The 134,040-nt window shown below is 39.3% G+C and overlaps 1 protein-coding gene and 1 long non-coding RNA gene across 2 annotated transcripts; both read left to right on the top strand.

Annotated features, from left to right (window-relative positions):
- The first annotated feature begins 31,848 nt into the window (after positions 1 to 31,848).
- On the top strand, positions 31,849 to 88,825 carry SNX4 (sorting nexin 4). Its single transcript, XM_077767637.1, has 13 exons — positions 31,849 to 31,970; positions 37,966 to 38,101; positions 38,179 to 38,328; positions 38,800 to 38,847; positions 44,003 to 44,058; positions 47,811 to 47,883; positions 56,467 to 56,528; positions 72,363 to 72,428; positions 76,325 to 76,414; positions 78,419 to 78,518; positions 80,913 to 81,058; positions 82,770 to 82,884; positions 87,645 to 88,825. Exons 1-13 carry the CDS (start codon positions 31,849 to 31,851, stop codon positions 87,690 to 87,692), a joined length of 1,212 nt encoding a protein of 403 aa, XP_077623763.1. The 3' UTR covers positions 87,693 to 88,825.
- A 21,476-nt stretch (positions 88,826 to 110,301) lies between these two features.
- On the top strand, positions 110,302 to 114,660 carry LOC144234408 (uncharacterized). Its single transcript, XR_013335937.1, has 2 exons — positions 110,302 to 110,381; positions 114,574 to 114,660. It is a non-coding gene; the product is annotated as an uncharacterized LOC144234408 (long non-coding RNA).
- Positions 114,661 to 134,040: the final 19,380 nt, after the last annotated feature.

The raw sequence follows: 134,040 nt of genomic DNA, 5'->3' as shown, positions 1-134,040 counted from the left end.
TGGGGGGGAGTGGGGGGAGGGGCTCAAATCCATGAATCATGAGATCATGACCTGAGCCAAAACCGAGACCCAGATGCCTAAATGACTGAGCCACCCAGGTGCCCTTAAATTTTCAAAATTTGTAAATAAAATTAAGAAATGGAGGTGAATTGAAGTGCACAAATGAGTATGAGTTCTGAGGCCTACAGGAGAGACTTGTCCTACATAAATCAGTTAAAATTATTTGGGAAACACTTGATAACCAGCAAGCATGGACCATGCCTGATGGCTGAGCTTAAATGATCATTTTCTGCCATCTCTTTTCCTCCCCTACCCACCTCATCATCACTTCCCAGTATTACTCACCCCTGTGCTCCAGGACATGATAATGTCATATGTGCCCAAAATACATCTGCTTCATGCCTTAGTGCCTCTCTTGCAGAGCTTCTGTGGCCCACCCACTCCACCTCTTGACCTGAGTAAATTCTTCCCTCTTCCTTCTCTCACCGCCATTCCTGTTTGGATGAGGACTCCTCCTCTGTTCCTGTGCTTATGACATAATATTACTACATAATTATTACATAATATTGCTTTTTTTCTTTTAAATAGCTTGTTTTTTAGTATAAAAGTAACAGATGCTCATTGTAACATTTCAAATAATGGAGGTGCTTGTATATAAAAAGAACTTTCCTAAAAAAAACATTAAATAAAAAAATAAATACATAAAAAGAACTTTCCTCTCGCCGACCTCCATTCCCATCTGGAAGGGTGACTTTCCATACTCAAGAAAAAATTGCTTAAGCAGAACTTGAGTTTATTTCCCTTTGCGAAAGTTTAAAATCACAGGAGTTTATAAAGCAACAAGTAAACGCTGCCCTTGGATTTCACCTTTACTTTCCCTCCCCAAACCATTGACAGTGTGCTATGTATCCCTCCATCCCCTCTTTCTACCCATTTCACAGAAATGCACATCCATTTGAGTGGCAGACACTAAAATACCAAAGCTCAAAGTGCTGTCATTCCAGATCCTCCCTTCCTCTTCCTCTGTGTCCTGCTTTAAGGGGGATTCTTTGTTTTTCAGAGCAAGGTTATAGACAGAGATGTCCACTGAAGATTAGAGAAGCAAAAGATTTCTCTGCATAAGAAAGATCTTGGAGAAGGAAAGAAAAGATCTGGAGGGTGGTGAGGAAAAAAGAAACTTGCATGAGCAGGGAGTTTTGAGGTAAGGGGGCAAGGGGAGAAATGGGGAGCAGCTGCTTTGAGGGTAGGACATTGAAGAGATATAGATATGTAAAGAGAATTTTTAGCAAGTTTTAACAATTTAATATAATTCCTCATTTACTATCTCAAGAGACTTTCAGTAAAGCTCACTGTTAATTTTTAAGGCTTTAGGGTGTCATATTTGTGATTCTTGTGGAAGTATCTATAGGTCCATATGGATCGGGGGTGGAGTGAGTCTCTCTTGAAGCACATGGGCTGCATTCAGGAAGTTTGTGGAAAATCAAGGGACAAATTCAGGACACTATAAGGAAGGGAAGGGGAAGTGGGAATGAAAGTTGGGGATGCAGCAAACAAACATTCACTATGGTGGCCTTTGGGGCTGCTCTCATGTAACACCCAATGCCCATTATACTCAGCCTAAGCAAAGTTTGCCAGTTGACGAACCTGCCCACATATACAGAGCTTTTTCAAACTCCTAAATTTAAATTATTGAAATATTAATTCATAACTAAGGATCATCAGACATCATCATAAAGCTCCAAAATGAAAGCAAGAAACTTTTAAAAACAATGACCCAGGAAGAAACAGAAATAACAGAGGAAAAAGGCAAAGAGGTAAAAGGTTCCGGCTGGTAATCTTGATGATTCCAGGGGCGCCTGGGTGGCTCAGTCAGTTAAGTGTCCGACTTCGACTCAGGTCATGATCTCACAGTTCATGAGTCTAAGCCCCTCATTGGGCTCTGTGCTGACAGTGCAGATTGCTTGGGTCTTTCTCTCCCTTTCTCTCTGCCCCTCCCCCACTCACTTGATGTCTCTTTCTCAAAAAATAAAAAAATAAACTTGAAAAAAACTTGATGTATGGTAAATTTAATAACAATAAAGAACAGAAATTTGTAAAGAGGAACCAGACAGAAGATTACCAAGGCCACAAGCTGATTCTTTATAAAAAGGGCAACAAAATTGTGAAACTCTAACTTGATGGACCAAGAAAATAAGAAGAGAATATAAGTTACAGAACACAAATATCAGAAATAAAAAGGAGTTATAGATCCTACAGACATTAAAAGGATAATAAGAGAATATAGCAAACAAATTTGTGCCAACATATTTGATAGTTTGGATGAAATGGACAAAGTAGAACTTAACAAAAATGACACAAAATGAGACAGAAAATCTGAACCTTCCTATATCTATTATTAAAGAATTTTAGGGGCACCTTAGGTGGCTTGGTCGGTAAAGCGTCTGACTGGCTCAGGTCACCATCACAGGGTTTGTGAGTCCTAGCCCCACGTCGGGCTCCGTGCTGACACCTCAGAGCCTGGAGCCTGCGTTGGATTCTGTGTCTCCCTCTCTTTCAGCCCCTCCACCCCTTGTGCTTTGTCTCTGTCTCTCAAAAACACAGTTTAAAAATAAAATAAATAATAATTAACAGTTTTTAATAATAAATAAAGAGTTATATTGATTATAAGAACTTTCCCCACAAAGAAAGCTCCGGGCACATATTGTTTCAGTGATGATCTACAAGAAATTTGAGAAGGAAGTAACACTAATCAACCATTCCACTGAGTAGACAAGGGAACACTTGGAACTTATTTTATGTAGCTGGTAGTACCTGAGTATCAAGAAAAAGGTAATTTTAGGGGCGCCTGGGTGGCTCCGTTGGTTAAGTGAGCGACTTCGGCTCAGGTCATGATCTCACGGATCGTGGGTTCAAGCCCCGCATTGGGTTTCGTACTGACAGCTCAGAGCCTGGAGCGTGCTTCGGATTCTGTGTCTCCCTCTCTCTCTCTGCCCTTCCCCCACTCAACCACTATCCCTTATGAATATAGAGGCAGAATACTTAAATAGTTAGATTCATCAAAAGATGGGCTAACAGTAGTTGAAATTTTTCTGAAAACAGTTCAATATATGGAAAGAGCCAAAACTAGGCAAAGAAGAAATGGTTGCCTCAGAAAGTGGTAAAGTGCAAGTAATAAAAACTTCAAAACTAACTGCAAAGTCCTAGACTGCTCCTGAACTTTTCAGAAGGGTTGAAACTATTCTTTCTAAACTTGCAAAAATGCTCCACTGACTCTGGGACAACAGTGTTTTGGGGTTTTTTTTGGGGGGGGTTTTGTTTTTAATTTTTTTTACATTTATTTAGTTTGGAGAGACAGAGAGAGACAGAGCACAAGTAGGGGAGGGGCAGAGAGAGAGACACACAATCCAAAGCAGGCTCCAGGCTCTGAGCTGTCAGCACAGAGACTGATGCGGGTTCAAGCCCATGAACCATGAGATCATAACCTGAGCCGGAGACAAGCACTTAACTCACTGAGCCACCTGGGCACCCAGGACAACAGTGTTTTGAATCATGGTAAACATCAGTATTTGTTTCACAGATATAGCTTTTTAAAATGATCAACTAACAGAGATTCCATTATGCAAACTATGAAGAATGAAAATGGTATGAAATATGCTTAATTTAGTAAGAAATCTATATTTTAAGAAAAATTAAAGGCTATTATAAACCCATGTACTTTTTTTAGTTGGAGGATACATAGTAGGCAAATACAACAGATATAAATACAAGTGGACCTTAGAGATACTGTAGGCTCAGTTCCAGACCAGTGCAACAAAGTATCACAATAAAAAAATAAAAACAAAAGTGGAGATTCAGTCCAGGCACCTTCTGTTCTTAGATTCAGCTCTTTATTGTAGGAGAAAGGCAAGACCAAGTGAGTGAAAATATTCACAGTATTGAGTGTAAAAAAAAAAAACAGGTTTCATACAAAACATCATATAAGACTTGATCCTATCTTTATGGATTATATTTGTGTGCATGGCCATGGTGGGGGGAGACTGTTCAAAAATATAAATAGTGATTGTTTCTGGTTCTTGGTATTATGGATGAGTTTTATTTTCTTCTTTTTGTTTGTTGCTATTTCTTTCTTTTTTAAAAAAGTTTTAATGTTTTTATTCATCTCTGAGAGAGAGAGAGAGAGACAGCGTGAGCAGGGGAGGATCAGAGAGAGAAGGAGACACAGAATCTGAAGCAGGCTCCAGGCTCTGAGCTAGCTGTCAGCACAGAGCCCAATGCGGGGTTCAAACCCATGAATGGTGAGATCATGACCTGGGCCAAAGTCGGACACTCAACTGACTGAGCCACCCAGGCGCCCACTGTTTGTTGCTATTTATTAAATTTTATCTATTTATTTATTTAGTTATTAAAGTTTAGTTATTTATTTTGAGAGAGAAAGAGAATGAGAATGTGAGTGGGAGAAGGGCAGAGAGAGAGAATCCCAAACAGGTTCTGCACTGTCAGTGCAGAGCTCGATGCAGGGCTCGATGCAGGGCTTGAACCAGGAGATCATGACCTGAGCTGAAACCAAGAGGTAGACCGACACTCAAGTGACTGAGCTACCAGGGTGCCTCTATTTCCTGAATTTTAAAAATGATGATTAGGGTGCTTTGGTGGTTCAGTCGATTAAGTGTCTGCCTCTTGATCTTACAGTTCATATGTTCAAGCCCCACATTAGGCTCTGTGCTGACAGTGGGAAGTCTGCTTGAGATCCTCTCTCTGCCCCTCCCTGACTTATGGGCACGTGTGCATGCTCTCTGTCTCAAAATAAAGAAATAAACTTTAAAAAATGATGATCTTTGTCATTTCTGTAACAAGAAAAAAAAATTAAAAATCATTAAAAGAAATAGTGTGATTCTTGTCTGTGGTATTGTTTACAAACCCTAGTCTGAATAATTCTTTGGTGGGTATGTTGGCAGCAAGTTTAAGCCTCAGGTAGCATGTTGGACTTGACTTCTTTGGAAATCCCTTTTTTTAAAAAAAAAATTCATTTATTCTTGAGAGAGAGAGGTAGAGAGCAACCAGGGGAGGGGGAGAGAGAGAGAGAGAGAGAGAGAGAGAATCCCAAGCAGGCTCCACGCTGTCAGCACAGAGCCTGATGCGGGGCTGGAACCCATGAAATGTGAGATGATGACCTGAGCCGAAACCAAGAGTCAGACAATTAACTGACTGAGCCACCCAGGTGCCCCTGGAAATCCCTTCTAATCTAATTGTGATTTAATGTTTTTGTAGACATATGTGTTATACATATATGACTCCAAGTGTTAGTCTGTGTGTCTATCAATGAATTTTATGTCTTTTTATTTTGTGTTTTTGGTGCTTTGACATCTTGGGGCCTTGCTGACCCTTGAGAGATTGCCCCTCCCAGGGCTAGCCAATTTTCAGCATACTTTTCTTGTGCAAACCAACCAATGCAGAGCCCATACTCCCAAATACCTCCTTTATGGGCTCTTACATATTTCTCCTTCCCTAACCACCCCAGGACCAGCTACCAGGCAACTAGGAACTACCTTTGCCCCAGAGCCCTCTGAAATTATTCAAACTAGCCAATCCTAAACCTATTTATCCTGCCTTGCCCCATTTCTTCCCCAGATACCACAATAAAGGCTCCTGTGGTATTTTCCCCTCTCACTCTGTTTCTCTGTGTGGTCACTATGCACGGCATTCTGTACCGTCTGTTTCTAGGGATCTGTGGGCATGAATAAACTTCTTCTTGGGGTGCTTGGATGACTCAGTCAGTTGAGTGTCCAACTCTTGATATTAGTTCAGATTGTGATCTCATGATCATAGGATTGAGCCCCATGCTGGGCTTTGTTTGTGGGGCCTGCTTGAGACTCTCTCTGTCTCTCTGCTCCTCCCTTGCTCACACTCTCTCTGTCTCAAAATAAATAAACATTAAAAAAGTAAGCCTCTTTTTTTCATGGCATTCATTTCTGTGTCTGCATGTCTCACTGTACTCAGTTAAAACAATTCCAATGCCTAGGTCGCTCAGTTGGTTAAGCATCCAACTTTGGCTCAGGTCATGAACTCATGGTTTGTGAGTTCAAGCCACACATTGGGCTCCATACTGACAACTTGGAGGCTGCTTGGGATTCTTTCTCTCCCCTCTCTCTATTCTTCCCCTACTTAACCTTGTGCACTCTCTCTCTCTCACAAAAATAAATAAGGAACAATAATAAAAAAAAAACCGATAACAAATAAAAGAGAGGATTCATATTAAAAAAAATTCTCAAGAGCTCTTACAACAACAGTAGCTCCATATACATGTACCTAGATTTCTCCTACTACTAAATTTGTTCAGAATAAGCAGAGTTAGATGAGATTTTGTTCTGGCAGCTATCTATCTTACAACCTATAAGCTGCTTTCCCCCCAATAGGATCTATTTTATTCTTCTCAGAGCAGAGTATCTACTTATTTACTCTATCTATTGCAGGGAGAGGAATAATTATGACTTCTCCAAAAAGTCTTAACAAAGTCTCCAAAACCAAAACACCCAAATGGATTTAATATAATTTTGGAGTAGAAAGTACAACAAAACCCAAAACACAAACACACACACACACACACACACACACACACACACAGTCAGGTAATATATCCTTAGAAACCTTTAAGCAGCCCTAGTTTTCAAACAAAGATCAGGTGGTCTAATAGTTTATCAATATCAAAGAAAACTCTCCATTCCTTGTCAGTTGCCAGGCTGACAGGCTCTTCTGAGCTTACGAAGTATCCTTACCCTGTAGATAGGCTGTTAGTCATCTGTACAATATTGGTTTATGGGTGCCATGAGACCCACTTATTCCAAAATGCCTTGGCCAATGACCTGCCACAGTGCTCTCCCTCCCAGCTTATCTGGCTTCAGTGTCCTAGTTGTAAACAATTATTTTCTTTAGAAGATCTTTATCAAAGTGTATTTAAATTATCTGAGAAGGGAGAAGTATTTTTTTTAAGATTTTATTTTTAAGTAATCTCTACACCCAATGTGGGACTCTGAAATAAAGAGTCACATGTTCTACTGACTGAGCCAGCCAGGTGCCCAACGGAGAAATATTTTTCTCCTATGGCAGCTTTCATGATTTTTAGCTACAGAAGATTCTAGTACCTGGCTTGCTGTAGAACTTTTGGGGAGTTTCTCAAGCCATATGGGTTTAGGGGATGGTTCTGCGAGCATATCCAGTCTTCTCTATGGGCATACAGCCATGAAGCAGTTTGTATGACCACCTTGGCAGACAACAAGATTGCTTCGGACAGGGCAGGTGTCTAATAAATATTTATTGCATGTTTAGTTGAATAGATAGGAGCTCCACTATGTCAGTAATGGCTCTGTGCCATATAGACCAGAAACCAACACTAGTCACATCAATGAAGTAGAGAAAATCCTGGAAGGATATCAGTAACTCACAGAATGAAGGCAGGTAATCTGGTGGTAGAAAGTTGCAGAATCAAGGTAGCTCTGGAGACTCAGCACAAAACCCACAGGAAATTCATGGCTTGAGAACAATTTGGCCCTTGCACCACTATGGGCCTGATGACAGCTCTAATTTCCAGCATCCCCTCTGACCCAAGATTCAAAGTTTTGGGACTTTCAGGGTCTGAATGGCTGAGTTGAAATAATTTGCCCATGGGTAGTAAAAGAAGGATCTGAACTCGTCAACTGAAATGAAAGACTGTATACCGAGACTTGGTTTCCAAATGAGGCCAGAAAGGAAGATGGTAATATTAATGGGAAGGGGCCAAATTAGATATTATGCTGTGAACAAGGACAGATGTCAGCCACACTGACACTAAACTGAGAGATGAGGTAGGGCTGGGGCTGGTTGCTGGTCAAGGCTGAAGGAGAAGAAGGGTGTAGTTCTAGAGGAAGGAGAAGAACATGACCGTTAGACACTGGGTGGCCAGGAAGATGGCAGAATGCCAGGGAGGGGATAACAGAATCTGGATGGGGAGGAGCAGAGAAAAGGTGTTTTGTGGTGTTCCTAGGCTAACATAGAACCTGAATAAATATGTGTTAAATAAACAAATGGAAATCTAAATCATGCTATTGAGATAGATATAAGTGACTGAAGTTCTCGTGGCTGGATGAGGTGGGGAGTGTGTCGCCACAGAGGCTGACTCATTCTTAGAGCCAGCCTGGCTAGTCATCCCAATCCCTTCTCCTGAGGCCTTTCCCATTCATTCTGGAGCAAGAAACTGCAAGCTGTTCCCTGGAAAGAGATGTGTGTTGGGAGAGGGGTGTAGGGGGGTGCAGAGGTGGATATCCTTTCTCTGCCTGAATCTGAAGAACAGGGAACATCTGTATCCAAAATGTCTATGGAGTCATCGCGTTGGGCTTTCCCAGACTTTAGCCAGACTAGAGTGACTTTGCCTTTATCTTCCAAGACAGTATGCTTCTTTATTCTTTTATTTTATTTTTTGATGTTTACTTATTTATTTGGGGCGGGGGTGCAGAGAGAGAAGGAGAGAGAGAATTCCAAGCAGGCTCTGTGACAGTTCAGAGCCCGATGTCACAAACCATGAGAGCATGACCTGAGCCGAAATCAAGAGTCAGATGCTTAGCTGACTGAGCCACCTAGGTGCCCCTCAGGGAAATATACTTCTATCTCTAGGTTTTCAGGTGAGGAATCAACCCTTGATTTCTGCCAGTTACTTTCCTCCTTTTCCAGAAGAGTCTCCCTTCCTCCTCTCTTCCAGCAAAGCAGCATGGCCAAAATGGATTCTGAAGTCGTATAAATTTGGGTTTGATTCTCAGGTTTTCCCCTTATTTGATGGCTGTGTGACTTTGTCAAGCTTGCTCCTTCCTCTGTGAAATGGGGAAAATAATGTCTGTCTTGCTAGGGGCATCATGAATATTATGTTAAAGTGCCACATACATTAAAAAAAAAAAACAAAAAAACCCAGGGCAGGAGTGCCTGGCTGGCTCAGGCATTACAACATGTGACTCTTGATCTGAGGGTCATGATTTCAAGCCCCACGTTGGGCATAGAGCTTACTTAAATTAAATTAAATAAAAATTAAAAATTCTTGAATTAAAAACAAAACAAAACAACAACCACAAGGCAAGTTGTCCAAAAGATGCACAAAGGGCACCTGGGTGTCTCAGTCGACTGATCGTCTGACTCTTGATTTCAGCTCAGGTTGTGATCCCGGAGTTGTGAAACTGAGCCCCACATTGGGCTCCACACTCAACAGAGAGCCTGCTTGGAATTCTCCCTCTCTCTCTCTCTCTCTCTGTCTCACTCCCTCTGCCTCTCTCCCTGCTCACATACACTCTTTCTCTAATTAAAATAAATAAGTAAATAACTGACTACTTATTAAAAAAACAAGAACAAATAAAACAAAAACAACCCCAAAAGATGGATAAGAAATTCCAGATACCACCTCTTCTCTCAGTCTAGGTTTTTTAAAGACTAGTTATTGTCTCTTTATGAAGAGTGTTAGCTTGTAGGCAGCCCCAAGGTTAAGACATATTATCTAGTGGATGTAAATAATAATTTTTGAGAAATAAAATATTTTGTAATAGAGCAGAAATAATTCCTCAGGCACTATCAAAAGTTAAATAAAATTTCTCTTAAAAATCTCCCAGTTCCTATTGAGCTTAAGGTTGGGTACACAAAGATGTTATGTAGAGGGATGGTCACTGCAGTGTTGTTTATAAAAGTAAAGCTTAAACTAAACTTAAACTTTAACTACAGAGGAACACTTGGCTGGCTCAGGCACTAGAGCATGCAACTCCTGATCTCGGGATTGTAAGTTTGAGCCCCATGTTGGGTGTAAAGATTATTTGAAAATAAAATAGTTTTAAAAATAACTATAGAGGATTATAAGACCAAATAAATTATAGTAATTTTTCTAAGTTTATTTATTTATTTATTTTTAGTAATCTCTACACCCAATGTGGGGCTGGAATTTCTAGCCCCGGAAGTTGCAATGCTCTGCTGACTGAGTCAGCCAGGTGCCCCAAATTATAGGAATTTTTTACAATAGAACTCTATGTAGCCTTTAAGAAGATATTGTAGAAACATATTTAATCACATGGGAAGGTGTTCTTGCTGTATTAAGTGAATAAATTATAAATTAGCATTATAGTATGATTCCATTTTTATTATATATATGTACAGTATTTGAAGGGATATATGTTAAATGTTAGTACTTTGGGTGTCAGAGTATGGAGCTTTTAAATTACTTTTATTCAAAACTATGTTCTAATTTCCCCATAATGAACATGTATGATAAGTATATAAAGGATGAGGAAATTATTATCTAATCCTTTTTGCCCTGAATTTAGACTTTTCGAGTACCCTTTTGTTTTTCCAAATTTGGTTTCTTCAAGGCTATCTCTTAAGAAAACATACGGACAAAGTTACATCTAGGTAACTTAAAATTGATATCAAAGACAGTCTTTGTTGGCACAAAAACAGACACATAGACCAATGGAATAGAATAGGGAACTCAGAATTGGACCCACAAATGTATGGCCAACTAATCTTTGACAAAGCGGGAAAGAGTATCCAATGGAAAAAAGACAGCCTCTTTAACAGATGGTGCAGGGAGAACTGGACAGCAACATGCAGAAGAATGAAACTAGATCACTATCTCACACCATACACAAAAATAAACTCAAGATGGATAAAGGACCTGAATGTGAGACAGGAAACCATCAAAACCCTAAAGGAGAAAGCAGGAAACAACCTCCTTGACCTCCACTGCAGCAATTTCTTACTTGACACATCCCCAAAGGCAAGGGAATCAAGAACAAAAATGAACAGTTGGGACCTCATCAAGATAAAAAGCTTCTGCATGGCAAGGGAAACAATCAATAAAGCTAATAGGCAACCAACGGAATGGGAAAAGATAGTTGCAAATGACATATCAGATAAAGGGCTAATATCCAAATCTATAAGAAACTCCCCAAACTCCACTCCTGAAAAACAAAGAATCCAGGGAAGAAATGGGCAGAAGACATGAACAGACACTTCTCCAAAGAGGACATCCAGATGGCCAACAGACACATGAAACGATGCTCAGTTTCACTCATCATCAGGGAAATATAGTAAATCAAAACCACACTGAGATACCACTTCACACCAGTCAGAGTGGTGAAAATGAACAAATCAGGAGACTATAGATGCTGGCGAGGACGTAGAGAAACGGGTACCCTCCTACACTGCTGGTGGGACTGTAAACTAGTACAACTGCTCTGGAAAACAGTGTGGAGGTTCCTCAAAAAACTGACAACAGAACTCCCCTATGACCCAGCAATAGCACTGCTAGGAATTTACCCAAGGGATACAGGAGTGCTGATGCATAGGGGCACATGTACCCCAGTGTTCATAGCAACACTCTCAACAATAGCCAAATCATGGAAAGAGCCTAAGTGTCCATCAACGGACGAATGGATCAAGAAGATGTGGTTTATCTATACAATGGAATACCACATGGCAATGAGAAAGAATGAAATCTGGCCATTTGTAGCAAGGTTGTTATGCTGAGCGAAAGAAGTCAGGCAGAGAAAGACAGATACCATGTTTTCACTTATAAGTGGATTAGGAGGAACTTAATGGAGGACCATGGGGGAGGAGAAGGGAAAAAATAGTGGGGGAGAGGGAGGGAGGCAAACCACGAGAGACTCTTGAATGCTGAGAAAAAACTGAGGGCCGATGGGAGTGGGGGAGAGGAGAAGGGGAAATGGGCATGGAGGAGGACACTTGTGGGGATGAGCACTGGGTGTTATACGGAAACCAACTTGACAGTAAACTATGAAAGAAAAAAAAAAGGACAGTCCTTTTTTTTTTTTTTTTTTTGGTGCAAAAAGTGATTTTATTAAAACACAGGGACAGGACCAGGGGGCAGAAAGAGCTGCCTCAAAGGCTGTCTTGACTTTTTTTTTTTTTTACTGAAAAAGAGAAGTAAATTGCAAGGGGTGGGGAATTTTGCCCTTATCATTCTAGATTCTTTTGGCTTGTCTATTAATTAACTTGACATAAGACAGATTAACAGTAGAAAAATAAGTTTAATTGTGTAGGTATGGGAGCCCCGTAAGAACATGAGACCCATGAACATGTCAGGAAATAATTGAGGCATAGATGCCATCCTGGGCTAAGGAATGGGATAGGGGCCTGGGATTCAAAGGAGAGGAGGGTAATTCACAGGACAATAATAAGAGCCGATGTTTGGTAATTAGAGGTTTGCCTAGCTGTACAGACAGGTCACTCAGATAAAAAGTTATCTCTGGTAATCATTGTCTTTCTGGACCAGGCCTCCATATATTCTTTTATGTATTTAAGGGAAAGATAAAAGTAAATTTCCTGACTCTTCTGGGTCTTGATTGCCTTCAGCTCAAAATAATACACATGGCAAAGTGACATATTTTGGGGCTATGTATTCTGCTCCCCCTCAGAATGAAGGGGAAACAGATATTCCTACTCTGTTTTAGGTTTTTTGTTTTTGTTTTTGTTTGTTTGTTTTTTTAAGAAATATCACGTAGCACTATGGCCTCCTGTCTGTAAAGCCCCTTTCCTTGTTCTTACTGCAGGATGAGATACTCAAATCACCAGGCCAGAGGCAATATCCTCATGGCTCTAGAAACTTGTTGAGGATCTCAAAACTGGGAGAAAGTCACAGGATAACAGTTACAAATCTGTCCCTGGGAAGATATCTATCCCTCTTGCGATAAATTAATAGTCTTCTGATTTAAAAAATATGTTTCCTGAGAATTTGCCTAGCATGAGTAATCCCTGATAAAATGCCTTTAAACTTTTGGGTAAATGTCCTATGTTGCAGGATTCTCATACAGAGGCTTTTCTTTCCAGGAAACAACTTTATTTGTGCCAGCACGACTCAGTTGGGTTCTTACCCAAAGAACTGAGCCCCAAAGCCAAAGTTTTTTTTTTTTTTTAAATATTTTCTACTTCTTTGTCTCCCATATATGGTAACACACAAACACGTAGACTGATTAAGTGGTCTCATGTTACAAGGTCCTGAGAGATGTTGTCAGGTAGGTGTATAACCAGGTTGCCTTGAGGTTCTTTCCTTCCTTCCTCCCTCCCTCCCTTCCTTTCTTCCTTCCTTCCTTTATTTCTTTCTCTTTTCTTAGGGAGGGAACCCTACCACACTACTGTTTGGTCAAAGGGGAAGAAAAGTAAGATAGGGTCCTTGCTTTTCTTTTTTTAATGTTTATTTATTTCTGAGAGAGAGAGAGAGAGAGAGAGAGAGAGACAGAGCGTGAGCAGGGGAGGGGCAGAGAGAGAGGGAGACACAGAATCTGAAGCAGGCTCCAGGCTCTGAGCTGGCAGCATAGAGCCCAGGAAGCCCGGCTGTAACTCTGGAAGGTGAGATCATGATCAGAGTCTAAGAAGGAAGTTTAACTGACTGAGCCACCCAGGTGCCCCTAACTGATTTATTAACAAAGTGATATTAGCATTTGGACATTATAACTCGATTGAGGTTTTAGGGATGAGTGGGAAATTCAGGTGGGGGAGGGGGTAGAGAAAGCAATCCAGGAATAGCACATTGTGTGTCTCAATTTGGAACACCTAGGTATTTGGGCAGAACGAGGTTTCTGTCATGGAAAAATTGATGACCAGGCTTCGCATATAAGGGACCGCACTACCACATCCGTGCACCCAGTGAGCATTTCCCATCAGGTTATCATAGTGAATGTTTATCAAGGAAGCGGGTCCCGAAAATTCATTAAGAGATGTTTACAGAAAATGACCATAAGTCTTCGGATTTCTCCGGATCGGAAATCTCTGGATCAGAAACGCAATGGATTTCAAGCACCGCTTCAGCCAAACGCTTCGCTTCTTCACTTCTCTCAAAAACTTGCATGTGCTACCTTTGCTAAATGTGTTACTGGATCTGCTAAAAGTGTTAAATTTCCGCTCTGATCTTTCCGGGTAAAAAATGGAAACTACAAGGCAGGCGAGACAGAGGCCGAGAGCGAGCTCAGAGCGCGGCCTCCGATTTCTTTCGAGTTTCAATTTTTTTCGAGGTGATCACCAATCCGAAAGGTTCCCGTGTCTACTTTGGTCTTCACTTTCCCCCACTTCTCCCTTACTCTCCCTCCACCAGTTCTCCCGGGTTTCTGTGTAACCCGGCTTAGCAGCTGTGGCCAGTTCCTAAGTAGGAGCGCCTTTGCGTCTCAGCCACAGTTAAGGGAGCTCTGTGGGTCTTAGCCGCCGCTGACCGAGGCAAGGGAAGGGGCTCGGCACAGGGCGGGGAAGCAGGGGAAGAGGCTCGCTTCTCGGCCGCCGGGGCTGGGAAAGGAAGGCGGGGCGNGGAAGGGCCCAGTCACAGGTGCAGTGAGGGGGAAGCTCAGTGGAAAAGGGGTTCTGGGGAGCGGCGAGCGTCTTGGGGCTGCGCGACTAAGGGGTGGGCCGAGAAGGCGGCGGCGGCGGTGGTGAGGGGAGCCGAGGAGATTTGTGGGTGCGGTCGGGGCATGGAGGTCGGGGCCCGGAACTCGCCAGGCGCGAGCAGGTGCGGTGTTCAGAGGTCGGGGGACCTGGACCTGAAGAGGAACGCTGTTGTTCTTGGCATTCCGGTGAGGGGTTGTGCAGAGGCTTTGGCCGGGCGGAGGCGTCGTGGAGGGTGGGCAGCGGTGTTGAAGGAAGGGGATGAGGGACTTGAGGAACAAGTTGGGGGTTATAAAGGGTGGTCGGCTTGGTGCCACCATCAGGAAATTGAAGAAAGTGTGGGGTCCGAGAAAAGGTACAGATTAAAAACAATTATACTCCTTATTTGTCTGCAATTTCTTCGTTTGGAGGTAGTGCTGTATTTTCCATATATAGTGACGTTTGTCACCTATATCCCACGTTCCTGCTTTGTGAAGCTCCTGGTAATTAGTGATTTTCATCGCGATAGGAGAGGAGAAAATGCATTATCTTGTAATTGCTTTCATTCCAAAATGTTTTTGCACCTAATGCAAGATAGGTAGACCGGGTTAAATTGAACATTTCAGAAACTAGGCGCTCCACATGAAACCATTCTACCCAAGAGTGTGCATTAATCATCAGTTTGCTTTTTTTTCTGGAACAGGTGTCAGTGCTAATATAAAACTGCCCATCCTTCTAGTATATGCATAAAGAGAAGTTAAAGTTGTTTGCTGAGTGTAACTAGAAAGTCTCTTTAAAGTTTAGAGACCCGTGGGGCGCCTGGGTGACTCAGTCGATTAAGCGTCCGACTTCGGCTCAGGTCATGATCTCACAGTTCGTGGGTTCGAGCCCCGCGTGGGGCTCTGTGCTGACAGCTTAGAGCATGGAGCCTGCTTCAGATTCTGTGTCTCCCTCTCTCTCTCTGACCCTCCCCTGCTCATGCTCTCTCTCTCTCTCTCTCTCTTTCAGAAATAAATAAAAACATTTAAAAAATTTATAAAGATTAGAGACCCGATAACCAGAACTTCACAGGAAGGTTTCTCCTTCTTAGGGAAATGTGGAGAAATATAGGGTAGCATGAGGACTTTTTTGGGTGAATTTTAAGTTTTGTATTTAATTATGGGGCGCCTGGGTGGCTCAGTTGGTTGAATGGCCGACTTCAGCTCGGGTCATGATCTCACGGTTGTGGGTTGGAGCCCTACATCGGGCTCTGTGCAGACAGCTGGGAGCTTGGAGCCTGCTTCGGATTCTGTGTCTCCTTCTGTGTTTGCTCCTTCCCCGCTCGTGCTCTGTGTCTCTCTGTCTCTCAAAAAATAAATAAATGTAAAAAAATTTTTAAATTTTGCATTGAATTTTTTCCAAAATGTAAAATTATTTGTGGAAAAGTTGGGATCTCATATTAAGTGTGGGAGAAGTGTGTGTACTCTAAGTTCAAAACTTGGTTCTTAACACTGTTTGCCTTAAAAGTGTTTTGTTTGGGCTTTTGTTTTTTTGTTTGATTTTTGTTTTGTTTTGTTTGAGAGAGGGAGAGGGAGTGTGCAGGGAACAGGCAGAGGGAGAGAGAGAGAGAATCTTGACTTGAGCTGAAATTGATTGGGGTCAACCAAATGAGCCACCCAGGAACACCGAATTTGCTCTTTATGCAGGTCTTCATTCTTGTGACTTAGTTTGTGTTCCCACTTTTATTGTCAAGTATATCATTCCTGTAGAGAGGATAGCTCACAAAATAATTATATCACAAAATAATTGAAGCCCTCATATGATCTCCTGTGTTACAGCTCACTCCCTCCACCACAGAGGTAACCTGTATTCTGCTTTTTGTATTAACAGTTCTTTTGCTTTTCTTAAAATCTCACCACATATATCCCTAAACAATATACTATTTAGTTTTACCTGACTTTGAAATTTACACAAGTAACATAATTTTACTATTATTTCCTCTCTTTGCTCAGTATGTTTTTGGGATTCATCCAAAATGTGGCTTAGTTCATTTATATTTGTGACTCTATAGTCTGCTATTTTATTTATTTAGATATATAGAGATATATAGATAGCAGAGGAGAGAGGGAGAGAGAATCTTAAGCAGGCTCCATGCTCAGTTCAGAGCCTGATGAGGGCCTCAAACCCACAACCCTGAAATCATGATCTGAGCTGAAATCAAGAGTCAGATGTTCAACTGACTGAGCCAACCAGATGCCCCATATAGAATGCCAATTCCTAGGTGTTGTACAATTTCTTCTTGTACAGACATGGAGGTTGTTACAAGATTCTTGCTATTTTAAAAAATTACTATCATTAATTTTTTTCTTACATATCTCTGTGTAAATGTCCTTTTTTTTTCTCTTTAAAGTAATCTCTATAAGTGTGCAGCTTGAACCCATAACATAAGAGTTGCATGCTTGGTGCAAATGTCTAATATAAATTTAGGTGTGGGGTTCCTAGATTGTAGGGTGTTAGCATATTCAACCCTAGTAGGTGGTGCCAAATTGCTTTCCAATGTGATTTTACCAATTTATTTTCCCATCACCCATGCCTGATGCTTTCTGTCTTTGTCAACACTTAATATTTTCAGATCTTCAAGTATTTGCCAATCTGTGGATACGTATTAAAACAATTTTTGGGGCACCTGAGTGGCTCAGTTGGTTGAGCATCCGACTTCGGCTCAGGTCATGATCTCACAGTTAGTGGGTTCGAGCCCCGTGTCGGGCTCTGTGCTGACAGCTAACTCAGAGCCTGGAGCCTGCTTCAGATTCTGCGTCTCCCTCTCTAATCCTCCCCTACTCATGCGCGCTCTCTCTCTCTCTCTCTCTCTCTCACAAATAAATAAAAACATTAAAAAATTTTTAAAAAAGCAATTTTAGATTGTTTCAAAAGGCAAGAATCTTTTCTTTTGTTGGCAACAAAACATCATGACTTTAATTTTAATTATGATGATAAAGTTTTGGTGGGGCACCTGGTTGGCACAGTTGGTAGAGCATGCAACTCTTGATCTCAGGGTTGTAAGTTTGAGTCTCACGTTGAGTGTAGAAATTACTTAAAAAGAAAAATCTTTAAAAAATGTTTTTTGGTAATCTTTTTGTGAAAGCCTTTAGATAATTAATATGAAGTCACAACTATAGTATAAAATCCATTTATCTTAATTTAGAAGTGATTATAAATACCTCATTAAAAAAAGATTATGTATATTAAGTTTGAGGTATTTGAAAACCCAAAGATGATATCGCATAGTAAAAGCTGTACTACCTGACATTTTAGGAAAATGTTTGTAAAAATACCATTCATTAGTGACTAAACTATGGGGTTTCTTGAAGTACCTCTCTAATTTAGTAATTCTAGAGACATAGGCCATTTGGACAAATATTTTCAGAATCAAATATTTCAGAATCAGGATTTTAAACATGCACATTCACATATACTCTGTATGTTGCCCCCCTCCCTTCCAGAACTCCCAAGCCCTTCCTTAGAGGGTCATCTACTCACTTTCCCTCTTTCTATCCCTTCTCCCATCCATTTCCAGTTGAGAAGTATTGCAGTAACCATAGCCATGTTGTTACTGTTATCGATAGAAATGTGGTCTGAGCAGAAAGATTTGTTGTTTGTGGGTGCTATACACAGTAAGCTCTACTTTTCATTTAATTCTGTTAAGTTATCCTCAGAAGACCTAAAGATCAGAAAGCACAGCTTCAGAGAGAAGTAATTTCACCAAGATCACAAGGTAGTCAGTGGTATGGCTGGAATCTGAGCCTAAGTCCTCCTGGTTTTGAAATCAGTGCTCTTTCCTGCAAGCCATACTACTTCATTCCAAAAAAAAAAAAAAAAAAGTTAAAAATAGACTTGTTAATTGCTCCAATACTGTACTTTAAATCTTTTAGTTGCAATTTTAAGGAGAAAAAAAGGTGCAAAAGATGTGTTGATTTATCAAGCAGTTTTTCACCGCAAGAATATCAATGCAGATGGTGTATAGAGATGCAGAAAGCTTGCCTTATCTTAGCCTTTTTTTTTAGTTTTTAATTTTTGTTAGAGAGAGAGAGGGGGAAGGGGAGAGAGATAGGGAGAAAAAGGGAGAGAGAGAGAGAATCCCAAGCCCCAGCACAGGGCTCAAACTCATGAACCATGAGATCATGACCTGAGCCAAAGTCAGACGCTTAATTGACTGAGCCACCAAGGTGCCCCATCAGCCTTATTTTTGACTGCATGTTTGGGCTGAGAGTAATTATACCAGTTGCCCTATACTTTAGGTAATAGAAACAAGCGCTGCTTAAGTCTCAAATCTCCTTTGGTTTCAGACATCACTAATCAGGATTCTTTAAATTCTACCAGCAGCTCTACTGTAGTCTCTTATTTTTCTTTCTGTGAGTCTTCAATCCTCTTCCTTTCCATTGTTTATTTAGAAGTCTTTTTTTTTCCTTTCATACTTTTTTTCCCCTGTAAGGAAGAGTGCTTTTTTATAAGTATTGTCAGTTCTATTTAAAATAATTTAGAAAATGGAAAAATGAGAGAGGAATCCAATCTCCAAGAAAGTAGCAATTAGCACTGGCAGAAGAGAGACGAAACAGCAAGGGAATGGGAAGTAGGAGAACTTCTTTTTAGGCTGGAAGATTCCGCTGAGTTGATAGTTAACAGTGTGTGTCCAGAGAAAAAAATCTTTGCTGAGGGAGTCATGGGTGATTTCTTTTTTTTTTTTTTTTAAGGAGCACGCTTTAGGCCTAGGAGTGCTGGTGAGGGCCGAGTTCTTGTGTACCTCGGGCTTAATTGCTTAGCAATCGGTGTACCCGGTGACACCTTTACTGATTGTCAGCAGAGAAGTGAGTGCAGTTGGCTGGTACTGTGAGCAAGGTCTGAGGCATGTGTGGGTGAGAATAACATGAAAAAGGAAAAGAAAATATAAAGGGATAGTTACAGAATGTGTCAGTGTAGCAGCAGATGATTAAATCATACTCCAGAATTTTTTCCTCATTTTCTACCTCAGCAGCTCTTGGTTTTTCAAGGGTGACTCACAGTACAAAATATTTTTTCTACATCCTAATCAGCATACATATCCTTTCATACATAATTGTTCAGGAAAGAATACTTAATCATTACTTATATAGTACTTTCTGATGTTCTTCTATTCTTTTTTAAATGTTTATTATTATTTTAATATTTATTTTTGAGAGAGCGGGAGCAGGGGAGGGCTTGGGGGGGGGGCTGTAACACAGGAACCAAGGCAGGCTCCAGGCTCTGAGCTGTCAGCACAGAGCCCAACAGGAGGGGGCTCGAACTCATGGACTGCAAGGTCATGTCCTGAGCCAAAGGCCAATGCTCAACCTTGCACCCCTATTTTTTTGGGGGGAGAATGGGAGAGGGGCAGAGAGAGGGGGAGGATCTGTGCTGACAGTAGAGAGCCCAGTGCAGAGCTTGAACTCACAAGCTGTGAGATCATGACCTGAGCCGAAGTCAGACCCTTAAACAACTGAGCCACCCAGGAGCCCCTATTCTTTCTTTTTGTTTTTTGTTTCTAGATTTGTGTATTTATTAATTTATTTTAATGTTTATTTATTTAATTTTGAGAGAGGGAGCGTGTACACGCAAGCATGAGCAGGAGAGGGGTCGAGAGAGGGGATCATAACCTGAGTAGAAATCAAGAGTCTGACACTCAACTGATTGAGCCACCCCTGTGCCCCAGTTCTTTATGTTTAAAAAGAAAAGTTGGCCAGAAACCACCAAATTGATGTCATGAACTGTGAATATGTTCTGACTTACTTTGGAAGACTGTTCAGACTTACATATTTTATTTTAAGTAAAAATTAATGTGTTCTGAATCACTATTATATTTTAAAAATATGTTTTTATACATAAAAAGTATATTTTTGCAGATACAAGCATATTTTTATATGCTATTTAAAAAGCATAATGACAGAGTGCCCGGGTGGCTCAGTCGGTTAGGTGTCCAACTTCAGCTCAGGTCATGATCTTGGAGTTTCTGAGTTTGGGCCCTGCTTTGGGCTCTGTGCTGACAGCACGGAGTCTAGAGTCTGATTCATTCAGATTCTGTGTCTCCCTCACTCTCTGCCCCTCCCCTGTGTGCACGCTCTCTCTCTCTCAAAAATAAATAAACGTTAAAGCAATTAAAAAAAAAAAGCATAATGTATTATAACTGTGTTTCTTAGTTATCTGCAACTGAAGTAAGATTTGCTCTTAGGCCTATGTAAATACATTATTTTTAACATAATACCTGCTACTTTTGACTATTGTACACATATTCCCCAAGGAAAGTCAATTCGTTGGGTAGTTCTTAAATTTCAGATCTTTGACCTGTTTCGGTAACACAGTTGCATCACACCTGGAAAAAAAGACTGTAAGAAAATACACCAACAGTGGTATATCAGCAGTGGTTAGTGCTGGGTTGTGGGATGTGGGTGATTTCTATTTAATTTTTTCTATACTTTTCAATTTTTATACATTAAGTATGTATTAGTTTCATAATAAAAAAAAAACTGTAAACCTACAGATAATAGCTGATAGGTAATACTTGAGCTCTTGCTACATGCCAGGCAACTTTTAGAACTCTTTACCTGCATTCAGTCATTAAATGTTCCCAGTAATGTTATGAGGTCAGTACTCTCATCCTCATTTTACAGGTGAGGAAACTGAGGCAGAGAGATTTAAAAACTCAAATTCTGGCAAATTGGCTACTAATTTGAGGGTGAATTGATCCTCAGCTCTTCTAATTACAAACTTTTCCCCCCCTGATTTACAGTTATTTTATGTTTTCCTGATTATCTGCTTTGCCTGATGCTACACTGATTTCTTTTGATTTCAGTTTATTTGTATTTGTGTTTGTCCATGTTATAATTTTTATGCCTTGTGTTATGTCTTAAACTTTCTCTTGTTTACCTTAGGGAATTTGAAACATTTTCATTATCCTAACTGGCTTTATTTTTAGTTGATTTTCTTCTCTGAGGTTTTATACTTGCTTATTTTGGTTCTATTTTTGGGTTTTCCTTTGTGGACAATAATTTCTTTGGTTTTATCCTCTGTGATGATTTAGAAGGCGTGTAGTTTTGTTTTTTTTTCTTCCCTCAAACATAACAATTACTTTTGTAAATGTAATGTCTGTTTAAATATTTTTTGAAATAATCTCATTTATAAAAATGGTGTCAAATTTATAAGCAAGTACACTATGAAGATCCCTTTTTCCCATGAACTATTTTGTTTAAGATTTTATTTATTTATTTATTTATTTATAGAGGCAGAGAGAGGGTGCATGTGTGGCACACATGCATGCGAGAGAAGGTCAGAGAGAAAGAGAGACTCCCAAGCAGACTCTATACAGACTCAGAGCAGAGACTGGTTCTAAGCTCGATCTCACGAGCTCTGAGATCTTGACCTGAGCTGAGACCAAGAGTCAGATGCATAACTGACTGAGCCACTGAACTGCCATGATATTCTCTCATCTCATTTCCAAAACTTTCAGTGTGAGGGGTGCCTGGCTGGCTCAGTCAGTAGAGCCTGCAACTCTTGATCTTGGGGTCTTGAGTTTGAGCCCCACCTTGGGTGTAGAGATGACTTAAAAAAAAAAAATACCTTTCAGTATTTCAGGGCAAACAAGGATATTGTCCTATATAGCCACAGTACTGGCATCAAAATCAGGAAAATAACATTGATAAATGACTAGTATCTAATCCTCAAACTGTTTAAATTTTGCCAGTTGTACCAATAGTGTTCTTCATAGCAAAATGATCCAGCCTAGACTCATGAATTGCATTTAATTGTATTATCTCTTTAGTTTCCTCCAATCTGGAAGTTCTCAGTCTTTACTGAGAAAGGTTATGCATCTTTGGCAGAAATTGCCACTAAAGTCGTGCTGTGTTCTAGTTGCAGCTTAACAGTTCACACATGATTTGTATTTGCCCAATAGTTTGATTACATTTTCTGCCAGGCTTCAATATAAAGTTACTCTTTTCCTGTTTGTAATTAATATTTTGTGGGGACATACTTGGAAATTGAAAATATCTTGTTCCTCATCAAACTTTCTATTTGTTTTTTTCAGTATGGACTTATGGATTTTATTTTAAACAACTTTATTAAAGTATTTATATACCATAAAATTCACTCATTATAAGTGTATAATTCAGTAAGTTTTACGGAATTTGCAGAGTTGTGCAACCAACCATCACTATAATCCAGTTAAGAACATTTCTGTCATCCCCCCAAATTCTCTCTTTCCTTTGTAGTTAATCTTCCTTCCCACCCTTAGCTGTAGGTAACCACTGTCTACTTTCTATATAAATTTGGCATGTGGACATTTCATAGTCCCAGCACTATATGTTGAAAAGACCTCTCCATTCCCTATTGATTTCCCTGGGTGAGTCTTTTTAAAATTAATGAACCTTAAATGTAAGCGTTTATTTCTGGATTCTCAGTTCCATTCCATTGATCTCTCCTTCTGCCAGTACCACACTGTCTTGATTACTTTCACTTTTTAGTAAATTTTGAAACTGGGTCCTACAACTTGTTCAAAATTATTTTGGCTATTCTAGGTCCTTTGTATTTCCATATAAATTTTACTAGTTTATCAGTTTCTACAAAACAATCTTGCCGGGATTAAGTGTTTTTGAAGGAACAGTATGTTAGTATGTTTAAATATTTCAAGCATGTCCTCTGCATGATGTTCCTTTGTCATTTGGAATTCATTGTACTTATTCTTTTGTAGGAGTCTTGTTTCTTGTTTTCTGCTTTACTCTTGTTGGGATGTTTAAATTTTCTAGTTCATTACACATGGACCACATGCCTTTCAGTGTGAATCCAGGAAAAATTTTGTTTGCTTGTTTCTCTTTCTTTCTTTCTTTCTTTCTTTCTTTCTTTCTTTCTCTCTCTCTCTTTCTTTCTTTCTTTTTTCTTCCTTCCTTCCTTTTTTAGTTTTTCTTTTTTTTAAANCCTCAGCACTTCTGTATCCCTTGGGTAAATTCCTAGCAGTGCTATTGCTGGGTTATAGGGGGGTTCTATTGTTCACTTTTTGAGGAACTTCCACACTGTTTTCCAAAGGGACTGCATCAGTTTACATTCCCACCAGCAGTGTAGGAGGGTGCCCGTTTCTCCACATCCTCGCCAGCAACTAGAGTCTCCTGATTTGTTCATTTTAGCCACTCTGACTGGTGTGAGGTGGTATCTCAGTGTGGTTTTGATTTGTATTTCCCTGATGAGGAGGGATGCTGAGCATTGTTTCATGTGTCTATTGGCCACCTGGATGTCCTCTTTGGAGAAGTATCTGTTCATATCTTCTGCCCATTTCTTCACTGGATTATTTGTTTTTTGGGTGTGGGGTTTGGGGAGTTCCTTATAGATTTGGATATTAGCCCTTTATCTGATATGTCATTTGCAACTATCTTTTCCCATTCCGTCGGTTGCCTATTAGTTTTACTGATTGTTTCCTTTACCCTGCAGAAGCTTTTTTATCTTGATGAGGTCCCAGTAGTTCATTTTTGCTCTGATTCCCTTGCCCTTGGGGATGTGTCAAGTAAGAGATTGCTGTGGTTGCGATCAGGGAGGTTGTTTCCTGCTTTCTCCTCTAGGGTTTTGATAGTTTCCTGTCTCATATTCAGGTCCTTTATCCATCTTGAGTTTATTTTTGTGTATGGTGTGAGATAGTAATCTAGTTTCATTCTTTTACATGTTGCTGTCCAGTTCTCCCTGCACCATCTGTTAAAGAGGCTGTCTTTTTTCCATTGGATACTCTTTCCCATACATTTGTGGGTCCAGTTCCAAGTTTACTCTGTTCCATTGGTCTGTGTGTCTGTTTTTGTGCCAATACCATACTGTCTTGATGATTAGAACTTTGTAGTAGAGGCTAAAGTCTGGGATGGTCATGCCTCTCGTTTTGGTTTTCTTCTTCAGTATTACTTTGGCTATTCAGGGTCTTTGTGGTTCCATACAAATTTTAGGATAGTTTGTTCTAGCTTTGAGAAGAATCCTGGTGTAATTTTGATTGGGGTTGCATTGAATGTGTAGATTGCTTTGGGTGGTAATGACATTTTAACTGTATTTATTCTTCTGGTCCAAGAGCATGGAATGTTTTTCCATTTCTTTGTGTCTTCTTCAAATTCCTTCATACGTTTTCTATAGTTTTCATCATACAGATCTCTTATATCTTTGGTTAGGTTTATTCTTAGGTATTTTATGGTTTTTTGTGCAATTGTGAATGGGATCAGTTGATTTCTCTTTCTGTTGCTTCATTATTGGTGTATAGAAATGCAACTGATTTCCGTACATTGATTTTGTACCCTGAAACTTTGCTGAATTCATGGATCAGTTCTAGTAGGTTTCTGGTGGAGTTTGTCAAGTTTTCTATGTAGAGTATCATGTCATCTGCAAAAAGTGAAAATTTGACTTCTTCTTTGCCAATTCTGATGCCTTTTATTTCCTTTTGTTGTCTAATTGCTGATGTTAGGACTTACAGCACTATGTTAAACAGGGGGAAAGCTCTGAGTTTTTCCCCATTGAGGATTATGTTAGCTGAGGGCTTCTCATAGATGACTTTTTTGATGTTTAAGTAAGTTCCTTCTATCCTGACTTTCTCGAGGGTCTTTATTAAGAAGGGATGCTGTGTTTTGTCAAATGCTTTTTCTGCATCAACAGGATCATATGGTTTTAATCTTTTCTTTTGTTAATGTGGTCTGTCACATTGATTGATTTGCAAACATTGAACCAGCCCTGTAACCCAGGAATGAATCCCACTTGATCATGGTGGATAGTTCTTTATATGCGCTGTTGGATTCGGTTTGCAAGTATCTTGTTGAGGATTTTTGCATCTGTGTTCATCAAGGATATTGGCCTGTAGTTCTCGTTTTTTGCTGGGCCTCTGTCTGGCTTTGAAATCAAAGTGATGTTGGCTTCGTAGAATGAGTCTGGAAGTTTTCCTTCCATTTTTATTTTTTGGAATAGCTTGAGAAGAATGGGTATTAACACAGATTTAAATGTCTGGTAGAATTCCCCAGGGAAGCCATCTGGCTCAGGGCTCTTATTTGTTGGGAGATTTTTGATAACTGATTAAATTTCTTCACTAGTTATGGGTCTGTTCAGATTTTCTATCTCTTCCCATGTGAATTTTCTTAGTGAGTGTGTGTTTAGGAATTTGTCCATTTCTTCTAAGTTGTCCAGTTTGTTGGTGTATAATTTTTCGTAGTGTTTCCTGATGATTGCTTGTATTTCTGAGGGATTGGTTATAATAAATATATTTTCATTCATGATTTTGTCTATTTGGGTGCTCTCTTTTCTTTTTGAGAAGCCTGGCTAGAGGTTTGTCCGTTTTGTTTATTTTTTCAAAAAGCCAACTCTTGGTTTCATTGACCTGTTAACTGTTTTTTTGGATTCTATATTGTTTATTTCTGCCCTGATTTTTATTATTTCTCTTTTTCTGCTGGGCTTGGGTGCTCTTGTTGCTCTCCTTCTAGTTCCTTTAGCTGTGTTGTTAGGTTTTGTATTTGTGCTTTTTCGAGTTTTTTGAAATATGCCTGGAGTGCAATGTACTTTCCTCTTAGGACTGCCTTTGCTGCATCCCAAAGAGTATGAATAGTTGTATTTTCATTTTCATTTGTTTCCATATATTTTTAAATTTTTTCCCTAATTGCCTAATTGCCCCATTCATTCTTTAGTAGGGTGTTCTTTAACCTCCATGTTTTTGGAGGTTTTCCAGACTTTTCCTGTGATTGATTTCAAGTTTCATAGCATTGTGATCTGAAAGTGTGCATGGTATGATCTTGATTCTTTTATATTTTTTGAAGGCTGTTTTATGACCCAGTATGTGATCTGTCTTGGAGCATGTGCCATGCACACTTGAGAAGAAAGTGAATTCCATTGCCTCAAGATGTAGAGTTCTAAATATATCTGTCAAATCCATCTGGTCCAATGTGTCATTGAAATCCATTGTTTCTTTAGTGATTTTCTGTCTAGTTGATCTATCCATTGCTGTAAGTGGAGTATTAAAAGTCCCCTGCTATTAGCACATTCTTATCCATAAGATTGTTTCTGTTTGTGATTGATTGTTTTATGTATTTGGGTGCTTCTGTATTCAGTGTGTATACACTTATAATTGTTAGCTCTTCCTGATGGATATACTGTAATTACTATATTATATATATATATATAACTATAATATATATATTACTATACTATATATTAAATATATATTAATATATATAATATATAATATATATATATTACTATTTTCTATTATGCTACCCTATGTCTTTTGATTGGAGCATTTAGTCTATTTACCTTCAGTGTTGTTATTGAAAAATATGAGTTTAGAGTCATTGTGTTCTCTGTAGGATTCATGCTTGTGGTGGTGTCTCAGGTATCTTGTGTTCCTTGCAACATTTCCCTTATAGAGTCCCCCTTAGGATTTCTTGTAGGCTGTCTTAGTGGTGATGAATTCTTTCAATTTTTGTTTATTTGGGAAGACTTTTATCTCTCATTCTATTCTGAATGACAAGCTTGCTGGATAGAGTATTCTTGGCTGCATATTTTTTTGTTCATCACATTGAAGATTTCCTGCCATTTCTTTCTGGTCTGCCAAGTTTCAGTAGATAGGTCTGTAACTATTCTGATAGGTCTCCTTTTGTATGTTAGGGCCGTTTTATCGCTAGCTCCTTTCAGAATTCTCTCTTTGTCCTTATATTTTGCCAGTTTCACTATTATATGTCATGCAGAAGATCGATTCAAGTTACGTCTGAGGAGAGTTCTCTGTGCCTCTTGGATTTCAGTGTTTGATTCCTTCCCCAGATTGGGGAATTCTCAGCTATAATTTGTTCAAGTTACTCCTTCAGCGCCTTTCCCTCTCTCTTCTTCTTCTGGGATTCCTGTGATACGGATATTGTTCCATTTGATTGTATCACTCAGTTCTCGAACTTTCCTTTTATGTTCCTGGATCAGTTTGTCTCTCTTTTTCTTGGCTTCCTCTTTTTCTATAATTGTGTCTTCTGATTCACCTATTCTCTTCTCTGCCTCTTCAATCTGTGCATTGGACACCTCCATTTTATTATTTATTATAGCATTTTTTAATTCATCACCACTATTTTTAAGCTCCATAGTCTTCATCAGAAGACTCTGATGTCTTCCATACTTTTTTCAAGTTCAGTGATTAATTTTATGACTATTGTTCTAAATTCTTATTCAGTTGAGTTGCTTATATCTGTTTTAAGCAGCTCTTTAGCTGTCATTTATTCTTGGAATTTCTTTAGAGGAGAGTTCTTCCATTTCGTCATTTTGGCTAGCTTTCTGTCTCGTTAGTTTTAAAAGCTTGTTATGCGCTCTGCACTTGCGAGTACTGCTATATTAAAGAGGGCTCATTGACTGTCTAGGGCCTGTCCGTTCAGGAAGTGTTCTTTAAGTGTTGTCTCTTGGTCTCTCTTGTTGTTTGGTTATTTTATTTCCCTACTCGTAGTGGTATTTGGGACTCTCCACCATGTGTACTTTGGCTTGTTTCTTGAGGTAGTCCTGGAAAAGAAAACAGACAGACAAACACATGGGGAACAAAGCCATGCAAATGCACAGACAAATCCAACAAACGAGCAAACCGAAAGGGAAAAAGAAAAAGAAAATAAGAAAAAAGAAAAGAAAAGAAAAGAGCAAAAAAACCCCAAAGACAAAGGACAGTCTAAAAGCATAAAACCAGAATTCCCAGCTACAAATAGAGAGCAGGGTGTGTGCAGTGCTGATGGAAGAGCATATACACAGAGAGATTTCAGGGTGGGGAGAAACCGAAATTGGACAATGACCAGGCAGAGAGACTAAGAGGCTTACTTAATTCAGAGAGAGAAAGAGGAGAATATGGTAGGAGGTGAGGAGAAAGAAACAAAGATAATGTTACTCAGAGAAACTATATAGTCTGATTACTCTAGAGAGAGAGAGAGACAGAGAGAGACAGAGAGAGAGAAAGGTAGTGGTGTAGGTATAGAATATACATCTAGAGAATGGATTAAATGTGACTGTTTAAGGAAACCAATGACCAGAGTGCCCAGTCCAGCAGAGGAGAGGGATAGGAAAGAGACAAAGGGAAAATATATCTGAATAGAAAGAATTGATCTAGAATTAATCACGGCAGTGCATCCATGTTGGTCTTGCCCAGGGCTCCTGTTAAAAAAAAAAAAAAAAACTCTCTANCTCTCTAGCTGGGGTGGGCGTGGTTTGGTGTAGGCAGGTCTTAAGGTCTTAGCCACAGGCTGCCCCCTGAGCTCCCACCTTGGTAGTTGTAGGTTATGGTCCCTTCTATAACCCAAGAGCTGCCAATCACTCCCTTGGGTCCCATCTCCCTGTGCCGTGGGTGCAGCCAAGGTGGGCCATTTTCTATGTCCCAAGCCCTGCCTCATTTCCAGATTCCAGTCTGTGCGCTTTATTGATACCGCCCGAAACAAAGTCCAGCAGGTCGGACGCTTGCCTGCCTCTGGGGATCAAGCCTGGAGAGCAGCAGCGTAGTTTCTCCTGGCACCGCCTGGGACCAGGCTACCCAGTTTAAAGTCAGCACCCCAGCTAGAACTAAGATCACTCTCCTTCCCGAGCTGTGGTTTTTCTCTTCTCCAGGGACAGTTCTATGAGCAGTTTCAGCTGCACTTCCTTTTCCCTTTGACTCACCAGCTCCCCTCGAAGGGGGTTCCCTCCCCTCCCTCTGTGTCTCTGGTCCCGCCTGTTTTTTGTCTTTCCCAGTTCCCAGTCATGCACTTAGGAGGTTGCCATCCCAGTGTACTCCGTCTCTTTTCTTCCCAAACTCCTGCGGTTTCAGTGTCCTATGGCTTCAGGCCTTCTGTGTTTGAGAGATGGGGGTGTGCGAAATGCAGGGAGCTCCCTGCTTCTCCCCCATCTTGCCTCCCCTGATACAAGTTCATCTGTTGTGTTCCTGTTTTCATTCTTTAGTTTTTATGATAGCTGCTCTTATTCTTTTATTCTTTTCCTTCTATGTAGTCAGATGGCCTGAGGGTAAATTCATGACTCATAGGCATTATCTTTTTGGCTGGGGAGGTAATTTGCTTAGTCATGTCCTTCCAGCATTGAGGGAATTTTTCACTGGAGTAGAGGGTGGTAAATTAAAGCATTTATCTATGGGCCCAAATTATGGTTTTTATAAATACGTATCTCAACCAACAATGGCTTCATAGTCTTGATATTGAGTGGTTTGTGCTTATGTAATTTTTTGAACTTTCTTTTGGTTGAAGTATTTCCTTCTGTCTCTTATTTTTTCTTTTAGTAGCTAAACATACAACTTAATAAAAATGTCTTCCTGCCTTTTGCAACAATGTGGATGGAACTGGAAGGTATTATGCTAAGTGAAATAAGTCCGTCAGAGAAAGGCCAATATATGTTTTCACTCATATGTGGAACTTGGGAGACTTAAGAAGACCATGGGGGGAAGGGAAAGGGAAATGGAAAAACTAGTTTCAAACAGAGAGGGAGGCAAACCATAAGAGACCTTATATACAGAGAATAAACTGAGGGCTGATGGCGGGGTGGAGGGGATGGGTGATGGGTATTGAGGAGGGCACCTGTTAGGATGAGCACTGGGTGTTGTATCACAAGAATGGCGATGAATCACAAGAATCTACTCTCCAAACCAAGAGCACACTGTATACACTGTATGTTAGCTAACTTGACAATAAATTTTATTTTAAAAATGTCGTATTTGACAACTGAGTGATGTATGTTTTTGTTGACTAATAATTCTATTCCATTGGTTCCATTGGGTTGCCTCTTTGTTCTCTGTCCTTTTTATCTTTTTTTAGCACTTTACTTTCTCCATTTTTCTTCAGCATTTTGGGGGCATTTCCTAAATTTGTTGATCATTTAATTTTTTGCAGTATCCTATAGCTTTTTCTGTCCTCATAGCACATAGGCTTAGTTTTCTGTATAAATTATCACTGTAGTTTTTATTGTAGTTTTTTCTTTTCTGTTTTGGTGCATCCATCTTTCTACTTCTGCCTCTTGTTAACCTGAAAATAAAGAGCCACAGTGTTTATTTGGGATCAGAGAATTATAATTTGGAGATTGCAGATTCAGGTAGAACACTCAAATAGTATCCTGCTTCTAAGGTGAAATTAAGAGGTTTTATAAGGAAAAAGAAGAGGGGGGCAGTTACAAGAGTCAGGAGAGAAAAAAAGGCTAAACTCTTGGTTATACATTGATTTACCACAGATTCTATCTTTGGAAAGTTCATAACTTTGTGGACTTGGGATCAGGGTATCTGTTGTCCTGCTGACTTCTCAAGTAGTTGCTTAAAGCATTTGCTGTTGCTAGTCCATAGGTTTTGGTTGAGTTCAAACAGAAACGGATTAGGCAATTTCTCTGCAGTGGTTGCTTTGCTCCCTTTTAAAATGGCTTCATTTGTGTCAGTTTTTCACATTCATCTTCACAAACTACCCTCAATTATAATGTAGTACAATATTTTTAATTAAAATCCACCTCACAACTTAGAGAGAGCAAGACGGAAACCCCCAAAGCATAGCAGTTATCACATGGTCTCACTTTGTCTTCCTTGTTTAGACTTGGAGTTACTTTGGTATTTTCAAGAACCTTCCATTGCACACTTTCCACACATTCAGTCTTTGAAGCGCTAGCGGTGTGTTTATTGTTCTTTTTGGTCCTTTAGCATAGACGTGGGCATGTTTTAGCAGAAGGGAAAAGAGTCTGTTCTTCTTAAACCTTGCTGCTATCTCACAAGTAGAGCCTTTTAAGCACTGCCAAAATGTTTAGGCAAATTTAAAGTTGAATATAAGATGTCTGGTTTTGTTTTGTTTTTTAATTTTTAAATTTAAACTGCCTATTGAAAATCTTGCCTCTTGGCATATGTATAGTATTTTCTTTTTGAGAGAGTAATTTGACTAACCACAGTTAGATACTGATATTGAGGATTATTTATCTTAGTATAAAATGATTTTAAATTTTTTTCTTAGGCATTTAAAAAAAACTAGTTTGAGAGAGAGAGCAAGAGATATTGCTTACATGATCAGGGGAGGGGAGAGAGAATCCCAAGTAGGCTCCACGTTCATCGTGGAGCCCCATACAGGGCTCAGTCTCAGGATGGTGAGATCATGACCAGAGCCAAAATCAAGAGTGGGATGCCTAACTGACTCAGCCACCCACGTGCCCCTTCTTAGGCATTTTTATATTGATTTATTCTTGGTCACTTACACAAAATGTGTTTTAATAATTAAATGTGTGATACATGTTAAAATAGATTTTGGAAAAGTTTGATGTGCTAAAAAATGCTGCTAATGAGACATATGTCATTTGCTGCTATCATTTAGCAACCCCTAGCAACTCAAGAAATGTTAGAAATTTGGGGTGCCTGGGTGGCTCAGTCGGTTAAGTGCTTGAAATATATACCAGTAATGGGTTTTATTATTATAGCTGTTTTTTTCCCAATACTGTCTTAAAGGTTTTGTTTTTGTTGTTCTTCCATTCATTTTTGTCCAGATGACAGAAAATAATTTTGGGTTGAAGAAGATAGAAATTAGTGTTTCAGAAGCAGAAAAGCGAACTGGAAGAAATGCCATGAACATGCAAGAAACATATACTGCTTACCTCATTGAAACAAGGTGAGTGATGAAAATTAGGCCTAGATTTAGTTCGAAAAAGCTTTGTCTGGTAGCTGTGGATGCAAAGTATGTTGTATAATGGAATTGTTTACAGGTCATTGTCTTTTTAGGTATTGGGTTTTTGTTCTTTACTTTTTAACAAATAAACAGATGTGCCTTTTACTATAGAATACTTGGAAGCTATATATGTGTGTATATATATATTTTAAGTTTATTTATTTATTTTGAGAAAGAGAGAAAGAATGAACTAGGGAGAGGAAGAGAGAAAGGGACACAGAGGATCCAAGCCAAGTTCTGTACTGACAGCGGAAAGCCTATGGGGTTCGAAGTGAGATCATGTCCTGAGCCAAAGTCAGATGCTTAACCAGCTGAGCCACACAGGTGCCCCAGGAGGTATATTTTAATGTACTTGTGTAGAAGGTAAAGAGAAGGTTATGGAATACTTTGGGGATCTGGAATGTTACTTGACACATGCTTTGGTGGAGTTTTTGGTGTTAGATATAATAATTCTCATGCAATTTTGAGAAAGGAGACCAGGTTTCCAGCATTGTATGAAGTGGACTTAGGTAAATAAGATGGTTAGCAGAAAAATATAGGAAGAGGGAATATGGTCTGAGTCAGTAAAAAATTAATAGGAAAGAATTGATGGAGACTAGAGTTTAATTTGGGATAAATTGAACAGACGAGAGTAAATCATGGAGTAAGAAATCAAAATTCACCAGAAAAATGGTCTTTTACCTCATTAGGAAAAAGTTAAAGGGATTAGACTATTTTGTCTAGAGAAAGGCAAGGCAAGACTCTATTTTGCCAGTTATAAACAATTTATATAAAGACTAAATACTGACTTGTTCTTTTCTCTCTGCAGAGACTGAGCAGAAATGCTTTCAGTTAAAATAAAGACATGTGCGAGATTTTTTGATAGTCAGTAAAATAAAATAATAGAACTACCAGATCTACATTTTACAAAAATGTAAAGATACCTTTTTAAGGAAAACAAAATTTAAACCTTGCATTTTCATAGGTTTACCAAAGTCACTGAGTTTGCCTTAAGGCTGAACCCTGTGACTTTTCAAGGCTTCTCCAGGTCTGTGGTTCTACCCAAAATAAAAGTTAAAATCTTGGTAAACTTTGTTTAATCTATAGACAATTCTGAAAACCCTCTAAGTATAGCTTTCCTTCTTCCATCAAAAAGAAAAAGAAGAATCTTTCCCAAACCAGAGAAAATTTACATTATAATAGGAGCTTTAGGAACTGAAAGTGGGAAGATTGGTCTTTTTAAAATTAGGTCATTTTGGTTTTGTTTTCTGTGTGTGTGTGTGTTTTTTTAAGTTTTTATTTTAATTCCAGTTAGTTTACATACAGTGTTATGTTAGTTTCAGATGTACAATGTGTTAAATATTCCCATTTATCACCCTGTGCTCATCATGACAATTGCACTCCTTAGTCACCTATTTAACCCATTCCCCCACCAAATTATGTCATTTTGTGACCTAGGTATCTACATATGTATATCAGAGATTTTTAAAAATTAGGTTAAGTAAGCTCTATGCCCAGTGTGGGGCTCGAACTCACAACCCTGAGATCAAGAGTTGAATGCTCTACCAACTGAGCCAGTCAGGCACCCACTCAGAGATTTTTAAAGTGATTAAAAAAAATATGGTCCCATCAGAGGGTTTCATTTCTGTTCTTTTTTTTTTTTTTTTAAATTAAATTAGCAACTTAAAAAATGATACTTTAGAAATTAGTGTGAAAAAATAGAAATTAGTGTTAAGTTTAGCTTACTTAGCTTTACTTAAATTATTTTTTCCTGTGTGTTTTTTTTTTGAGGTATAATTGACATATTAGTTTCAGATACCCAACATTATGTGGCAATATTTGTATGTATTGTGAAATGATTACAAGTCTAATTAATAACCATCACTATACAGTCACAAAATTTTTTCATTTTAATGAGAACTTTTTAAAATTTGTTTTTAGTGTTTATTTATTTTTGAGAGAGAGATACAGAGAGCTAGTGGGTTGAAGGGCAGAGAGAGGGAGACACAGAATCTGAAGCAGGCTCCAGGCTCTGAGCAGTCAGCACAGAGCCTGACGTGGGGCTGGAACTTGCAAGTTGTGGGATAATGACCTGAGCCGAAGTCGGATGCTTAAACAACTGAGCAACCCAGATGCTCCTTTTAATGAGAACTTTTAAGATTTACACTCTTAGCAGCTTTCAAGTATGCAGTACAGTATTATTAACTGTAGTCACCGGGCTGTAAATTCTTAAATTGAAAACTAAAAAAGATATTTTTACTTTAAGTATGTGAGTTTTTTATCATCCAATTTTTAAAAAATGTTTATTATTTTTGAAAGAGAGAGAGAGACCGAGTGTGAATTGGGGAGGGACAGAAAGAGAGGAAGACACAGAATCCGAAGCAGGCTCCAGGCACCTAGCTGTCAGCACAGAGCCTGATGCAGGGCCAGAACCCACCAACCCTGAGATCATGGCCTGAGCCGAAGTTGGAGCCACCCAGGCCAGGTGTCCCATTTATCACCCAATTGAGCAATGAAATTAACTGTTGATTAATTTTACTGCTGGAAGAGAATCTTGATTTGAATAATTTGGAATAATTTATGTTTTTTTTTTTCTTTTTTCTCTAAACTTTTTATCATTTTTTTTTAGTGTTTAATTTGAAAGACAGAGAAAGTGCTAGCAGGAAACAGGCAGACATAGAGGCAGAGAGAATCCCAAGCAGGATCCACACTGTCAGAGCCTAATACGGGGCTTGGTCCCACAAACCGTGAGATCCTGACCTGAGCCAAAATTACAAGTTGGACACTTAACCGACAGAGCTACCCAGGCGCCCCTATATATGTTTACTTTTGACTTTGAACTGAATAGAGTATCATAATTTGAAACTAGGAGTTAGAAATGACCATACTTGAGTAATGTAGCTATACTCTGAGTATTTAAGTGGATCATCATCAAATGTGTGGTACACAGAAGGATTATTGAGTTGACTTTCACAATTGTATTTTAGTATAAATTTGTATTTATTTATTTATCTTCCCTAGTATTTTTTATGGAACTGTAAATTTACTTTAAAATAGTGGTTCTTAGGGGTTCTTGGCTGACTCAGTTGGTAGAGCATGTGACTCTTGATCTCCAGGTTGTAAATTCAGCTACATGCTGGGTGTAGAGATTACTTAAAAAAATCTTTAAAAAAAACAGCACACAAAAGAAAACCCCATGGTAAACTTTAAAGTACATAGGAATCACTTGAAGAATTTGTTAAGCTACAGGGTTTTGGGTGAGGTCTAGGAATTTACATTTTTAAACAAGGTTCCAGTTGTTTTTGATACAGATGAGCCATAGATCATACTTTTGATTATCTTTTAAAGTACAAAGGTTTTACATTTCAAGATAGCCAAATTTATCTTTATTCTTTATGATTTCTTTTTTCCCTATCTTAAGAAATTCCTTCCTATCATATAGATGTTCATTTTGAGAAATACTGTTTTTGAATAGATTAGTTTGTAAATACAGTATTCCTGTGGTTAACTGACCTTTAACAACTGCAGAACCTTCGAATTTCTTAATCACATAGGGTTCTTAGGCAGATAATCTTGGACAATATGAGTTTTATTGAGCCTTTTAACTAAAAGTTGAACTTTATCATGTAACTTACCTACCTACTCTTCATGTAGAAGTAGAAAGTCCATAGTGTTATAGTTTTATAGGCTAAAATTAAGTAAGGCTAAAGTCACTGGTTTTAATTTCTTCAGAGATTTTTGTGTTTTTCTGTTCATAGAATATGAACCCAGTTTTTAGAAAAGTTTTTTAAATTGTTTTAATTTTCATTTATTTTTGAGAGAGACTGAGTGGGGGAGGGGCAGAGAGCGAGGGAGACATAGAATCTGAAGCAGGCTACAGGCTCTGATCTATTAGCACAGAGCCTGACATGGGGATTGAACCCATGAACCAGGAGATCATGACCTGATCTTTCTTTTAGGGCGCCTGGGTGGCTCAGTTGATTAAGCATCCAGCTTCGGCTCAGGTCATGATCTCATGGTTCATGGGTTCGAGCCCTGCATTGGGCTCTGTGCTGACAGCTAGCTCAGAGCCTGGAGCCTGTCTTTGGATTCTGTGTCTCCCTCTCTCTCTGACCCTCCCCTGCTCATGCTCTATCTCTCTCTCTCTCAAAAATAAACTAGTAATAAATTTAAAAAAAAAAATTTTTTTAATGTTTTATGTATTTTTGAGAGAGAAAGAGCGTAAGCGGGGGAGGGGCAGAGATAGAGGGAAACAGAATCAGAAGCAGGCTCCAGGCTCTTGAGTTGTTAGCACAGAGTGGGATGAAGGGCTCAAACCCACAAACCACAAGATCATGACCTGAGCTGAAGTCAGTGCTTAACCAACTGAGCCACCCATGGGCTCCAGAATATGAACCCTTTTAAAGTAGGTAAGAATATTTCTCTTTTAGAATAGCTAAGAATGCCTTGATGGTTTGGGAGACAGTAAAATGTCATTACTTAAGTCTTCTGATTTGTAAAATGGAGCTAATGATATGGTCTGTTATGAGCTTTAAATGTTGCATGTAAAATCAGTGATGTACTATTAAATATTTGTTGAATGATTGAAGTAGTTTTAGGGTCCAAATATAAGTCCTCTCTATGCATTTAGTCAGTCTCCAATGACTAGATTTTGCCTTAAATGGCCTTTAAAACACACACACACACACACACACACACACACACGGAAGTCTTCTAACAGAGTGTGGGTATACTGCTTATAGGCTATATTAATCTACATTAATCTCCTTATTAGCAAGATGTGGATGTTGTTAATAATGATTTTGAATAATTTGAAACCTGATATTAACCCAGATAATTTTTAAGCTAAGGTTTGAGAATCTGAATTTGAATAGTATTAGTTATAACTAATGTTTGGATTAATTCTTTAAAATGAATTATGATTTAATTTATATTTTTGCCATGGGAGCCATTTGTACCATTTGAATTTCATGTTTTGTTTCTTTTTTACTGATATGCAGTGAATAAGTTTAGAAGGAAATCTAATACATAAATGGTAAAAACTGAACATCTATTGTGCTGAGCATGGCATATATACTTTCTTAAGACTACTTTATTTCAAGACTGAATTCGCTTCTGTGCCTTTATGCCATGTTATACAAATGTACATTGTGGTTATTTGTGCATTTCTTGGAGGGCCTGAAAGTTATTGTCAAGCAAACAGAAAGTGGGAAGGTCCTGATAGTGTTTAGAAGACTGATGCTTTCTAAGAATGATTATGCTAGTAGAAATCTTTACTCACAATAACTTCATATATCCTTGGTGTGATTTTACTCTAACTTTCCTCCCAACTGTAAGTTGAACTTTTATATGACATTGTCTGCAGCTCTTTATGGTAAAGATAAGACTAGAAATGAATTTTCACATTTTCCCCTGTACTCATTCATAGTTAACTTTTTGCCTTTGAGGATATTTCCTGACATGTGGATGTATCTGATTCATTTATAGGTCTTGCAGTAACCTGTTTTTGGCATGAACGTTGTTGCCTCATTGTGGCAGAAGTTAAAAATACCTTATGTTTAATGAAACACTAGCTAAGCCAGATTTTACTGTATTGTAAAACCAATGATCATAGATTAACTGAATTATTATACTTTGAGGCTTTTAGAATGTACCTAAAATGATTATTTCTTTTGAGTTCAGATAAGTTTTCTGTAATAGGGAAAGTGATTAGGAGTGAGGGCTTTAAATCAGATAGATATGAGTGCTTTATCCGCAGATCTTTGTGATTGTAGGAAGAGTAGCTGCTTCCTCATCAGCTTCATAGGTGGTTGTAAGGATTGAAAAAGATAATACATGAAGATACTGAGTGCCTGGTTCATAAGCATTCAGTAAGTGGAGTTATAAATTTTAATGGAGGTTGTGTGCATGTATTTGTATTTTTAATAAGTAATAGGGATCTTATTCTATTCTTTTTCAGGTCAGTTGAACATACTGATGGTCAAAGTGTCCTAACAGACTCACTATGGAGGCGGTATAGTGAATTTGAATTGTTGAGAAACTACCTTTTAGTTTACTATCCACATGTTGTTGTGCCACCTCTACCAGAAAAAAGGGTAAGAAATGAAACAGCAGTATAGTTCGGAAGTATTTAGCCTTGAGATTATCCTTCACGATTGTTTTGTTTACCTAGGCAGAATTTGTTTGGCATAAACTCTCTGCTGACAACATGGACCCGGATTTTGTGGAAAGACGACGGATTGGCTTAGAAAACTTCCTCTTGAGAGTTGCCTCACATCCCATCCTTTGTAGAGACAAAATCTTCTATTTGTTTTTAACACAGGTATTTTTCTTTGATTAAGTCTTAAAAGAATTCATTTGATTTTTCTTTTAAACTGTAGAATGCTTATGCTTAAGAATCTTTTTGGAGCAGCTTTGTTAATATACATGCATTTAATTGCATTTTTAAATTTGTTTTAAGTTCAAAATTATTGAGTTACATCACTCTTTCGGCTAACGTTTTTATACTTAAAGATACTAAAGATGGTACTTTCTGGCATCACTTCAATGATATCAAAGTTAGTCTTTATTTTTTTTGAAGCCCAGATCTATAAAATCTTGGGTCCATCTTTTGATAATCTTTTGGAATCTAGATTGCATGTTTAACTTTGAAATGAGTTCTTTTTTTAACCTTTCTTTTATCTCCCCTGAAAGAATAACAGAATAGTAGATTCTTAATCTATTTAATTTGGAGTATTCCTTATTTTTTTTTTTTAATTTTTCAGTGATTTCTAAAATTCACTTTAATTTTTAGGAGGGTAACTGGAAGGAGACCGTGAATGAAACTGGGTTTCAACTGAAGGTAAGAATATTTGTATGAAATAATTTGACAAGTTCCTTTACAATTCCCAGCACAGTGCATTGCACTTAGTGGGTACTTGGTATTTAATGAATGGGTGAATGTTGGAAATTGGCTTTGCATCTAATATCGTTGGTAAGGTTTTTAAAGAAATACTGCGAATTCACTTTGGATTTGTGGAATTCTAGTTACTAGTGAGATTACAGAGGACATATTTATGAATTTTATTCTATTGGGAAAGAGTATTTTGAAGCAATGATTTAGACACAAACTGTAGATTTTTCCCACAGTATACTCATATACTTTACATCTTTTTTTTACTCCTTCTCTCTTTAACACTGCCACTCAAATTCTTGCTCATTCTTTATCAGATATTAAAGACACTTCTGAAGAATTTAGCTTGGGTTTCTGAGTCAGCACAGACTAGAAGATGAGCCATGCATCATGCTAGGACATGGTGGTCATCTCTGAGTGGGCATAGGAGTCATTTTGAAATAGTGTCCGTTAGTGACACAGCTTTTCAAATTTAGCGATTATAATTAGTGTTTGGAATGAAATTATTACCTAAAAATTGAAAATATGGTGTGGTGGGATGGCCACCCTAACTCCTATCTACTCTCCCTGTTGTTTCTAAAAGTAATGTAAAACAGGTTATTGGCAAACTTTTTAAAGTTTTCATCTCTCCTGTAAACTGAATAGGTAAGTAGAAAAATGTAATGTAAATTTATATAATCTATAAATTGATAAACAATTCATATGATAGTATAGTAACAAAAGTTCAATAGGTCTAGACAACAAGAACAAAATGTTCTTAGTAGTTTTGAAAACACCTCCTAGAGATTTAGGTATTGGCACATAGGTATTTGAAGTTTAGCACAAAAAACTAGAAAAAGAAAAATTTGTTTCTGCATAGAAAATATAATCAAGTATCTAATTCTGTCATAAGCTGATTCTAATTTATAAACATTTTGTTGCCAGGTTGTATGAAAAAATTAGAATCTTCTTAGCTGTAATTCATTACTTTATGGCACTCAGAATACTGGAATTTTAACTTAGAATTGGATTTGAAATAACTTGAAACTTTGAAAAATGTTTATATTTTGGTAAGGTTTTCTGAGAACTAGTCCAAGATGTTAGAAGCTGATATTAAGGAAAAGAGAAAAGTAAAACATAGTTGTTTTGGTGACTTCTCTTATAGTCTAGATTTAGTCCTTAATTTAGTAACTAGTTAGCAGTCCTTTGTCCTTGAACCCAGTTTTTGGCCATGACTTTGGTGGTGACCTTGAGAAAGCTCTTGAGTTTCTTCCATCTATATACACTATGCTGTTTTACTGAGTGCATTAAATGTTGTGTATAGGTGCTATTTAAGAGTTTAGTTAAAATGTTTCATGTTTGGGTTGCCTTATGGTAAAACCTCAGTTTCACTTTTAGAAAGTCTTCGAAAGGTAATGTGCAATATTAAGAATTTGAAACTCAGACTTTTAATGAAATGGAGCAGAAAATAAGATGTTAGGAGGAGAGTTTGGAAATCCTTATGTCTTGCTGTATTCCTTATTTTGTTGTGGCAGTTTCTTGTTTTAAGTTTTGTTGTTAGTAAAATGGAATCTTTTTAGACTGCCTCACACGTATATGTACATGCGTACATGCATATACATAAACATGTATGTGAGGTTCATATACTACAGGTTACCATCCCATTTTACCTGTGTTTTTGGTTATAAATTTTGTAATTAATGTATGTAAAATGGGTTTGTAAAGGAAGTATCAGAAACCATTTCTGTGAAAAAGCGATTGTTCTGAATCAGATTAAATATTTATATTTGATTTTGGCCTTTGGATTGTCATCCTCAGATTGAAATGTCAGCTTACTTTAGTTTTCTTTTTCTCATACATGTTTAATTTAGTATATAGTTTTGGGCTACTGGATTAATAGTTTCTTAAATCTGTTTAAAGTCATTATTATACCCAGCAAGGTAATTATAAAAATCTACTGTCTTTTTATCAGTGCTCTATTTAATACAAACATGAGCAATAACTCTTTTCATCACTGCTCTATGTTGGTGTTCTTTGTCTTGAGTATTTATATAAATATTCATGTTAACCAATTCAGTAAAAGGAGAGCAAAGAGTTTATCTAGAGTAATGAACATATAAACTAGTTGGTTTAGAATAAAGTAATATTGTTTTAACTCCATTAACTCAGTAAGTTACTTTCATGAAAATGTCATCCATATGCCCAAACCTTAAATGAATTTAGGTTGACTCAGAAGAATCCAGAACCCTATCTGTTGCTTGGAGTAGAGACTGCCAGTGCCCATAGTCCAGACTTTTATAATTTCTGCTAGAGGCACCTGGGTGGTTCAGTTGGTTGAGTGTCCAGGTCCTGATCTCACAGTCATGGGATTGAGCTGCATTTGGCTCTCTGCTGAGCATGGAGCTGGCTTGAGATTTTCTCTCTCTCCCTCTCTCTTTCTTCTTCCCTCTTTCTCTCTCTCCCTTCTTCCCTCTCTCCTTCCCTCCTTCTTTCTCCCCCTCTGTCCCTCTCCCCTGCTTGTGCACACTCTCTCAAAATAAACTCAAAGAAAAATTTCTGCTAATCTGTATTACACAGAAACTCTGAGAGCGAGCCATTATGGCTGGATGCCTACAGAGTGTCAGATGCTCTTCAATGTGTTGTGGAAACAGTAGTGAATGAGCTGAAAACATTCATAAACTCCCTTACTCTTATCAAGCTTATATTTTAGTAGTTAGATAAATTAACATTTAAATCAATAAGATACTTTAAAATAGTTTAAGTCATCATCGTTAAAGGGTATGATGGTATAGAATTTTTGTTTTCAGGGAGAGTAAAAAAGGGTCCTATTAATAAGGAGTCTAGGACAACAAGCATAATAAACCAAGACTGTCCTGGATAAACTGGGTCACATGGTTGAAGAGATAACATTTGAGCTGAGACAGGAATAAAGAACCTTGCAGTGGAGTCAACTTGGGGGCCGGAGAAGAGGAACATTAGAGAGAGGCCCAAGCTGGGTAGTGGTTTACTAGGCAAGGTTTGGGGGAAGAGAAGAATCAGAAAATGAAATAACAAAGGGAAGATAAGGTCCAGCATGAGGAAACTAAAATATGTAATAGGAACTGGAAGGGAAGGGGAAAGTGGGGCTAACAGAATGTGGGAAGGAAGATAGTAAGTAAGTCGGGGTTATAGAATAGTTGGCATTATTTCTCATTCAGTCAATACTTCCTGCATGTTTGTCTTGTGCCAGGCTTTGGGAGGCATTGGGATATAGCAATAAACAAAGCAGATTAAATAAAGTATTGCTTTGGCAGCCATTGTAAAACTCCAGGGGTACCATTCATATTGTGCTTTTTTATGGCTCTTCTAGTGGGCAGCTAAGAAACGAGTAAACAACTAAGATGATTTCAAGTAGTGCTGTTTTAAAGGAGGTAATATAAGGTGATGTGAAACAGGGACGCCTGGATTGCTCAGTCAGTTGAGTGTCAGAATCTTGATTTCAGCCAAGGTTATGAGCCCAGGGTTGTGGGATTGAGCCCCATGTTGGGCTCTACACTGAATGTGGAGGCTACTTGGGATTCTCTCTCTCCCTCTGCCTCTCTCCCCTGCTCACATTCTCTCTAAAAAAAAAAAAGATTCCTGATTGAACTATCTTTTATGTAGCTTCTGTGCCTGGTTAGAAAAGTAATTCAGTCTTTTTTCTTCTTTCCTTTCCCCTCCTTTTTTTCTGTGTGCATGTGTGGGAACTTCAGATAGGACTTGCATATATTAAGTATAAATTTTATAGATTGCGATTATTATTTAGTGCTGATCCTTCTGTTCCTCCTTTGAGAGCAATTGTCTAGAATAAGTAGAGGTAGTTAAAAAGTTAAAAAAAAAAAAAAGATAGTTAAAAAGTTGTGTTGTCTTGGGGCACCTGAGTGGCTTGGTTAAACTTCCGATTTGGGCTCATGTCATGATCTCACAGTTTGTGGGTTTGAGCCCTGCCTCAGGCTCTGCGCTGACAGCTCAGAGCCTGGAGCCTGCTTTGAGGTCTGTGTCTCTCTCTCTCTCTCTCTGTCCCTCTCCTACTCACGCGTGCCCTCTCTCTCTCTCTATCTCTCTCAAAAATAAACACTTAAAGGGCACTTGGGTGGCTCAGTCAGTCAGCTTTCCAACTTTGGCTCAGGTCATGATCTCACGATTCGTGCGTTCTGTACTGAATGCTTGCTTAGAGCCTGGAGCCTCCTTTCGGATTCTGTCTCCCTCTCTCTGCCCCTCCCCCGGTCATGCTCTGTCTCACTCTTCTCTCAAAAATGCATGAATATAAAAAAAATTTTTAAAAACATTAAAAACATTTTTAAATAGGTTGTGTTGTAACACTTTCTGTCAGCTAGAAAGTAATTTGATTTCATCTTGTTTGTTTTACTGTAGTATGAAGTATGTAATATAGGCATTTCCATAGTTCTTTCTTTAAAAAAATTTTTTTTAATGTTTATTTTTTAGAGAGAGAAACAGAGCGTGAGCAGTGGAGGGGCAGAGAGAGAGGGAGACACAAAATCTGAAGCAGGCTCCAGGTTCTGAGCTGTCAGCACATAGCCCAATGCAGGGCTCGAACTCACAAACCATGAGATGACCTAAGCCAAGTGAGACACTTAACTGACTGAGCCACCCAGGCGCCCAGTTCTAACTTTTTAAAAATACTGATCATGAAAATGAAAAAAAACCAATGTACTTTTGGTGTGGATTCCATCTGAGAACTAACTGCAGTAATGTATATGCTTCAGAGCAAGTTTTACTTAGTTTATCATTCCTTTTCTTGATTTAGAGAAAGGTAAACTACTTTTTCCACATGATTTATTCTGAGTTACAATATTGCAGAACTATGTGTATATATATATGTACCTGTTAGTATATTGATATTTATAATTTTTTTACTTTGGTGTCATTGAATGCCATGTTATTCAGTTTAATTTATAACATTATATTAGTAGTGTTTTCAAAAATAACTACTTAGCTGTTTTTTTCTAGATATGTTTAATGTGTTTGACACAAATGATATGAAGAAAACTATACTTGAGCATCTTAATTCTAAAGAGAAAGTAAAACTGTTTGGATTTATACCATGAAATGTAATTGTATTAAGTGAACAAATTATTTTTTCCAGGCAGACTCCAGGTTAAAAGCGCTTAATGCAACATTCAGAGTGAAAAACCCAGACAAGTAAGGTTTTGTTTTAATAACAGTTACAATGTTGTTTTGAATGGTGTCTATCAATTTATTTAATTTTTCATTTCTGAATGTATGCACTTCATTTGCTAAATAAATAGTAATTCACACTTACTGAAATCCTCTTACAGTCTAAAACTGATTTTGAGATTTGATAATTAGGTTTAAGGTTGCAAGTAATTGAAGTTTCAGAAAATTAAACCACTGTTTTTTCTTAGAAGGATTTATTAAAAATGTTGAAGATACCAGAAAAATGAGAGAAGTAATTTTAATTTCATATGAAAGTTTTTCTTATATGATTTGTTCACCAAATATGTACAAATTTTAAGATAAGATTATATATATTATATATATTTAATAACAAACTATTTTGTACACCAAGAAAACTTGATAGATAAAGGCATACTAGTGTAATAATTTCATGGAGATGTAGCTATATGACAATCACTTGACTTCATTAATGTTAGGTGTTTGTAAGACCGTTTCTGTATGAAAGGAAACCTGTGCATTCACAGTAAAATGTCCTTAGGATGGTTCCTAGGTATGTCTTAAGATTTTGCTATTACTCATTCTCTGAATTAGGTGGATAATTCAGGCTTTTCATTATATGGACCTTTACCTGGCCTTTGATTCAGCTAAACTTTTCAGTTAGAAAGGTACTTAGGCAGATGAGGCTTTTCCATGTTTGGCTGCCAAGTTCATGAGTTGTGTTAGAATTTCTCTAGTTAAGCCTTCAGCATTAATTTCTGTGTGGTGTAAATTCTTGCTAAAGGCTAGGTTTGCATAGTCTGATAATCTATTTTGCCTGACTTTAGAAATCATAACACATTAACATAACGTCTTTGGTTTTTAATATAAATTTTGAATATAAAATATAAATATTTAAACTTTTGATAAATAGGAAATTGTGATGGTAACCATAGAGTTCTTTTTTTACTAGACTTTTTTAGAGGAATTTTATTTAGTTTTACAGGAAAATTGAATGGATAGCACAGAGCTCCCCTATATACCCTCTGCCCCCACACATGCACAGTCACCTCCACTGTTGGCATCTCCCACCATAATGGTACATTTGTTGCAATTGATGAACCTATATTAAGACACTGTTATCACCTGAAGATGTTATATTAGGGTTCCACTCTTGGTGTTGTATATTATATGGGTTTTGACAAATGTGTGATGCCATGTATCCATCATTATAGAATCATACAAAGTATTTTACCTGTCCTAGGGTGCCTGCTTGGCTCAGTTGGTAGAGCACGTGACTCTTAAATCTCAGGGTCACGAATTTAAGCCCCACATTGGACATGGAACCCACCTGAAATTTGAACAAAAAACAACACCCCCCCCCCAAAAAAAAAACCTCCAAAGTATTTTCAGTGTTCTAAAACTCCTCTGTGCTCTGCCTGTTTATCCCTCCGTCCCAGCCCCTGGCAACCAGAGATCTCCATAGTTTTGCCTTTTATAGAATGTCATATACAGTATGTAGCCTTTTCAGATTGGCTTTTTTCACTTAGTAATATGCATTTAAGTTTCCACTGAGATTTCATTGTAAGGGTTATAATGACAGGCATAGTATATAAGACATGCTCTTTAGATAAAAAACTAAAATTCTGAGTCAGTCTCTCTAAAAAACCTAGTAAGCTAGCTTTATGACTTTGGTGAATGTACATTCACTAGAGGAGCATGTAGATGAGACTATTATTAATTAATATTTTAATATTAATATTTTGTCAATGGAATGTTTTTTAATTTAATAAAAATATTTTATCAATTAAATGTTTGTCTTCCCTTTTCTGACCTAACTAGGTTTCTGAGTTATAAAATTTTAATATCCATATTATATATGGAATTTTAAATTTGATATGAACAGTAACATAACCAAGGCAGTTTTTTGCCTCTGTTCTTGTTTATGTACTTACTGTATAATTAGTAATAGAATTTGTTTGCCTTAAGTTCTATATTAAAGAATTGTCTATATTGTTGGGTTTTTTTTTTAAGTTTTATTTATTTATTTAAGTAATCTCTATACCCAGCAAACTCATGACCCACATCTCTTCAAACTAGACTGCTAAGAGCAGTTTGAAGATGAACCTTGAGTCTTCTACTTTTACGTGGCAATATTTAGACAATATTTGGGCAATATTAGGAGGTAGACCAAGTGATTAGTGGAATGAATAGGGCAAAAAATAGTAGAATGAATAGGGCAGGAAATATAGGTGGCACCCAGGTTTTATTCTTTAGAATGCTAGGGAACATAGGGAAGGGGGATCTGGGAGGGACAAGGGAGGATAAGTCGATCTCTAGATAAGTAAAAGTACAAAAGTCTGCTAGACATTTGGCTTTATAGATCTGGCGTTTAGAGATTTGGGTAGGAGGTAGACATTTGGAGTTCAGTAGTACGTACATCATAACTGTGAGGCTTTGTGAATAAGTCACATGAAGTGTGCAGATTGAAAAATTGATAGTTAAGATGGCTGAGGACCCAGGATTGGACCCTAAGGATTGCCAACATCTTGAGGGTGTTTTCCAAAGTATAATCTCAAGATTAGCACCATCTGAATTCTTTGGGTTTAGCTTGCTGTACCTTCAGGTTCCTGAGCCCCTCTAAGGCCTTTGTGTACAGTTTTGCTTATTTGTACACCTGTCTTACTGAGAGGCCCTCGGTAGTATTTCTAACACTTTAGGGCTTCTTTGCATGCTAAAGTTGGAGGTGTAACAGGTAGGTGAAGGAAACGAGTACCGCAAAAGAGCCTTCAGAACCAGAGAGTGAAAGGAAAAATCATGAGAAAATAACACTGATGTCAAGGGAACAAATTTTTGAGGAGGGTGAGGTTAGAAAGATGAGGACTAAAGTATGTTGTTGGATTTTAGCAACATGAGAATAGTGAGTTTGTCAGGAGTATTTCTCCACTGGTGCTGGGGGTGAAACTAGATTGCTGTGGGCTGCACAGTGAATGGAAAGTGGCTGTTGCTAGAGAGAGTGCCTTGTAAAAGTGTGCCTGTGAAACGGCTGGGTAGGAGGGGTGTTAACAGTTGGATGTGTTGTCAAGGGGATATATGTATGTATTTTAATATAGGAGAATTAATTGATATGCTAATAAGAAGGAGCTTGCAGGGAGGGGGATTTAGAAAATAGAAATATGGGGTGTAGCTGGGATAGAGTCTAGAGTACTGATGGGAAGAAAGGTCTTAGAGGGAAGGAAGAAATAATAGATGTAGATGTGCTTACTGGCAGGAGATCGAGGTGGAGTGGTTCCTAGTAATGGCTTGTGTTTAATCCAGTCTCCTGGTTGGAGACTGACTGGTGGTGGTGGTGGTGGTACCAGAAATTTCAGGTCTTTTTGCAGAATGGTAGGTACTAGATTAGGGAAACAAAGATTATTGAGCATCATGAAGGTTGACGTTAGAGACCAAGAGTTTATAGATGCATCAGAAAATTTTTACTATCATAAGGTTTTGTCCTGTTTTTTGTTTTGTTTTCAAGTAACTTTTCATACAACTTTTATCTTTATCTCAGTTCCACAGTATAAATTATGAAATATTTTTCTTGTCTTTAATAATACCAAAAGAAAGTATGGTTGCTTTATTTTAGATTTTTTTGAATTTGTATTGGTATGTGCATAAGGCCAGCATATGGTTAAATAGGATCAGTTTCATTATTCTCAGGAATTACTGATTTGTCTTTCAGTTTTTGACTTGTTTTCTTGAGAAAACAATGATGTTTCCGTTGTTTCCTGTTTCAGGAGATTTACTGAACTAAAACACTACAGTGATGAACTACAGTCTGTCATCTCACATCTTCTTCGAGTCAGAGCTGTAAGTGGTCCCCAGGAGCTTTTCAATGCACGTTTATAAGGAAGTGCTTCTCACCTAATCATGTTTTTAAGTAATAAATAGTATTTATGATGAATAGCTGATTTCTGCATTCAAATTTGGCATGTTCATCATCCAAAACGCATTTAAAAAAAATATGAAATGTTTTCAGTTATAGACAGCTTGAAGCATTGTAGCTGTTGTTTTCTCTGTAGTTTGTATATGGTTATTTTGACATCTTGTGAAAAGGCCTACCATTTCAGTGTTGGAATATTATTAAATAAGTGTGGGAGTTTAAGATCTACATGTAATAACATATTTATACTTTCAAGGTTTTTTTAAAGGTCTGTGAAATAGTTTATATATGTAAGGCCATCTTGTGTCTGTGTCTTAAATTGTCCTAAATAAACTTAGTTGGGGTAATGGTTTGCCATTACAAACTATAAATCGAGGCATAATCACGGTACTTAGCCATATGGTTTGACTATGGTAGATGTGGAACCCTTAATTAGAACTTACCTGTGCTAAAAACTTTGAAAGACCCTGGGTTACCAGGTCTAGGATCTCATTTATACTGATTGGAATATTTTATCTGAGATTTGTTTTAATGAGAGTGGTGAGGAATGGAAAGTGGGGGCAGTTTACATGAAACTAGATTGGCCATATAATAATAGTTGAAGGTAGGTGTTGGGAAACGGAAATATATTCTACTGTTCTCTACTTTTTGTATGTTTGAAGATTTCCATAGTAAAAAGTATTAAAATAAGGGGAAAAAATCCTTCTGAAAATCTTTATATTGGCCCAATTTCCTGTTTAACCATTCACAGTACCATTAGACTCCTTAAATAAATTATAAAATACTTTCCAATAAAAGAAAAGGTCCATGTGAGAATTAGTAGGCTAGAATCAAGAACTGGGTATTGGGAAACTGTGTATTAATAAGGAAATTAGGCAGTAGTTCTTGTTGAAGGGTTGGGGGAGAGGGCAGAGACACACCAGAAGAGTAGAAGAATAATTCATATAGCTTTGACTTTTATACTAGAAACCTGTGAGAATCTGTCAATTTTTTAGGAAAAAAAATTAGAAAAAAATTTTTAATGTTTATTTGAGAGAGAGAGAGAGACAGCGAGTGAGCAAGTGAGCGAGCAGAGGAAAGGTTGATAGAGAGGGAGACACAGCATCCAAAACAGGCTGCAGGCTCTGATCTGTCAGCACAAAGTCCATTGTGAGACTTGAACTCATGAACCATGAGATCATGACCTGAGCTGAAGTCAGACACTTAACCAACTGAGCCACCCAGGCACCCAGAGAATCTATTTAAATTAGAGGTCTGGCTAATTATAGAAGCTGTATCTTTTTATTTCTTTGTATTTTTAAAATTTGTTTGTTTATTTAAAATTTATTAAATTTTTAAAAATTTACTTCCAAGTTAGTTAACATATAGTTCAGTGATGATGTCAGGAGTAGAATCCATCACCTATCTATAACATCCAGTGATCATCCCAACAAGCGTCCTCCTTAATGCCCCTTGGCAAATTAGCCCATCCCCTCCACCCAAAACCCCTCCAGGAACCCTCAGTTTGCTCTCTGTATTCTAGAGTCTTTTATGGTTTATACCCCTCCCTGCTTTTTTATTATTTTTACTTTCCTTCCCTTATGTTCATCTGTTCTGTATCTTAGATTTCACATATGAGTGAAGTCATAATATTTGTCTTTCTCTAATTTCGCTTAGCATAATACACTCCAGGTCCATCCACGTTGTTGGAAATGGCAAGATTTCATTCCTTTTGATTGCTGAGTAATATTCCATTGTACATATATATACCACATCCTCTTTATCCATTAATCAGTTGATGGACATTTGGACTCTTTCCATTCTTTGGTTATTTTCTTTAGCACTGCTGTAATCATTGGAGTGCTGTGCCCCTTCGAAACAGCACACCTGTATCCTTTGGATAAATACCCACTAGTGATTGTGGGGTCATAGGGTACTTCTGTTTTTAATTTTTTGAGGAACCTCCATCCTGTTTTCCAGAGTGGCTATACTAGTTTGCATTCCCACCAGCAGTACAAAAGGGTTCCTCTTTCTCTGCATCCTCGTCAACATCTGTTGTTAATTAAATTGTTAATCTTAGTTCTTCTGACAGGTATGAGGTAGTATCTCATTATGGTTGTGATTTGTATTTCCCTGATGATAAGTCGTGCTGTGCCTCTTTTCATAGGTCTATTGGCCATCTGGATGTCATCTTTGGGGAAGTGTCTATTCATGTCTTTTGCCCATTTCTTCACTGGATTATTTGTTTTTTGGATGTTGAGTTTGATAAATTCATTATAGATTTTGGATACTAACTGTTTATCTGATATGTCATTTACAAATATCTTTTCCCATTCTGTTGGTTGCCTTTTAGTTGTGCTGATTGTTTCCTTTGCCGTGCAGAAGCGTTTTATTTTGATGAGGTCCCAATAGTTCATTTTTGCTTTTGTTTCCCTTGCATCCAGAGACTTGTTGAGTAAGATGCTGCAGCCAAGGTCAGAGAGGTTTTTGCCTGCTTTCTCCTCTAAGATTTTGATGGTTTCCTGTGTTATGTTTGTGTCTTTTATCTATTTTGAGTTTATTTTTGCGTATGGTGTAAGAAAGTGATCCAGGTTCATTCTTGTGCATGTCACTGTCCAGTTTTCCCAACACCATTTGCTGAAGAGACTGTCTTTGTTCCATTGGATAGTCTTTCCTGCTTTGTCAAAGATTAGTTGGCCATATGTTTGTGGGTCCTTTTCTGGGTTCTCTGTTCTGCTCCATTGATCTGTCTGTTTTTGTGCCAGTACCATACTGTCTTGATGATTACAGCTTTGTAATATAGCTTGAAGTCTGGAATTGTGATACCTCCAGCTTTGGTTTTCTTTTTCAAGATTGCTTTGGCTATTCCGGGTCTTTTCTGGTTTCCTACAAATCTTAGGATTGTTTGTTCTAGCTCTGTGAAGAATGGTGGTGTTATTTGATACGGATTGCAAAAGCTGTATTTTTTTACTTCAACCAAAAGGAAGGGCGGAGGGCACTTGTAGAAAGCTTTGTTTAACAGGAAGGTCAACAGTTCTGAGAGTGGAGTAGGCAGAGGTATACTATTATATAGGCACATGACTAACGCCAAGTATTGAGAGGCTCTCAGTCTTTCAGACCCAGAAGAAACTAAAGTATAAAGCAGAGAAACCAGCTAGAATCAGAATTATCAGAAATCCCAGAGATGAGTAGTGAATTGAACAGAGTGTAACAGTTAAACACTCAGAAAATCCATGAAGCAGTGGGAATACATTTAAGTGAGACCTTAAGGAGGGAGACAGGACTGTCATTGTTGTGAGATTGTGTCCTGAAGGGAGGTTTATGTGATTGCTTTCATAAAACAAGAAAACTGTCATAAGGCATGATATAGTAGTGATTATGTCTGGCTTTCTGCTGAAAGTATATTTTTAAAAGTGATTAATATTTAATAACCTTTAAAGATTATGGCAAAGTTTAAGCATACCAAACTTGTTTCTGCCCTAGGACTTTTGTTTGCTCTTCCCCACGCGTGTCACTTTTCCCTCATGCCCCACCTTCAAGAACCTCTCTTGGCCTGTTGTCTTTTGCCATTCATTTCTTGCCTCACATGCCTCCTCAGAGAAATCTTTCCTGGCATCTTATATAAAATAAGATTCAGTTTTCTATCATTTTCTGTCATTTCTCTCTCATATTCTGTCATTGCTGTTATCTTTATAACAGCACTATCTGACATTGTATCCCGGATTAATCTGTTAACTATCTCCCCTACTAGTGTATGTGAGCTCCACAAGAGCATCTTTGTTTTCTCACTGCTAAATCTCTGGAATAATACCCGACTCATAGGAGACATTCATTATCTAGTCATTGAATGAACAAACAAATGTATATGCTGACATTTTTAGGTTTAAAAAGACCTGAAAAAACAGATAAATTGCTTCTTTTATTTAAAAAAATTTCTTAAGTTTTATTTATTCTTTTATTTTATTTATTTTATTTTATTTATTTTCAGAGTATCAAGAAGGCTTAGATGCTGCTTTAGACAGATGATGAATTTTTTAAATTTATTATTTATTTTTTTTTGAGACAGTTGATGAACTCTTAACTGATGAAAACAGAATTATTTGTCTTTTCTGATAGAATTCTTTTGAAAGTAGAAAAGGCAAAAAATAAGTTACAGATCAGTTAAAAAGTTAAATATTTAAGACATCAAAACAGAACAACCAGAAAGGGAGTGGCCTTGGACCAAGAAGAGCTGGCTTTGGACCTGTCTCTGCCACTTACTGGGTCCTCCCAACAAATCCAGTAACGTTTCAGTGTTTGTTTCTTTGCTAGGAAATGGGAACATCTGCTTGGCACTAGTAGGTACTGAATAAATATTTGTTATATAAAGGTGCCTTATTCATAGAATTATGAGATTCAGATGAAATAATTTGTGTTTTGTAAACAATGAAAAGATAATACTGATCTCTAACCTTTCTTTACCACTGTATATCAGCCAGTGCTCAAACATATTGCAATGTTCTTGCCCAGTTCCCACAATAGTCTTTTAAAGATTGTTTTTGTCCCCATTTTGTAGATTAAGAAACAGAGGCAAATGAAATTAACCAAATGAAGTTAGTTAATTTTTGTTGGATAAAATTTGTCGGATACCACACTATAATAGATGTGTGCAGCCAGATTTTCCTCCTGTCTGTCTGACTCTAGAGCCTATGCTCTAACTACCTACTAATGGCTTATTGACAGAGGACGTGAATTCAAGTAGATTGAGAAGAAGAGAACAGATTTTCATCAAGTCATCTTGCTTATTGCCAGGACCCTTACAAATGTCATTGGATCCTCACAGAGTCATGTGATGAAAGTCATTTCCACATTTCCAAAAGAAGGATATAATACCAAGGCTCACATGGTTTAATAAATATCCAAAGTCAAACCTTAAAGTAGGAAGGAGCTGGAATTTGAACTCCCATTTGTTTGACTGCAAATCCTATATTTCCTACTACAATATATGCTGCCTCTTTAGGGAAAAATCAAATTTGAAAGGGAGGGAAGAATGTTTAAGTTTACTGATATTATAAAAATTCACATTACAATTATTAAGATACTACTCAACATTTAATTTGTAGTCATAAAGATAATAATATCTAGTGTTTGTGAACTATTTAGTGATGGTGCAGTGTAAAGTATTACATGCAGCTCTTTGGGAACCAATGTGGCAGTAAGTAATAAGAGTCTTAAATGTCATAATCTTGAATCCTTAGGAGATCGTTCAGAAGAAAAGAAAAGCTAGTCATGTCTAGATTTTCAAAATAAGATAATTTAATAGAATGTCCTAAAACTGTCCTTTTTTCACATTTAATCAGCTACTACTTCATTGAGGAGAGAGAAGACATTCTTACAGTTCCAAATGATTCCAAGCTGGGTAGAATGATTGGATATGTCTGTTACATTTCTTCTGTTGTCATAGAATATTCTAGGTGTCACTCTTTCTATGTCAGATGTCAGATGATCAGTTTTCAAAAAGAAAGACTTGTCAACAGAAACAAAATCAAATAGCAGTCTTGGTAAATCATTGGGTTCAGCCCCTTTTTCCTGGCACCAATATTCTTGATTACCAGTGACCAGTGAATTAATATGGTTTTAGGTTTTAATTATTCCTGTTTTAGTTCTCTATCATTTTTGCTTTTCCTTTTCTCTAGAAATGATAATTTTTGGTTATAGTTTTTCTTTGCTTCATCCTCTTTCTCACGGCTTAATGATCGACATGCAAGTCATTTCATGTTTTAGTTGGCTAGTCCCATGAATGGTTGATAACAGAAACATTGTTGGTCCCATGAGAGGTGCTTAGTGTCTATTGTCTAGTTCCTGGGTAGGTAATTCCTCATGTTGCTCACCTTTTTGGTATAGGAAGACTCTTGCCTCTTTTGGGCATGCTCTGTGGACCAAAGCATTTTCCAGAGTTCTAATTACTATGGTAGAAGCTCCTTTTCTACAAGCTGCCAAGAATGATATACTTTAAGGAAATAAACTTTTAAGTAGTTGAGATTCATAAACTTTATCTTTGAACATTTATTTTGCATCTGCATTTTGTACTTCAGTATCTTACAGTTTTTGTTTTTACATGGTTGCTTAATAAGCTCTCTCCCCCTCTTTCATACTTAATATCTTAGTGGATGATAAAATACTCAGCTTTCAAGAAGAGGTTTGATCTTTAAAGAACAAAGAGCTAGGGGTGCCTGGGTGGCTCAGTCAGTTGAACGTCTGACTTCGGCTCCATTCATGATCTTGCAGTACATGGGTTCGGAGTGCCACGTCGGGCTCTGTGCTGACAGCTCAGAGCCTGGAGTCTATTTTGGATTCTGTGTCTCCCTCTCGCTCTCTGCCCCTCCCCCACTCGTGCTCTGTCTGTGTCTCTCAAAAATAAATGAACATTAAAACAAATTTTTTTAAGTACAAAGATCTAGAAAACTTACTGTTCTAGAATGGCATTTTCCATCTTATACTCTCTGATGCCGGTCCTATATGATGTTTTCTAGTGCAAACCGTGTATCTGTCTTGAATACTTATGATTAATATATGGTATTAAAGCTCTAAAAAGTCCTACAGTAAAGAAGACTCTTAAAGGTTAAATTTTATTACCTCGGTGTTTCCCAAACTTACTTGATGTTGGAACCACTTTAAAAAAAGTAAACAACCTTTAACACTCTATAGAACTCAAAAATTAATTGGGAAATAACATCCTAGAGAAAGTAGTTGAGAGTTCTGGGGATGACTCTGAAATGTTTCAAGTAGAATGAAGACTATGAGTTTTGTCTTGAGTCAGGTGCAGGGGTGGGCAAACTTTTTCTGAACGCTAGATAGTAAATATTTTCAGCTTTTTGGGCCATAACATTCCCTGTCAAATCTATTCAGTTCTGCTATGAAAGCAGCCATAGATAGTGCTAACATGAATGTTCTAATAAGACTACAGAAACAAGCTGCAGTCCTGCAGTGTACTGCTCTCTAGTCTGATGGATATGTGTTCTTTTAGAGCAAGCCAAGGAGAGATTGAAAATGTTTTATGTTCCTCTTACACCTGCTCCAAGTATTTATAATACAGTTCATTCACTTTAAGCTGAGAGGTATTGAAAGAGTTAGGAAATATTGTATGGTTAATGCCTAATTCCGCAGATGTTTGAGTAATTAATTAGGGAGGTAATTTATCCTCTGTGTTTACATTCAGAAACTGTGTACCAAAGGGGCACCTGAATGGCTCAGTCAGTTAAGCCTCTGACTTCTGCTCAGGTCATGATCTCGTGGTCTATGAGTTTGAACTCCGCATTGAGCTCTGGAGTTCAACAGCTCAGAGCCTGGAGCCTGCTCCTCTCCCACTCATGCTCTGTCTCTCTCTCTCTCTCTCTCTCTCTCTCTCTCAAAAAACAAAAAACTGTGTACCAAGAGGTTTTTTTTTAGGGTTTAGGTTTTTATGTGGGATTACCTTTTGATACTCAGTTCATGTTCATAACACTTTGCAGGAGAGTAAAGCATTAATTGCTATATGTGGTGTTTTGTTTTTTGTAAAATTTGTGTGAATAGCTAGGCAGTATATATTTCATCTTGATCTAATTATAATTAGATTTAAATTATAATTCTATTATTAAAATATCTAATGTGTTGGTGTGAAAGCATTACCATGATAAAGTAGCATAGAAGTATGTTGTATGTGTCCAGCATTTATGTATAAAACTACCAATAAAATTGAAAATGGTTATATTTTATCCTAGTAAATTCTACTTTGAGGACTTTTTCATAAGGAAACAATCTGAAATTGGAAAAAGCTTTACTTGTAGAGATGTTTATTATTACAACATTATGTATAATACTGAAAAAATTAGGAATAGCTAAATATCCATCAGGAATGCTTATATATTTTATACACTGCTAGGTGGAGTTTTATGCAGCTATTTAAAGTGGTATCTATTAATGTTATATTGACCTGCTGGATAAAAATTTATCACTTTTTTAAAGTTTATTTATTTTGAGACAGAGCGAGAGTGCACTGGAAGGGCAGAGAGAGGGTGAGAGAGAGAATCCCAGGCAAGCTCTGCACTGTCAGCACAGAGCTTGATGTGCAGTTTGAACTCATGAACTGTGAGATCATGACCTGAGCTGAAACCAAGAGACTGACATTTAACCAACTGAGAGCCACCCAGGCACCCCTTACCACTTTTAATATAAGAAGTTTTAAGCAATAATTAAAACTTATGTCTTTATGTGTTCTTTATTTTTATATAAATGTATGTGTGTGTGTATATATATGTATATATCTATATATATATTAATACACACACACACACACACATATATGAAAGCAATTACATAAATGTGATGACAGCACTAATTCCCCCCTCCCCTAGCCCCATGATGAGACTTTGGGAAATTTTTTTCTTTTTCATATTTTTCAAGTTTATTGTACTAAGCTTTTTTTTTTTTAATGAAGATGACATCTTCTTTTTAAAGAATAATCTGTATACAACTTTGACCTAATAGTAATCTCTTTTAAAAATTTATTCCAGAGAGTAGCAGATCGACTCTATGGTGTATATAAAGTGCATGGGAATTATGGGCGAGTTTTCAGGTAAGCATTATATGTACTTTTAAAATAGATGATTAGCTCTAATTAGCTTTGTGCCTGACAACTATAATTCTTGAAAATTTATGGGTCTGAAGTTTAGAAGTTAAGTTTGTATTTTTTATGTTATGCATAATTACTTAATTTTTTATTCAAGTATAATTAATATACAGTGTTATATTAGTTTCAGGTGTACAATGCAATGATTCAGCAGTCCTATCATTTTTCACTGCTCATCAAGATAAGCGTACCTCTTAATCCTCTTCTCCTATTCACCCATCTTTCCCTCCCCCCCCCCCCCCCCACCTCTGGCAACTACCAGTTCTCTGTATTTAACAGTTTGGGTTTTTTTTTGCTTGTCTTCTTTTCTCTTTGTTTTATTTCTTAACTTCCACATATGAGTGAAGTCATAGTGTATTTGTTTTCCTCTGTCTGACTTATTTCACTTAGCATTATACTCTCTAGGTATATATACACAGACAGACACACACATACACATATACAATGGATAGAGAAGATAGGAGATAGATACATATTTATATGCTTTTATTTATACACATTTATATATATTTTACATCTTTATGCATTCCTCTATGGATGGACATTGGGTTGCTTTCATATCTTGGCTATTATTAATAATGCTGCAGTATACATAGGGATGCATATATCTTCTTAATTAGTCTTTTTGTTTTCTTTGGGTAAATCCCTAGTAGTGGAATTAGTGGATCATATGGTATTACTATTTTGTTAATTAATTATTTATTTTGAGAGAGAGCATGTGAGTAGGGGAGGGGCAAAGAGAGGGGAGACAGAGAATCCCAAATAGGTTCCGTGCTCTCAGTGCAGAGCCCAACATGGGGCTCAAACTCACGAACAGTGAGATCATGACTGAAAGCAAGAGTCAGATGCTTAACCGACTGAACCACCCAGGATCTCCATGGTAATACTATTTTTAATTTTTTTAGGAACCTCCATAGTGGTTGTACCAATTTACAACTCAACAGTACAGGAGGATTCCTTTTTCTCCACATCTTCACCAACACTTGTTACTTCTTGTTATTTTGATTCTAGCCATTCTGACAGACATGAGGTGATAACCTCATTGTGGTTTTGATTTACATTTCCCTGGTGATTGGAGTGATACTGAGCATCTTCTCATGTGTCTGTTGTCCATCTGTATGTCTTCTTTGGAAAAAATGTCTGTTCAGGTCCTCTGCCTATTTCTGATTGGATTATTTGTGGTTTTTTGCTATTGGGTTGTGTAAGTTCTTTATATAGCATGAATATTAACCCCTTATTGGATCTACCATTTGCAAATACCTTCTCTCATTCAGTAGGTTGTGTTTTCATTTTGTTGATTGATTCCTCACTATGCAAAAGCTTTTAATTTTTGTGTAGTCCTGGTAGTTTATTTTAGCTTTTGTTGCTCTTACCTGAGGAGACAGATCTAGAAAAATGTTTCTTCGGCTAATGTCAAAGTGGTCACTTTCTATGTTTTCATCTAGGAATTTTATGATTTTAGGTCTCACATTTACATCTTTAATCCATTTTGAGTTTAGTTTTGTGGAGTGGTTAAAGAAAATAGTCCAATTTCATTATTTTGCATGTAGCTGCCCCAACACCATTTGTTGAAGAGATTTTTTTTCCATTGTATATTCTTGCCTCTTTTGTTGTAGATTAATTGACCATATGAGTGTATGTTTATTTCTGGTCTCTCTATCCTTAACCTGTTCCACTGATCTATGTGTTTTTGTGCCAGTACCATACTGTTTTGATTACTACAGCTTTGTAGTATATCTTGAAATCTGGGATTGTGACACCTCCAGCTTTGTTCTTCTTAGGATTGCTTTGGCTATTCAGGGTCTTTTGTGGTTCTGTACAGATTTTAGGATTTTTTTTTTTTGTTCTAGTTCTGTAAAAACTGCTCTTTGGTATTTTGATAGGGATTATGTTAAATTTGGATTGCTTTGGGTATTGTGGAACATTTTAGTAATATTTGGTTCTTTCAGTCCATGAACATGGAATATCTTTTTATTTCTGTCATCTTCAATTTCTTTCATTCATGTTTTAGTTTTCAGAGATGACAGGTCTTTCATGGCCTTGATTAAGTTTATTCCTAGATATTTTATTATTTTTGGTGCAGTTGCAAGTAGAATTGTTTTCTTAATTTTTCTTTCTGCTACATTATTAGCTTATAGAAATGCAATAGTTTTCTGTATATTATTTTTGTGTCCTGTGACTTTACTGAATTCATTTATCAGTTCTAGTAGTTTTGTGGTGGAGTCGTTAGGGTTTACTGTATATGGTATCATGTCATCTGGAAATAGTGAACGTTATTTCTTCCTTAGCAGTTTGGATGACTTTTATTTCTTTTTCTTATCTGTTTGTTGTGGCTGGGACTTTCAATACTCTAACAGTGCTGAGAGTTGACATCCCTTTTCTGTTACTGATCTTGGAAGAAAAGCTGTCCATTTTTCACCATAGAGTATGACGTTTTTTCATATATGGCCTTTATTATGTTGAGATATATTCCCTTTAAAACCACTTTCTTGAGAGTTTTTATCATGAATGGATGTGTATTTTGTCAAATGCTTCTTCTGCATTTATGGAGATGATCATATGGTTTTTGTTCTTTCCCTTGTTAATGTGATTTATCATGTTGATTATTTGTGACTATTGAACCACCCTTGCATCCCTAGAATAAACCCCACTTGATCGTGGTGAAAGATCCTTTTAATGTATTGTTGGATTTGGTTTGCTAATATTGTGTTGGAGGTTTTTATATCTATTCAGAGGTACTGACCTATAGTTTTGCGGGGTTTTTTTGTTCTGTTTTATTTTGGTATCTGGTTTTGGTATCTGGTTTTGTATCCCTCCTTTTCTCTTTTTTTAAAAAAAAGTTTATTTATTTGGAGAGTGAGCATGTGTGTGTGCACAAGCCAAGGAGGAGCAGAGAGAGAGGGAGAAAAAGAATCCCAAGTAGGTGCTACACTGTCAGTACAGAGCCTGACAAGAGGCTCGATCTCACAACCTTGAGATTATGACCTGAGCTGAAATTAGGAGTCAGACACTTAACCTACTAAGTCACCCAGGCACCCCAGGTATTAACTCTTTCTTAAATATTTGATAAAATTCACCTTTGCAGCTATCTGATCCTGGACTTTTGTTTCTTGGGAGTGTTTTTTAACTGATTCATTTTCATTGCTAGTAATCTGTTCAGATTTTATATTTTTTCCTGAATCAATTTAATTTTACCCATTTTTTCTAGGTTGTTCACATTGTTGGCATAAAATTTTTCATAATCTCATATAATTCTTTTTATATCTGTGGTATTGGTTTTTATTTCTCTCTTTTTTCATTTCTGATTTTGAGTCTCTCTTCTTGATTAGCATAGTTAAAGGCTTATCAGTTTGATTTATCTTTTCAAATACTAGCTCCTTCAAATATCGAAGTTTTGTTTTTAAATGATGTCCTATAGTAGTAGTTTTCAAGGTTTTTGTTTTAAAGTATTTCTTTCTATTAAAAATAGGAAGTCCAATATGTTGAGCAGATAAAAATGGAACTCCTCTGAAGCAGTGACCAGTGTCCTTTACCTTGTTGGCGGAATGCCTAAGGAGATTCCATTAGAAATCACTGTCTTAAATAATTAGTGATTTTCTCTTTTTTTTTTATTTCTTGGTGTTACTTTATAGTTTCTGAAGGATTTTGCAAAATGAATTTTTCAGTCTTGGGTAATTTTAGTGTAAATTAGAATATCTACTTATATACTGTATGTTACATATTTTAGTTATTTTTGAACCTTTCCTTTTGTGATTTTTTTTTCTGTGTAGTTTTTTGGTTCTGACATTTTAGAAATTATTATTCAACTCTTTTTATAAGAAGATGTCCTTGTTAATGTTCCATTATAAATCCTTTTGATAGAATTAATTTAAAGATTATTCATTTAGGGTGCCTGGGTGGCTCATTGGGTTGAGCATCTGACTCTTGATTTCAGCTGAGCCATGATCCCTGAGTCATGGGATCAAGCCCTGTCTTTCTCTTTCTCTAACCCCTGCCCCTCTCCCTGGAGCACTCTCTCTCTCTCTCTCTCAAAAAAAAAAAACATTCATTTTACATTTTTTTTTTCATTTTACATTTTTGAATAGGTAATACATTCCATGTGGCACAAAATTCAACAGGGATGAAAACTTATACAGTGAAAAAGCTCTCTTGTCTGCTAACCATTCATGTCTCCTTCTCTGAGACAGCTAATATCAGTTTATTGGTTTCTTATGTATCCCACTAGTAAACTGTAATACTATAAATATAATATATTAACCTACAAACACATGCATTTTCCCTCTGTTTTTAAACATGAAAAGGGAGCATGTTGTATACATCACTGTGTTCACTTGTTTTACCTTTTTTTCACTTAAGAACTGCTCTTCAAGATAGATTGTTATCAGTAAATAACTGCATTGAGTTTTATTAAAAAGGAGGAGCATAATTTATGTAACTAATTTCTTCTTGTTAATGATTTCTAGTCTTCTTTATTTTACTCAGTGCTACAGTAAATATTCTTGTTCATGTCATTTTACATGTGTGTGATATGTTTGTAGGATAAAATTCTACAAGTTCTACAGGTGTTGTTACTGGCTCTATCTTAAGGACAGTTGCATTTGTAATTTTGGTAGATATTGCCAAATTGTCCTATATAGAAGCTATTAACTTCTCACCAACAAAGTATTAGTATCTGTTTTCTTACATCATTACTCAGCAATATGTTAGGAAACGTTTATCTTTATCAGACTGATGAGGAGTGGTTTCTTCACTACAGTTGTAATTTACATTTTTAAAATTATAACTGAAGTCAAATTATTTTTATGATTATCAGCACTTTTTTCCTATATTATAATCTATACTTATCTTTTTGTCCTTTTTTTTTTTTTCCTGTTGGGCTGATTAGTTTCTTAATAGATATACACACGTTCTTTTTTTAAATACCAGTTTTATTTATTTATTTTAATGTTCTTTTTATTTATTTTTGAGAGAGAGAGAGAGACCACGTGACCACGGGAGGGTCAGAGAGAGAGGGAGTCACAGAATTGGAAGACAGGCTCCAGGCTCTGAGCTAGCTGTCAGCACATAGCGCGATGCGTGTCTTGAACCCACAAACCGCGAGATCATGACGTGAGCTGAAGTCTGATGCTTAACAAAAAGACTGAGCCACCCTGGCGCCCCATACACACGTTCTTTATCTTTTAGGAGAATTAGGGCTTTGTGAAATGATTTGCAATTTTGTTTCCACTTTTGTCATATGTATTTTGACTTTTTATGGTGGCTTTTGATATACAGAAATATTCTATTTATTAAATTCAGTTATATATAATAAATTATTAGTTTTTCTCCTTTTAAAAACAATAGCCTATGATTTTTTTTTTTTTTGGTAAGTCTCTGTTTTTTGTGTATATATATTATATAAAGTTTTGTTCACTATGGATTATAAAAAATACTATTCATTCCTTCTACATTTTTGTGGTTTCATAAATTTCTGATTCATCTGAAATTGATTTGAGTACCAGTTGTGAGATATGTAGCCAAATTTATTAACTTATGAGAGTAACATTATACATTTATCTTTGGTTGATCATTACATTGAAACTAAATACAGTTTGGGACAATATCAAGATTATGACTTTTTTTTTAAGTTTATTTATTTATTTTGAGAGAGAGAGAGAGAGACTGTGAGCAGGGGAGTGGCAGAGAGAAAGGAAGAGAGAGAGAAAAAATCCCAGGCAGGCTCTGTGCTGGCAGCGCAGACACAGGCTTCAAACTCATGAACCATGAGATCATGATCTGAGCCAAAATCCAGAGTCAAATTCTTAACTGACTCAGCCACCCAGGCATTCCTATATGACCTTTTTGTATTTTATTTTCATCTTGATAAATGTACTCTGTAATCCCCATCACCTACCTATTTGACCCATGCCATTTCTCACCTTTCTCTGGTAGCCATCACTTTGTTCTCTATAGTTAAGAGTCTGTTTCTTTGGTTTGTCTCTTTTTGTTTTTCCTTTGCTCATTTGTTTTGTTTCTTAAAGTGCATGTGTGAGTGAGATCATATGGTATTTGTCTTTCTTTGACTGACTTTGTTTAGCATTATACTCTTTAGCTGCATCCATGTTGTTGCAAATGACAAGATTTCATTCCTTATTTATAGCTGAATAAATTCCATTGTATACATATATAACACATCTTTTTTCTCCATTCATCTGTCAATGGACATGTGGGCTGCTTCCATAATTTGGCTCTTGTGAATAATGTTGCAATAAACATCGGGATGCCTGTATCCCTTTAAATTAGCGTTTTTGTATTTTTTGGGTAAAATATCCAGTAGTACAATTACTGGATTGTAGGGTATTTCTATTTTTAACTTTTTGAGGAACCTCCATAGTTTTCCATAGCGGCTGCACCCCATTTTGTATTCTCACCATCTGTGCAAGAGCGTTCTTTATTCTATGCATCTTTGCCAACACTTGTTTTTTGTGTTTTTTATTTTATTCTGACAGGTGTGAGGTGATATCTCATTGTACTTTTGATTTGCATTTCTCCGAAGATGAGTGATGTTGAGCATCATTTCATGTCTGTTGGCCATCTGGATGTCTTCTTGGGGGAATATCTGTTCATGGCTTTTGCCCATTTTTTAATTGATTTGTTTGTTTTTTGGGTATTGAGTTGTATTCTTTATATATATTGGATATTAACTCTTTATCAGATATGTCATTTGCAAATATCTTTTCCCATTCCAAAGGTTGCCTTTTAGTTTTGTTGATTGTTTCTTTTGCTGTGCAGAAACCTTTTATTGTGATGTAGTTCCAGTAGTTTATTTTTGCTTTTATATCACTTGACTCAAGAAATCATCTAGAAAAATGTTGCTATGACTAATATCAGAGAAATTACTGCCTTTGCTTTCTTTAAGTATTTTTATAGCTTCAGGTCTCATAGTTAGGTCTTCGATCCATTTTGAGTTGATTTTGTATATGGTAAAAGAGAGTGGTCCAGTTTCATTCTTTTGCATATAAATGTCCAATTTTCCCAACAGCATTTGTTGAAGAGACATTTTATTAATGAAGAGAAGTGTATTGATATTATAAACATGTAAATTCTTCATAACGAGTACAGGAATATATGGCTAAACATGACGGGATAATGTAATGGGAAGAAAGGCAAGCAGAAATCACCTTTCTGAAGTCTGTTCCATGATGTTTGATTTGTCTACAATTGCGTTTAGTTTTATGCACATGTGTCAGCCTCAGTTTTTAGAACATTATCCAGAGTGGAACCCTAGTTAAGCTTGGGAATATGCTCATTTGAAAATTAACATTGGGGTGCCTGGCTGGCTCAGTTGGCTTGATCTTGAGGTTGTAAGTTTGAGCCCATGTTGGGTGTAGAAATACTTAAAAACAAAATCTTAAAAAAAATTTCACAAATCAGACACTTCCAAAAGTAGTACATTTATTATAATTAGTAAAGGGACTTGTATTAGTTTGAGAAACAAGTAGGTAAAAGGTCACTTGGTTGTATCACATTTTAAAGAAAATTATTTGCATTAATTTCTTATGATTAAATATTATACAGTTTGGTCTTTTTGCTAACTCAGTAAATTATTAGAAAACCATTTTACATCAAAAATATTTTATGGAAAGGGACCCAGGGAGACCAGGGGTGGTTGAGGTACTTGAAGCAGGTGTTCAAGAGCTTGAACCAGAGTGGATGCCAGTAGGCACTATTAAGAAGGCACAAATGGTGAGACTTAATTCTTCCAGTCATTCAGAGCACATGTGCTGAACTCCTACCATGGTAGGTGCTAGGATACTAAGATTTAATTTATGAGCAGCTGACTGATTAGGAAGATTGTGATACAGAATAGAGGAGAAATAGCAGGTTTGAGGGATGAGTGGAAGGGTTCTGTTTTGGATAGATTGCATTTGAATTAAAGATATGTCAAACAATTGGAAATTTGGATCAGCTGTTTAAGAGGCTGGTGAGAATATGAGTTGTGTATAAATGATGAATCCTAATAGTGTGAATTTTGAAAATGTAGGGTTAGGAGGTGCCTGGGTGGCTTAGTTGGGCATCTAACTTCAGCTTCGTTCATGGTCTCATGGTTTGTGGATTTGAACCCCATGTCAGGGTCTGTGCTGAAGGCTGCTTCAGATTCTCAGTGTCCTTCTCTGTCTGCCCCTCCCTCGCTCACATACACACTCTCTCTCTTTCTCTCTCACTCTCAAAAACAAATAATAAAAAAGAAAAAAATGTAGGGTTAGGTGATAATGTTAGAGGTTTAGAGTAAGTCTAGGAGAGACTCAGGGCCACACCTTGGGAAAATACCACTTGTGTTCAGGAGTCCAGGAAAAAAAAGAACCAGTGAAGTCGACATGGGAAAAGTGGTGAGGTACTAGGAATGTGCAATGTCAAGCTATTGAGGAGAACACTTAAAGAAGAAGTTGGAGTTAAACTGTAGGGAAATCGAGTTTAATGAAAAGTGGAAATGGATAAGTAAAACTTCGGTGTTAATTTGGAGAGCAGTTTGATTTGAGTGGTTTGATGTTATACTGCAGTAGTCCTAGGAATGAGAGGAAAGTATGAAGGAAGGAAAGACAGCAAATTACTGATTAGACTTTTAAGGAAGTCCCTGAGTTTGTCCTTGAAGGGGGGAAACAGAGTCTGTTTTGTTTGTTTTGCATGGGAGAGCAGGGGTGGATGGGTGGATGGGAGAAAAGGAAAAAAAAAAAGACAAAGAGAAGACAGAGAGAAGATACAGAGCTCCTTAAAGCAGAGGAGCAGTAAGTTGTGGGAGGCAACATTAGTTGGCCTCTGTCTCAGTGAAGCAGGTGTCTCGGCTGAAATCAAGTCCGGTGAGGTGATTCTTCAGTTCCGAAGCTCAAGGGCAGTGTTATAGGGCAGTTTCTCTCAAATGCAAAGAAGTCTTCAACTTGGTAGTACAGGTTACGGCACACACTCCTTTATTTCCCTTTACAAGTCCCACAAGGGATTGGCTGGAATCAGCTGTGGCTAGTGCTGATTCTTGCTGTGATGGAGGGGCAAAGAGAGAGAGAGAAAATCTTAAACAGACTCCACACCCAAGCTGGGGGTACGGGGTAGGGCAGGGTGCTTGATCTCACAGTGGTGAGATCAGACCTGAACTGACTTCAAGGTTTAGGTAACTGAGCTACCCAGGAGTCCCAGTGCAGTCTCGTCTTTGAAGGTTTGAGTTCTTGTCTGTTCATGCAAATTTGCATTTTATTCCATAAAACATTTATGGCTCTCTAAATATATATACATATATATAACTTTTTTCCTTCAAATGTAAAAGTAGAAGTTATTCTTCAGAACAGTTGTGCTGTGTTTTATCATATGGCCTCAAATATCCATTATGAAGCATCCCAGTTTGAGAAGCACTGGTAAGAGTATTAATTAGGAATGTGAGGGAGGATTGCTGTATAGTGCCAGTTGGTGGGGAGTGTTTTTTATCTTTTGAGTGCTGCTGACCTGTAAAAGTAATGAAAAAATTCAAGCTGAAGGTCACATAATTGGAAAAAAGATTAATTTATTTTTATTTCTGGTTTGAAATTTGGGAGAGAAAGAAATATAAAGCTGCTTTCATCAGCTTTCCTTTTTGTTTTTTAAAGATTTTGTTTTTAGTAATCTCTACACCCAATGTGGGGCTGAAAGATACAACCCCAAGACCAAGAGTTGCATGCTCTCTCTACCCATTGAGCCAGCCAGGTGGTCCCTTTCAGCTTCCTTGCTTGCTTTCTTCCTTTCTTCCTTCCTTCCTTTTTTTTAAGTTTATTTATTTATTTTGAGAGAAATAATGCATGTACAAGTGGGGGAGGGGCAGAGAGAGAGGGGGAGAGAGAGAATCCCCAGCAGGCTCTGTGCTGTCCGTACTGAGCCCGGCTGAGGGATCAAACTCACAAACTCAGATCATGATGTGAGCCAAAATCAAGAGTCAGACACTTAACCAACTGAGCCACCCCGGTGCCCCTTCAGCTTTGTTTCTTAATTAAAAATTTTAAAATCTGTATCTTGAGTAAAATTTCATAAAATTATGGCTTTTTGCTGAGTGAGAGAATGGACTAAGAAGTCAGATTGAACTGAGTGGAAAAAGACTGTGTATTTTTATTTTTTTAAGTTTGTTTTTGAGAGAGAGAGAGCACAAGTGGCAGGGGTGGGAGGGGGGTGGAAGGGGTGGGGAGATAGAGAGGGACAGACAGAATCCAAAACAGGATCCCAGCTGTCAGCAGAGAGCCCAACGTGGGGCTGGAATTCATTAACCATGAGATCATGACCTGAGCCAAAGTTGGACACTTAAAGGAGTCACCCAGGTGCCCCAAGACTGTACTTGTTAAGAAGGCAACTGATGAGATATATACTTCTATGACTTACGTAAACGTACATGTAAATATAATATAAGGAAGAAATAAGCAGGAATTAGGTGTATGGAGGGGAAATAGGATAAGTTTTGTAATATGTTCATGTCACATGTTGCTGTTTCTTTCCTTCTTTTTTTAATTTTCTTTGAGGTCAGGAGTTTATTTTGTGCTCTTCTTGAGTTCCTGGGCTTTTTGCAGCTTCCGCCTGCTTTACAGCACTTGCTCCGATGTAGGGTAGGCCAAAGGGCCATTCCCATGGGTGCTTATAGAACTTGTCTATATTTTCACTAGTTTCAGACTGAGCTAAGAACTTTCAGATCCACTTGTCCAGAATTGGACTGAATACATAGGTGGGATTCATTCTGCAAAACACTTAGAAAAAAAAGAGGAAAGAATTGTCAGTACCAGTAATTATGCATTTGAAGCTAAAGCTCAGAGCTGGAAATGGTTTATTCTGTTAATTTTTAAATATGCATCTTAATTTATAGATTATGAATCCATATAGAATCAACCAAGAAAAAAACATGTCTTTAAGATTCAATTGATGTGATTCCTTACGAGGGATTCCAGGAAAATACATGAGCAACATTTATTTCAAATTTATTTCATGATACACAAAACTTGTCATGTACCTCAGACCTCACAGACGCAGATCTACTTTTGTTTAATGATTCTGTAATTTTTGTTTTTTGGTTATATACATATTAGGAGAATATGTTTGTTCTCTTTTGATTAAGAGAACATAAAAGGAAGTGATTAAGTTTTGGGGTGATGATAGAGTTCGTGGGGTCCAGAGCCGGCGGCCAAGAAAGAATTCTTGAAGATGTCTTTGGTGCAAAAAAGATGATTTTATTAAAGCATGGAGACAGTACCCATTGGCCGGAAGCCCTGCATTGGGGTTATGGAGGTAACTGTTTTATGGTTGGGAGAGAGAAGGTCAAAAGGGAGTTTCCAAAGAGACTTCCACATGCTAAAGCCTTAATGGAGACCTAGCTATTGTCGAGCTAAGGTAGTTTTTCCCTTTAGCAAAGTATTAACATTAAGGCAGTAGGGAGCTCCTGGACTTTAGGCTATGATGGGATTGCCTTGTTCTGGTAAACTGATGGAGACTCTTTATCAGTTTAACCATTTGTTATTTGTCCTTTCCTGTTTCAGGGTAGCTAGGAGTGTCCAAGGACTGTCATATATGTCCCACCTGTGGCTGGGGGTTGCTGTTAGCCTGCACTTTGCCCTCAGTTTGCCCCACACTCCCTCGTTAGAAATGTCATAGTTTGGGATTAATAGAGCACTATGGGCAGCTGATTCTAGTCTCTGCTCTGTCTCTGAACAGCTCCCTGACTTGGAGTAGTCAATGTTAGATCTCTGAACCCGATTTTAAGTATCTATTCAATATTGCGGTTAAATGGAGAGAGTGATTTCCAAACCTTTTTGTGCCATAGAATTTTATATTTAAATTGAAATCTTATCTAGAACTATAAACATAGAACCTGTAACCACAGACCTGCTTGCACTGGTGACTTTCTCTCTGTGCCTCTATCCCTGATGTTTGAACATCAGATTGGGTGATAAGATTTATCTCTAAACCTTTCTTTTGTTATAATTTTTAAATTCCTGTTCTAAATTGTGATGGTTGGGCATTCTTGGAGTCTTTTACCTTCTTTCATTGAATGAAATTATAAAATACTAGAGTAGGAAGGGCCTTAGTGGTTTTATAGTTCATAGTTTTTTTTTTTTAAGATTTTATTTTTAAGCCATCTCTACATTGATTCTGGGGCTCAAATTTACAACCCTGACATCAAGAGTCACATGCTATACTGACGGAGTCAGCTAGGTGCCCTTGTATTTCATGGTTCTCAATCCAAGAGGTGAAGATGGACTTCAGGTTGCCTGAAGTTTCTGAAATTACATATAAAACTTTGTGTTTGTGATTTTTTTTTCTTCTTAGGGAAAAGGTCCATAGTTTTCATCAGATGCTACAAAAGATCCAAGACCCTTTTTGATCTGGTTCATCTGTGACAATTACCCACCCATTAAGTACTTTAAGATCCAGTTATCTCTTTTAACAATGTTGATGTTAATTCAGCTACCATTTTATAGTTACTTGTATGTTAGTTTCCTCTTCTCCCCAGCAAACTGGTTAACATTTTCTATTTCCAATCCTAGATATATCCTTGGACCCCAGGTTAGAACCTTTTGTTTAGATAGTACTTCTTAAGTTTTAATGTGCATACAAATCACCTGAAGAGCTATTAAAATGAATATTTTGATGCAGATCTGGAATAGGTTCTTTGATTCTGCATTTCTTTTTTTTTTAAGAGTTTTTATTTTTATTTATTTATTTATTTTATTTATTTCTAGGAGAGAGAGAGAGAGAGACAGCGTGAGCAGGGGAGGGTCAGAGAGAGGGAGACACAGAATCTGAAGCAGGCTCCAGGCTCTGAGCTGGCAGTCAGCACAGAGCCCGACACAGGGCTTGAACCCACTAACCACGAAATCATGACCTAAGCGAAAGTCGGACGCTTAACCGACTAAGCCACCCAGGCGCCCCATGATTCTGCATTTCTAATGAGATTCTAGGTGACGCTGTTGCTAGCATAGGGCTAGAGTATGAGTACCTTGAGGAGAGAGGTCTTGTGTGTAGGAGTGGCTGATACATAGAATCCAGTACATGTTTGCTTCTTCACATTTATTAATTCACTTATTGGTTTATTTTTTCACTTGAACTACAAACTATAAATGCCACATACTGAGGCGCCTGGGTGGCCCAGTTGGTTAAGTGTCCGACTCTTGATTTCAGCTCAAGTCATGATCTCAAATGTCTTGGGATTGAGCCCCATATCAGACTCCACGCTGAGCATGGAACCTGCTTAAGATTCCCTCTCTTTCTGCCTCTTCACCGCCTCATGCTCGCTCTATCTCTCTCTCTCAAAATAAATTAAAAAACATTTAAAAAATGCCAGGTATTTATCAGATTCTAAAGTACTTAATAGGAGTATATAGTTGATTAAGGGTAAGCCCTACCTTCCTTAATCTAGTTTTTAGTGTTGTTTGGTAAACAAAGGAATTAAATTTGGTTATGTTAGCCTTGAATTGGTAGCACATAGTAAGGTGCTTGAAGAATAGATGGATGAAGTATCTGTGGGGTATCCAATAGACAGTTGATCTGGACTGTCCATTAACTCTGTTAGCATGACCCATGATCACATTAACTGTGATCGTTAACGTTACACATTCGGCTAGTTACATTTGTATTCTGCCCAAACCCCTATATATATCCATTTTCATGTGAAGAACAGGACTTTGGATATATTGAATTTGAAGTGACAGAGGTATATAAAAGCAGAATTGTCCTGGAGGTATTAGAAATATGGCTTTAGAATTTAGATAACATAGGGGCGCCTGGGTGGGACCGACTTTCGCGGTCATGATCTCGCGGTTCGTGGGTTCGAGCCCCGCGTCGGGCTCTGTGCTGACTGCCAGCTCGGAGCCTGGAGCCTGTTTCAGAGTCTGTGACTCCCTCTCTCTCTGACCCTCCCCTGCTCACGCTGTCGCTCTTTCTGTCTTAGAAATAAATAAAAACATAAAAAAAAAAAAGAATTTAGATAATATAACTTAGAGATGTTAAAAATCGGTTTTGTAAACAGCAAAACACTAAAAAATGTTTAATTTGCTATTTTTGATTTGCTATTAATTTGCTAATTTGCTATTTAATTTGCTACACTGTTTTGAGAGTAGTTATAAACATCTAAGGAGAGAAGATTATTAGAGAGCCATAGCTGTTTTGTTATTTAATCATAATCATAGTGTTGTATAGGTCATTTATATGTTTGGGTTTTTTTGACAATATTAAAATTCATGTGAGGTCTTCTTCCTTCAAATACTATAAGTATATAATTTGGCATTTCAAGAACTATGTATAAAAACTACATATTAACAAAAGAATAGTGTTTAACTTTTTTTTTTCCTTTTATGATATGGTGAAATTGGGGAGGCTTATACATTCGTTACCCTAGGAGGACAATTACAACAACCTGAATGGCCAGGAATATCATTTAAAAAAATTGAGTTGAGGGGTGCCTGGGTGGCTCATTTGATTAAGCAGCTGACTTCGGCTCAGGTCATGATCTCACCCACCGTTCGTGGGTTCCAGCCCTGCATCAGGCTCTGTGCTCAGAGCTCAGAGCCTGGAGCCTGCTTCAGAGTCCGTGTCTCCCACTCTCTCTTCCTCTCCCTGCTTCCACACTGTCTATCTCTCAAAAATAAATAAACATTTAAAAAATTTTTTTTAATTGAGTTGCCATATGAAACAATGTTTAAAACAAGTTGTTTTAATAATATGGGAAAATACTGAAGGGAAAAAAACATGATACAAAAATGCGTATGTCATATGATCTCAGCCACATTAAAATGGGTAAATAAAAAGACTAGAAGGAAATATATCAAATTATGTCATCTTTTGGTATTTGGGATTACAGACTTATTTTTCAACTTATTGTAATATATACAACTTCCATAAAAAGGGATTTCTATGGGAAGCATTTCACAGAAATGACAATAAGCATTTGGCTGGCTCAGTCAGTAAAGCACACAACTCTTGATTTGGGGCTTATGAGTTCACGCATGTTGGGTATACAGATTACTTAAAAATAAAAAAAAATGTTTAAAAAATGACAATAAAATGATTTGTGGTTCTAGTAGACTTTCTCATGCAGCTTAATGCAGATTATTAAAGTTTCACTGTGTACCTAATGTTTCTGTACAGTTCCCCTTTTTTGTCAGCTTAGGTGTGTTCATCAGAGTCATCCACAGAATTTTAAAAAGTATACATGTCTTGGCACCCGAGTGGGTCAGCTGGTTGAGAGTCCATCTTTCTGTCTCTTGATTTTGGCTCAGGTTGTGATCTCACAGTTGTAAGATTAAACCCCTTGTCAGACTCCAAGCTGGGCTTGGAGCCTGCTTGAGATTCTCTCAGTCTCTCTCTCTCTCCTCCCTCCCCCTACTACCTGCACGCACAGTCTCCCTCTCCCCCAAAAATTTTAAAATAAAAAAGTGTACATGTCCCATCTCTATCCCAGAGATTCTGATTAAGTAAATCAAGAGCAGGGCTGGCATCCATAGTTTCTTAAAGCTCCATAATTGATGTAAAAAGGCACCCTAGCTGAGAAAGTTGTCTATAAGCAGAAGCTGTATTGTGTGATACTTAACTTGCAGCAGCAGCAACAGATAGTAGTTTCTGAACTAACATTTTAAAGGCTTCACTTGCATTTAGTTGTTAAACTTAAGAGGAAAACAGCATATTTGAGTCACAGAAAATAAATCCAAATACAGATACTATATTGTTTAAAAGCTAGCTAGAAAAAAAACTTATAAAATATTCCATATCTAATTCATGATGTGTTTGGTTTTATCTTTTTCTCCCTAGTGAGTGGAGTGCCATAGAAAAAGAAATGGGGGATGGACTGCAGAGTGCTGGTCACCATATGGATGTGTAAGTACCTAGAGCATTTAAGGTAAAATCCAAGGTGAAATTTAATGGTGAAAATTCTTCTGTTCTGCTTTTATCAAGTTTGCTGGCTTCAATATTATATGCTGTGTATACAGATCTGACTTACATAGGCTTATTTCAGAAATGCAAGATTAATTTAAAACATTCAAAAATCAATTAGTCCAATTCATATATTAGTAAAATAAAGAAGAAAACCTGTATGTTTGTTTCAGTACGTATAGAAAAAGCATTTCAATATCTACTCACAATAAAAATTCTCATCAAACTGGGAATAAGAGGAATTTCTTCAGTTTTAAAACTTAAAGCTAATGTACTCGATAGTGGAGTATTGAAAACTTACAGCTCGTATTGGACTTAATAGTGAAGTATTGATGCTTTTTCCTAAGATCAAGGAACAAGGCAAGATTGTCTGCTCTCACTACTTGTAGTAAACATTGTACTAGAGGTCCTCGTCCAACAAGGAATAGACAAGAAAATCAAATGCGGGGCATAAATCTTAGAAAGAAAGAAGTAAAACTATCTTTTTTTGTAGTTAACAGGATCTTTTACATAGAAAATCATAGACTCAACCAAAAATATTATAGAACTAACAACCAAATTTAACAAAGATGCAGAATACAACAAGCTCAATATATAAAAAACAAAATGTTTTTATATACTAGCAACAACAATTAGAAAATAAAAATTGAAAAACAGCGCTTTTAATATTGCATCAAAACAAAATACAGATTAATTTAATGAAAGATCTGAAATAACCTCTACACCAAAAACTTTATATAAACACTGCTGAGAGAAGACCTGAATAAGTGGAGAGAGAGACTATGTTCATGGATTGGAAGCATCAGGAGTGTTAATATCTCCATTCTTCCCAAATTGCAGTCCCGATCAAAATTCTTATGTAACTTTTTAGTAGTAATTGGTATACTTAATTCCAAAATTTATATGGAAATTCAAAGGACCTAGAGTAGCCAAAACAGTCTTAAAAAAAAGAAAAAACATGGAATATATTAACTGATTTCAAGACTTCCTGTAATGCCATAGTGCCCAAGATGGGTATTGGCATAAAAGTAAACAGATCAATGGAACAGAAAAGAGTCCAGAAATAGACCAGGATTTAAGTAGTCCATTTCAAGAAATGGTTCTGGAATAACTGGATACGTACATGGAATAACTGGATACATACATGGAAAAAAAAATTAACTTTGAGCCATATCTCCCACCTTACATAAAAACAAACACAGTTTGGGCCATATACATAATTATAAAAGCTAAAATTACAACTTTTAGTAGAAAACATATGAGAGTATTGTTGCAACCTTAAAGGTAGCAAAATTTTCTTAAAGAGAATATGAAAAAAGAAATTTTTATTTATTCATTCATTCATTTATTTATTTTACTTAGAAGAACAAGGAATTTCAAAGAAATTTTTAAATGGTAAATTGTTCTTTATCAAAATTAAACATTTTGCTTATCAAAAGATATCATTTGGGGGCGCCTGGGTGGCTCAGTCAGTTAAGCATCCAACTCTTGGTTTTGGCTCAGGTCATGATCTTATGGTTCATGGCTTCAAGCTCCATATCAGTCTCCATGCTGACAGTGCAGAGCCTGTTTGGGGTTCTTTCTCTCTATTTCTCTCTCTCTTTCTCTCCTCCTCCCCCCACCCTTCTCTCAAAGTAAATAAACTTTTAAAAAAGGAAAGAAAACATTGGGGGAGGGAGGCATAGAAGAATTAGTGTTAGAGAAGATGAAACTTCTGGAGGGGCACCTGGGTGGCTCAGTCAGTTAAGCATCTCACTTCGGCTCAGGCCATGATCTCATAGTCCATGGATTGGAGCCCCGCACTGTGCTGACAGCTCGGAGCCTGGAGCCTGCTTCAGATTCTGTGTCTTCCTCTCTCTCTCCCCTCCCCCATTCACAATCTGTCTCTCGCTCTCCAAATAAAATAAAGACATTAAAAAAATTTGTTTTAAAAAAGTTCTGGAGACAGATGATCTGGAGACATGGTGACGGCTGCACAGCAATGTGAATGCACTTAATGCTACTCCACTGGACACTTAAAAATGGTTAAAAGGTAAATTTTATGTTCTGTGTATTTACTACACACACACACACCCACCCCACACACACACGACACCATTAAAATAATGGAAAGTCTAGCCACTGATTGAGAGTAAACATTTCCAACCACCATGTGTAAAGAACTCTTACAACTCAGTAAAAAAAAAACAAAAAATACTTACTTTTTAAAAATATTTCTTTGGGCCATATTCAAGCTAACTGGCTACTTTTCAATCAGTTTGCTTGACCTTAGGAAGTCTTCCTGCATTCTTTTGATTTAGCATTTTCAGTATTTTCAGGGATTTATGATTATCCCTTCAGTTGATTTAAAGTGTTAAGTAAAATTAATTTCAGTACTGATATCTAAAAATCATTACCATTTAAATTTTTCTACCCAAGGATGTGCTGTTTATCCTCATACTATGTTTCCTGTCTTCAAGCCACCAGCCCTATTTTTTGTTTCTTTAACATTCTTTCCGAATCATAGATTTATGAATTAAAGGCATTTTTTCTTGTTCTTAACAATGAGTCTCGAGACTTTTTTCAGTTGCATAGAAGAAATTCCATCCACATTCTACCAAATGTAAATTTGTAATTACAGAATATGTACTTGGCCTCTTTTAGAAATCCTGTAAGCACATAGTTTTTCAGTAGATTTATTTATTTTTACCACTTCAGTAAATTTTGTTTGCTTGCCTGCATGAAGCAGGCCTAGGAACATAAAGTATATTACCCTTTTATTCTCATGTTAGGTAATCAGTTAATTTGAAAAAAAGGATGCCTATTATACCCTACAGAAGTAGTACATGATATAACCATGTCCTTAAGGAATTCATAATGTGATTGGAGAAATAGAACTAACACACAAGACATTACTTTGACAAAATTTAAATTCTGAATGGTTGATAAAAGACCAGAAGTGATGACTAGAGACTGAAGTAGTCTGGGAAGATTTCCTAGAGGTGCTGAGATCTGTGCTTGTGGTATTTGGAGAAGCAGTGTGGAGAGCTGTCACGTTTCTGTACAAGGAAAGACTCCAGTCCAGGAATGAGATGGCATGACAGTGAGGGGCTTGTCTGGATCAAGGCAGAGGTTACTGTTGACAATTAGTATAAAATAAGCCTTCTAAAATTTTTTGTAATCTTTATTTCCTCTAGTTTTCCTTTTGTAGCTTTTTGGCATTACTGTCTGTAGTTGGTGCCAGGAGTGTTTGTGCACCAATTATACTAAACTCTTATTTTTTCTACAGATTTTGTAGCTCTTTCATAAAATATCTTTGAACAAAAGATATTATAGTCTTATGGTGCTGCTTTGTTTTTTATTGTTAACGTATTAATTTTTGAGAGAGCGAGTGCATGTGCGCACGGGTAGGGGAGGGGCAGAGAGAGGGAGACAGAGGATCTGAAGTAGGCTCTGTGCTGCGAGTGCAGAGCCCAACATGGGACTTGAACTCATGAATTGTGAGATCATCTTGAGCCGAAAGCAAGACTCAGCCATTTAACTGACTGAGCCACCCAGGCACCACCCAGGAGCTGTTATACGGTGCTTCTTAAGCTACCTGTAAGAACGACCTTTTTGTTGTTTTGTTTTTTATATCCAAGCCATTGCTGATGGAAACGTTTTGGTAAAATTCAATAAAATTTTCATGGTAAGTAAAAATTGCTACCAATGTTTCTCTATGCTTATTTGCACTTTGTGTACTTACTTTTGTTACTGATGGGTAGCAAATGGTCTGTTGGACCACACTTTGAACAACACTTCTTTCTATCATTAATACTTTGTATCATGATAAAAGTTTGTGTGTGTTGTTTTTTAAATAGGTATGCATCTTCTATTGATGACATTTTAGAAGATGAAGAACATTATGCAGATCAGCTAAAGGAGTATCTGTTTTATGCAGAAGCACTGCGGTAAGTATAATAAGTGTTCCAGATGGACCCGTCTGGCTGGTCACCATTCTCTCCACTTCATATGTTGCCAGAAAGTAAAGAGAGTAAGGTGATTTTTAAATGATGGCATCTCCCAGGTATTGAATGAGATCTAATTATATTCCTCTGTGTTGCAGAGTGCTGGGGAGAGGTATTTAAGACAAGCCCTGTTGTTGAAATGTGGTATTGATAAAACTGGTCAGTCACCAACCTCAGGACTGTTTGCATGTTGTTCTTTCTACTTTGTTCACTTTGAAGATTAGATGCAAAATACTAATTGAATGTGTGTAGCCCTGTCACTAGGCAATATGTTGCCTTTTTAATTTTGTAATTTTTTTCCACATCTGCTTATCTTCTTAGTAAGGTTGTGTAACTTCTTAATATCAGGACTTTGTTTTCTGTTTTTATGGTATCTCTTACAGAGCCAAACAGAATTCCCTGGTATATAGTTCTGTTTAAGAAGAAATTAGCATAGGGGCGCCTGGGTGGCTCAGTTGGTTAATTTAATATCTGACTTTGACTCAGTTCATGATCTTATAGTTTGTGAGTTCAAGCCCCATGTCAGGCTCTCTGCTCTCAGCACAGAGCCCACTTCAGAACCTGTCTCTCTCTGTAAAAAATAAGTATTAAAAAAAGAAATTAGTATGCTTTTTCTGTCCAATTTACAAAAATGAATCATGTACCTAGATTGGTAACTTTTGGCTGTAGCCACTTTGGGTTATTTTCCTGTCATTTTTAAAAGCAGTATAAGGATTCTGTTAGTATAGCAGAGGATCAGTGTTCCTTTAGCTGTTTAGTAGCTGATGTGAAAACATCTGTACATTTTTAACCTTTCTCCTTCTAGAGCTTTGAGTACTCAGGAGTTTCACCAGGTATTTTTAAGTTACCAAGCAAAAGAACGTTGCTGAACACAGTGGAATTCTGTACAGTTCTTCAAAACTATAGAAGAGATAAATGTATATTGATATGTCCATGGTATATAGTTAGGTAAGATGGGAAGTAGAATCACTTGGAGCATGTGCGTATGTGTATTTATAAGTGCCTACTTAAGGTCTGGCAAAATATGCACGATCTGTTAACATGGATTGTGTCTGAATAGTGGAGTTGGGAAGAGTGAGTTCTTGAGACTTTTTATTTTGTACATTTCTGTGTCAGAATCTTAGTTTAGTCTTTTTTTTTTTACACTAAGCATGGATCACTTATGATAAAAGCTAAGACATTTCTATATAAAGAAGAAAACTTTGAATTTAAGGAATACTCAGCTGCTTTGTGAGATTCCAATATTAGTTTCTGTGTTACACAAAGGGTTTTGCTGTTAATGTATGTGATAATGATATATTTATTGAGAAAAATGTTGCAATTATCTTTTTAAAAATATCTTTTGTTAAGTAGATGTAAAATTTTTATGTTTAGGTTCTAAATTTAATTTTTTTAAATATTTATTTATTTTGAGAGCAAGAGCATGAGCAGGGGAGAGGCAGAAGGAGGGGGAGAGAGAGAATCCCAGTCTTAAAAACCTTGAGACCATGCATGACATGAGCCAAAATCAAGAGTTGGACTTAACTCACTGAGCCACCAAGGCACCTTTGCTAGATTTAATTTTATATTGGGTTATTATATTTTAAACTTGAAAATTCTAGGCACATACTGTGAATACTTCCTCTCTACCCCTGGGGGGAAAAACTTTTTTTTTTTTTTTTTTTAAAGAGAGAAAACATGCACATACAAGCAGGGGACAGGGATGGAGAGAGAGAGAGAAAGAGAATCAGAGAGAGAGAGAAACAGAGACAGAGGGGGAGAGAGAGACTCTTAAGCAGGCTCCACACCCAGCACAGAGCCCTACATGGATGCTCCATCCCACAACTGTGAAGTCAAGACCTAAGCTGAAATCAAGAGTTGGATGCTTAACTGGTACCCCTGAAAAAGTTTATGATGTTAAAAGAGAAGCCATAAAAATTAAATGGCAGCACTTTTTTTCATCCCTAGCGCTGTATGCAGGAAACATGAACTTATGCAGTATGACTTGGAGATGGCTGCTCAGGACTTAGCATCAAAAAAGCAGCAATGTGAGGAACTGGCAACTGGGGTGAGTGTGTTTCCATTTCGGTCCCTGGTATTATTGCAGCAGGCCGTATAAGGAATGAATGAGCTGCAGTTGTAATACTCAAGATGCCTGTAGCTTTTATAGGGGGATAATTTATGGGCAACTGTATAATTCTTTCGGTTGTGATCTTGATATAAAAAGAGATAAGCCATTTAAACATCATATTATATAGCAGTGTAAGAAATTCTGCTAACATTGCTCTGTATAGTGTCTTCTCATTTGTATTAGGTCCAAATGAAAAAGCATTATTCTTTGTGATTGAAATAATGACCTTTCTCAGGTTTACTTTTACAAAGTAAATCATAGAAATTTTAGCTTATTTTGAAAAGCTTTGCACAGTTAGAATCAGTGCATCTCTCCTAAGGGAACAGGTGTGAAGAAAATTATGTATCTTATTGTATGAACCTTAGATCATTTTTATAATCAGCTTTCTACTGTCTAGCCACTTTATTAGAATAAATTAGCTGTCATAATGAAAGTACACAATCTGGAAATAATGAAAGTGACCATTTATCAGTCACTTCATAGTCAACAAGTACTTTGGTATTTCTGAAAAGTCACAGATGTATGTAGGAAAAGACCATTTGACCATGGAATATGTATATACTAGGCTTGATTTTTTTTCCTTTTCCTTTTTTATTTTTAATGTTTATTTTTAGGAGAAAGTGAGAGACCAAGTCAGAGTATAAGCAGGGGAGGGGCAGAGAGAGAGGGAGACACAGAATCCAAAGCAGGCTCCAGGCTCTGAGCTGTCAGCACAGAACTCGACACAGGGCTCGAACTCACAGAGTGTGAGATCATGACCTGAGCCAAAGTTGGATGCTCAGCCTACTGAGCCACCCAGGCTCCCCTAGGCTTGATTTATTTTTAAAACTCGGGAAATTTCCCAGGCCATTTTCAGGGAGCATGATTCTCTACTCCCACATGTGAAGGGAAAAGTGTTTTCCTTAGTAAACTCCAGTGAGTAAGGAAATGTTAAAGCAGTGATGCTTGAGGCTACCTTCCAAGGGTAGGCATCCTATTTTATTGATACCCAAATTTCAGTGTGTGTTATGCAGATTTTAAATGTTTTTGTTTCAGTTTGGTCTGTTTCCTTTGTCACGTGTTGAATTTTATCTGTTTTTTATGTCATAGAGAAATTTTTACAAAATGACCTCTGAAGAAATAACTTCCCTAATACCTTACGTAGAAGTTTTCCATTTGATTAAGAAGTTCAGTGTTGGCCATGTGTAGCAACATGGATGGACCTTGAGGGTGTTATGTTGAGCGAAATAAGTCAGGCAGAGGAAAACAAATACCATGTTTGCACGTATAGGAGGATTAGGAGGAACTTAACAGAGGACCATGGGGGAGGAGAAGGGGGGAAATAGTGGGGGAAAGGGAGAGAGGCAAACCATGAGAGACTCTTGAATGCTGACAAAAACTGAGGACTGATGGATGTGGTGGGGGGGATGGGCATGGAGGGGGCCACTTGTGGGGATGAGCACTGGGTGTTATGTGGAAACCAATTTGACAATAAACTATTTGTAAAAAAAAAAAAAAGAAGAAGTTCAGTGTTTATTTTTGGGATAGAGTGTGAGCAAGGGATGGGCAGAGAGGGAGACACAGCATCTGAAGCAGGCTCCAGGCTCTGAGCTGTCAGCACAGAGCCCAACACAGGGCTCAAACCCACGAACTGCAAGATCATGACCTGAGCCAAAGTCAGATACTTAGCCGACTGAGCCACCCAAGCACCCCTCTCTTTCCCTTTTTAAAAGAAGTGTTTAATTGTGGTTAAATATATATAACAAAATTTATCATCTTAACCATTGCTTTTTTTTAACCTGTCATTAATTTATTTTTCTTTTTAAAAAATATTCTAATTTTTACTCTTATTTCAAATTCAGAAAATAATGGAAGAAATTAGTACAGCTATTGAATTTACATTGATATAAATTAAAAGCAATTTTCTGAAACCATAGGTTAGTGAATAATTATACTAGGGATCATCTTAACCATTTTTAAGTGTACAGTTCAGTAGTAGTAAGTACATTCACGTTGTTGTGTAACCAACCTCCAGATCTCTCTTCATCTTGCAAACTTGAAACTCTATACCATTCCGCATTAACTATCAATTTCCCTCTCCCCTTAGCCCCTGAGAGTCACCATTCTACTTTCTGTCTCTATGACTTACTACTCTAGATAGTTTATATTAAGTGAATCATGTAGTATTTGTCCTTTTGTGACTTGCTTATTTCTACTTAGCATAATGTTCTCAGGTTCATACATGTTGTAGCACATGTCAGAATTTCCTTCATTTTTCAGGCTGAATAATATTTCTTTGTATGTATATGCCACATTTTACTTATCCATTCACCTGTTTCTATTTCATTTTAGACTGTGAGAACATTTTCCTTGAAGGGAATGACTACCAAGCTCTTTGGTCAAGAAACTCCAGAGCAAAGAGAAGCCAGAATAAAGGTGCTAGAAGAACAAATAAATGAAGGAGAACAACAACTAAAGTCTAAAAATCTGGAAGGCAGGTAAAAATGCTGAGACGTTTAACAAAGCTAGACAAGTGTACTACATGGCAGGTTGTTTTTTTATAACATTTCCCATCTTCATTAACATCTCTGGAGTATAGTCTGTTCTTCCAGGGCATTTTTTTTTTTTTTAAGATTTTATTTTTAGGGATGCCTGGGTGGCTCAGTCGGTTGAGCGTCTGGCTTCAGCTCAGGTCACGATCTCATGCTCCATGGGTTTTAGCCCCACATTGGGCTCTGTGCTGACACGTCAGAGCCTGGAGCCTGCTTCAGATTCTGTGTTCCCCCTCCCCGCCCCCTGGCATCCCCCTTCCCAGCTTGTACTCTATCTCTCTCTGTCTCAAAAATAAACGTTAAAAAAAAATTTTTTTTTTATGAGATTTTATTTTTTAAGTAATCTCTGGGGCATCTGCATAACTCAGTCAATTGAGCGGCTGACTCTTGATTTTGGCTCAGGTCATGATTCCAGGGTTGTGGGATTGTGTTCTGCGTTGGGCTACAGACCTGGTGTGGAACCTGCTTAAGACACTGTCTCGCTCTCGCTCTCCCCACCACTTCCCTCTGCCTCTCCCCCACTTGCACACTCTCTACACCCAACGTCGGACTCAGACTTCCAACTCTGAGATCAAAAGTTGCATGCTCCACTGACTGAGCCAACTAGACACCCATATGGCCTGTTCTTCTAAAATGTAGTGATTGACTTTCTAAGAAATTTGAATTACCAAAAACCATGTTATAGAAACAGTTTTACTCTAGGGGAAAGAAAGAAGAAAGAACTTCAACTTTATAATATTATCTTCCTGCCCTTTGCTGATTTCTGTCCTTCGTGCATTCCCCTTGCCCTTTCTTCTCCATCCCTTAACAAAAGCCCGATGATTCTTCAGTACCCAGCTCTTGTGCTGCTTTCTTTGTGCAACCTACTTCTAGCCATGCAGGCTCCTGTAGCACTTAGCCCATGCCACAATAGCATGGCAGCTTTGTTCTGGGTGGCAGGGAGCCCTTCTAAATCTGCGGGTGTGTATTTTCCATCTTTATGTTCCAACACCTTACATTGGGTTGACATGTAATTATTCCATAAGTATTTCTAGAAATTCATTTCTCAAAGGTCTGCCATCACTGTGTGACTTATTTTCCTTATTGCTGTTTTCATCTGATAGTCCGTAGATCAAGGGGACCAAGCGTATATCCTTGGTTTTGAGGTATTTTTGTTGATTTTTAGAACTCCTGGAACCAAGTAAGTAAAAGTAAACTTTTATGTATGAGTTAAAAAGATAAATGCCTCTCAGAATTTTGAAAACTCTAGTTGTCATTTAAAGCAAGCATATAGTAATTGTGATACACAATATATTTTGTCAAAAGAGTATGTTTTCCAGTGACCCCAGGAGGGCAACTTCATGCGGCATATCTTAGACTTGTGAGCTGGTTCGAAGAACCAACTACAGCTGTTTCATAGGAATAATTTGAAGCTGGAATTCTTGGGGCAAAAATACTGATTATTAAAATGAAGAACTATGTATGACTGTCTCTCTACTTTTCTCCCAGTATAATTTTTAGGGAGAAAAGAATAGAACTCTCTTATATAGACAATAGTTTGTCCCTCTATATAGACAAATAAAAACCAATGTGAATGAGAACTGGTTATTAGAATTTATAACATATAGTTTACATAACTGAGTAAAAGTAATGATGTTGACTACACATTTTATTTCAGAGAATTTGTGAAAAACGCTTGGGCCGATATTGAACGCTTCAAAGAACAAAAGAACCATGATTTAAAGGAAGCTCTCATAAGCTATGCAGTTATGCAGATCAGTATGTGCAAAAAGGTAGGTTTTGGTTTCGGTGAAGATACAGTATATTCAAAACTGCTTACAAATTTCTTTAAAACTAATTTCTCTTCAGTGGACTAGAGTGCTTATCATTTTCATTTCTATTTATATTTTTAATGATTATTTAGAGAGAGAGAGAGAGACAGAGTGCAAGTGGGGGAGGGTCAGAGAGAAGAAGACACAGAATCTGAAGCAGGCTCCAGGCTCTGAGCTGTCAGCACAGAGCCTGACATGGGGCTCAAACTCACAAACTGCAAGATCATGACCTGAGCCAAAGTCGGACTATATTTGAAAATATATATCAACAACATTACTTGAATTATATGGTGTTCTTGGATATGGTGGTAAAATACTGTTCCTAATAGTGATAGATAGTGCTATGATTGGAAAATAGCTTAAACATTGCAGAGAATGTGGTTATGACATGGTTTGTTGTCATAGTGAGTCTTCCACGTAGCTGGTGTTTGTAGTAGAAGATACGAACATGGAAGCTTGATTCTGATTTAAGTAAGTGTTTTGACAATACCGAAATCTTTCTAAACTGCTGTTCTAAGAACAAAATATGAAACACTCCTTTTTTAAAACCCAAGACCTGCCTGTGTGTCTATCAGTTATTAGCAGTACTTTACAACTTACCAGCACTTACAATTTACCAAGCGATTTAACATGCATTGTCTCAGTAAATCATATAAATAGCAAGATAAATTTTCAGTTATTTACCTTCCTAGAGGGAAGAATGCTCATATAAACAACTTACGCTTTAATTCATCTGAACTATTATTTTCTGGCTGGGCACTGTCACTTCCCTAGCCCTTTTTACTTGTATCTCTAGCAATAGCATAGAAAACAAAGATATTTTAAGATGTAAACACCAGACTTTAGCTTTAGTCAAGTGGGCTTTTTTTATATTGGGCAAATTCATATTTATGCCCCAGTGGAAGTGTTAAGTTCCTCCATGTTATAAGTCTTTGGGGTCACTGAAGAGAGGTCAAAGTCATTACTGCTCCATCTGCAAATGCTGTCAGTTGAGTATAATTGCTGGTCGGTGGTGTGTTCCTCTGTTGCTGTCGTTATGCCACATCCTCGTGCTTTCAGGGTGCCTCCCATTTAGTTTTCTTTCTAGCCTGACTTTTTAAATCTCAGGAGGTCTGAAAGATCAGGTTTTTTAGAGTTGGCTTTGTTTTGTTTTCATAAAAGAGTCATCAGAAAGCTTCCTGTCATCGTCTCTTTGCTGCTTTTCCAGAGTGAAATGCAGACTATGTAATGGCTCAAAGGACTTTTCTCTCCACTTTACCTAGGGTGGGGTGGTTGAGGGTGCTAGAAATTAATCTCTGAATAAGATATTACTGTAAGTGTATTTGGACATATGTTGGATATCTTGTATGTTTACTCATGTTTCCTAAGATAACCATTCTAGTAAAAAAGAGTTTACTCAGATGAGATTTAAAGGATGTGTGTTCACCTTATTTCCTAAGAACAGTGGTATAAATTTTCATCATGTTTTATTTTCTTCCTTAAGTAGAATAATAGATTTTTATATTTGAAAATCTATAGTATTCTTTTTTTTAATTTAATTTAATTTTTTATGTTTATTTTCAAGTGACAGAGAATCAGAGCATTAGCAGGGGAGGGGCAGAGCGAGAGGGAAACACAGAATCCAAGCAGGCTCCAGAGCTGTTAGCACAGAGCCCAACACAGGGCTCAAACCCACGAACTGCAAGATCATGACCTAAGCCAAAGTTGGACACTTAACCGACTGAACCACCTAGGCGCCCCGCCCCCTTTTTTTAAAAGAAACTTAAAATTAAGTATGAGAACTTAAGATTAATCCTAGTTTTTTGGTGGGGGATAAATACAGGTATCTATATTTTGTTTATTTTACTTGTGCATTAACTTTTAAAATATACCATACTTTGTTACAGTGTCAGATATCCAAAGTGGTAATTGAATATAATCAGATGACTGATGGGGCACCTGGGTGGCTTAGTCGGTTGGGCGTCCGACTTTCGCTTGGGTCATGATCTCACGGATCGTGGGTTCCAGCCCCGCGTCGGGCTCTGTGCTGACTGCCAGCTCAGAGCCTGGAGCCTATTTCAGTCTGTGACTCCCTCTCTCTCTGACCCTCCCCTGCTCACGCTGTCTCTCTTTCTGTCTCCTAAAAATAAAACATTAAAAAAAAAAAAAATCAGATGACTGAATTGAAGTAGTAGTAAACCAGAACAAAAAAGTTTTACATAAAAAGTATTAATACTAGCTTTTAAAAATCAAGTATTACTTCTAAGTGTTTTTTTGGTCCACCTTTTTGATAGTGAATTTTCTAATTTGTTGAATCAAGAACTGAGCTTTAATGAAATACTTGATAGATTTTTTTTTAACATTTATTTATTTTTGAGAGAGAGAGACAGAGTGCAAGTGGGGAAAAGGCAGAAAGAGAGGGAGACACAGAATCCTGAGTAGGCTCCAGGCTCTTAACTGTCAGCACGGAGCATGATGTGGGCTCCAACCCATAAACTGTGAGATCATGACCTGAGCCTAAGTCAGGCATTTAACTGACTGAGCCACCCAGATGTCCCCATACTTGATTGATTTTTAAGATACTTTATCTTTTCAAATTAAAAAAATTATCATGTGGGAAAAGATATCCCATGTAAATAGAAGTGGGGAAATAAAGCTAAGATGGCAGTACTTATATCAGACAAAACAGACTTTAAAACAAAGACGATAACAATAGACAAAGAGCATTACATAATGATAAAGGGGCCAATCCAATAAGAGGATGTAACAGTTGTAAATATCTACCCAACACTGGAATACCTAAATATGTAAATATTAACAGACATAAAGGGAGAAATTGATGGTAATATAATAATTGTAGGGGGTTTTAACACCCCACTCATATCAACAGATAGATCATCAAAGCAGAAAATCAATAAGGAAATAGTATCTTTGAGTGATGCATTAGCCCACATGGCCTTAACAGATATTCATTGAACATTCTATCCGAAAACAACAGCATACAAATTCTTCTCAAGTGCACATGGAATATTCTCCAGGATAGATCACATGTTAGGCCACAAAACAAGTCTCAATAAATTTAAGAAGACTGAAATAATATCATCTTTTCTGACCATAATTGCATGAAACTAGATCAGTCACAAGAAAAAAACTGGAAAAACAAACACACGGAGGCTAAACAGTATGCTAACCAGACCTCCAATGAGTTAATGAAGAAATCAAAGAGGTAATCAAAAAATACATGGACTTAAATGAAAATGAAAACACATGGTTAAAAATCATTGGGATGTAGCAAAAAACATTCAAAGAGAGAAATTTATAGCAATACAAGAAACAAAAATCTCGGGGCGCCTGGATGGTTCATTTGGTTAAGTGTCTGACTCTTGATTTTGGCTCAAGCCATGATCTCATGGTTCATGAGTTTGAGCTCCACATTGGGCTCTGCACTGACAGTGCAGACAGAGCCTGCCTTGGGATTCTCAATCTCTCCCTCTTTCTGTCTAGCCCCCACCCCCAAAATAATAAACATAAAAAAGAAGAAGAAAGGTCTCAAACGATCTAACCTACACCTAAAGGGTCTAGAAAAAGAACAAAGCCCAACAAGGTTAGTAGAAGAAAGGAAATAATAAAGGTTAGAGCAGAAAAACTAATTATCATAAAAGTACATACTCTCATTGCAATAATTTTTTAAATCCAGAAGCATATTAAGTGAAAATTCTCTCTCTCCTCCCCCAAATCTCTTTATAAACTTACCACTGTTACAGACTTCATGTGTATCCTTCCAGACATTCTTACACATTTACAGTCATTAAGAAAATACACACTTTCCTTTTCCCTACAAAAATGGGATTGCATTATATGTGCTAGTGTGTAGTTTTTGTTTGGTCATTTAATGTCTCATAGATCTCTTACTGTGATAGTGCATAAGGTCTCTTAACCTTTCTAACAACCAGTACTCTATTAGATACTGCTTTATCCACCAAAGATATTTAAGATTTGAAGATGTTTATCAAAGCTTCAAATATGGATAAATATTGACATACTTTAAGTTTTAAAGAAAATACTGCTTCATAAATTAGTTATTGGAGAATATATATCTTGTTGAAAAAATTCCTTTGTTTCTACCACTTCCCTTAAATTTTACTGCTATATTTTTACATACATGCTTTTTTGTTTAAGCATATTAGGTATATTATATCATATTCACTTTGTGCTAAATAGCCTGCCAGAACACTAAAAAGGATTTGATAATTCAGCAAATTATTGGTTTTTATCAAAACATTAGTTGTTAGCTAATAATTTAATACTCCATTAATTTTTAAATAATCCAGCGATTTTTATTTAATTATTAAACTAATAAGATATTTTTCTTTTGTTTTAAGTAATACATAGAAAAATTGCGTGAAAACTTGTTTGGTTTACAAATAGAAATGATGCAAACAATGTGATGTGACTAAAGGTTTGTTATAAGCCTTGAAAACTCAGTTTTCCAAAAAGAAGTTGTAGTAGCTCCTTCCCCATCCTGAAGATAGGCTATATGAATGATTCCCTCACTTTTTTCAGAAGCATTAGACATTCACTTATATTAGTCATTGCCAGAAAGTGTCACATTTGCCGGACTTGTCAGTTACTCCAAAAGGCTAAAGTAGCATACCAGTAAGCCAAATAATTCAGACTCTTTCCAAGATCACATTTTAAAATTTGTTTGTTTCTTTTTCTTTTTTTGTTTTTGTTTTTTCTAGGGAATTCAAGTCTGGACCAATGCTAAGGAATGCTTTAGCAAGATGTAATCTTGTGAAATGAATTTTTCTTCAATCAAAGTGCCCCAGAACAGAAGCACAAGTAAATAAAAAAAAAAATAAAGTCGCTATCCAATATACACAAAAATATATATAAGTTGAGTCAATTCAACTTTCTTTAATTTGATTGTAGTTGTGTTAAAATAGCACAAAAAGGATGTATTTTAATGAATATTAAATATTATAATTTGAGGTTTTGGGGACTGGTGCTGATTCCAAAATGTTAATTTGATTATATATACCAATAGATTGTTTGTTAGGCTTCTGAACCAGTGACTGAATGTTAAGATGTTAGATAATATGTTTGTTTCAATGCCAGTTGTTTCAGATCTGTTTCTGTAGGGAGTTTTTCCCTAAGATTGCATTCCTGTCTTTACTTAGGAAGACCCACTAATCTGTATAGGGGGTTATTTTTTCTTGCCTTATAGTTGAGCTGTTTGGTTTGACAAAGCTCAGCAGAAACTTAGTGTGAAATCTAAGGTTTTCTCTCACATTCATTGATGCCCCCTGTAACATTTGCATACACTAGAAAATGCCTTCAATTTGTGTTTTACCAGAATTTTGATACTGGTCAGAAATTTTATACTGCCAACAAAGAAGTCTCAACTTCTCAGATATGTAGTGGAACGCATTGTTACGATAGAAGGTTTTAATTGAGTATGTTATATATAAGCACTAAATTCTTCTCAAATAATTCTTAACCTCAGTGATGAGCCTAAATTTACTCTGCTTGGCTCTCTACACATGGCATTTCAGGGTACAAGATGTAGCATTTCAATGTATAAGATATATGTAGTGATCATGTGTGTTGGTATCTTCATTATTAACATCCTTCTTTTCTATTGCTTGGCTGTAATTTTTGTAAAGATAAATTATATTGTTTGTGTGTGTGTGTGTGTGTGTCTATGTGTCTGTGTGTGTGTGTTGTATATGTTCAGAAGCCAAGCACCCTCAATTTGCTAGCTTTGCAGTATTTTAAATGTGTTCTCATTATTACTAATTAATGTAAAAAAATCCCCAGTACTGTTCAACATTTGACTTTTTTATATGTTTAAAACGTTGCTGGGTTTTTGTGCTGTTTGCCAAACTTACAGTAAATAAATGAAGTATTGTGCTGATTTTCATATGATTTTTGTTATTTTAACAAAGTGATCTGTCTGATGCCCTGTGAGAAAATAATAATAATACATGCCATATTACGTGTTGAAGTATTTAATTATGTAAATTTGTCTTAGGCCAGAATTTGGGTTTAAAAAAAATAAGATGCTGGAATGAGATATAATTTTTAAATTTTTGCTTTTTTCTTTTTAAGATACAACTGTTGGAAGCAAAAGTCATTTGTATACTCACTTCATTCCATTGAATCGTATCATCTCTTGACTCATGAAATTAAACAGCTTTTCACTTGGCATTTAAAAATCAAAAGCCTTCTCTCCAAAACTAATCTTAAATGTAAAATGTATTAGATTTTTTTCCCTACTATCTGACTTAGTTTGAGAAGGACATTGTTACCTATGTTTTTTTTTAACATTTATTTTTTAAAGCTTATTTATTTATTTTGAGAGAGAGAGTACAAACCAGGAAGAGGCAGAGAGAGAATCCCAAGCTGGCTCTGTGCTCAGAGCACAGATTCCCAAGTGGGGCTCAGTCTCATGAACTATGAGATCATGACCTGAACTGAAATCAAGAGTTGGACACTTAACCAACTGAGCCACCCAGGTGCCCTGTTACCTATGTTTTAAGAGATGAATTTAGGAAAAATATTTTCCTAAAACATGCAGATATTCACTTGGTTGTATGTATGTTCAGGAGTATCTTGACTTGGGTTGACTTTTTAAAAAGTTTCAATTGATAGCACAAATAATTCCTTTAAAAAAAAAAAAACTCTTATGCTTTTTAAAAACATTTTAAGTAGGCTCCACACCCAATGTGGGGCTTGAACTCACAACACTGAGTTCCATGTTCTACCAACTAAGCCACGCAGGCACACCCCACCCCCCTGGGGGGGAAAAAAACTCTTAAAGGAATTTGGTGATGGAAATTATTTTTGGTACAATAAGCATAAAGAAAATAATCTGTGCAATAACCCTCTCCACTATTTAAAAATCAGAGCTCTCAAGATGAATTATTAGAGATGAAGTTTAAGTCGTCAAAGCTAAATATAAAATTATAAGCAACGACTGAAGAAAAATGACTCATTACGTTAATGTAAATAGTAATAGAGGAAGATTTCATCTTGACAGTGTACTAGTGATGCAGTTGATATAGTCAAAGCATTAAAATTAACTGAAGTCATACTTAACCTTCATTTACATCCAAAACTTGAGTATGTCTGAATGAGTCACTGGTAATTACAACATAGCATCCAAAACAGGAACTGCGGGTTCTTAAAATTCAAGCATCTTTAGAATAAACACACCCAGCTTGGAATGGAATGAAAAACCAAGAGTTATATAACAAGAATGCTAGGCTTTTTATATCTTTATAATCATTCTTTAGATTTATATTCATACTCTCCCCCTGGGTAGAATTTACTGATTCTCATAAAAAGTTTTCCCTAAAAAAAGATTTAAGAATTTCTTTCAAGGGTGAGTAATCCAGAGAAATAAAATAATAAAAGGTCAAATCAGTAGAATTCTACTTGGTTCCTAAATTATATAGCTTTATATACTTACATTTAAAGGAAGGAATAAGCTATTGAAAAAAATGAGCACATTAAATCCAAAGTAAGTAGAAGAAAGGAAGAGCAAAATTAATGCTTTTAATTATAAATAGAGTTACAAAGCCAAAAGTTGGTTCTTTGAAAAGATTAACAAATTTAAATCTCTAGGAAACCTGGATGGGAAAAGGACAAATTATTCTTAACAGGAATGAGATGGGAGATGTTGTTATAGATCTTACAGAAATTAGAAGGATAATAAGGAATATTTTGGGCAACTTTAAATCAATAAATTAGATAAAGTCAACAAATTCCTTAAAAAAATACAGCTTGCTAAAACTGATACAAGATGAAATAGAAAATCTGAGTAGCCTTATCCCAAATAAATTTATTATTAAAAATATTCCTACAAAAGAAAACTCCAGATGGCTCCAGATGGCTTTATTGATGAGTTGTATTGAACAGGGAAGAAATGGCTTTATATAATTCTGCATAAACTTTCAGAAAATAGGAAAAAGAATATTTCCTTCCCATTTTCTTTTAAGTGAGGGGTGCCTGTGTGGTTCAGTCAGTTAACTTCAGCTTAGGTCATGATCTCGGAGCTCGTGAGTTTGAGCCCTGTGTTGGGCTCTATGCTGACAGCGAAGAACCTGGAGCCTGCTTCAGATTCTGTGTCTCCCTCTCTCTGCCCCTCCCCTGTATGTGCTCTCTCTCTCTGTCTGTCTCAAAAAATAAACATTAAAAAAAATAGTTAAATGAGAAAAACATTACCACATTACCAAAACCAGCCAAAGATATTTGGAGAAAACAAATGTATCAATATACATCATACACAGGGCACCTGGGTGGCTCAGTCGGTTAAGCGTCCGACTCAGGGCATGATCTCATGATTCATGGGTTTGAACCCCACATCAGGCTCTGTGCTGTCAGCTAGCGCCTGTCTTCCGATTCTGTATTTCCCTCTCTCTCTCTGACCCTCTCCTGCTCATGCTATCTCTATCTCTCTCTCAAAAATAAATAAAACATTAAAAATTCTTTAAAAAATACATCATACACATAGATGTAGAAATTGCTAAACTATTAGCTAATTTGACCCAGCAGTATGTAAAGAGCATAATATGTCATGATCGAGTCGAGTTTATCTCAGAATGCAAGGTTGGTTTAACATTAAAAGTTACTATAATCCGTCTTATTAACAGAATAAAGAAAAGTACCTTATGACCATATTGATACATGGAGAAAAAGCATTTGGCAAGATTCAACACTGATTTAAAACTCTCCACAAACTAGGACTAGAAGGAAACTTAATCTGATAAAGGGCATCTATGAAAACCTACAGCTAACATACCTAATGTTGGGAATGTTAAGGCCATCACTGGACAACTGCCTGTCGGACAGTGTATGTCCCCATTTCTCCCTCTTTCACCTTTGCTGAGGTTCCTCCAGTTTTCACCCCAACCTTTCTGCAATTATCTCCATCCCCTGTTGCTTCCTGTGCTCGTTGCCGAGGCTTTTTCTCAGTATTTGGACTATGAAGCCGATGAATGCCCCGTAGGTGAAGCTCAGAGAGTATGTTCGCCAGGTAAGCAGTCCCAAGTCCAGGAAGTTTGGGGAATCTATTCAGAAGATAAATATAAAACCCATCCCCAGATGAAAGTGAAACTAGTTGATTGAGCAACGAAGAACCCAAATGAATAAAATATTCCTCTCATGTACCTATGTGATAGAAATACCATTCAGCAGAAGACAAGGAGAAATTCCTAAATATTTGGTTGCCTAAAGCCTTGATTTCAGAGGCCATAGCTTCAATTGCATCAAGTGCTTACTCTCAGAGCCGAAACAGGCACAGTGCAGTGATGTGGCTTGTCCATGATCCCACAGCTAGTAACTGGTAGAGGCAGAATTTGACCCCAAGTAGCATGGATCCAGAGCCTGGTACTTTTTAAGGCCTTTTCCTTTTGGAGGAGTAGGGGGCTTTAGATGATGTCAACACACCTGGAAGAGAACCTCAGGGACAGACCCATGAGTGTGGGGGAGGGGTGGAAAAAGGTAACTTCCATGATGCTTAAACTTCAAGATATTTGACCAGAAAATGTCTTGGCTACTACTGGGAATGGGAGAGGAAGAGAAAACAGAATGAGCCAGGCTGTGAGGAAATAGTAGACTAGTTCTCCAACTTGAATGTGCTTGTGAATCACTTGAGGATCTAGTTAAAACACAGGCTCCGATTCAGTAGTTTGGAGTGGAACCTAAGTCTGCATTTCTAAAGCTCCCAGATAATGTCAGTGCTATTGGTTAGGCTTTGAGTAGTGAGCTGTTAAGGAATTTATACGTAGGTATAACTTATGAACTATCACTAGCTTTTAAGCTAATGGCCTGGCCAAATCAAGGCCCATTTACTTACAGTTATTTAGCAAACACACAAAAATTTATACCAAAGATGTACAAAAAATTAGGCAATACCAATTTCTTAGTTCAGTTCCAAGTTTACAAGTGTATTATATCAAAAGCTAAATTTAAAACATGTGAAGCCTTAATAAAGATGAGTAGATGGATAATAATCAAAAATTAAGACTGAAACTCAATAATATAATAAACATAATATTAATGAGGTTTTCATCAGATATTGTGAAACACTTTTTGTTAAATACAGTCATTTAAACATGGCTTTATCTTTGTGCCTTTTCAAAATTCTTCTAAAGTGACAATAAGGAGGTGTTTTTGTTTTTGTTTTTAAAGTACCATTCAGGACAAAGAGAACAGAAGGAAATACAACTGTGTACAATAAGTGTTCACAAAGTTTTGGAAGATAAAAAGATGGAGGAGGTGCTATTGGCTTAACAAAATGATGACTGCTCATAATAAGCAAGCTAATTGACACGGTCGAATCCCAGAAAGACTCAGGACTTGGAGGAAACAGCCATACTGGTAGGAAGGAATAGGTGTGAAGTTAAAAAGGGTGGGGAAAGGATTGGTTGAAAGTCTGTATCAGGAGCAATTAGATTATATGTGGAATCTCAAAAACAGAGCAAATAAAAAACAGACCTGTATACAGCAAACTGATGGTTGTCAGAGGGGAGGCAAGTGAGGTTATGGGCAAAATGGGTGAAGGGGAGTGGGAGATACAGGCTTCCAGTTATGAAATAAATAAGTCGTGGGGATAAAAAGTAAAACAACAGGGATATGCCCAGGTCCCAACCCTTTCTCCATATGCTCAAGAGACCACCACTGCACATTACTGTGAAACTTCACATTAGTAAACGTGAACTTTAGAAAAGTGAACATTAGAAAAGTAAAAACAGTTAATATTGCCCTCACAATAGCATCAGGCTTCTCTGTAAAGCAAAATTTCTTAGATGCCAGAAAAAAATTGAGTGATGCTTTGAGAATTCTGAAGAAAAATGATAGCCACCTGATGGCCACACTGTCAATCAAGTGTAAGGCAGAACTAAGACATTCTTTAATATGCAGCCTCAAAACATTTCTTTCCTGGGGCGCCTGGGTGGCTCAGTTGGTTGAGCATCCGACTTCGGCTCTGGTCATGGTCGCACAGTTCGTGAGTTCGAGCCACACATTGGACTCTGTGCTGACAGCTCAGAGCCTGGAGCCTGCTTTGGATTCTGTCTCCTTCTCTCTCTGCCCCTCCCCTGCTTGTGCTCTGTATCTCTCTGTCTCAAAAATGAATAAACATTAAAAATATTTTTTAAATTCCCTTCCTATGCACCCTTTCTCAAGAAGCTACTAGAAGATGTTCTTCCCCAAAACAGGAGCATAGACCAAAACTCAGGACACCATGAGATACAGAAAACAGGAGGTCCAACATAAAAGAGAGATGAAAGGTATGGCCAGGGTTTGGTGAAAAGGAATCCTGGGAAGGCACTGTCCAGAGTGGAGTCAGAGTCGGGGGCTCTGCGGGGAGATCACCTGGAAGAAAGTCGGAATTGTAGGCTTAGGTAGAGATTTGACAAATATAGAATACAGCATTTGGAGGCCATTGGAGTGGGATGATGGAGCCATAGATAGAAAGCTAAGCAATAAAAACACAAGGCTCTTCTAATATTTGAGAGAAAAGGAAATGTTTTGCACAAAGAGAATCATAATCAGAATTTACTGCATGGCTCTGCAGTTTAAAATATTTACATAACTGTAATAATGGAAACATGACAATCAGCTTGGTGATTGTGTGTCATGAATCATGTGTGTCATGTGGTGATTGGTGTCATGAATCACATGGTGATAACTAGTAAGAGGGCTGGTCTGGAGGGGAAGTTAGGAGCCAAATTCCCATCTAACATCATGTCCTTTTTTTTTTTTTTTTGAGCTTTAATTGACACACAATGTTATATTTTAGGTACATTATCAGAATCCTTTCCAGACATAGCACTAGAAACACTGTTTATAAATAAGAAGATAAATTTTTTAAAAAAGTGAAAAGGGGGATTGGGGAATGAGGAATAAGTAGAAGTGAGGCAAGAAGCTATTGTTTGTTATCATAAACCTTTAAGAACTATTTAATTTGTAAATTATGCGATGGATAACTGGTTAAAAAATAAAAAATTAAAAGTAAATGAATTGACATTACAATGTGTCCTCTATAGAGAAAGCAAATAACACAAATGACAGAACAGTATGTATAACATGGGCCAGTTTTTTTTCTAATAAGAAGCCGCTTGATTATATCTGTGTCTATGTGTTTGCATGTGCTTGGGAAATCTCCATGTAGATACTAATGGTTCACAGTGGTTGTGTCTTGTGTGTGGGTCAGCACTTGGTTGGAATAGCAGCCTTCTACTTTTTACTTTATTTCAGTACTGTTGAAATTTTTACACCTTATGTATTACTTATATAATGAAAATCTAATGTTTAGAAGTGTGGATAAAAATAATTACCCATAGAAAATAATCTATCAAAAGAATACCCCGATAACTGCAGCCGATAGGAGTAATATTTGTAAAAAGATACCACTGTTTATCAAACTGCTTTCAAACATAAATAAAAAGAACAGCAAATTGCTACCTCAGATGATAGGAACTTCATCAAACTTGGTCATGTAGGGGCACCTGGGTGGTTTAGTCAGTTGAACATCTCACTCTGGATTTTGGCTTAGGTCATGATCTCACGGTTCATGAGTTCGAGCCCCACATCCAGCTCTCTGTTGTCAGCACAGAGCCCACTTCAGATCCTCTATTCCCTTCTCTCTTTGCCCCTCCTCATCTCATGCGCTCTCATGCTCTCAAAAAGAAACATTTTTTAAAGCTTTTATTTATTTAATTTGAGAGAGAGAGAGAGCAAGCAGTGAAGGGGCAGAAAGGGAGGGAGAGAGAGAATCCCAAGCAGGTTCCATGCTGGCAGCACAGAGCCCAGTGCAGGGCTCAAACCCACCAACCATGAGATCATGACCTGAGTGGAAACTAAGAGTCAACTGCTCCACTAACTGAGCTACCCAAGTGTCCCAATAAATAAACATTTTTTAAAGAGACTTTTTAAAAAAATTGGTACATGTACTAGACAATGGGATGCAATGGAAATAAATGTAGGCACGGGTAATACAAGGGCCAAGAGCACACACCTCTTCTCTCCAAAAGTGGCTCCCAAGGAAATTTGGGAAAGTAACTGAGGAAAATAATGTCAGAAGATTAAATATGTATTGGGAGTTAGGCTAGCAAAATGCGGCTATAGCCTGCTGGAATGAAAGGCCAGTGTCCATATCTGCCCCACTCCACTATTGATAGGTAATTACGTAAAACTGTGGTTTTTAATAACCACAGTGAAGTGCACTGCCTGCATGTTAGGAACACTGCACCTTCACATGCCAGATGCAGATAGAAGTAGGAGGAGGCAGTAGCTAATTCAAAATATGTGGAGGGCGCCTCGGTGCCTCAGTGAGTTGAGCATTCGACTCTTGATTTTGTCTCAGGTCATGATCCCAGGGTCATGGAATCAAGCCCTGCGTCAGACTCTGTGCTGAGCATGGGGTCTGCTTGAGATTCTCTCTTTCTCCCCCTGTCCCTTCCCCGTTCACACTCTCTCTAAAATAAAAATTACAAAATACGTATAATAAAAATGTACAACGAATCACTTCTTTCTCTTACTATTTATAAGAAGCAGAGAAAAAGGGAGAGAATAGTTTTAGACAATATGCATATGAAGGCAAAGGAAAGACAAACCATGTTCCTCCTTCCTCAGTCAGAGAAGTAAAAGAGGTCAAATTAAAATCTAGGACTCCTCCATAGTATTATAAACATAAATGATAAAGGACATATCAGAGTCTCTGTTAGGTTGTGAAATTCATACTTGACATTTCAATGGAGCATTAGAATTTTTTAAAAACTAATATATGAATGGGGCGCCTGGGTGGCTTAGTCGGTTAAGCGTCCGACTTTCGCTTAGGTCATGATCTCGCGGTTCGTGGGTTCGGGCCCCGCGTCGGGCTCTGTGCTGCCTGCCAGCTCAGAGCCTGGAGCCTGTTTCAGTCTGTGACTCCCTCTTTCTCTGACCCTCCCCTGCTCACGCTGTCTCTCTCTCTCTCTCTCTCCTAGAAATAAATAAAACATTTAAAAAAATTAATATATGAAGACAGTTAAAAAAAAAACTTCCGGGGGTGGGAGGGACGCCTGCCTGGGCACCTCAGTCAGTTAAGCATCCAACTTCAGCTCAGGTCAAGATCTCGCAGTTTGTGTGCTCGAGGCCCTGTAGGGTTCCGTGCTGACAGCTCAGAGCCTGGAGCCTGCTTCGGATTCTGTGTCTCCCTCTCTCTCTGCCCCTACCTCGCTCATGCTCTGTCTCTCTCTCAAAAATGAATAAACATTAAAAAATTTTTTAATAAAAAAAATTCCAGATAGTGCTGAAGGCATGAAAAGTTGTGGTCTTCCTCTCTCATTTCCCACCCCTCTGTCTCCCTGTTTTTCTCCACAGGGGTAACCACTGCTGTGGAAACAAGAGCCAACTGTGCGTATTTAACATCTTGAGGACTGCTCCATCTCAGTACATATGCCTCCATCTCTTTTTGGCCATGTGGTATTCCATAGAGACCATAATTTATGGTTTGAAGGATCCTTCTCAAAGGTTAGCACCCAGAACTAAGTATGACCCTCCAGAGGTGAGCCCAACATAAGCAGGGCACAGAAAGACTGCTCAGGGCTGGTGGTTAGGCACCACTCACTTCCTGTCAGCAAGCTGAAGACCACTGTGTGAACCAGGGATCTTCACTGCTTCCCTTACACCTCAAAATTCTCCAGAATCAAATAATTTGCCTTTTCTTGATTCACTGTACACACACTCACACACATGAAGAGAGATCACATTGTTCTCTAGATGGATATCTGTAGGTAGATCTATAGATATAGACATACACACACACACACACACACACACACACAAAGGACTGGCTTCTCACTGGGTCTTATTAGCATATAAAATGTTGGCCCAGCCTGAGGGAAACACCAGTGCCACCATCAGGTGCTGCTGTGTTGTTTAAGGGGGTGACTGCAGAACTCCCCGATTGCTTCCGGTCTTGGTGGCAGCCTCTTGTGAAGTCTCATTCCTGTTCCGCAGCCTGGCAGGCTTCAGGCTTCCCACCTCTGCTTCCTTCCACCTCAGAGCAGCCCTGGAAAGTCAATGGAAGGGACTATATCCTCTCATTAAGAACTTGCTTGCTTGACCCTTAAAATAGACCCAATTCTTTCTGTGATTGGACCCCCGAATCTTCAGTTAGAAATGACCTTAGAGATGATTTCTTCTATTTTAAAAATGAGGAAACAGGACCAGAGAGGGGAAGTGACTTGCTCACAGTAACACAGCCAGTGAGGGCAGATTGCTGATTTCTGGACAGGGCTCCTTCCTTTCTGCGAGTATTCTCTTTCCCTATTTGTCTCCAGACCTAACTGGGCTGTGTGGCTTGCCCAAGCCTCTCTGGCTATCACATCTCATCACATGGTCAGTAGCCAGGAGTGGGTGGGGGACTGAAAAAGAGAGAGAATGAGCCCTTACACCAGTGGTTTTGGGGTAGGACACAGGCAAGCAGTTGGCTGAAACAAAGGTTCGGGATAAACACTGCATTTCACCCATCCAGGGACTTTGGACAGTTACTGTCGCAAACACTAGAGTTCCCTTCTAAACATGAGCCTGTGTATGTGACACCTCGGTGCAGGAAGCCAGTGATACCCATGTTTAACAGGTGACCTGAGCCCCAGGAAACTATATGCGAGCTGGATCACACAGCATGGGCTTAGACCGGGCCCAGGAGTCCTGGATCCCACTCTGCTTGGCCCTACCTCCAGAGAGGTCCTCAAAGGCTTTTGAGGGGTACCCATGGAGGATGTTGGCAGAGCCCTGGGAGTCCTGTGACCTTCCCACCTGCTGTGAGTCACCAAGCCTGTCTGACACCTGAGCTCCCCGTGGCTTCTTTTCGGGCCCAGCTCATGTTCCTCTCTGGGGGACATGCCCCAGCTTGGAGGTAACTGAAGACCCCTGTGTCCTATTAGAGATGGAAACTGAACCATAGCTTTTGCTGGGACCCCTGGATATTTATGACAGGGTCAGTGCTGGGGAGCAGGCTAAGAGAACGTGGTATTATCGAGAGCAAGGGATGATTTTTGCAATTCTCTAAACTCAGTTACATTTGTTTGCCTTAGGACCCTTGGACGTGCTGCTTCTCCTGCCTAAGGTGGGCTCAGCCCCCAGCCCCAGCTCCTTTGTCTGGAGAACTATCCTCACAGACTCATCTTAGCCATAACCTCTGGGAGATCTTCTCTGAGCTTCTAACCAAAAAGCCTCTGGCTCCTAAAATTCCCCATTCCTCCCCTGTCTTAGAATTTAGCACCAGGTACTGAAATGACTGGTTTCGATATGTGTGTGGCCAAGTTCTATAAATGACCCATGTGTGTTTGAATAGAACACATCTTGTTCAGCTATAGTGTGCAGTGTGCCATGCAGGGCCATTATATTAAGCTTCTAAATTGTGGGGTTCAGACCTTTTTTCCTTAATGATTTTGTTTTGTCTGCTTGATCTATCAATTATGGAGAAAGGTGTGTTAAAATTGCCTGCTTCCATGTAGGACTTGGCAATTTATCCTTATAATTTTGTCAATTTATGTATTATACAAGTTGAAATCTCTTATTAGATATATGCAGTCTTTTAATTTTTATATCTTCTAAAGATTTTTTAAAAATTTATTTTAGAGAGAGAAAGTATGAGTGGGGGATGGGGCAGAAGGAGCGAGAGGGAACCTTAAGCAGGCTCCACACTCAGTGCAGAACCCAGCACAGAGCTTGATCCCACAACCTTAGGATCATGACCTGAGCCGAAATCAAGAGTCAGACAATCAATTGACTGAGCTACCCAGGGGACCCAATTTATATATCTTAATTGAAGCCGTTATCAATATGTAATGATCCTCTATTTTTAGTTATATACTGACTTGACCCCTCCTCAACTTATATAATGAGCATTTTTTCCCTTGGAAACTTAAGGACACATATAGATACACTATAATTTAATGAACTTGTCCTCTATTATTAGATATTTACTGTTTCCAATTTTTCACAAATTTTTTATAAATCACATTGTAATTAGTATCTTCATATACAATTATTTCAGATTATTTCCTCCGTTCCTCTATTCCTAGTAGTGGAATTACAAAGTCATGGCCCATGAACATTTTAATGGCTCATCTTGTATGTTGTTTCTGCATAGCTGTTGGTCAACTTTGAATTTTCAATGCAAAGTCACCCAACTGGCTCTCATTGAATTATCTTTTCCTAAAATCCTTCAGTGTTTTTGGCTTGGTCTTTCTTGTCAATCAGGCTTCCCCCGTATTTGTGCACTTGGCAGACAATATATGTAATTGGGAACTTAAAATATCTCTGCTAAACATCGCCTGTTAGATTTGGCCCATCCCTTCCAACTTGCCAGTATCTCTCAGCCTCTGATTTGGCACTGACTGCCACCGATGTGGGGTCCATGTCTTCCATGTCTTCTGTAGCTTCACTCAAGTCCGGATGGAGTGATGAAAACAGAACCCTATGAGGATATCGAGTTCTTTTCCAATAAGACTAATAGTTACAGTTTATTAAACATTTACTATGCACTAGGCACTACACATGAGTTAACTCACTGAATCATCACAACCCCCACCCACCCACCAACACCACAAAGTAGGTATTATGGTCACCATTTTAAAATGTGAACACTGAAATTCAGAAAGAAGAACTCTAGCTGGTCACCCTGCTATGAGTGAGCGGAGCCATGATTCCAACCCCAGACTCGGGTTTTGGCCTGCGACCAAACCGCCGCAGCCCTCTTCCAGAGAAATCTACCACCAGGTGGCAGTATAGCCAACGAGCTCAGGAACTTCTCTTGAGAGCGGAAATTAGCCACAAAACTGCGTTTTTCCCCCGTAAAAGCAGCACTGGCTCTTATTGACATGCCTAAAACTAGATTATTCAATAAAATAAACATTAACCCAGCAAGCACATTCCTCGGGGTAAAAAGATAATAAAATAAACAGACCTTTGAACTTGGACCTTTCTAGCCTAGATTTCATCAATATATATTCCTTAGGGGAAAAGGTCTGTTTCTAACTCATCTGCACTTGGATGATTCTCCCTGATTTTCTGCCCACTCCTCGCTGCCTTTACCCGCCCCCCCCTCCAGAACTAGTGCACCCCCGCAGTAATCTCGGCTACAGGGCAGTCCTCTTTTGGGAGAGCCTGTCAGAATCTGGGGTAGAGTTTAGAGAGGGGGCCTTCTCTCTGAGCCCTCCAGGGGGTTTGGATAGTCCCGGTTTGGGGGAAAATCCCCGACTCAGAAGGGCGTGCCTCTTTCTGATCTAACAGTCCACAAACCCCTCTCATTTCTTCAATCTTCCAGTCACAGCCTGAGATGTTTCTGCCTCCTTAAAAAAATAATAAAATAAATAATTATTTTTTCTTTTTACAGTTCTTGAACAAGCATGAGGGTTTTGCTCTCTGATTCCCCCTCTTGATCAACAGCACATTTTTCAAACCGTTTGAACACAAACACATGCTCGTTTTGTCGAACTGTACTGTATTTCAACAGAAATAGAACACAGATAGGATGTTGTTAACATTCCGTTACACACTGGTTCTGCCTGGATGGTCCCGGATTGAGCTTAAAGCTGCTCCCAGCAGAGTCCTTGGCTGTGAGCTGATGACCTCCTCCCTGCACCACCCCAGGCTGCACTGGAGTTAGGGACCTCCAGGCAGCGGTGGGGGGCTGGGGAGTGAGTGAACCACGAAGCTGGGTCAGGGGAGGGCGGTTTGGGGGCCCTAGGCTGCAATCCAAGGGTTCTGAAGTGGAGTTTCAGGCCTGGTTTGATTCTTGGCTCCGCCTTTTACAAGTTCTGTGATTTGTGGTAAATTATCCAAGTGTGCTGAACCTCGGTTTCTCAGTGCAAAGTGTGGGTACATATAGCACCAACTGTGCAGAAATGTCGCATTAGATAAGAGTAACGCACAGCAAGTGCTTAGCACAGTGCCCTGAACACACTGTCCTAAGTGCTCAGTAACATTGGCTATTGTTCAGTTTAAGTAAGGAATCAGGGACAGCTCATGAAATCAGGGACCACTACTGCTGATTGGGCCCACAGACACCATCATAGTCTGTGCTAGGGTCTGAATGTTTGTGTCCCCCTGAATTTATCTGTTGAAGTCTTAGTGCCCGGTGGGATGGTATTAGGAGGTGAGGCCTTTGGTCCTCAGGGTGGAGCCCTCATGAATGGGATTAGTGCTCTTATAAAAGACCTCACAGAACTCCCTCGCCCACTCCGCCAGGCAAGAACACAGCGAGAAGCTGGCAGTCTGCTACCCTGAAGGAAAAGAGTCTTAACCAAATCCAACCATGCTGGCCCCCAGAACTGTAAGAAATACATTTCTGTTGTTTATAAGCCACCTGGTCTGTGGTATTTGTTATAAGAGCTTGGAAGGAGTAAGAGTCTAATTTTCTCAAATAAGTAGGTGTCTTGCTTTTACCAGCTTGAATGAAAATAAGGAGCTATTTTTAAAGGTCCAAATAAGTGATTTCAAGCAGCCAGCATACTACTTATTAATGATGTCTTCCTATTACTCGTCAAAAATATTTCAATTTTTAAAAATTTTATGCTTATTTTTGAGAAAGAGAGAGACAGAGGTGAATGGGAGAGTGCAGAGAGAGACACAGACACAGAATCTGAAGCAGACTCCAGACTCTGAGCTGTCAGCACAGAGCCCAATGAGGGGCTCGAACCTGTTAACCATGAGATTATGACCTGAGCTGAAGACAGACACTTAACTGACTAAGCCACCCAGGTGCCCCCATTTTTAAAAAATGTTTATTCACTTTGGAGAGAGAGAAAGAGAGAGAGAGAGAGAGAGAGAAACAGACCATGAATGGGGGAGGGTCAGAGAGAGAGGAAGACACAGAATCTGAAGCAGGCTCCAGGCTCCAGGCTCCGAGCTGTCAGCACAGAGCATGACGCAGGGCTCAAATCCATGAACCATGAGATCAAGACCTGAGCTGAAGTCGGATGCTTAACTGACTAAGCCACCCAGGCGCCCCTGTCAAATATACTACAATAAAGATTTTTAAAAATTGTTAAAATTTTGTTTTTGACTTTTTTAATTTATTACTTTTTTTTTAGGAGAGAGAGAGAGCACAAGAAGGGGAAGGGCAAAGAGAGAGGGAGAGAGAGAGAATGCCAAGCAGGCTCTACATTCAGCACAGAGCCCAATGTGGGGCTCAAACTCACAAATCGTGAGATTGTGGCCTGAGCTGAAACCAAGAGTTGGACACTTAACCGAATGAGCCACCCAGGTACCCCCTTCAATACAGTTTTTAAAAAATAAAGTTTTGAGTTAAAATTTTTTTAAAAATTTTTTTAACATTTATTTATTTTTGAGAGACAGAGCATGAGCAGGGGAGGGGCAGAGAGAGGGAGACACAGAATCTGAAGCAGGCTCCAGGCTTTGAGCTGTCAGCACAGAGCCGGCCTTGGGGCTCAAAACCACCGTGGGGCTTGAACCTGTGAACTGTGAGATCATGACCTGAGCTGAAGTCAGACATTTAAACAACTAAGCCACCCAGGTGCCCCTAAATTAAAAAAAATTTTTTTTAAAGTATCCAACCAATAGTCAATCTAGAGCCTGGGTGCTTCCTAGTCATGGTTATTGCACCTCTGAGAAGATACAAATAGGTCAAAAGGGCCCTTGTTCATGCGGCTGCCCCTGAGAAGGCAGGTAGCCTAGCAGTGCAAGGCCGTGTCCACTCAGGAAGCTCTTGGGCCACTGAGGCCTGCCCCCTGTGCTGCAGGTGTTTCTCAGGGCTCAGGGCTGGGTTGAAGACTCCTCCCTCTGCAGGGTTATGGTCAGCCTCTGGCCAGCCTGGGCTCCCACGGAGATGGTGTTTTAGAGACTGAGCTCTTTGATCTTATCGACATACAGGCTCTGTTGGGCCTGTGCTAGTTTCCCCCATAGCTCAGAAAGCGCAGATTACCTTGAAGCTGGAGGCTGTCCCTCACTTCACCTGCTAGCCAAAAAGAAAAAAGGCAGCCCAGTGATACTATGAACCTTCCTCCCCCTCCTAGCCAGGATCAACTCACCCTCATCATGAGAGCTGGACCCTGTCCTCCCAATACCCAAGTCCAGCCCCTAAAACTCCAGAGGAAGTCCTTTCTCTTCCAGCCCCAAGGGCCACCATCATTCCTGTCCATTTCCTTCAGGAGAAACTAGCATCTTGTTGCCCCTGTGTTTCGATGAGGAAACTGAAGCCTGAGAGAGGCGAGTGGCCCAGGAAACACAGCTGGTCAGGGGGCTGAGCCCACGTGACACCCATCTTAGAACTCTTTCCCCAAATCATACTAGGTCTAGGTTAGAATGGGGAAATTGGGAGGAAGAGAGAAGGGTCAGGGGTCAGGGGTCAGGAGCAGGTCAGTGAAGTCAATACTGCAGAGTGTTGTGCCGGCAGTGGAGTGCACAGTTGATGGGTGGAAGTGACAAAGGGCCTGCTGGACCCTGGTTTTCCTTTTTAGTGAACTTCCCTCAAGATTTCCTCAAGAGTTGTGCAATTAGGTGCTTAATGAATCAGAAACACTTTTTTGAGGATTAGAAGGAAATACCCAGTGTAGGTTTATGGGCTGTAGGGCTGTTTCAAAACCAAAACCAAAACCATGAAGTCTGGGGATGTGAATTCCACTCATTTGCATGTGAGCTGCCATTAATTTGTAGATTGAATCTGGGGCCCTAACAAGGCGCACATAAAATTAAATTAACTAATTAGTGCAAATGTCTGCAACTACTCTCAGGACAATTACTCAATGACGGAGCAGTGAGAACCTAGAGCCTTTAAAAAAAATCAGGCCCTTCTTTTTCCAAGCAGCTTTATAAACGCGGAGTCACAAAAAGCACAGAGACTGAAAATGCACCAATGCCACCCTAGAAGCCTGCACGCTGGCTGGCGGGATCAACACTTCGGAGTCAGAAACCAGAGACCACACCTGTCCGGATCTGGTAAGGCCTGAGCTCCTTACGCTGAAGACCCATAGACCCCCTCCCACGACACTCTTCTTTATTGAAATTGGGAGCAGCTTAGGACGCCCGGCGTCAAGGTGCTTGGGTGCAGGTGGGCAGGCAATGGGGACATTAACTCCAGTTTGGTGCTTCTTGGGGTCAAAGCGTGAGGCATCCCCAGCTGCTCCGAGCACTTCATCTCAGACCCGTGGAGAAGACATCCAGAGAAGACAGCCATTGCTCCTCCTTCCACATTCCACAAGGCAGTGGATCTTACTGTGGCCCCCTCCAGGTGAGTCTGAGGTGTGTTTGAGGTAAGGGGCTGGCCCTCAGACTTCCTGGGATGGTACTAGCATTGTGGCTGAACGTGTGGACGTTCCACAGGCAGGTCTGCACCCCAGTTCTGGCTTTGGGGGGGTGGGACTAGGGTAGGGTCCTGGGGTGCCTCTGTAAGGCATAGATTGTAAGAAGGCTCTGGCTCTCTGGGCCTCGCATGCAGTTCAGCACCTGAGAAAGAGGTGCACCCTGGCACCTTGATGGCCTCAGCCTAGTCCCAGTCCGGTATGTATGCAACCTACAGAACTGAGTTCTGGTTCTGTTGGTCTGAGGTGGAGCCTGGAAATATGCGTTTGTGTCATCTTTGGAGTTGAGTCATAGTCTGATGGTCAGCTGTACTTGGAGATTACTGGCTTAACTTCTCTAAACGTCAGTTTTCTAGTCAAACAGGGTAAGAGTATCTTTCCCATGGGGTTGTTGTGAGGATTAAACAAGATAACACATGTAAAGCACTTAGCGTCCGCCTAGTAAGCACCCAACAATGGTGGTGAAGGAGGAGTTCCTTGGGGTGCCGGTGGGAGGGTTCACCCCAGCAATTGTGTGCCCTGCCTCTCTCCTGACTGGAGTTCATCCCAAGGATGAGAGGTGCCTGTGTCAACCCCACCCTTGCCAGGGGTCTGGATTCAGACTCTGGCGATAGGATGCAGGTTGGTCTGGACACCCTCTGGAAGCGGGGCTTCGGGGTGCCCCACATGGTGACATTCTGCAGCTGCAGGCTCTCCCCTGAGCCCAGGAAGGAAAGGCAGTGTGGCTGTTTACTTGAAACAGGAGTCAAAATGAAAGGAGAAAGGGAACAGACAGTTGTGGAAGACCAACTACGCACAGCTGCGCTTGTAGTCCGCCTTAAGAAATTGTCCCAAGAACCGGTGAGGTAGGTAGTATTATCTTCCACATTTCACAAAGAAACGGAGGTGTAGAGAAGTTCAAGCTGCTCCAGACCTCAAGCCTGTTGTCTTACGTGGTGGTGTTCAAAGGTGCTCTGTGGAGCCCAGGCCATTTATGTCACTTTGCGGGCCACTACAGGGGCAAGGAAGGGACCCGTCCCCAGCTTGGACCCCCACTTCCTCTTCAGCTGCCGCATAGCCTTTAACTGGTGTGGGCCCTCAAAGAAGATTCTGCCAGGATTTCCTAGCTGAGGAAAATGTTGAAAAGATCACCACCCTGGACCATCCATCATCTGCCTGCAGGCTCTCAGATGTCAGTATATGCCCCAGGCAATCCCAGACTCGGTGCCACCGGGTCTGCTTTGGGCCTCAGCTAAAACTGGGGGAATTAAGGGGCGCCTGGGTGGCTTAGTTCGTTGAGCATTCGACTTTCGCTTAGGTCATGATCTCGCGGTTCGTGGGTTCGAGCCCCGCGTCGGGCTCTGTGCTGACTGCCAGCTCAGAGCCTGGAGCCTGTTTCAGTCTGTGACTCCCTCTCTCTCTGACCCTCCCCTGCTCACGCTGTCTCTCTCTCTCTCTCTCCTAGAAATAAATAAAACATTAAAAAAAATAATAAAAAACTGGGGGAATTAAGGTGAAAGATACTAGACATCTAAGTGAACGTGAGACACAATTCCCATATGTCTTGAATTTACAAAGACCTTTGAAGAACTGGTTCCACTCCTCTTGGACTCCTCAGATGGATCAGGGATATGATCAGAGTTAGTGTGTGGGGAGAGAGGATGGTTTGTGAAGAGATTTCCTCAGAGAGCTCTGCTGACATGCTGAATCCCCCTGACCATGTGGGAAGGAAAGGGGTGCCATCTACTTCACCTCCAACCTGGTCAGAAAGGCTTCCATGGGGTTTACCAAGTGCTTCAGTTACCTATCGCTGTGAAAGAGACCACCACAAAAATCAGTGCCTTCAAACAACAATAATCATTGATTTGTTCATAATTGTAGAATGTGGGCCAGGCTCAGTGTAGACAGTTTGTCTGCTCTGCATGGTGTCAGCTCCAAAGTGACTCACTCATCTGGCTGGCAAGCTGGTACTGAGTGATGACTGGGAGGTCAACTGGCATTGTTGGCCAACGGTATGGTTCTTTGTGTGGCTGCCTGGGCTTCCTCAGAGCATGGAGGCTGGGTGCCAACAGAGAGGAAGGGGAAGATGCCAGTCCTCTTAAAGGATCTTTCCCATGGGGGTCCAGGACCAGCAGAGTCCCTTCCAGCACATCCTGTTGGGTAAGTAGTCACAGGCTAGCTTAGATTCAAGGGGTAGAGTAATAGATTCCTCTTCTTGATAGCCGGCTGGGCATGCATCTAAAGGAAGGGCAGGAATGGACAGTGGCCATCTTTGGAGAGGATGACCTCTGGAGTTGAGCGGGGAGTGTGGAACCTGGCAGCTGATGCCCTTTTCTGGAGTAGGACAGGCAGCTGCACTGATTCAGGGCTTTGCGGGCAGAGCCAGGAGCTTGCTGGTGTCTTAGGATCCTTCCGGACTTTTGCTGGAAGCCAGGGAAGTGTGAGTGCCTCCCAAGGATCAGAAGTGGACTAAGCAGAGGAGTGAGGCCATGGGGCCCGAGCAAGAAGCTGGCCACCCAGAATCCAGATGCATCAAGGCGGCTGAAGGAACCGTGGGAAGATCGTCCCGAGGGTGGGAGTCTCAAGCAATCCACAAGAGCATCCATCACAGAAAGTCTGGTTTGCCCTGCCTGTCCTGAGAGTATGAAGCTGCCACGTAGCACGTGGCCAGTCCCCTTACTTCCGCTCCTGCCCTTTCCCTCATCTGGTGGTAATGGGAACAGCCGCTGTGAGGTGCGGAGTGAGAGGAATGGGTTGGAGGAAGAAGCCTTTCCCAGAGGTGGCACCAGCTTCTGTGAGAGGGGAGAAGGCTCTGTTGTTATTGTTTTTTAATGTTTATTTATTTATTTTGAGAGAGAGACAGAGACAGCGAGTGCCAATGGGGGAGGGGCAGAGAGAGAGGGAGAGAATCCCAAGCAGGCTCTGTGCTGTCAGGGCAGCAGATCCCTACATGGGGCTCGATCCCAGGAAGCATGAGACCATGACCTGAGCCAAAATCCAGAGTCGGGTGCTTAACCGACTGAGCCACCCAGGCACCCCAAGAAGAGTCTATTTTAAATGAAGACTGAAGAGTGACTAATATATAACCACTGAAGGATGTTGCCTCTTACAACTCAAGTAACTGGGCACACAAAGATCATGAGGCCTGTGAGTTTTCATCCTGTAGCAGAAGAAAAGCTTTCCTCATTGAATAAAGTTTAAAGGGTAGTGGGAGATCAAAAAAAAAAGTTTATTTAGTCAAGAACCACGCTTGTGCACCATACAGGTGCAATCAGTGAGCGGTGCCCCAGCAAATCCCAGCCCCGGGTCTGCCGCTCCACAGCTGGAACGGGGCCATGGTCCCACAGTCCAAAGGCCACAGTGTGGAGCAGGCAGAGAGCTGAGTGTTGTGCAGGTTGTTTGTCTTATTGACTTGCTTTGCTTAGGGGGAGAGAGGCTCACTAGAAAGTTCACTCACATCCTGAGGAAGGCTTCCAAGGTGGAAAGGATTGCCATTTCTCTGCAAGGCCTCAGATCCAGCGGATAGAGAAACTATCCCTGCCCTGGGGACCTTTTCAACTGTTCTGGAGGTGTCCTCTGTCTCTTTCTGCCTTGGGTCTTGGGTCTAGAAATCACTGCACTCATCTCTCACGGCTAGGTCCTTGGGTGTCTGTACCTAGAGATCTTAGTAGTGCCTAGATGTCTGGGCTGCTCTGTGGAAGACTCTAGTTGTGGAGTCCAGCAGACGGGGAGTAGCTGGTGGTAAGGAAATGCCACGTACATTGGTAAGCTATGACTCTGAACTGCTTTGTCTAGTCTTGAGAGCCGACTTTGTTGTTGGTGAGAGGGCAGCTTGGAGCTAGAGCCCAGCCTCTCCCTGATCTCTTCAGCTACCCCTGCCTCCCAGTCACTGCTCCCCCTTGATGCCCTGTCCCAAGTGTGGATACACCACCTTTCTCTCATGATCTGGACTGCTGGGACACGACTCACCCCCTTAAATAAGTTTTACCAAAAGCTTAGGGCTTACACATGAGAAATGAACACAAAGAGGAGTATGGCAGCAGCAATCTGCCTGGCAAGGTGGGGCTTACTTTGTGACTCTCTCCAGAGGTTCCTCTCTGACCTTGAGACCTCCCAGCTCCATAGGGTGGATATCATCTTACGCACCACTACCAGGGAAGTCCGAGGTCGGGACAATGAGGCTTGTGGGGGAAAAGTGGATTCCTCGCTCCTGCCTGCCTGGGGCCTCATTTAATAATTCATTTTCTTGAGTGAAGAACCTTTTCATCACTTAAGAGGGGATGAGTCCTGGGAATGACCTCACTTCAAGGAAGTGTGGATGTTGCACTGCCCTTCTCCCGCTCCAAGGATTTTCTGGGTTGGGTTCAAATTATATTACAATACCATAACTCCAAGATTCATATAGTAGAGATTTGTATAAACACAAGAGTAAAGCTTGGATCTAGATTTTGTTTAACTCTTGAGTTGCCAATAAAATCTCCTAGGATGCTTCCAGTCGTTGGTACCATTCACCAAATGTTTGTACTTCATCTCCTGGCCACATTGTATGCTTTGAAGTTATGTGCAGGCTGTGTGTGATGGTTTAAAAATATCCATATGTTCTTTGATACTCTTCCCTTCAGGAGGTGGGGCTTAGGTTTGCCTATACGGTATGCGCTGGAGTTAATGACTCATTTAGAATAAATAGAATATTCTGGAAGTGATGTCATATGACTCCTGAGATGAGGTCATAAAAGGTTTTTGGGCTTCCTTTTTGGGTTCTGTCTTGACTTGCTCACTCCAGGGGAAGCCAGCTGCCATGTCATGAGAACACTCAAGCAGCACTTTAGAGAGGCCCATGTGGCAAGGGATGGTGGCCTGCTGCCAGCAACTAGTGCTAACTTGCCAGACATGTTAGTGAGTCACCTTAGGTCCCCCTCCTCTGTCAACCCTCCGAACACCTGCAGCCTTGGCATCTTGACTGCAGCCTCATGAGAGACCCTCGGCCAGAAACACCCAGCTAAGCTGCTCCCAGATTACTGAACCCTGAAACCATGTGAGATCATAAATATCTATTGTTTTCCATTAAGTTTCAGGGTTATCTGTTGTACGGCAACACATCACTAATACCTTATGACTTGCTTTGGCCTGTGCAGATGGACAGACGTGTTATTTCCAGGGAGAGGCCTTAAGGACAAGGTATATAATCCTCTGTGTTCTTCTGCTAGCCAGTTTCCAGCTGGTGTCTGTGTCATCAACCTGGCCCTGGAGTGAGGACTATGCCTGGGTCAGGGGCCCAGCAGGGGGAAGAAAGCATTGGCAGAAGAGGCGTTGAGGAGTGTTTAATGGCAGAACCATCCACAAGTCTGACATCCTGCTGACATTTAGCAGAAAGCAACAGGAGATGGTAAAAGGTCTCAGGCCAGTGTCAACACCCCCAGACCTGAAGTGACAGAATTGGATGAGTGGTGTAGCTGTAGGGGAGGGCTACGTAACAGGACTGTAAACCTCGGTAAAGAAATGCCGCCTCTGTCAGTCAACAGCCCTGCAGGGAGGGCCCTGGAGGCAGACTGCACCCCATTACCTCCTGCTGTGTAGTCTCAGTGCCCAAACTGTGTAGTCTCAGGTCTTGGTGTTGCCACTATTTATATGACTTTTAAAAAATGGTACCAAACAACAGTTGAGTCTTTTAGCTTTTTAGGGATGCAATTTGTAGCTTACTCATTCTGATGGTTCATTGAAAGGAAATGTTTCTTAGAATAGCTGCACCACTGAGGCTATTCTGAAGTTCTTCCGTGGAAGTAGTGGACAGTATCTGCTTTAGATCCTTTTTCACAAGGAAGTATTTTCTTCCTTGTTATATGGAACTTCAAGATGCCTATTGGCCTCCTCATGGCGTGCACTCTAAAAGTCTTGCTCATGGAGATCGTGGCCTCCAATTTCAGAACAGTACATCTTTTCCCAAATGATCTTGGGCCTTTCATCCTTCCATAAATATATATGATGGCTTGGCCCAGTCCTAAATCCAGTTATAGGATTTGCACAGCAACCTCCCTCCCTCCAGAGCTGTGTTAACGAACTCTAGGCTTTGAAGACTCAGGAGTCCTTGCCAGAGAAAGGGCCAACTGAGTGGGATTGAGCTTATAGTGTAAATAAGTCAACTGCAAAGTCTTTGGGGTTTGCTTGCTCTCACAGAGAACCTATGCCAGGTGGGAACTCTCAAACCTCTCATAGAGCCTTGTTATTCTAGTGAGGTCAGCTCCACCAAGGGGCCACCACCTAGGCATCCTTTCCTTGGAACTTCAGGTAGGTCATGATCAATCATGAATTCTGAAGATTATTTATTTCCTGAGAAAGAAGTATTGGCTCCTGCCCAATGTGGTCATTCTTGACATTTGTACCTATGTAGAGCAGTGGCTTTCTCTAATGGTTGTAGAGAAGTCCAAGTCATAGCATTCACGAGGTAACGTCAACTCTCTTTGGGGAATTTTCAATGAAACTTTACTGACAATTTGAGGATAGTTGATGTATTCATTTCCTAGAGCTGCCGTAACAAAGTACTATAAACTAGATGGCTTAAAACAACAGAAATTTATTTTCTCACACTTCCGGTGGCTGGAAGTCCAAAATCAAAGGTCTTGGCAGGGCTGTGCTCCCTCTGAAGTCTCTGAGAGAGGATCCTTACTTGCCTCTTCTACCTTCTTGAAGCCCCAGGTGTTCCTTGGCTGGTAACAGCATCAATGCAATCTCTGCCTACATCTTCACATGGTTGTCTTCCATGTTTGTGTGTGTGTGTCTTCTTATGAGGACACCAGTCATACTGAATTAGAGCCCAGCCTACTCCAGTATGACCTCATCATAACTAATTACATCTGCAACAACCCTATTTCCAAATAAAATCACATTCTGAGAGGGTTGGGATTTCAACATACCTTTTTGGTAGACACATTCAACCCTTAAAAGTAAACAAAAGTTTACAACTACTGCATAGGCTTAGACCTGTCTTTTATTTATTTATTTTTTTAGAGGAGGAGGAGAAGGGGGAATTGCAACCAGGCTCCTTGCTCAGTGCAGAGCCTGATACAGGGCTCACTCCCACAACCCTGGATCATGATCTGAGCCAAAATAAAGAGTCAGTTGCTCAAATGACTGAGCCACCCAGGCACCCTAGCTTAGACCTGCCTTTAGAGCTCGTTTGTTTGTTTGTTTGTTTAATGTCAACTTAAAAAATACCTGTTGGGGTGCCTGGGTGGCTCAATTGGTCAAGTGTCTGACACTTGATCTTGGCTCGGATCATGATTTCACGGGTTCTTGAGGTCAAGCCCCATGTGAGCCTCAGGGCTGACAGCAGGGAGACTGCTTGGGATTCTCTCTCTCCCTGTCTCTCTGTACCACCTTCTCCCGAAATAAATAATAAACTTAAAAAAAAAATACCTATCAAGCAAAACTTATGTAGACCTTCTTCTCTGTATGTTAGGAAAATAGGTGATATCCCGTTCTAAGACATCTAATATTGGAAAGAAGCAGTTTACTAATCTAGACTCTGGAGAACTGGCCCAACATCAAATTAAAATAATGGTGTGTCTGTGGGGGTGAGGAGCATGGTAAGGGATACTCATAATAGGATAAATATAGCCCATCTTCCTGGAGCACCAATTTTGTTAGAACTTTTAAGGGGGAAACACATTCTTATGTATAACACATTATGAAACAGACTGTAAAATTCACATGGATTTTAAATATAAATTGCAAATCTTCAAAGAAATTTTAGCTTACAGCTGGCCTTTTTGGGCTACAACCTCTTCTCACCCGCCCCCAGCTCGTATTCACGTGAGGGTGCTTTCATGGTAAAGCTGAAGAAACACAGGATCTGAAAGTGCCTTGCTGGGTGGTAGAACTCCACATTTGAGGGGAAGACAGAAATCTGACCAGAAGACAAAGTACCCAGACCCTGGCTTTCAGCTGTTTGCATAAATACCTTCCCTAAGTTAGTTAAAAGCTAACTCGCCCTGTGCTTTTGTGGCAGGTTCATAGAGAGTTGTTTGGGGGAATGAGCTTAAGAGGATTTCTTTATAAACTGTTTAGAGAAAATAAGGGATCTGAGCATCCAGTTCCAATGGGTGGGGGGTAGAGGATATGTTTCCCATACCAGTAAGCCATTCTTCAACACCAGCTGAATGTGCTATGATTCAACTCAGTTTTGGCACTGTCTACTCAGAGATAGTGTCATACCCCACCCCACCCCAGGTTAAGGGCTCAGTCCCACAAGACTGCTCCTAATCCCACCACTTCAGATGCCAGTCACTAGCCCAGGTTAAGCCCAGGCTATCACCGGTGTTTCTGACTAACAAACTGTAAATTGGAGATTCCAACAACCCTTCCTTGTATTCAATTAATTTGCTAGAATGTCCCACAGAACTCAGGGAAAGCTTTTATTTGCTACATTACTGGTTTATGATGGATGCACAGGACAAGGTATGGGAAAGGGCAGGGAGCTTCCATGCTCTCTGGGTGCACCACTCTCCCCTCCTCTCCACGGGTTCACCAACCCAGAAGCTCTCTGAACCCTGTCATTTTGGGTGGCTTATGGAGACTTCATTACATAGGCATGGTGGTTTAAATCACTGCCCATTGGCAATTGATTCACCCTCCATCCCTTCTCCCCTCCTCCAGGTCAGGAGGTACTAAAAGCTCTAATCACATGGCTCCTTTGGTAACCAGCCCCCCATCTTTAGGTGCTTTCCAAAAGTCACTGCATTAACATAGAGTCGGTTGTGGTTGAAATGGATTTGTTACAAATAACAAGATACTCATTTCACTTCACGGCCCTGAGTAATTTCAGAAACTGAGGACAAGAGACCAAATATTACAACAAAAGATGCTCTTATTTCTATTATAGTTCAGGAAATTCTGAAGATTTGGACAGCTCTGTGCCAGAAATGGGGATGGAGACCAAACATATACTTCCTATTATGAATCACAATATCACAGATAGTCATCAGTGTTCTTTGTTGCCCTTTATATGAGGATTCACATAATCAATTCCTGCTTGATTTAAAATTTTTTTAATGTCTATTAATTTTTGAGAGAATGAGAGAGAGTGTGTGTGTGTGAGCAGGGGAGGGACAGAGAGAGGAAGACACATAATCTGAAGCAGGCTCTGAGCTGTCAGCACAGAGCCCAGTGCAGGGCTCAAACTCACAAACTGTGAGATCATGACCTGAGCCGAAGTCAGACACTTGACCGACTGAGCCTCACAGGCACCCCTGTTCCTACTTGATTTTAGATCCCAGAAAAAGCTGCCTCCATAGAGGAATTAGTTAGAATTCTTTGTCTTATTGGACAATGAAAATTATGTAACCGATTGTGTTTCTTTTTGCTCCATTGCCAGGTATCTTAAAACCAAATTTCTTACATCTTATAACCTGTTCAACTCCAATGCCAGAAAGTGCCTGCACCTTCTCCACCTTCGAATGGACTCTGAGCTGTTTCTTTCCTATACGTTTAGTCCTGTTTGCTGTGGTAAACATCCACTCAGGAAGAGGGCAGGGCACAAATTATACCGAAAACATTTTTTTTCCAGTCAGCTATTAAAGGATGTGACCAATTTACAACTAAAATTCAGATATAAGACCAAAAAACTATTAATACGGACTAAAAGACAAGTCAAGCACTAGAGAGGAACAGCTGCTGGATATTATTTTTTTTAAAAGGAAAATCTATGTACATTCACATTGTTTTGCTATTATAAGCAATGCTGCGATGAATACCTATGTGCATAGTTCTCCAATTGGTTCTTTAAGGTATCTTTCTAGAAGTGAAATTATTGTCCTTATGGTGTCATGATTTTCAAGGGCAAATCAATTTGCTGTGTGTATTAGGAGGTTTTGGGTCACACGAGAGGCAGTATAACACAGTGGCTGAGACTGGACTCCAGAGTTTAAACTCTGGTTCCACTGTCTCTGTTCTTGTCATGAAATGTAGGCGGTCACTCAATCAGTGGAGTCTCTTTAGACCTTTCTTTCTTAACTCTTGGAAATATTTGATGCTATTAGCCATACCCTTACTCATAGGCTTCTACAAAGCTGCATTTTTCCTGTCTCTTTACCACTTCTAAGTGTCTTTTTCCTTTGCCCATCCCTTAAATGTTGGTACTGTTCCTCAGGGGGCTGCCCTAGGTGCTTTTTTTCTCCCTCTTTCTGTAAGCATTCCCAAAGTTTGGTTACACCTTACATGCTGTTGGATCCCAAGTCTAGAATTCCAGTCCAGGTCTCAGGAGAGATCCTGAACTCCATATCTGTATATCCAATTGCATTATTGGACATTTCTATTTAGGAATTTTGTAGGAACATCCAATTCCACATTGCCCAACTGAACTTGTCATTTTCCCCCATCTCTTTCCCTGTTACTAGGAAATGGCACCACTTGGTTGCTAAAGTCAGAAACCTGGGGTCCAGCTTTGAATCCCTCTTCCTTAACTGCCCACCTCAAATGGACCGGCCTCTCCTAAAATATTTTCCAAAGTCCACTTGCTTCTTTGCAAACTCACTACCAACACCCTCTTGTGACCCACCATGCTTTCTTGCCTGGTCGACTGAACAGCTCCCCAAATGGCCTCCTTACCTTTAGCCATGCTAACTACACTAATTTCCACTCTGCTCCAGCATGCTGCTGCCATCACGAAAACATTGACCATGACCCTCTCATGCTTATCCTTCAGAGACAAGTCCCTTTGTGACTGGCCACTGAATTTCTTTTGTCTTGAGTGGGCCTTGCTCTTCTCACACTCAGGCCTTTGCACAGATGTTTTCTTTCTCTAAAACTTTACTTGCAATTCTCTTCTTAGCTTACCTCCTCTTATTCTTTGGGTCTCAGACTCAATGTCACTTTCTCTGGAAAATATAAAGTAGTTCAGGCTTCCTGGCCATGTGCTTCGTTATATCACCATACAATTTCTTTACCATTTATTGCAAAAGTGTTGAAATTTCTTAATTGTTCTGTTTCCCTGAAGGACTGCAAGGTCCGTAAAGACAAAAACTATGTCTGAGTGTTTCACCACCAAGCATCCTAGCATTTACTGCTGTGCTCAGTAATCATTAGATGCTCAGTAAATAGTTATTGAATGCATGGGAAGACACACAGGGATGTGTCCTCTCCACATTACTCAAAATGGCAAAAAAAAAACCCCTAGGAAAATACAGAATTTTCTTCTTTTTTGAAAATAGAGAATTTTCTAATATGAGGGTTATGATAAGTTCAATGAATTTCCCATGCAGTGCAGTCATTAGGACTGTCGTGGTAAAAAAATATCCAGTGACATATGGAAAGATGTTTCTCATACATTGTTTGTTAGGCGAAAATGACAGTATGACATATGTATAGCCTGATCATGTTTTTGCTCTTGTGTTTTTCATTTTCCCTTAGAATTCTTTATCACATGCATTTACCTTTCTATTTATTTTGTTATTTTTCTTCTCAGCTTGTTTTCTTCCTGTGACTGTCTGCTCGTGTTTTATGAAAGACATCTTTTCTTCCATTCTATCAAGGACGCTAAACAATTTCCCGGTATTTTCTTCCTGTAGCCTGCATTTTCAGGGATTTTTCCCTTCCTCTTGTTATCTGGGGAGGAAGGGATTTGTCCTTCCTCTTATTCAGTAGCATTTTTTCATGGGCTCCATTTTTTTCTCTTTTTACTTACTTGGATTGAATGAAACAATTATCTCCTGCTTGGGAGATAATAGCATCCTTTTCTTAGATCAACAGCTTGAGAGGAGGTTGGTGTGAATGGTTCCCAGTGAAATTCTGAGTTCTAGAGGACTCTAGTACAGCTTTGCTCACTGAGGTGACATCTTCTTCAACACCTACTGCCTGGCTCTTTGATTCTGTGACCCCATATGGTACATAACAACTTCAATTCCTTTTCCATTAAAAGGAATCCAGGCTTCTAGGGGGGAAATGTGGATTCCAGGTTTGAGTTGGAAACATACAAAATAAACTCGAACATCTCATCATACCAGATAGTGAAGATTATGTATCAAAAGGATTCAGAGACCAATCTGAAAGGCCTTTCAATGCCAACAATGGATCATTTGAGTATCAGTGAGGATAACTGCAATGGATTGAAACACATCACATAATTAAATCTGTGCATTCACAATACTGCCACCCTTCCAAGCCCTGATTGGTCTCTGTGGGAGGGTGCTAGAGACCAACCCATTATTTTAAATAAAGGTAGGAAATCAAGCATTGATGTAGCCTTTCTTGTATGAACTGTATCGCTGAGAAACCAAATACAGATTGTAGGGAAGTTACTTTTTATAGAAGTGTTACAGTTGATAAATGAAGAAGGAAAGATAGAATTACAACCATTTGCCACCTGTAAGGTAATAATGGATCTAGGCTTTAATCATCAATAGCTACTAACATCACAAAGAAAGAGATGCAACCAGACATGAAGAGACTCCTGGTGGAAGAAAACAGCAACACCTATAAAGCAGTCTTACCAAAAATATCTAACAAACCTGACCAAGCCTCTAGATTCAATTCCCTTTTACAGGAAATTCAAAGGATAGAGGAACATATGAAACATTTTGCCACCAACAATAGGAGGATGCAATCATCAAAGGCTAGACTGCAGGAAACCCTACATGGTTCCCTCAACAAATACTTTCCTAGGGGATATATAATGATAAAGGGAGAAATGTATAGAATCTAAAAAGATATAACCCCAATGTGTGGACCTTATTTGGATCCTGAGTCAAACAAACTGTTTTAAAAAGACATGATATTTATCAAACAATTGGAAACTTGAGCAGTGACTGAATTTCTTATAATATCAAGAAATATTATATGAACTGCTGGGGTGGTAATGATACTGTATTAATGTGAAAAAGTCTTTATTTTTGAAGATACATGCTAAAATATTTATGGATGAAATGATATGATATTAAGAGTCTGTTTCAAGTGGGGAGCGAATGGAATATAAAAGAACAAGATTGGCCGTGAGTTGATAATTATTGAACTGTGTGCTAGGAACACCTTAGAGGCTATTACTCATTGTACTGATTTTCCACGTCTGATATTCTGTATAATAAAAAGTTTTAAAAATTGCAATAATCTCAAAATGTTCAGTGTAATAGCCTCTTAACACTTGACTCCCCAGTAAACAGTGCCTCTGTCCTTCTGGCGCTTTGGAATCCTCCCAGTACCAAAGGGCTTGCAGGGGATCACACTCTTCCAGTTACATTCTTCACTCAGCATCTACCACTAAAATCAAGACAAGTCAAAAGTCCTTTACATTTCCCATGAAATAAGTAAATAATAAGGGATTGCTCATAAGCCTTGTAGAGTGATTCTTATATACATCAGCATTTGAAACACAGATAAACAGGGGCTCCTGGGTGGCTCAGTCAGTTAAGGATTTGACTTTGTCTCATGTCATGATCTCACAGCTAGTGAGAGAAGCCCCGCTTCGGGCTCTGTGCTGTCAGCTCAGAGCCTGGAGACTGCTTCGGATTCTCTCTCTCTCTCTCTCTCTCTCTCAAAAATAAATAATAAGCATTAAAAAATTTTTAAATAAAAAAGGAAGAAAAACAGATGGACAAAAGGAAGATCCAAAAACTTAGCATACTTCACTTGTTTTCCTGGACACCACTATTTCATGCTTCGTACCGTACCTAGCTATTTCTTTGCAGCTTCCCTGTCACCCCTCTCTAAATGTTGGAGTGCCCTAGGGACTAGTTTTTGGATCTCTTTTCTATCTACTCGAACTTCCTAGTGAATTCATCAAGTCTTATTGCTTTAAATAATGTCTACAAACTGATGACTCCCATATTTCTATCTCTAGCCCAGAATCATTCCCCTGAATGCCAGATTAATTTATCCAATTGCCTGCTTGACATGTCCATCTGGATGTCTAGTAAGCATCTCAAATTAACATATTTGAAATAGAATTCTTGATTTCTAAATGCTTCCCATCTTGCTCCCTCTCCAGTGCTCCTCTTCCCTATAAATGGCACCAGTTGCTCAGGCCCAAAGATAGAGTTGTCCTTAATGCCCTCTTTTCTCTCAATTCCCATATTCAATCTTTCATTAAATCCTATTTGTTCTTTAAAATATATCCAGAATCTAATCACTCCTCACCACTCTTGCCTGGTTTATTCCCATAGTTTTGCAACTGGTCTCCTGGCTTCCACTCTTGCCCCGCTGACTGTTTCTTCTCAAAACCAGCAACCAAATGGTCTTACACAGATCATGTTACTACCTTCTCCAAATCTGCCCCTTGTGTCCCATGTCAGAGGAAACTCCGAAGACTTGAAGTGGGTTACAAAGCCCTTCAAAGTATTGTGCAGTGAGCTCCACCACTTTCCTCTACCCAGCCACTCCTCTGACATTGTGTCTGTTATCCATTTCATTGACTTTGCCCCAGCTCTGCTGACTTCACTGCTGTTCCTTGAACACACCAAGTGCCCTGTCACCCCAAGAGCTCTACCTTTGGTTTTTTGCTCAGTTCTCACATGATAACCTCCCATAACACACACACCAGTCACGAACTTCTTAGCACTACTTCCCCCACTTATTCAACCTTATTTTTTCTATAACACTTGTCCTCTGGTACACTCTACATTTCTTATTTATTGATTACCTGTCTTCTCTATGGCAACGTAAACACTCTAAGAACTGGAAATGTGTTTTGTTCACTGCTATAGTCCCGCTACCTACAATAGTTCTTGGTACATGGAGAGAGCCCCGCAATATTACTTGAATGGGTAAATCAGTGAAGGAAGGGACAAGAAGAAAGTCTAGATGCAGACGGGTAGACATGAGACATTTAAGATACCTTTCAAATCCCGGTAGTGAGTGGGGGATGGGTGGGGAATTTGGAGGTGCTTCTGCTTGTCATCAGGCTAACTCCATCTCATTTTAGTATTCATACTTCTCCAGGGCACCTGGGTGGCTCAGTCAGTTAAGCATCCCAACTCTTGATTTTGGCTCAGGTCATAATTTCACGGTTCAGAAGTTCGAGCCCCACATGGGACTCTCTGCTGACAGTATGGAGCCCGCTTGGGATTCTCTCTCTCCCTCTCTCTCTGCTTCCTACTCTCAAAATAAATAGACAAACTTTAATAACAAACAGACAAACCTCTACAGCTGCCATGTTGTGATATGTTCTGTGCAGAAGCTTCTATCTCAAGAACCAAGGGAGCCTCAGTCCAACAACCACAGAGGAGTCAAATCCCTTCAACAACCCCGTGAGTGAGGGAGGAAATGGGTCCTTCCTCTTTGAGCCTTAAGATGACTATGGATGGCTTTGTGAGAGACCTTCAGCCAGGGGACCCAGCTAAGCCCACTCCTGGACTCTGGCCTGGAGGAACTATGGGAAAATAAATGTTGTCTTAAGCTTCTACGTTTTGGGGTAGTTTGTTACACAGCAATAGTTAGTGAGACAGAGTTTGGGTTAGTGACTGGACCAGAAATTCCTTGAAAGCAATGACTGTTTACTCAGTGCTTGCCAGATGAATATTTTTTAAATGACTGGATGACTTAGAGTTTTAATCTTTTTCTGTGCCTGTGTGTATTTTAGGGGAGAGTTGGGGAAAGCTACATCAGGCAGCTGCTAACTAGCTGCTACTTTAAATGTAATGTCTCTTTCAGCCTTGCCTCTGTCCCTAATCCTGCCATCCCCGTTAAGTGAACCTCTCAGAGGTTGTGATGATGTGGACGGAGTGGGTTTTCCTAAACAAGTGATCACTTTCCACCTGGTGTAGGACGCATATTTCAGAGACAGGCAGAAGCAGAGAGGGAATGATTATTATCAGTGACAGTGGCTGCTTGATTAGAAATTTGAATGCTGCTCTTCTTAGACCATAACCTGTAGTTAACAGTCACAGGTTATTGTTACGGATCCAGTTGCTTGAGTATCTCCCTCTTTAGTTAAGATGCACATGCCTAGAGCTGTGGTCCATAGGGAGCAATCTCCGCAGTATAAATGATGTGGCACAGAGGGGACATTTGTAGAGCCAATGATGCTAGTGCCCAGGTCGCCAGCATTTAATCCCTCATTTTGAATCTCAGCCAGAGAATGTGACAAATACAAGCAGAGATTCAAAACATTAACTCCTGGGGCCAAGCACCTGATTTTCCCACATGCATATCAACACAGGCAATACCTACACTGAGACATAGTGAATTCCTTTCATCAGAAAACTGCCCGAGCTCAAAGCAAAAATTCCTTATTGTACCAGTCAGAAGCTCAGGGAGAACTGCTCGGCTCTGCCAAGTCATGTGGTCAGCGGCCAGGCTGACAGGGAAACTAAAAAGCTTCGGATGTGAACATTTCCCTTTTTACCCAGGTCTCTTCTAGGTGGATAATAGGAAAGCTCAGGGGAAAGATGGTTAGTTTGGAATCTTTTCACTGAGTCCCACATTCCATATTCCAGGAAAGAATTCCTCTACTCTCCATGGGGTGTGTTCTAGGGCACTGGGGATTGGGAGAATGCAGCTGCTTGGCTTTTTTTCTACTCAAATTTGTATGCTTCTCTAGCAGATGATTGCTAACACTGCCGGGGCTGGACAAGCCCAGTTCTAATTTTTCGAGGTACCAAAAAAAAAAAAAAAAAGATGTTCTCATCTGCTTTCTCAGAGGAGGGCTTGTGATGCATCACCCAGCTGGGCAGGGCGGAGTGTGCTGTAATTGCTAAAAGTAGGATTATGCAAGGGGGTGGGGGGGATGGGCTTGAGGCTTGGGGCACAGGAAGTGGATTTGAGAGGGGCTACCCCTGGAGGGGAGAGGATTGATTAGTATAATTAATAGCAGGGTGCCCCTGGGTTGGTGGAGGCAGCTCTGTGGAGGGGGGTGGAAGCTAGAGAGCTCTGACAATGGAAGAGTTTAGGCTGAGTGGTTAGTGGTAGATCCAAGGCTTCATACATATTGACCTGTCTTTGTCCTGCCGCCGAGTCGCTCTCCATGTTAACGTGTAAGGTTGCTGAAGTCCTCCTCTACTGGTGTCTGAGCATTTCTGTGAAGCTCTGGGGAAACCAGAATCTTGAAATCAATATTTTTTTCTTCACTTTTAAGTCATCTGGACAGTTTCTGGAGTTCTATGTGGGCCCTGACTATCATTTGATTTATTCACACATTCATCCATTGAATAAATTTCTTGAGCATCCCCCTTATGTCAGATGCTGTTCTACAAGAGTGGGGAAGAGCCATGAGGTCTGTATGTCTGTGGAGTTTACTTCTGTGTGGAGATGATATGGATTTAGCCCCATCCAAAAGGATGGGTCCTGCTGGCTCATCAACTCCCATGGGCAGTTCTATTCCAATAGTCAGCACAGATGTGATTTTCCGAGTGGATAGCTATTCTTGAATATAAACAGCTGTGCATCAGCATGTCGAAGAGCTTCCTTAAAGGAATGCTCTCTTTTTGAGGTTTTGAGGCTTCAGAGAAAGACATTTTCATCCAGGCATCAGGAAGCTCTGGGTTGACAAGGGCACCCGAGAGAAACGCTCAGAACACCTGCGTCTGAGTTTAGCTTGAGTGTAACCCCACCGATTTTGTCATTAGAGATATAAAAACATCTCTCAACCTCCACTCTGCCCTCATTCCACCATCCTTGTTGGGTCTATTGGACTTGAGGCATGAGGTCCACAGAGAATCAAAACAACCGATTTAAGGAATTGATTCATTCCTGAATGGTTTTTTGGAACATGACAGCATTGTTAAGCCTCTAGAACCCAGGTAAACTGGCTTGATCTGAAACGATGTCTGGGAGGAACATGGGGTCAAATGGCAGCTCTCGAACCTTCAAGAATAGCTTCTCACCTCTGGCTGCGCATTAGAGTGAGCCAGGAAATTTTTTTTTTAATTTTTTTTAATGTTTTATTTATTTCTAGGAGAGAGAGAGACAGCGTGAGCAGGGGAGGGCCAGAGAGAGAGGGTGTCACAGACTGAAACAGGCTCCAGGCTCCGAGCTGGCAGTCAGCACAGAGCCCGACGCGGGGCTCGAACCCACGAACCGCGAGATCATGACCTAAGCGAAAGTCGGACGCTTAACCGACTAAGCCACCCAGGCGCCCCGAGCCAGGAAATTTTAAAAATTACCCAAACTTAAGTCCAGGGCAGCTGAGTTAAATCAGTGGCTCTGAGTGGAGGGCCTGGGCATATACTTGATTTTTCTCTCTCTCTCTCTTTTTTTAAAAGTTTTTAATGTTTTATTTATTTCTGAGAGAGAGAGAGCGAGCAAGTGTGAGCAGGGGAGGGATCAGAGAAAGAGGGAGACACAGAATCTGAAACAGACTCCAGGCTCTGAGCTGTCAGCACAGAGCCCGATGCGGGCCTTGAACCCACAAACTGTGAGATCATGACCTGNAAGCTCCCAGTGATGCTGATGTACAGCCAGATTTGGGAACCACTCCTCTAGAGTGTTCTAGATGGGAAGCAGGCCTAATCCATCAGAGAGCAAAGGTAAGTTAAACAGGCTGCTTGTACATGCTGCAGGGACTTTCAAGCTCACCAGTAAGTCGGTCAATAGGTCTAAATTTCAAAAGCCAATTTCCAAAGTTCAAGTCACTTTTCCTGTGGCTAGAAACCTTTAAAAGTTTAGCAAACTTTTAGTTCCAAAGGAGATTTGAAGTTTAAAATTTAAAGCTGGCAAGCTGTGTCATCCTGCAGAAAGGAATATTTTAAATTCCTGGAGAGCATGTCAGAATTTCAAAAGATAATAATAATAGGTAAAAGCTGACTGATGTCTAGAGCCAAGCAGGCAGCAAGGTCTAACAGTCTTACAGTTCCCCCAAACCTCTGGGCTCTCTCTCCACCTTCTTCCTAGAAATAAACAATGATGGAGTTTGAAGGGCAGCCCTCACCCAACAAAAGAATCCTGTCTGGAACATCTCTGCTGGAGGGCAAGCTAATCTTGCTAGAACAATTTAGATAAAGAGGCACTTATCATTTCCTAGAACCGTCTGTATCACTGTAGTACAGCTGGGTTTGTGTAAGAAATGTACATCTTTGCGTTGGTCTGAAAAGTACCCGTGTGCCTCCTCAGTCGCCGTGCTGCCCTCTTCCAGGGTTGGACTACTTATGGCGACCGTGTCCACTCCCACGTCCTCTCTTCTCTAGCCTGTGTCCTCACTTTCTCTGCCCATTCTTGGCATAAGATGGTTTCCAGACCTCTTGCCACCTGGTTGTTCTCCCAAATCTGTCACTATGACACCCAGAACCAAACGCTGGGTATGAAACCTCAGACGCACCAAGGAGTGTTGTGGCAAGATTCACACACAGAACCACCACAGTCTAATTTCTCCATAAGGAGAACGGGAGGCCGGGACCAGGCCGGGGCAGCGTGGGGACTCCGGCATGGTCTGAGCTAGGCCTGTGAGGGGCGTGGATCTCAAGTGATCATAACTGTGTGGTCAGAGAAGGACAGACAAGATTTAGCACCAATTTGTAACCAAGGATTAGACATAAATACCACTTTGCAGTTTTAGCACAATTACTCCTTTAATTTTTGTGAGTAAACATCTTAAAAACATGTGGTCTGCTCTGTGTGTTGTCTGTGCAGTACGGAAAAGAGCAGCTTCATAGATGAAAAATAATGAAACGGGAGGTAAGAAAGTGCTCACTTTGCGGTGGGCAGAAAGAACCCCCAAGGGTCCCTCTGCAATGCTGGCTGGTGTCAGACAAAAGTGATATGGGATGCCTGGGTGGTCCCCAGCCAAAAGCTAGTAGAAGAACAATCTGGAAGGCAGGAGGGGATTGAGACCAATAGCTGGTGTTGGTATTAGTGCCTTGCCCCCCTGCAGAGAACATTGGCAGGCTCAGTGCTCTAGGAGAGCACGGTGGAGGCAGAGGTAATGGCCGAAATATACTCCTCAAAAGCCACTCCTCTTGGAGAAGGAAGAAGACACTTGTCTTAGCTTCCTTGCATGCCTGTTTTTGTCTCATGCCAGGGAGTCAGGGCTTTAACGGATACTTTAAAGAATGTCTTGCCTTAGAAAGAGGCAAGTTCAGAGAGATTTCCAAGGGTAGAAGACCAGAGGCAGCTTTGTCCTTCAGAAGGTGAAGGCTGCTTGGAAAGCTGGCAGTCTGGAGGTGAGGATAAAAGCAGGCACACTCTTTCCTCGTGTTGGAGCCAGAAAGAGGAATTGTAATTAGAAATGATGTAATCATTCTGCTTGCTTGTAATTCCGACAGTTGTAATAGTTGAACCCGGAGAGTCTCCCTCTGCATTGAAGATGTTCTGTGTCTCACCGCAGAATGGGCTTGTTTCAGAAAGAGGCTCAGGGGAGGGCCAAGGACTCAAGTGGTCACAGAGCTGGGACCTTCCGCCAGGAGGGGACCTCCAGGCCTATGTTGATACCGGCCCAGGCAGCAGCCACTAGCTCTTTGTCATTTTGTTTGTTTAGTTCTGAATATATCACCACGTACAGTAACTGTATAATAAAGGGCTTTCTGATTTTGTGGGGTTTGCTGGCTGATAAGGTGACATCTGATCTGATTTTCTCCCTCTAACTTCATCATCTTCCTGGATATAATCTTCTGAAATACAAAGTAGAGACAAGAAATCATTAATACATAAACTGAGGGAGGGGGGGAGATTGAGGGGAGGTTGTTTTCTCTGTCTGAAATAACTGGATTCCTGAGCTCTGTCATGGCTTGCCCGACATCTGAAACCTTGTGACAGATGGCATTTGGAAACAAATACACACAAAGAACTTCCCTGAATGAATATTTTCCTTTTAGGGAAAAAAAGCCACCTATTTTTGTTGCTATTTCTTTAACCTGGAGGTAGTTAACATTTAGCCTGAGTGGTTAAGCTCCTCTAATTACTCTAACAAAGGACCTAGATACTGCCCAGTAAAACCCACAACATCTCCAATATTCCAGGGATGTAACATTCTCATGTTTTAGAGGAGATGGAAGCTGGTTTGGAATTGCATCTGTTGAAATGAATGTCAGCCTGCGAGGAATTATACTGCTTGAAGAGGAGTTTCAATGTCCTGAGCCTGTGCAAGTGTCCAAAGTGAAGGAATGTGAAAGGTTCTCGTTCACTCACTCATTCACATATTCTTGTATTCATTTATTTAACAAGTATTTATTGAGAGCCAGCTCTGTGTCCAGTGTGTATTTGGCTTCCCGGGTTAGGAGGAGCTCTGCCATCAGCTTGTAACTTTGTAGGAGAGAGAGTGCATATTCATTAAACTCCTCCTGAGATGGGGGGGTCGGGGGCAGCTGATGGAATGCTGGTCTGGCAAACGGAGCATCGCGCTTACAGTTTGTGGGCTCCCGGCAGCCTTCACATTTGGAAACACAGTTATGGAGGCAGGTGATCTCACCCACATGACTGAGTATTGGGGCCACCTGAACCCAAGCTTGTTTACTTCCCTGCTCTCTGCATTAAAATGTCTCTATAGCTGTACACATTATCATCTCCTTCCCTCTGGTTTCAGAGAAAGCAGTGTCCACGGCTCACCTCTCTGCTATCCTCACCCTCTCCAGCATCTGGGCTTTCTCTTCTCCCCTCTTGATTTTTTTTTTTTCTGTTTTCCATTTAACATACCCAGTTCTCCCCCTCTTGTACAGACCATCTCTCTCCTCTGCTTTTCCCCATCATTTCCCGTATTTCCAGTGAGCACCAATCTACTCACTGGAAGATGGTACTTCCTCCTCTCTGTTCACTCCATCCTCTCCCTGCAAACTCCCGACAGCCCCCTGGATGAAACTACCGCAAGAGTGACCAACGACCTCCATGGCAGAGAGTTGTGCCCAATATCTGTCAATCTTTTTATTCCTTTAGAAATGGAACCCATCAGTTTTAGCTGAGTTCCAGATTGCCCAGCTGACAGTGGCATTCTCCACGTTCCCGTGTGGCGAGGTGTTGCCACGTATGTAACTTCTGGGCTATCCCCTTGAAAGGATGGGACATGCTATCCACTTTTCTCTTTATCTCCATCCTGTGGAGGGAAGACGGGAACTAGTAATTTTAGATCTGAGATAGAAACCTTAGGCTCAAGATGGCAGAACAAGACAAGATAGAAGGAGCATGGGTCCCCCACAAGATGGCATGGCCATATTAGTCCTGAAGTGTTTACGCTGGACTGTTGTGTGAGAGGAACTACACTTCACACTGTTGTTTTGGCCTTACAATAGCAGCCAAATCTGTATTCTTACAGAATACGAGCTTCTTCAAAATCCCAATCCCAATGTCCATGTCTCAGCCTCTACTCTTCTTGATTTCTCTATAGCACTGGGCCCTGTAGATGCCCGTTCTTCCTGAAGCTTTCTCCTCCTTCTGCTCCCCTGCTATTGCACAATCCTGATCCCCTTCCCACCCCTCTGAGTGTTCCCTCTTTGTCTATCTCAGTGGCTTCCCATTCTCCCTCTTCCTTTAATCATGGCCCTTCTCCATTGACTTTCCCCTCTACATTCAGTGCCCTCCTTTAGTAAGCTGATTCCAACTCATAATTTCAACCCTTTCTTCAGACCTTACTAGCACTGACTTGGTCTGCCTCCTGGACAGGTGCAGCCAGTGAGAACACAGTAGTATCGCGGGATGGTAAAGAGCACAGACTGTCGAGCCAGACTGTCCTCTTTGAATTCCAGCTCTGCCACTTACACTATGGGATCTTGGACAAGTTACTTAACCTCTCTCTGCCTCAGTTTCCTCACAGAGGAAAGGAAGATAATAAGAGGACTTCTCTCAAAGGGTTGTCGTGAAGATTAAACGGGTCATAGATGTTCAGACCTCAGAGCAGAGCCTCGCACCTGGAAGGAGCTCTGTAAGTGTTAACTCTTGTTATTGTTGGCGTTCACACCTGAGGACACAGGTCTCGGTCCTGGAGCAAGCCGTGGCTGGCCCAGACATTACCTCAGAGCCACAGTCACCTCAGAGTGGCTAGAAACATGATTGGATAGTCCTGCCTGCCTGGCTCTCATTTCCACTCTGCTCTGGTCTGTGGAAATTATAAGATAGCTTTATTTCCCTTTGTGTCAATGATTTTTGGACACCCGTACCCAGTCCTGGCACTTCACTGGAGCCCCCGTGCTGCCCTTGGAATCCATCTTTCTCGTCACTGTCAAAGCCGCCCAGATGGGCTCTGCTTACTTGGTGGCGTCAGAGGCCTCATGCTCTGGGGCTGATTGACTATAATTCCTATAACACTACTGCACATTTTTCCTAGGAAGTTTCTCTTTCTTTCCCCCTGGGTAATTCTGGCACCGGACTTGTGTAGATTAGTAGAGAGATCCAATTCAAGAATCACACCAATTCTAATTCAAACCCAAGCTACTCCACCAGCGTTGGGGAAAGTCCTAACGTATTCAGAGTCGTAGAGAACACAACTCATAAGTATGTTCAGTAAAACTGGATGTGTTTGGATGATGCTCACAGGAAACTTAGGCATTGGAGGGAGTAGATACATGTTTTTCTCTCATATTTTACAAGCGATTCTTATTGCATTTACTTTTATTTATATTTTGCATTTATTGTCTTGTTCACCTGTGTGAGATAATGGCGTGCTTGAATTGGCTTGTGCCCTCTCTACAGGGGAGGCTTGCTATTGGTGAGTGTGGGAACAGTGCACTAACTCAAAAAGTTTAATATTAAAGCAATGAATTTACATCAAGCTGATTCCTGAAATGAATTTAAGTGACCTTTTAAGAGAGGTTGGCTCTCCCCCTTCCCTTGCCATGCTGAGGCGAACAGGAGGGATAGTCAGTTTTTCATCTGACTATACCCAGAGCTGGCCTAGAAGCAGCTTTGCTTTTCTGCTTTTTACAGGAATGGTTACTGAAAGGTAGGTCACTGCCACCTAGCTCTGGTCCTTTATGCTTCTGACATGTCGTGGTTGATGCAGGGCTGGGGAAAATAAGTAGTTGTTCATACACCCGGCGCCTGGAGAAAATACAAAACAGAAACAAACAAAGGTTTAACAGTAATCAAATAGATTCTTTTCTCTCTCCCCAAGTAAGAGCTTGATTTCCTTAATAAGAGTAAGCTAACTTCTCCAACACTGGCAGTGAAGGAAGGCTCCAAGTATCACATGGGATATACTTATACCAAAAATTATTCATTGTTTACTTAAAGTTCAAATTTAACAACAGATCCTACATTTTCTCTGGTAAACCATAACTAGGAGAGTGGAGGGGGTGATGGGGTCTGCGTGAGAAGGAGGCAGAGGAAAATACAGATGCTGTGGGCAGGCCGATGTCCTCTTGGTGACACAGGCAGAATCCCCGTGGACTGATGATTTTAGTACACGGAGCAGCTCGTTCTTGCTGGGTTTGAAGGCAGGACCCTGCGCCGTCGTGGGCTGGTGAGTTTTGTTTTTCTTTGCTTTGCTGCTTAGAGAGAGTGCCCGATGGAGGTCTCTATCACCCCACCATCCTCAGAGAGTGAGACTCCTCATTCATTCCAGCCCAGATCTGTTTGTTCTTTGAAGTGCCTTCTGAGGAATGGAACATTGAGGGAGACAGAAGAGATATGCAGCAAAATGCCTAAAGTATAACCTAATCTGGGCCAAATGTAGCCCACAGGATCCTAAAAATGAGACACGTGGGCACCTAGCCTCTAATTACACAGTAAGAATGACGCAGATTGGCCGCAGCTCGAGGTTGCTAGAGAGTATCCAAAACCAGACATTTCTTTTCTTATGGGAAATGAGGAAGTAGTCACTTTGGAGATGGTGGGGTGGAGAGAAGGCAGTATTCTCGTCAGTATGAACATGCTGTTTTATTTCTACCTACCTAATTTAGTTTTTGTGAGGTTTAAAGCATCCAAAATGGTCTGCGTGTGGTAAAATGAAATCAAAACAAAGGAACTCAACATCACTAGTTATTAGGAAAAATGCAAATTAAAACCACGATACCACCCACCACCTACTTTCTAGGATGACAAAAATTAAATTACAAAACAAAACAAAAATCTGACAACACCAGGCGCCAGCTAGCTTGCGGAGGCTATAGGTCAACGGTGCAACATGGTACAGTCACTTTGGAAAGCAGTTTGGCAGTTTCTTACAAAGTTAAACATACACACATTCACTGTAGTACCCAGAAATCTCACTCCTGGTGTTAAACGTGTTTATGTCAAGAGAAACAAAAGCATGTGTCCACACAAAGCCCTTTATGCTAATGTTTGTAACAGCTTTATTCGTAATAGCCGAACAACTGGAAACAACCAAAAATCTGTCAACTGGTAAATGAACAGGCTGTTGTACATATACACTATGGAATACTACTCGGCAATAAAAAGGAACAAGGCTACTGATGCATGTAAATCATAGTGGAATTGCAAAAGCATTATGTGGGTGAAGAAGCCAGACTCAAAGGCTACACGTTCTGTGATTCCATTTACATAACACTTTGAAAAAGGCCAAAACAATGACAGGGACTGAAAGCAGATCAGTGTGGTGGGGATTTTCTAGCAAAGGGTATGGGGGAATCTGGGGCATAATGAAACTGATACCCTGATTGTGTGTGGTTACACAGTTGCGTACATTTGTCAAAACTCACCCAACCGTACCTTTAAAAAGGATGATTTTATTCTATCTTAATTAACTCAATAAACCTGACTTTAAAAAGCCCTGAGCTATTAGTTTTATTAAGATATTATTATCACTTATGTTCATGTGAGCTAATATTTGAGTATTTGATATGTGCCGGCCACTATGCCATATGTTATATATATATATATATAGTTGGAGCATTATTAGATGAAGAAACTAAGGCTCAAAGAGGTTAAGGAACTTGCTCAAGTCCATAGAAGTGCTAAGAGGAGCTCAAGAGGTGAAGTTTGAACCAATGTGTGTCTAATTCCAGAACCATCACATCTTCCTGCCCTAGTCCAAGGTATAAGCACACAATCAACTCTCATATGTCTAGTTAGGACTTCTCAACCTCGGCCTGACTGACATCTGGGGCTGGATGTGTTTTGTTTCAGAGGGCTGTTCTGTGCGTTGTAGGATGTTTAGCAGTAACCCTGGTCTCTACCCACTAGCTGCTGGCAGAACCTCCTCAGTCGTGACAGCCGAACATACCTCCAGACATCTACAAATGTACCCTGGGGGNTCTCCTGTTCCCCCCCTCCCCCCCCCCCCCCATCTAAAACACTGAGATTTCAGTGAGACTGTCCCAAAGAAAGTACCGTCTGGAGCCATTGGGAATACGGAAGATTCAGAGAAGTTATCTGGCATATTTGGGTAGCAGGGAGCATTTGGGCAGTAGTAAATCCTCAGAAGTTAATTAACTCCACCTAAAGCTCGTATGAGGAAATACATATGGAGATGAACATAGGAACACAAAGATGAAACTGTAAAGTTTCATGACAAACATTTATGTCAGAATGCATGGTTTCCTTCCTATGCAGTCAACCCTGGGAAGGTTTATGCTTGTGCCCGAGGTGCCCCACTATCCAGGTTGGTGCTGGGGCTGCCTTTGAGAACTGCCTCTGCTTTGAAATCTCTACTTATGGCAAGCTTCATTTTTTGGAAACAACTAGCAGTTACCAAAGGTGGTGAATAAGGTAAGGAGTGAACCTGGGTGATTATGGGTTTTTTTCTCAAAAAGAAGAAATGACCACAGAGTAATAAGATTGATCTTTCTTTGTGTTTTGTTCAATGACTATTATATGTTTGGTGGTTTCTTAAAACAAATCATAAAACAATAATACTAGCTGCCAGTCATTGAGAGCTTACTAGATGCCTTGTAGTATGCAACATTCATTTTGTAGAATTATCCTAAGAACTCTGTGACGTATCACCATATGTAAAACTTAACTCAAGATGGATCAACAACCCAAATGTGAGAGCTAAAACTGTTTGAAAACATAGGTGTAAATCCTTGTGACCTTATATTAGGCAATGTTTTTAAAAATATCACACCAAAAGCACAAGCAATCTGAAAAAATTGATAATTTGGATTTCATCAAAATTAAAAACTTTTGTGCTTCAAATGACACTATCAAGAAAGTAAGACAATCCACTGAATGGAAGATATTTGCAAGTCATATATCTGATAAAGGATTAATATCCAGTATATATAAAGAACTCTTATACTGCAACAATAAAAAGACAAATACTCTGATTTAAATTTTTTTAATGTTCATTTATTATTTTGAGAGAGAGAGAGAGAGAGAAAACTAGCAGGGGAGGGGCAGAGAGAGGGAGACACAGAATCCAAAGCATGCTCCAGGCTCTGAGCTGTTAGCACAGATGAGCCTGATGCAGAGCTCAAATCCACAAACTGTGAGATCATGACCTGAGCCAAAGTCAGACACCTAACCAACTGAGCCAACCAGCCACCCCACAACGACTCTGATTTTAAAATCGGCAAAGGATACACACATTTCTCCAAAGAAGATTATGCAAGTGGAAAATAAGCATGTGAAAAGATGCTCAATGTCATTAGCTGTCAGGGACATGCAAATTAAAATCACAACCAGATACCACATTATACTCACTAGAATGGCAACACCAAATGTTGACAAAAATGTGGAACAATTGTAGCCCTCATACATTATTGATGGGAATGTAAAATAGTGCTGCTGCTGTAGAAAAGAATTTGACAAAAAGTTAAACATAGAGTTAACATATGACTCAGCAAATTAAAAAAAAAATTTTTAATGTTTATTCATTTTTGAGAGACAGAGTGCAAGCGGGGGGTGAGGACAGAGAGAAAGGGAGACACAGAATCTGAAGCAGCCTCCAGGCTCTGAGTTATCCGCACAGAGCCCAATGAGGGACTTGAACTCATGAACCACAAGATCATGACATGAGCCAAAGTCAGCCCCATGACTCGTCAATTTGATCCCTAGATGTATAACCAAGAGAAATGAGAACACATGTTCACAACAAAAACTTGTACAGGAATGTTCATAGCAACAATATTCGTAGTAGCAAAAGGATGGAAACAACCCAGAAGTCTGTTAACTGATGAATGGATAAACGAAGGGTGATACACTCATTCCATGGACTGTTATTTAGCCATAAAAAGGAATAAAGTACTGTTACATGGTAGAACACGGATGAGCCTTGAAAATATTATATGATTCCACTTATATGAAATGTCCAGCCAGAATAGTGAAACTCATAGAGGTAGAAAGCAGATTAGTGGTCACTGGGGATTGGAAGGAAAGGAAAGAGAGGAGTGACTGCTAATGCATATTGTATGTATGGGGTGATAGAACATTCTGGATTAGATGGTGGTGATGGTTGCACAACTTTGTGAATGTAGTAAAAAACTGAATTATACACTTTATTTTTTAAAAATGTTTTTATTTATTTCTGAGAGAGAGAGAGAGAGAGAGAGAGAAACAGCATGAGCCCGGGAGGGCCAGAGAGAGAGAGAGGGAGACACAGAATCGGAAGCAGGCTCCAGGCTCTGAGCTGGCTGTCAGCACAGAGCCTGAAGTGGGACTTGAGCCCACGAACCGTGAGATCATGACCTGAGCCGAAGTTGGATGCACAACCGACTGAGCCACCCAGGCGCCCCTGAATTATACACTTTAAAGGGGTAAATTTTGTGGTAAGTGAATTCTATCTTAGTTATTTATTTCCTCAATTAAAAAAAAACCCTCTAAGGTGACTATTATCTCTGTTTTACATAAGAGAAAACTCAGGTTCAGAGGCAACAAATTTTTCTAAGTTGCTGAATAAAATGTGAAAATTTGCCTTCGCACCTCCAGGCTCTAGCAAACTAGAAGTATTTGCTTCTAGCCCTTTTTCTATGCAGTCATGTGTATGTGTTGTGTATGTGTGTGTGTGTCTGTGTGATATAAATATAACATAAATCATGTTATACTTATTCTACACCTTGCTGGTTATTTTTATTTTATGTTTTACTTTAGTTTTATCAAT

This window comes from Crocuta crocuta, unplaced genomic scaffold (assembly GCF_008692635.1).
Source record: "Crocuta crocuta isolate KB4526 unplaced genomic scaffold, BGI_CrCroc_1.0 scaffold45, whole genome shotgun sequence".
NCBI classification, from domain to species: Eukaryota; Metazoa; Chordata; class Mammalia; order Carnivora; family Hyaenidae; genus Crocuta; species Crocuta crocuta.
Note: the sequence above shows the minus strand (reverse complement) of the source record. Positions and strands in the feature narration are given on the sequence as shown.

What these genes read in the sequence shown, in the direction of transcription:
- SNX4 (XM_077767637.1), top strand. Translation starts at nt 31,849, where the DNA reads ATGACAGAAAATAATTTTGGGTTGAAGAAGATAGAAATTAGTGTTTCA. An exon ending in GCTTACCTCATTGAAACAAG is followed by an intron (nt 31,971 to 37,965) that starts GTGAGTGATGAA and finishes ATTCTTTTTCAG; the next exon opens with GTCAGTTGAACATACTGATG. An exon ending in AAACTGGGTTTCAACTGAAG is followed by an intron (nt 38,848 to 44,002) that starts GTAAGAATATTT and finishes TATTTTTTCCAG; the next exon opens with GCAGACTCCAGGTTAAAAGC.